Below are 121,896 nucleotides of genomic sequence, written 5' to 3'. Positions count from 1 at the left end.
CATCCTTTCTCTGCTGTAGGAAGACGATCCACAAACATGATCCAAACTGGTGCATCCAGGGTGCGTTCACTGACTCCAGCGGTATCCTCGACACAGGAAGGTTGTGGCAGGTGCACAGAGAAGTAGAAAGGCAGACACATTTATAAACGGATTACAATCTGTTGTGCAGTTTTAGCATGGTGCCATTTACAACTGTGTCATTCAGTGCTTAGTTACATTAAGAGTTGCGCTAGATGAGATACAGACACAGGGTAAAGCAGTCTCCCATTCCCTTACTATAGTAAAGAACCATGTGTTTCTCTAGTGCGTTAGGCCTGCACTAGAAAATGAGAATAAAAGTGACTTTTCTTTGTCACCACAGGCTGATTTAAGACTTCCTATGTTGCTGATTCTTAAGCTGAAACCACCAGGGACGAACATAAATAGCTTAGTCTCACGTCCATTGCAATTAATGCATTCAAACACCGCAATGAATGGAAATGTACGAGTGAAATCATTGATTGCCACTCAAAATTAAAAAATTGCAATATGCTCCAGTTACATGTTATAATAAAACAAAGAAAAACACAGGCGAAAAAAACAAACAACAGGGGGCTCAGGGGAAGGAGAAGAGCTCAGTTGGAAGATTTGCTTATAGCGCTGGCAGATCGGCGGAGCTTTCCGGAGACCCGGTTCTTTGTGGCACGGGGCATGGGGGGTGAGACCTGGTCGACAGAGTCCGTCGCCGCGGCTGCTGCTGCTTGAGCACTGGCCTCGGTGCTCGTGCTGCCGGTGAAGGAACCTGGGAGAGAGAGAGAGAGATGCAGAGTTTGTAGACACACGCAAACAAACAGTCAAAACAAGACGACGATGGAGAGCTGGTTAGAGTTCATTGGGCTTTTGCGTGATTGTTGCACATCCCAGCATGCTTTGTCATGCGTGTGGCTGCTCCCCCAAACCAAGATTATCCAGTTCATAGGATTTTCACCAACAGTCACAAACTCACAATACAAGCTGTAAAAAAAAGGGTTAGGATTTGAGTTTTTGCGACGACAGAGAGAGAATGAAAATATTGGCGGAATCACATGCCTTTTTCACATGCCTTCTAAACGAGTTTCCAGATGCTTAAATTATATAAAAAATAACAGGTAACCTGTGTAAATAGTAAAAAAACTTAGTATTCAGTTCGCAGTGTGACAGCAGAATGCTTTGAATGAAAATAAAATTACACATTATACTCTTGTTGTGAACAGGTTGAGCCTTCCCACTGTTGATCGTTGTCCTTTTTCAAGATTCTTTTGACGTCTATGATTACGGGATGGCAAACAGCAAAAAGCTGGGAGGTGGGCATGAAATGCTTGGGAGGACAATCAAGTATTGTGAACGCCACCCTGACTCTCTCAGTGTGCCCCCTGACCAACCCCCTACCCCCCCCCCACTCACCCACCTCTGCCCCATGCCTCGAGTTTAAACAACTTTTCTGCTTTGTCGAGATGGCATCTGGTTGCCTATTTTCTTTCCTATCCTTTTATTTCCTGCCATTTTTTTCTTCTCCGAGGCATCTCAAGTTGCAGCGGCTAAAAGGGACGGCAGATGGCTGGAGTAACAGACACTCAGCAGCACTGTGGACACTGGCAGCATCCAGGGCTGCTGATCACTGGGAGAGAGGAGGGCTGGGCTGTGGATGAAACATTGGGTGCGTGTTTTTTGTGAAGGGCTAGAGGGGAGGGGAGGTGTGTGTGTGTGTGTGCATTCTCAAATCTGCATATGAATATAAAAAGGGGATGGGCTTGGCTAAAAATGTGGGCCGGCCTTATGGACACAACAAATCCTGCATTCCCGTATTCTGCTCATTCCTACAGTAAACTCTTTGTCTCACAAACCTAAACTTTAGTGTAAAGTAAATGATACACAGGAGGACAGCAACCACCTATTAAAGCTAATACAATATTGTAGTTCAGCACCCACTCACCAGACTTCCCCTTTTTCGTTTGGCAGCCATTAAAACGTACTGCTCTAAACAGTCCTCGCTGCCACTGTGGCACTTACTGAGCACGGCTGCATCTCTTTTTCTAAACGCTGTTCTCCTTTGTGCGGCCTTATGCAACTGTTAATTATCATAGTACGCTACAGAGTGAGAAAAATAACCCCGATCCAGAAGAGGCTAATGTGTCGTCATTATCGCCATTACAACCCAGTATTTCCGCTCCCTTGCTCGGCCCAAACTGCCGTACGCCGAGGTTAATTTGACATGTAAAGAAGAAGGGAGAGACCAAGGGAAAGGGAGAGAAAAAGAAGGGAAAAAAAACACATGATTTTAAATGGCCCTGCAATCCCATTGGTCCCCCTCTGTGGCAGTTCAAACAAGGCTTCGGATGACAAAGACGTCTTCCAGTGCGGCAGGTGTTAGTCTCAGAGTCTGCCCCAGGCAAACAGGCACACTCCAACAGGAGGAAATGAGGAGGGACTGAGAGGGAGGGGAGGGGGGTTTAAAAAAAAAAAAAAGGAAAGAAAGAAAGAAAAGAGAAAAAGTGTTTGCTGGGGGATCAGATAAAGGCGTGCCACATGCAGAAAGCGAGGGCCAGAAGTGTAGCTGTATTGTTCATGCTGCTACTTAGTCAGGTGCTAATTGTCCCCACTGTGCATCGCTCTCAATTACCAGCCTGGTCTAAACAGTAGGACACCCCCTCAAATAAACAGCCTGGTTTCCCTGTCCTCTTCCATTTGTCAGAGCGCTCAGTAAATAAAGCTTGGTTAGTATTGAATTAAAAAAAAGAGGAAGGGGTGGGGAAAGACAGCCAGGATGAGTGAACAGGCAAAGTGTAGGTATAGGCCACGGGACGGAAACAAGCCTCTGGTCCGACTTGGGGCTTACCTTCGCCATTTACATTTGGACCTTTAAGATATTTTTAATCTAAAAGGGAAGAACAGAGTAGAGCAACATGTGAGAGAGCAGTGGACACACACCAAAACCACACGGCAGCTAAACACAACACAACACTGCTGAGAAGTCTGGAGTGGAGGGACACGTTCAGGCAGCGTGTGTGGCGTCGTGGTTAGTTTCTCACTGGAGGGTTAAATAGAAGACGATTTGATGTAAGGAGTTGATCAACAGGTGTTTCTGGAGACACCTGGAAGGACAACGTGTCTGGTGGTACCTGATGAAGCTGTCCAGTTCACAGATTTCAACTCAAATGAAATCCAGAGCCCACAGATGGTGGGCAGATCACATGGCAACAACAGTCAGAGGAACATTCACCAGTAGTGTTAACAAGTAGAGAGGGTTAGGGAGAGAGTACACGATGCTGGGGTCATGAGAGCGTTTGAGTTGTTTTATCCCATAGACAGAAGCATCACTTTTCTCATGTGCAGTTAGTTTTGAAAGAATGGACACAACACTAAAAACTGTGCAAAGCTGTGACAGTGAGGGCAGAACACTGAGGATGGAGACTTGGGGTTCATGTGACACGATGGACTTCTTCATGCAGGAAGCTGTGGTAGACTGAGGCTACATCCAAACATTTTGAACTAAAACAATCTCTGTCCACACGGGTGCTTTGGCTCCGGATTAGTTTTAGTTTTAATCGCGTCCATACTAACACGAGTGAAAACGCACATCACGTGACCACTCACGTACACCCTGCATGCCGGTGTACACTGGAAGGCGTGTGTGGGCCAGTGTATACAGGCATCGCTCGAATAATAGCTTGTCTCCTCCACATGGGAGCAGGTTGAATCATAGTAAAATGCAGAATTTAACTGTAAGCAAAGACAACAGCTTGTAATTGTTTATGCATGTTGTTTCACCTGTAGCGGAGGCTAATGCCAGTTGTTTCGTCCAGAAGGGGGTCATGTGATAAGAGCCTGACGAATCAGTGAAGGCTAAGTTATGACCGAAAAGACCCAATCAACAAGCGTTCGTGAGTGTCTACGTCATCATTTCTAAATGTCTCCGTTTCTGCCCGTCCAGACTAAAACGCAGCTCTAAAACACTGGAGTAGTGTGGCCGCCAGGCGTGTTTTCCAACTAACACTTAGTAGTAAGGATGTAGCCCGAGGTTGCATTCAGGGATCATGGAGGATGAAGCTGTGGAGGACACTGATGAGGTATTGTTGACTGACAGGAAGGGGCAGAGGTTAAATCTTTGTAGAGGAAACATGCATTCAGGAGCTGTACTGGAAACTGAGACCTGCTTTGCTTTTACAAAACAGGTAAATGAAGTGCAAACCCAGAGTTATTTGAAGATGAAGGGGATTCACGGTGACCTAAATGAATGAATAAATGTTGATGGGCTGTGGCTGGGCGGCATGCCTATAGAGTGGAGGAAGCAGGCAGAGTCTTACAGTCCAGTTTGGCCCAGGGGTACTCCATGTCCCAAACCATCCCCGGCCAACGCCTGCACGCTGTCATGGAGCATGGATGACATGTTAGTGGCAGCAATGGGAGCCAGAGCAGGGTGGATGGGTGAACTTGCATACGACCATACACCCACTCACGCACACACACACACACACACACACACACACACACACACACACACACACACACACACACACACACACACAGGACAAAAAACATGGAGGGCAGAAGCACAATTGAGAAGGGTGAGAATGAGGAGCAGTGTCAGCCAGCCATCACTGTCTCAATGAAGCTGTATGGGACACAGAGGATCAGGTATGAAAGACAATGATAGAAATGTATTCAGATGCAATATAACTGAAGCAAAAAGCATTAGACATGTCATGTTTATGATTTGGGAAAAACTTAAAAATGTACAAAAATATATCAAAACTATAGACTGTATAAAGATAGACGATGAATCTCCACTTCCTCCTACTATCCTGAAATTAAGCTAAAATATCCCTGATACGAACGCTGCCATCTTGCTCCGATGACGTCATTTGTGCAGAGGCCAGAGCTGCAGTATAGGGAGGCACTTGACTAATCGTGAGTCAGTCATGATGCTTCACTCCCTTTTCATAGCATCAAAACTTGACTGACTTTTATTTTGGACCATGTCCCATCCGCACACATGGAGGAGGAAGGGTTTATATTGCAGCACGACACCTGGGGGCTTCACATTTGGGAGCTTTCACGATGTCCATCTTTATAAATGCTATCGATCAAAATGAATTATCGATTAATCAATTAATGATTAAATGGGACTTGGCGGAGGTTTATCCTCTCACTCTTATGAATGCTATTGTAGTTGCTTGCTGTAATTGTTCCTCTTGTAAATTCCACAGAGAGGATTTACTTACTATATAAATTCTCACATTGGCTTTGGCTGAACCTAACAATGCATTTTAACACAGTGGATTATGTTCCCTCTCATTTAACGATTGAAGATCTCTTCAGTCAGTGCTGTTATCTTGTAACTAGTCTTGAAAAAACAATCTTAAAACAACCCCCTTGTTTAGAGAAGGGCTGGACAGAGGGGATTGGAGAAGTTAACAAATACAAAACCAAACCAGTAACTGCACTACAGAATCCTATGAGGCAAGCAAGCTCTGGATAAAATATGAATGGCCAGACACGCACATGCACACACCCTCATATTAATCTATTAATCTATTTACATGCGCAGATTCCGGAGAAATACAAATTACCATTCAGAACGAGTTTCCGCAGCAGTGAGGGGCGACACAACAGCCTCACAGACTTCATTATGTTACGGCGTCTCACATTAGCCACAGCGATATGTGTCCCATGCTGTGAAAAATTATTTCCAAGCCTGGCTAACCTCTCTCAACTATCCCTGTCCAGCCACAGAGGAAGCTAATGGTTAAAATAGTCCATAACACCAGCGAACTGACTAGACGGAACAAGATTTGGGCCTTTTATGGTTTTCTTCCTCTAAATTCATCTGTATCAGTATTTATTTTCTCCTTCAGTCTCTGGTTTGAAGATGAGAGGTGGTAACAAGAGGTCAGTGTGGGAACATTTTACACCTCTGCAGGAGAGTATGGAAATGTGGCAGACCACCTCCTGGCTGCCTGAATATTGCACCTGGCATCTGACAATCTGAAGTCCTACACACACACAGACACACACACACACACACACACACAAAAGACACACCAACTAGGACTCTAGGAAATACACGAACCAGCGTACAGGATAAAAACGTTGCATAAACTTAAAGATCTCTATAAAACATACAAGCACTGACAGGTCTGACAATGACGAGACACTATGGTGTGGTATTGTTGAGTGCTTTCCTTGTCAAAACAGAACGTGTGTGGGGATCCAATAGAGTGGGAAAGTGCTATTCTGTATTGATTTCAGTGCTGCAGCAGATCGATCAGAGCTGCTACAAGTAGGAAGAACAAGATAAGACACGTTTGCCATTCTATTCATCATGGACTGATAAGAGTGCTGTGCTGACATCCGCGAGCTGCTGTTTGTCGGTGGGATCTCTGAAGTGTTGGCGAATGAGCTCTCTTTCACACGCGCACATGCACGCACACATTGCAATTGCCATTTAACATGGCTGCTTATATTCATAGGACAGTAACTGCACAGAAAGGGTGCAGACACAAGAAGAGATGAACAAAGTAGCGTAGAGTGGGGCTGGAGGAAGTGGAGAAAGCGGGAGTGTTTGAAGTCAGTTGGATGGCGTGGAGAGCCGGGGCCCGCCGTTTGATATTCATCAGTGAGCGTAGGCGTGGAAGAAGAGGAGACAGAATGAGCAGGGTGAAGGGGGATGCGAGGGAAAAAACAGGTGTGATGTGGAGGAGGAGGAAAGATTAATATGGATAAAGAGGCAAGAAAAGAGATGAAGAAGAAGGGGTGAAAAAGCCATGAGAGGAAACGACAGAGACATGATGAAGAAGTAGTGAGGTGTAGGGACAGAAAAAGATGGAGTGCAAAGAACATAAAGGATGAGAGAGGTGCGGTCGGTTCATTTCTCACCTGTCCCACTCATTGGGTAGCCAGGAGAGGGGGAGAAGACCTGCGAGGCAAAGTCTTCAAAGGTCATGACCTCTCTGTGGTTCTGAACAATGGCCTCCAAGTAGAGTGCCCGCTCCTCATAGCTGATTAGCTCTTGTTAAGGCACAAAACATAATGACATGTTGGAGAGAAGATGAAAAATAAAGGCTACAAGATAAAGTAACATTCTCTTAACATTCAATTTAATCTAGCTCTACCTAAATAATCACATCTCAGAATAAAGTTAAAATATGGATACACATCCATATGTGTTTTGCACAGTTCATCAGTACAAACAATCTAATAAAAAAAATCAGAGCAATGGTAGCAAATTGAATATTTCCGTGCTGCACTGCAGGTATACTCTGCACTGTGAGGGCGAGCTGCGAGAGTGAGAGGCAGCGTTGCTGGGCAGGGCGGCTCCGCCATCAGCGACCCAGCCAGAAGCAGAGATGGAACAATCAGCCATGCCACACAGCCCCAAATGAGACAGCAGTCTCCAAAATAATCATAAAAAAAGAAAGAAAGAATACATCACTACTGGCGTGATGCTCCGAACCTCTCCTCTACCCCTCTTCTCTCTAATAGAACCCCTGCTGCAGGCAGCATGTCTAGGACCACCCTCCCCGATGGGCTGCCTGCCACTTCTCCGTGCCATCAGGGGGAAAATTGGAGCCATTTGAAATTCAGAGTGACAAGCAGTGACTGGAGCCTGGGCAGCCAGCATGCAGGACGGATAGTTGGATTTGAAATGGGAAAGCTCAAATAAATAAATAAATAAGAAAAATGAGCCGGCAAAATGGCTGCCGGGTGAGGGTGGAAAACATTCTGATGGCCATTATCATATCATTATCATAGATATATCAAGCTTAGTCTGCTGTGGAATGGAGGCAAGTGCTGGATAAAATATGGTGCCGGGAACTATTGGGGCGGAAATGTCTATCTGATTGCGTAATGACGGGGAAGCAGTCAGAGATTTAACAGTGTTTGCACATGTTTGACAATGAGTCTGATTATGCTCACGGCTGTCTGTTGTAGACATGTTTCCTTGATTGACGACACCTCACAAATTGCTGGACAAAAACACGCACTCTCACTCTCAAACACTTACAGCTCTAGTCACTGAGCACTGACTCTTCCTCTCCCCATCCCCCTCATTATGACTGCCAGGGTGGAGTGGCACTGGGCTGCCGCTGACGCCAAGGCTGAACCAGGCTGAGCTGAGATAGGCTGGACTGGGCTGAGAGGCACCGGTCTGGGTTACATAGATACGATGAGACTGTCACTGGGAAGAGGGCCTGCTGTGGGCACATGCCACCACAGTGAGGGCCAAGGCAGCCATGACCAATGGCTTTGAGGGGAACCGTGGCGAAGTGGGGGTGACGGGCACCTGAGCCGGGACACACCAGAGGGTGCGATGGCCAAGCTGCTCACAGGGACAGACAGGGATGGACAGAGGGCAGAATACGACAAAAGATAGATAGACTAAAAGAGAACTGGGATAGCACTCATTGGAGTGCATACCTCCCACAAGGCATGGGGAACAACATTCCCCTTAAATTCAGCCAAGCTGCACCATATTTCTCACACACACACACACACACACACAATGTTTATTTATGATCGTCTAGTATTTTTTTATTAATAATTAAAAACAAAAAAAGCAACATTTTAACATGGAAGGCAAACAGAAAAGAGTAGCAGACCTGTCAGCTATTATTCTGTGTCTGGTTGACCATTCTTTACGGGGCCAACATCTTCATTCTGGAGATATAGAGCAGTGTGACTTTAAACACATAAAAGCATTTCCCTATCAGCTCTATATCCGTCTCGTAGTCATAGCCAGACACGCAACATCACTGTTTTCTGTCACTTGCTGGAAACAGTGTTGGACAAAGAGCGAGCATCCCGGGCTCTGCTGCCATGGTAACGTGGGTCACAGCTCTGTGTGGTGGGTCATATCCAGGGTTTTATGGATAACAGACAGAGAAAGGATGTTTGTAAAAAAAAAAAACAGAACAAAAAGTGCGCTGATATGTGATGACTGGAAAACAAAATATGGGACAACGGAGCAACTTGATGAGAAGAAATGAGAGAAGTTAAGAGGGAAGCCGATAAGTGAAAGACAAGGAAGGACAGAGGGAGAAAAAGAGACCCTCTGCACAGCGTGGGTCAACAGAGCCATATGGCTGTCCATTATCAGGGATGCAGATGACTGGAGGCCTGTTATTGAGATTCTTTAAACAAATATTGACTCCAGCTGGAGCAGACGTTCTCTCTGACTCCGACACACGCCTCTCCTCCACTACTTCCTTCCGCTGCCCTCCATCCAAGTTAGACAAATGGATTATAGTGGGTGAGAAGGAAAAAAAAACTTCAAAAGAATAAAATAAAGGAAGATAGAGTGGAATTATCAAGAGATGAGGGGACAATATATGGCAGGCAGTGGGGGAGAGGGACAGGCGGTGAGGGAGGGAGGGAGACTAATAAAAGGCCTTTTGGAGATTGAGTGAAAGCGAGAGACGTAATCAGCTCATTTAAGTAAATGCACGATGCTATCTGTGGGTAAAAAAAATTGCTGCACAGAAATCAGAGCCGATGCACGGTGAGGCGTAATCTTGCCTTCTCTCTCTCCCCTGCGCTCCCTCATCTTTCTGCTCGTCTCTAATTGCTAAGCCATGGGCACAGCTTGTTCTCCTGCATATGCACAGATGCTGCTGCCTCCATGCAGTAACTTAATCAAGGGACACGTCCAGAACAGTGACGCATGTCCATGTCATGGACACTAAACCTGCCAACACTGACCTACTTTTGGGAGAAAAAAAACCCATAAGCAATGGCTATTGATGAGCGAGAGCTTCATGTTTGTGACAAACTTACAAAATACAAACTGTTATACTAAATAAAAAACGTCATGTGTTATGAAAGCCTTCATGATGAACCCTATTACTGTTTTCGAAAAAATGGCTACTCTCTATTTTTGGCTATAAAAGACTTGCATAAAGCCAGGGGTGAGATATAAAAAGGAAAATGGAGACAGGTCCACATTTCCACAGATGGACTGCAATTCAAGTCACCCGTGACATAACTGTCATTTTCAACCGAACTGGGCGGACAAGCAAGACAAGACAGTGTGGGAGGAGTGTGTTGCAGCACTTTGGGAATTTCCATGGAAGCCCTATGTTCCGAGCGACTGCATTCCTATTAGGGAGAAGAGAGGGAGACCAATGTAATGTCTACGGAGCGTGGCAACAGTAACGACAGAAAGAAATCCTCCATGCAGGTCTGAGTATATGTGAAACAACTTCAGTTAAGAAACTGATATCTGGAGATGTGTCGGCTGGGGTTTAGAGAGTTTAGAGGTTGAGGATGGAGCAGAAGCTATAAAAAAAATGAATCCAATCCATTAATTACAACATTAACATACTCCAGATAATGTGTTTGGTGGATAACCGACTTCTCTGTCCTCTGCTTGCACCCTGTCTTTCTTTTATCACCATCTAACACGGCTTAAAAATGGTACCTGAGCATATGTGTGTATCCAGAACACACACACACACACACACACACACACACACACACACACACACAATGTACATTATGCACAAACACACAAAATGCCACATAAAGGTCAAAAAACACAACTGAACACAGTCTTAAAAGATTATACCTGTGCCGGAACATATGTGCATGTGCATGTGCATGTGCATATGGGTCAGTATACATGTACATACATATGTATCTGTGGGTGTGTGCACGTATGTATACATATGCATGCCTGCTGGCCAGATGGCAGGGGGGTGGCTCTGGGGGAATGGTGGGGGTCAAGCATCTTTGTGGATCAAAGCCAAGGTCAGGGCAGCTGCAGTGGCCCATGTTCAAGGTGAATGGAGGCCTCAGATGGCTCTTCATTAGCAGGCTGCTCCATCCCTGCTGGACCCCATCGGCCAAACCACCACCGACCCTCCTCATCTCGCTCCCCTTTTCTCTTCTCGCTCCACAGGGACCTGTCCTAAAAAATGCCGGTCCACTGGGATACATTTTGTGCCGTGTGCAGCCCCACCCGTAGCACGCAGACACGTACACATGCTCACACATAGGCGTTTGTGCATAAGTAGGCTCGCAGGCTCAACACACACACACACACACACACACACACACACACACACACACACACACACACACACACACACACACACACACACACACACACACACACACACACACACACAACGCCCAAAAGAGCCAATGGTGACCTCTGAACTGGTGTCTCTCTGGAGAGCAGCATCTTGACCGTCTTTGTGTTTCTCAGTCCTCCTGCTGACAAAAGGCCTCACGCCATCACTGGCCCATGACACACACTCGAACATCTTTTAAACACACACACAGCCAGCAGGGACATTGATGCACCACGGCCTCAGCTGGTGCTCCATTACTTAAAGGTACTCTGAATGTAAACAGCTAATATCCACAGTTTTCCGGCCATTTCTCACCACTGGCCACAATAATCTTTAAAACGGCAACAAATCTCAATGCATAACCACGATTAGCTGTAAATTAATAGAGAGGCATGAAACCATAAGCAGGAATGTTGAGGATCATTCATTTAAATCCCTGTGTTGGTGCAGACACAGCACAAAATGCAAACCAAACAGGGAACCGCAAAACTTGACTGATATGCCAATAAAGTTTTGAAGAAAAACATGATTTACCTATCATTGTTACGGGCATCTACCAACATCGGCGAAGGATTTCACAAATGTCTGGTTAAAATTAAAGGGAGATGAATTTCAGAAAAAGGCCCAACAGTTCAAATGAGTGAAAACTAAATCATTAAATGCAAAGCAGAATTATAGACCTGTAGATCTGAAAAAAGATGAATGAATAAAACAATTTAAGAAATGTCTAGAATGACACTCAGTTAAGCGCATACGTCTGCCAAGGTTCAATTGTCCACTTAAATTCAATCAAGCTGTAACAAATTTCACAAACTCATAGATATCTGTTCACTAAATATGCCTGAATTGATTCATGAATTATTCCTTGGGAAAACGGTGAAAATGTTGAGAAACGTTTACAAAAAATTATCCTGGATCCCCCCATCCTAGGGGTTCCACATCAAATTTCAATGGGTTCTCCCCTGACCGATTTCCGCATCCTTCCACCAAGTGTCATGATAATCCATCCAGTCGTTTTTTGCCTTATCTTGCTTGTGAACAAACAAACCAACAAACAAACCAACAGGGGTAAAAACACCACTCAAGGGCGTTCCATCACAGTGAAATGAAATGTGGTTGGAACCATGCAGATTCTGTCTTGAGGTCACCATGTGGCCTAAATCAGTTAGTGTTATAAGGTTATGGGTCAGGAAATGACCAAGAACCCCCTTTAAGACAGCCTATCTGGCAGTTCAATGATTCTGAGAGCATGATGGGATAAACAATACACAATCTAAACTCCCAGTTTGCAGTGACTGCACATATGAACAAACAACTGAGACAGACAGAGATAGAGACTCACTCTAACAGTTAATCTGTTGATAAGGCCGGGCAGGGGGTGAAGGTCCAGATTAGGGAAAGGAGCATTAAGAAGAGGTCTTAGATACCCCCTACTGACATTTCACTATTTAAGCTCCATTTCTATCCACTTTCCAGTCACAGAAGCCGGATCACGGGTGCAGGGAGAGTGGCTGCCCACTGATCTTTTTTTTTTTTGGTCCAAGATTCCCCACTGCTAAAAGCTGACAACCCTCTTTGCTTAATTTGAGAGTTGTCATAGTAAAAAATAATAATAATAAAGGCAAAAGAAAGAAGGTGTGGAAAGCAAAGTTAAAGGTCAATTGAGAAATTAAGCTTTTTCTTTGATATTGCAGCCATCAGGATCACAGAACAGTTCACTAGCCCTTCTCTCAAAAATATAACAAAGAAAAATAATCTGTAAAGGAATGCTGCTGGTACAGGTTTTTTATAATGCTTAAGTAAATATATACAAAAACGCACAATCAGGACATACTGTAGGTTTATAATACCTGAAGAGATGACACATGGCTGACCATCACGCCTAATGATTCTGTGAGTTTTACCTGAAGAACATCTAAAAAATAAACTAAACCTATTAAAAAAAATAAATCTTTGCCATGTGTTGGGAGAAACAACTCCTACACTTCCCGGGCATCTACAGCAGCAGCCAAGGTTAATCCTGTTTGTACGAGCGCTGGTAGTAAAAGGGGGCTCTTATAGTGAAGAGGGACAGTTTAGAAATGAGGTGGAGGGTGTCTCTGGGTGCTTGACCCCCTCCTCTCTTAGCTCCACATCTGCCCATTAACCTGGGCCCGTCCGCTTGACCTTGGTGAGGAGAGGAGCTCAGGAGTAGCTCACAGTGCCATTGACTCCCCACAGTCACATAATTGGCCTGTTAAGAGGAAGGGATTGGGGAGTGCTTTGGTTGTACCAGAGTGCCAGTGGAAGCAGCATTAAAAAAATAAAAGCAGATGTGGTCATTATTTTTTTGGGCAATAGGCACCGTGCCACACCTCTTCATGCTGCATGCGGTATTGCTGGATATCACACAGAAACTGTCCATCTGTACGGATACGAAGCTGCTTTCAGACATGAACTAAACTCAGAATAATCTCCAGGAATCAAATGTAGGGGCTGTACGTGAGAACCCAAATGTGCAAGTCAGATGCTGTGGACATTCTGCAGAGTTTCTCCTGCAAGACCATGGGAACCATGTGAGAATACAGCAGGAGATAATCCGGAGGATTCACAGCAAGTGAGGGGGCGTGTTGATGACGTTTTGAAACTGAACCCCCGAAAAGAATAGGAATATCTCTGGATGAAAAAGAGGTGCCATACTTGAAGAAGACACAGACGGACATGTCAACTTGGGAAGAACAGGAGATTCAGGAGCTTTTGGTGATACAGGGTGAATGGTCAGTCAGTTTCCCTTTTTTTTAGTTCATTCTATTCTTTCTGATGTAGGAATTTCATAATAACTTGTTATTTCAGCATATGTCAATAAATCCTTTGAATATGATGTGCTGTAATAAAAAACATGTTATCTCCGCAGCAGAGTTTATACGTTGTGTCCTGCCTCCTTCACGCTGCTCCACCCCTCACCTGAGCACTCCAAAGACTTTTCTGTTGTTGTTAACGTGTCTGACCGGAGAATCTCCTGCTGCATTTTTCATATGTGAGACGCAAACTGCAGATAAAGCTCATGTATGAAAATTACTTATCATTACATTTTGGGACCGGAGTGGAAAAGGTGTCAGTATTGAAAAATGATTGGTGGCAAAGCCAAACTACACACACCTTTGAATGATATGCATGGCTGCTGTCACTCACCATTACACTGAGTACCAAATGAGACAATGAAAGCAGACTGGTGTAACAGGCACATGCTTAAATCAATAGGGGATCACAGTGCCATCTCCAGGAGGCATTGGTATGGAGAAATGAACGAGTACATATGGATATAAGAGGCAGAGAGGCTGTGTACACAAGAAAATGCACACAAGGATTGGAAGAGACACAAAAACAAGGGATAGAAATATGGGGGAAAGAAGGTGAAGATGGGTGGAGAGGCAGGGAGGGGGCAAATGGAGAAGAGGAAGGGAAGAAAGAGGGATAAAGCCGCTCAGGTGTTGATTAGAGAGAGGCCGGGCCGTGAGTGCCAGCGGTACCTGTTGTTACAGCGAGGGCTGAGGTGTGAAGCTCGTCTCAGCAGAGGCCCTCAGAGGTGTGAGGTGATTATGGGAAAAACGGGACGGAAGACAGAGACATTTAGACGGAGAGACATGGGAAGAAAGAAAGATGGGGACAGGGAGAGTGAATGTGGCAATAAAGCTGGCTGCAGGAATAATGGGGAGAGTGGGAAGGAACAACAGATTCAGACAGATAAAGTGAGAGTGGGTATGACAGATACTAGCCAGTAGGGTGATTGTATAGTGTGACTTCGACTGTCTGTGTGTGTGTGTGTGCGCGCATGTCCCACTCCCGCTTTATATGGCAGCTACTCAAACCTTGGTGTCTCATTAAACAGCTTTTTGCTGTAGACAGAGGCAGACAGAAAATGTCTGAATGTGTCACACATGCATTATGATGAGTGGAGGTGTTTGTGTGTCCATTTTCTTGCCGAGCATCGACACACACAACATCAGAGGCTCTGGAGGAATAGCTGGTTTCAGAGAGTTTTAACAAGTGGCCTAATTAGCAGCAGGTCCAGGAAACTGGAAGTTGTGAGCCCCAGAGGAGTTGGGTCAAACTGTAAGCCCAGGTTAATGACACCTCCTGAGGGGAGAGCTTCCCACAGCAAGAGCCTTTCTAAGCTCCAACCTCCACACCTCTCTACCGTCCATCTGGCCTTCAGACAGCGGGATGGGAAGTTATGGCTGTGACATCACTCCTAACCTATGACATCATCACTGCCCATCAGTGATTTCACACAGGTTTGCCACAGCTGCAGACAAAATCTGATGTCTACTGGCTGGCATGAGCAGGTTATTTATGAGCCAACTGCAGGAAGTAGTCACCCATTTTCTTAAGTCTCTGGCAGCCCACCATCCCTCTGGGGGACACTAAAAATCGATTTCTGCACCGTAACAAATCACAAGAGCAGCACCTAACCCCAAAGTCAGCGTTGACCCCTAAACTATGTTAGAACACACTGATTGTTGAGGGGTTCGCAGAATATAAATGATAAAGCAACAAGTCATCCTCAGACACCAGAGCAAACTGGACAGTCACAAGACACCCGGTGACATCATAATTTGTTGTAGCATGGTTTGTTCATCACAACATTAACTGCTATCAAAGCCCACTGTGTCTATGTATTCAGATGAGGTGAGTCTGCATCCAATCTCATTTTCAAAAGGACCCTGGTCTCCATTGATGAGTCCTAACACAGCAGCCTTAGATGTGAAACACAATGGATGGACATGATTAATCAAACACAGGCCCATTACAGCCAGACAGTCACACAGGCCTCCACCGTGCATTAACAGAAAGTCATAATAAGATGAGCCACAAAAGGCTGATAGGGATGAAGATTAACAGATACAGGTCTTTGACTGGCTGGGTAAGAGTTCCCTCTGAAGGTCCCTTTTGTCCTGTGATGATGACCACAGTGACATGAATGCCGCAGGCTTCTGGAAACATTATTAGGTCAGGACAAAGGTGGGCATCTTATGAGCTATCTGAGGTGAATATGCGTCATATTTTCCCCCACTCCAGTTCCTGCTATTTGAATAGTTCAGCATTGAGACAGGGAACAACAGGATCTATCTGATCTCAATTTGAACTTTTAATAAAAAGTCAAATGATGAAACTGAGAAGGGCACGCTGGAGCCAGACTTTGATTGGAATCCATCTGATTACCTGTACGGCATTTCACCTCTTCTGTCTTCAGACTTTCATGAAGTTTACAGTGTGATAAATATTAACAAGCTGATGACACAGCTTCTGTCCACCTGTAGCCAACTCCAAAGCATAACAGCAATCAAAGCACACTGATGTTCTACAAACTGTTTGATACGTTTAGGAAACCAGTCTGACACCTAAATTGCAAGACAAGTGTGGCAACTCTGGGTCATGCCAAACGGCTTTGATCTTTACCCTATGACGACGCTATTCAGACAAGCGCTGATGAAATATTAAAACAAAATGAACAGAGGCTTTTGCAATTTTAATGATGCTCGTGGCATGTGCAACTGAATAACTGTGATGCGTTAAAGCCCAGCGTCTCCGTCTGCTTCCCCCTGCCAAGACGCGCCGCACACGAAGCCTCTTGTTCCTCCAATGCCCCCTCTATGAAAGGTTCATCGGGCCAATTAGGCTGCCTGGCCTTATGCAAAATGCCAGGCATTTTGCGGGAATGATAATGATTAGCGCCAGGTTACATATGATCACAGCTGTGGTGAATGCAGCGAGTGGAGAGGGTTAGCTGCTGGGGACAAGAGTGGTATCTCATTTGCCCTCATATTTGGATTTTAGACATATTTCAATTAATGCCATTGTGATGACAAAGAGATTAAGTCTTAACAAAAAACTGCATGTGCCGACACTGGGCTGTGAGGCCAACTTGTTCATACGGTTATAATGATGATGACTTAATAATGTAGTTGTTGAGGATATGATGACATTTTTTTTGTTGGAAGGCACTTTTATTTTGGAAAGTTTAAAGTGCGTGCTTATAATGAGCCCTCAGCCCAAAATAAGTCTGTACATATGTGTGTTTGTGTGTGTGTGTGTGTGTGTGTGTGTGTGTGTGTGTGTGTGTACGTATACGCACACACACAGAAAGAAACTCAAACACAAAACCTTGGGCAAAAAAGAAAATGGACTTCTGTGCTGGCAACAGCTTTTTCCTAATCCTCGCCCCTAGGCTATATTGTGCAGTCAAGCAGGCTATTACATGGCAACAATTAGGGGGGCTGGAGCCCAACACCTGGTCGTCTCCTATTCTGGCCCTTCAGTGGCAGCTGACTGTACAGTCTCACAGCCAGGTGGCCCTCCTTCAATGACATTAGCTAGTCACTCCAGGGTTAATCACGAGCCTGCCATCATCCAGTGGGCATGCATTGAGCTCCATTCAAACTGGAAGCTTTTATGGGGGAAAGGGGATGATGGAGGCGATGTTGTTATAAAAACTTGTTCAGCTGAAGATCCCAGACAGAGAGCCCACATAATCAAAATGAACTTGGGGGAGGGGACAGAGCCTCTTGCATTTGTGGCCCAAGTTAGGTACACCGCCTTGATTGGCTCAAGCGGCGCTCGCAACATGTCAACTGTGCATCCTGCAGATTATAATGGACCTTTTTATGGGTGGACAAAAACAGATGGAGGAGCGGGAAGTGCTATACATCCAAGCAGACGGGTGATGGTGCAGGGGGGGGAGGGAAATACAAAAACAAGATACAAAACAAGTGGGTGTAGCTAGAGCGGCCCCGGCTATGTCTGCCTGCACAAAGCCCCATTCCAAAGCCCCCTGGCTTGGAGATCTGAGGGTAAATAACGCTCATTAGAATAACAAAAGCTATAGATTTGTACCCCAATCAGCTAGTCTCATCAATAGTAATTAGAGGCTATACATAACTAATGAAGATGTGTACACTACATTAAACAAAGGTGCTGAGAGCTGTTGTGTATCTACACAGACTGTTGGATAAGTGGATGTCTGCAGCACAAAGCCTTTCTTACATTTCCACCAAAACAATAGGAATAAGCAGTTGAAATTATGAAAACACAGAAAGGACAATTGTGTGTCGTATGAGTGCTCATTCTAATAACAAAGGTGCACAAGTTTCTGTGATAAGATGATCACTCTACTGGGATATGGAATATGCTGTGCCTGTTTCTACAACCAACAGTACTTCCTCTTGTTTCAAAATTAAACTCAATATTATCACGACATGTTGCAACGGAGACAGAGGAAGATCTCACCAATATTTCTCCCTGCTCGTCTTTCAGAGACAACCACTTGACAATGAAACGCAGACTATCAGTATTAACACATCAAAGGCTGCTTTATGGAAGAAGAGGCCGCCAATGCACAGCGATACATACTTAAATGTTTTTGTTATTGCTTTGTTTGCCTTGCCTTTTCTGTTAATGCAGAAAATTCCATTTTGTGCAAAAATGCAAATGCTGTGAGGCACAAGGACATCCTCTAAAAGAGAACAATGGCCACAGGACATCGGAGGAGCAGACACTGCCTTTGAACCATTTAAAGAGGCATTAATGTGCAACTTATAAATAATCAACTAATTCCTTCTTTAAAACAGCCAATTAAGTCTGTGACATTAAAAGCAACGAAGCCTTATTAAAATAAAAGGACGAAATAAAAGAGCAGTCTTTGAACAGAAAATAAAGAGAATTGCAAATATAATGGACATTTAGGAACAAAGAATAATGTCACAAGGTGTCCTCACAAGAGTCCACAAAAAAACACTAGGCCACATCAGAGACCGAGAGATTCCAGTGGAGAACGATGAGTGACATTTCAGTGACATTTCCCAGCAGCGTTCAGTGCGCGGCAGTATCAAGACAGCGTCAGAAATATCTATGGATATGCTTGAATGTGAACAGGCGTTAAGGGATGCGGGCTCTTTCAGGGGACGGCCTCAGCTCTGGGGCCGGTGATGAGGAGCCTGGACCCTGCGAGATTGAATGGTAATCACTGGAGCACAGATAATGGATGATTGAAGGCTCTTTCTACGCTGCTGTTGGATTTCAATATCAGAGAGGCCCTAGAATTGGGATTCTTATCAGGGGCGGTGTGTCAAACAAAGGAGAGCCGAGCGTGAAATATGGGGTCCAACTCAGGCACACGACCATAGCGATTAGCACAAGGATAAAAAAGGCCGCGCAAACAAAAGAGGGCAGCTTTAGCTGGACAAAGGGCTGTCCACTGCCTTGTAACAAGAGACATGGAAGGAAGAGGGGGCATAAAGGAAGAGAGAGAGTACGTGGTGGTAAAAAGGAGGACAGGACAAGAGTTTCGCTGAGATGGCTGGAAGATGAATAGGGACAGAGCCAACTGTTAAAGAGTGTTCCAGATTCCCTGCTTCTGAAGAGGAATAATGGACCAGCAGGGATGAAATGCAATATACCCCCGCCTCAAAGCCATTCATACACATCCAAACAAACACACATTATCAATCACGTACACACATGCGCAGACAAACACATGGTGGCACGAGGCTTCACTTCTTTGCCAAGTCCATCACAAAACAACAAACAAAAAAAACAACACAAAACAACAAAATTATTCCCATTTATCCCCGGATTCCAAGCTCTGCAGCTTGCCAGGAAAGCTCATTAACCCTCCCTTCAAGAACCCTGAGACAAAAGAGGGGGGAAACAAAACATAACTAATCAATGAGAACGCATCCATTGGAGGGGGGGGCAACAACACGCATCCATTTGGATAACCTGAGCGGGCTAACAGCTTTCTGCTTTAGTGTTGTGCTGGCTGGCTACTGGTCGGAGAAAGAAAGTTCATTAATTAAACAGGGCTAGGGGAACAGATGGAATGGCTAGCTGGATTCTAATCACTTAAAGCAGACAGACCGGTTTCACACCCAAGCTTCAAACAGCGCCACCTCTGCACATCAATCACCAGGAACTTGTCCTCTCAACGGCCGTGCAGTGACACCGGGGCCAGGGTATTCGGGATGATTGACAGAGACCTGTGACCTATTAGCGTGATAGTCATTTCATTTTTGTTGCTATATAGCAAAATAGGTAACGGAAGTATTCTTGGATCCGTCTTTCCAAGTCTACAACCTTGATGGCAATCCAACACAGTCATTCCTTTACACATTAGCAGCCAATCTGGGGCCATTACTCACTGTAAGGCCTACATGTTCAAGTGTATGCATAATATGATAATACATATAAGAAAATCATGCTCTCCTCTTTGCCTGCTCAATCAGTGGTGGTTATCTCTATTGAGCCTTGTATGTAGAGAATAGAAGACTTTTCACTAGTGGCAGCAGCATTACACTAAAGCTACATAAATTTAAAAAATATATATATTCTACAACTCTCTTACCTCTTGTAATAAGAGATCACCAACTAGATTAATACTCAGCTATGAAATATATTGAAGTTAAAATAAATACATGATTCTGTATGTGTTATTTATTTAATGCAGCACTTGCTTTCTGTACTTTGTTTTAAAATATCGTGTTTTTGCAGAACAACAAACAACCTGTAATTTCTGACACTGATGACTGATGTTCTGCACTTTCACCCAATTTCAATTTAACTGATCTTTGGTAACGGGCACAATGAGCACCTAACCTTTTTTTTCTACATTGATGGAATATACTTTTGTTTACATGTAAATGATTTTGGTAAAAATTCTTCAACAATCAGTATAAGTGATGAGATCCAGAAAAAACTGTTTTGCCCTCGTACTAGTATAGAAATAAAAATGGGAAGAAAAAAAGAAAAAGAAAAATAATGTTTCATGTATATATATATATACACCAGTGACATTTCAAAATGCATGCTCCTCTTTTGAGTTCGATAATATAACATAAAATTATAGTATAATATTAAAGATATTAATAATATAATATTGGTATAGGTCCAGCAGCTGTCAAAAACATTAATGCACTAGAGTTGGTCTTGTTAATGTCGTTCTACCTGATACACTAAGTCTGAGTTTGGGGATGGGAGCGTTGAGATGATCCCACACAACACAACACTGGCAGTGTTGCTGGCTTTCACTTTGCCGCTCACAAACAGACAGATGTCAGACATGAATGCATAACAGACGGAGAGAGAGAGAGAGGAGGGGAGGGGCCTGAGGGTGGTGGTGGAGGGGGTTCAAGTTTAAAAATACACAGAGCATGACATTCTTTGGGTTACACCATGCTATGTGGTTAGCTTATTAATGTTAGCTGAAAACTCAAGGGTTTCTTATTATTTCATATTCTGTGTAAAAACTGGGTTAGTGTGGTGACTGAAAACACCCTCACAGAATATTATTAAATGTAAATCATCAAATGTAAGAAAATAAATCAAAAGGTGGAAAAAACTGAAATTACCCTTCTGGCAAAAAAAATTACACCAAAAGGAAGCAATGAAATTACTTTGGCAACAAACAACATCCGAAACCAAACAGAGACAATCCTTGTTTGTTTGACAGGTTGCAGTGAGACAAAAATAGGAAGCACTGTGCGCGCACACACAAAAAAGAACCCACCCGAAAGCACTTAAAGCACTGTAATTTTGCAACACCAGAGGCACTACAAAATAAAAGCACTTCCTGTTGTACACATGCAAACACAAACACACAAACAGGCACAACAGTTTGACACCAGCAGTGTGTGTGTACGCTACCCCAGGCGGGGCTCTGGGTCCCTGCTGTTGACCGTCTGGTTCCATGCCTGCTCTACCTGTGTTTAAAAAAGGGGGCGGCCCCGCCGTGAAGCTCAGACCTCGGAGCCTAGACTGGGCTGAGCTTGGCCCCCAGGGCTTTCAGGGTGTGGGTGCCTCGCAGCACCTTTTGTTACAGGCTGGGTGGCAAGAGGAGGAGGAACTGATGTGGGGAGGGGTGGTGGGGGGTTAAAGGAAAAAAAATGAGTAATGCTATGAGTCATTCTGCATTAGCAGCAGGGGAAGGAGACGGGGGGATAGGAGGGGGCGCAAAGGGAGGGAATACTTTTGCATGTTGTATGAAGCTAGACACCATATGCCATCCGAGCAGGGCTGCCTCCTGAGTCAGGGCTCCTGGTTTGACAGGCCTGTGCTTGCCCCCTCCGCACCCCCAAAGCTACCCCCTTTCTCCTCCGACTAACACCCTCCTCCCTCTAGGCCCTCCGAGGCTCCAGCTATGGGCTATAGGCAAATGCTTTGGTTGTGCATGGACTATGCTCTATGTATGTGTATGTGTGTTAGTGTGTGTGTGTGTGTGTGTGTGTGTCTTGGAAGGGGGTGTACTCAGTGATCTGAACACATTGGACATTGTCGTGAGTCCCGCGCAGGAACAGCTGGTCAGCTGGAGAGAGGGGCGGGGGATAAGGAGGGGGAAGAGATGGGAGGCAGTGTGGTACACTGATAATGGGATTAGGTTAAAACATTCAGTGGGGGAGAGAGACCCCTCCTCTCTCTGCAGCCTCCCAAATACTGCGTAAACTCTCAACCGCTCTATCAAAGCCAGTGCCCAAACCATCCTGGCCAAGTCCAGGCAGGAAAACCTCAGAACTGGTCCTTCACCCAAATACCCACCCCCCCCAAACACAGCCAACTGCCTCCAACGAAAAGGTTTGTGATACACAACAAGATTGTTATATCACACACTGTTCGAGAAGTCTAGACCTCCCTTAAAGAACTTTACTGTAAGTTACAAAATACGAGGGGGGATTTTTATGAGACGATTTACTTGGTCGTCCCTGTTTTCCATAAACAGGAAGTTGGCTAGTCATACTCACATCAGTTCAGGTCAGCATCTAATGACGAGCTTGGCGTCTCACTGTGCCCAGTCAAGCACTGTGTTTCAGAGTGATATAGACTGCTGAGTATTATCCATGAGACTGCCGACAGTTATGGCACAACAGCTGGCAAATTAGACCTATCAGCCATGCTAAATAATTCATGTGAGACAACACTAACGTGGCAGATCCTATTCATGGCACCCCATCATGCATGCAGACGCACTTTCATCTCTGCTAGGTGAGGAATCTTACAGTATACAAAGGAAAGTGTTTGCCGTCGGACAAAGACACAGCGAGAGCGGGACAATAACTTGCTCAGAAGCGGTGTGAGAATATGTCATTGTCAATGCAGTGACTGTAATAATTATGTTGGCATCTGGAGGGTGCAGCGGAAGCACACAAAAGGAGTGCAGGGAGGATATCTCATCCATTATGTTTCCAGTATACATCCATTATCATTATGTACATCGTCTGTGGAGCTGGGGGACAGTAGATATGCTCACGTGAGCCTGTGAGGAACACATGACAGACCTCAGCAGCTTTCTGGGTTCCAATGAAAGGATCAAGCCTCCCTCTCTTCTGGTTGCTACTGCACGCACACGCACCACACACACACACACACACACACACACACACACACACACACACACACACACACACACATCCCCTAAAAGCCTGGCTCGCATGACTGGCGATGGGCAGAAACAGATTATGGTTATTGATCGCTGCCTGGAGAGGGATCTGTGTGTATGCGCGTGTGTGTTTACGTGTGTGTCAGAGCAGAGGATGGGGGACTAAGGGCAGTGTGCAAAAGCTATTGATTCTGTCCAGTAGGAAGGCTATGTCTCTGAATCAAGGTCATTTCCGCATTGTCTCACCTATTAGAAACTTGCTGTCTCCCACACACACACAAACACAGAGACAATTTTTACCCTTAACAATAGCCCCATCACAAAGAATGATTGATGGCCCGTCAAACTCAAGTGCTTGTTGAAGAGAGAAATGAATCCCAGCTTCTGGATGAAGACATTATTCTACAGTGACAGTATGAAGGATGCTCATCATAGCGTATATGACAGCAGATAGCAAGGCCATCCAGGCGGGGGGGGGGTTCAGGTGACACAAACATACTCACAGACTTTGTGCGTGCTGTGATAAGCTCCACTAGTAGAAGTATAAAATGACTCTCACCGAGGCCACTCTGTTGCAAATAAACCACTAAAAACAACTGTGGTTTGATGAAAAACTGAGGTTGTTTAGATTGAACATTTTGTGGTCCTGTGGTATTGAAATGCAGCTGTGTAGTGTGGACAAGTTGCAGACAATATACTTAGAACACACAAAGCCAGACCAGCTGCATTTTCCATCAGGCGTATAAATAATAGATGATACATTATGAGTTGTCTGTGAGAGGCCTGTGATACGATGTCTACGAGGCCTTGGTTTGCTGCCTTGACGGGAGAAACTGACAAATTCTAAGTGACAGGGAAATCTGGCAAAGAAAAGAAAAACAATGCAACGACACAGATTTCACAAATCTCAACAAAACCGAGACACAGGACGCGATGGGGAAAAAAGACAGCGAGACAGCAAGAGGATGTATCTATGTGAAAAACATTCATTGAGCTTATCTGTGTGTGTATTTTCTGACAATGTTGCTGGAGGTCATTTTTCAATATCAAATCCTATTAGCCCGAGAGATCCTCTGAGCGCTGCATTTGACTGCTGGAGTCCTCTCGAGCCTTGTGACGGAGCGGGAGAGGGGGCTGCCGCGCCACACTGGCCTTTTATCTGGACACACGGGGGTCATATAGCTTCTCTTTGAAGAAATATTCAACTAATTACCTTGGAGAGTGGCCTCACAGGCAGAGAGCAGACTGCGGATTGTTCAGGCATTGTAAAGGGGTAAACTAAGGATGAGGATTTTCAATCTTGCACAAAAAAACACATCCGAGATGAAGTCATTGTTCCAGCTGGAGAAAGATAAAGAGCCACATATCCTGAGAAGATGGAAGAATGACGAGTGAAGAGAGGGAACAGTGCAAAAGGGCTGCTATAATACCAACGACAAATCCCATGATGAAATGAGTAACTGCACCTGCCACTCTACGCTGTTGTGTTCATACCATTGCTGGACATTGTGTCAGTCAGGCAGAGGTGGCAAGTAATCGAAGTACAAATATACTTTGTTAATGTACTGAAGTAGATTTGATCTATATTTTACTTGAATAATTATTTTCTGATTAGTTTTACTTTAACTTTCTATAAAACAGGCTTGTTGTTTTAATCTTAATGCATTTGAGGGGAATTATAATTTTATTTTTATTTTGCATCATCGAGCGCCTTCTCAACATCAAGACAGATTTCGAACTAAATGGACACTATCACAGAAGAGGTGATGTTGTTGTTGTATATCTATCAGGTCATATCATTCACAACATACAGAGAACAGACATTCAGGGAGACTTCAGCGCGGAGAAGAGGCGCAGCGCATTTGTCCGTTACAATGAGTAACAACATGGAAGAAAGAGAAGTATCCGCCACTATCGTTATCAACGTCATCGACGAAGCAGAGAAACAAAACATTCCCCATCCCTGGCTTTATTTAAATGAAGAATACTTCATTCAATACATTGTACAAATTTCATCCTGAAAAATGTTTCATACTCACAAATCTTTTCTTGCTTTAACCCTGTTTTGAGTATATTGTTTTTCATGTTATTTTAGGTATGGCCTTCAGAGGGGAACCTTTTTACTTGTATACTATGAGTACATTTCAGGGCCTGTACTTGAATCAGTACTTTTTAACACAAGTATCTTTTGCCACCTCTGCAGTAAGGATAGACATTCTGTGATACAATCTCTTTAAAGATCGGAAAAATAGATCTTCACATTCATGGAGAAAATATGGATCTCAGCATTGTGGTCATTCATTAGTTTGTGCATTGCCTCTGTCCTCACAGGCCCTTCGAGCTAGGCAGACAAACAGCAGACAGACAGAAAGACACACACGCAGATACTTATGCTGGCACTGTGCTTTGCCTGGCACATTCATTCATCTCCTCTCTTGGAGTGCACGAGTCCTGGCAACCTATCAGTGCCAGAACTCCAGAGGCAGCGCTTATCTCCTCTCATAGATCACGCCTTTGTGCTGTCTGCTGCTCTGCTAAGGAATGCCAGGTAAGGCTTTGTGGCCCAGCGCAGGCCTGGTACTGTCCCCCACCCACCCCACTAACACCACCACCACCCCCTACACCCTGAGGCAGGCAGGCCTGTGGCTGCACCCCCCCCTTCCCCCCTCCTCTGGCACTGAGAGTCACACTGGGCTAATTCACTTGGCGTCGGGTAACAGACATCTGTCACTCAGGATGCCCCCGGGGACACACAGACAAGGCCTGATATAGGGGTGGGTGGGGGGCCTGGGGATGTGATGCACTGTGGAACACATACAGGCAGGCACATACTTACACATGCCCAACTGTAAACAACGTACACAGGGTGTGGTGTAGAATAATTAAGCAGCAAAATCCTTTGTGGTAAGAACCTCTTATAGAAGACCTTGATAATAAAAGCGACAACTTGAAAAAATTTAAAAACAATAGATTCTTGTCTTCCATCTAAATGGGACCTCCTTGGGGGGGGGGTTTCTATAGCAACCACCAGAGGGGCAGCGTGGTTCTGGTGAGGCGGTGCTGTACATGCTGTCCGAGGAGTAGCAGGGCGTTAGGGGAGATCAGGTTTCCCCCCTCCAGGGCCCATCCCGGCTCTGCCCACCCCCAACTCATCCCCCCACCCTGTGCTGCTGGCATTCACATGCTAATTCATCTCCATTGGTGATTACACTGCCTTTAAACCAACTGACAACTACAGCTGGAGTCAGGCTCTTAACGGCACACTGTTGGACGGATGGGTGGAGGTACGAGAGTGTGCGTGTGCGTCTGTACGCACTTGTATGCATTTGTTAATGGTTGCTCTTAGTTTGGCTCTCCTCGTTCTCCATAAAACGGTAGTGATAGATGATGACACATTATCTGCGCTCCTACCCAAAACAGCCGCACGCAGCCTCCCATGCTGCTCCAGGCTGTGAAACAGTCCCACTCTAATAGCTGTATGTAAATCAGCCAGCCCATAAAAATCAGTGTCAGCATTCAGCTGTGTACGTTGGCTGACGTGACAAGCACGCCACATGTCTCAATGAATTTACCCAAATGGGCTGCTGGTGGTGCTGAAAATTTATGCTAAGTGGTGTTATGCATCTAATGAAATCATCATAAAAATATAGCTAAATGTATGCTCGTAACTTTAATGGTGTCAGCTGTATGGGTAATAAAGGGCTGATCTTTTTAAATTGTTGCACTCCTCCGATGAGCCATCCCTGTATGGAATAGTGAACAGTGAAGCAGAAGGTGCGAGGAGCAAAGGATACAAGCTCTGGTAGAGAGTCAGACGGGACTTGACAGCTCTGCTGGCGTTGATACAGGTGGCCCGCACCAAGCTTGGCAGCAGTGTCCCAGTGATAATGGCGCCATTAAACAGAGGCCCAAAGAAAGGAACCTGAGAAAGTTAAGAGAGAAGAAAAGACAGAATACGAAAATAAGTCATTAAAAACATCCACAATACTCACCAATTAATTTGGTGAGTTTCATGGCCTTTATTAACAAGTTCTAAAAAATACAAATGCATCTTTTTGGTTCCTAACCGTTTCTCCATCTGTTTGGGGCAAGGTTCAAGTTGAAATTGGATTTTACCTAACTTTGCATGACAACCATACATATCTAATGTGAATCAATGTTAGGTAAATGAAATTAAAATGACAATCAATACTAAACAATGCCCTCATATTGAGCTACCGAACAAACACAAAAGGGCCAATATCCATTTTAGCGACAGCGTGCGAGTGTGTGTGGGTACACGCGTCTGTTCATGCATATTGGAAGGGGGCCCTTAATCACTGAAGCTCAATGGTCGTTGACCTGGAAGTTGACGTGAATGTCAAAGTCTCTCCAAAAAGGTCCTGCTGTCTTCAACTTGGCAGTTCAGCAAGTATAATAACCAGTCAAATTAAACAATGACTGGATTTTAACTGGGAATGATACAGACCAATTAACTTAGTAATCATGTTATAGAACTGAAGTGACTCTGTGGAAACAAGCATCAGAAACCAGAGTAGATAACTTAACATTCATGTGAAAAGTTAAGTACACCTTATGGAAATTTTGAATTCTGAATATATTTGAATAATCAAACTGTTGATCCTGTTTGAAAGAATAAAAGTGACCTACTCAAAAAAATGACACATAAAAGTTACATTTTGTAGTAAAAAGAAACAAAACAATGAAAAAAGTCTGGAAACCCCGACATCTATCTAACCTTCAGATTCATTAAATTCTGACCCGAGGTTCAAGATTAGAGGCCAATTATAAGAGCTTCCTTAGAGTCGGCAGGTGGAACCTATCTCATTCAAAACTCTGACATCTAGGGTCTGGTGTTCTCTTTGCGATTGAATTGTGTGTCATTGTGTAAAGCTCTAAAGAGCTCTCTAAGGCCTTCGGTGAAAAGGTTGGGGATGCATATGATTTTGACAATTTATTTTAAAATATCTCCTATTTATATGAAATTTATCATTTCACTGTTTGATGCAAAAAAAAAGAAGTCTCAAAGAAACCCCAAACTTCACAAGATCTTGCAGGTAATCCTTGAAACTTCACCAAAGTGCATGTGTCTACAATCAGAAATAGATTGCACAAATTAGACCTGTGTGGGAAGTGTGCCAGGAAAAAGCATTTGCTGTCCAAAAAGAACACGAGACCAAGAATACAGTTTGACAAAGAACATATAGGCAAAGACCAGGCCTCTAGGAATAATCTGCTCTGGACAGCAGATCAAAGATAGAGTTGTTTGGGCAAAGTAACAGTAGAAGAAGAAGTTTGGCGCAGACCAAAGAGCTTTTCAGCAGAAGAACCTCATAATAACTGTGAAGCATGGTGGTGGAAATATTATGGTTCGCTTTGCTCCCTCAGGACAGGGATGGGGCAGCTTGCAGTTATTGATTCAACCATGAGTCCTACTTCATATCAAAAAGTGCTTGAAGATAAAGTGAGGCCATCTGTCGTTAAAGTTTTAGCTGTGGACCTTTCAGCAGCATAATGATCCTGAGCAAGCTAACAAATCAATCAGGGAATGGTTCAAAAAGAAGACACTGAGGGTTGTGGTGTGGCCTCGTCAAAGCCCAGACTTGAATCCCCTTGAAACAACAGGCAAGGGAATTCTCAAACATCTCAAACAAGGATTTTTGCATGAAGGACTGGTCAAAGACTTGATAAACCAATATCAAACTGGTGGACAATTATGCAAAATGCCCACAAACGTTATTTCTGCTAAGGAGGGCAATACCTGCTCCTCAGGCCGAGGATGTACTTATTTTTTCCACGGACACTTATTTTTATTGATATTCTTGCTGAAAAAACATAATCTCCTTGTCTTTTTGTTCACATACATCATATTAATCTGTAAAAGGATCAAATATTTCCTTCTTAAAATATTTGTGCTGAAGCTTGAATTTGTGTATTCACCAATTTCTGAACCATCTGCAGCCACTGAAGTATTTATGTTTAAAGCATTTATTAAAAAAGGAAAGACCAGGTAATATTTTCCCTTGTTATACAAAAAGTGAATATAGTGTATTAACAATCAAAAGTCTCTCACAGGGTCTTATTAAACTCATTTAGTTTCAGAGTAATAATGACAATATGCGACCATTAATTCTGATCCTAACAGAGATGAAAAATAACCTGGTACTATGATAAACTGTTTAAACGTTTATAGAAGAATAATTACTAATAAATGAAAAAGGAGGAAATACTGCAATGCAGATGGTTGAAAAAATAGCTGATTAGCAAACATGGAAAGCACTAAAAGAACGCTGCAGACATTTCTTCTGAGAGCTCTGAGAGCTTCTGAGAGCTTCTGAGAGCTGGGCCTCTGGGGTCTGTTGTTGCCATTGCTTGGACTGTCCTACTAAAGCAAGCTGAGACACTATTGTTTCTATCATTGTATTATATATTTCTCAGTCATCTCTGTGGAAAATAACATGTTTGATAGATAATTAATGCCATAAAAGGGTGGAATACAAACAGATTATATCACAGGATGATTTTTTGAATTTTCTAAGAAATGTCACTGCCTTCACTAAGTGCACAGTGTGTGCAGTAGCATGGAGTATCCAAGATGAAAGCCAGCCAAGAAAGGCTAGTAACCATCGCTGAAAGCACATACCCACAGTGTGGGTAATAATGCACCACTGGAGTAAGAGCCTTCAGACTAAAACCACAACAGGAGAAACATCCTATAAAAGCTACAGCAAAGTCTGAGCAGAGAGGAAACAGGGGTACTGCTTTAACTCACAAACAGATACTGGAAATTAGTGCAGTGCTGAAAATAGCCTGTGCCTGGAAAATAATACAAGTTGTCATCCTAGCACAAAAGAAAAAGCAGCCAACTAAAAGATTTTTTTTAATGACGAGCATTTAAAGTAACTTCCCACTTCCACTGTGCAGTGTTAACAATGGTGTTAACTAAACTCTCAGATGCCTGTGCTTTTACCTGTGGTTTCTTCATGATCTGGATGAAGTACATGTGGTTCTTCATCGGGTAGATGATGATCAGCACGTCTCCAAAGTCAGTTGGGATGATGCCACGTCGGTAGTCCCTAGTGTGCTCTGACCACACGATGTGTACCTCGTCGTTTCCCAGGTGACGCAGCTGTCAAACAAACAAAATTCATCTAATCAAGTGCCTGGCAAGTGCAGGTAATTTTCATCCCTGCGGTGATAATGACAAGAACACAAATTCAGTGAGATTAGGGCTCGTCACTGCTGTCGCCACCTCAGAAACCTGTGACCTACAGAGGGCTAAAGAGTGGGCTGAGGGGAGGAATGATTGTAAAATATTATTTACTGTTAGCAGGTCAGGAAGGCTCAATAAGTAATTTGCCATAACAGGCTTTTATCACTCTATACAGCAATATACGATTTAATGATTTATATTATAAAACATAAATGCAGCAGGTGCAAGAGCAAGGTGACTGCTCACGGCTAAATCAGAAAACAATGGTTTAAACAAGGGGTCTGGGCCCCGGTTTGGACTCTTTTTATAGCTTTTTTTCATTACAAAATTCTAATTGCAAACACAAAATGCACAAAATTGATCATTTTAAAACCAAATAATTCAAATCCAATTAACTTTCTCCATCAGAGATTAAATTGCTTCCCGTTTCCAGTCTATTCACAAACACAAATGAAACAGGGCAGGACAAGAAAAGACACTTTAATGACGGGAAATTGACTGATGCTAGTTTTGAAATAGGTAAACTGCTTCCCCTCACTTTTCCTAAAGTAAAGCATTATATTCTCTGGCTGACTGCTGATCACTTATTAACAATTGGTTGAGTGATGTTGAATCAAGCTGTCCTCCCCCCTTCCTGTGGGGTATCATGGACAATGAAAAGTGAGCCTGCACTCAGAAGAAAACATCTGCCAATGTACTGTGGGCCAAATGAGCTATTAAGAAACATGCCCTCGCCACCAAAAATGTAATTAGCACATTCTATTATAAGCCCTTAATTATGGTAATAGGCTAATCTTAAACAAATCCACGGCATGCTGATTACTGGAGCTCGCCAGTTCAGTCTGTCTGTCCAAGGATCAGCAGGTACAAACCAGGTCAGTCACTGGGACAATTTCAGAGAAAATGTTGAATATGCATTTTCAGGAGACAATCGAGGCTGGGATGTTAATTTGGGTTAAGATATTAACATGTGGATGAGCGGAATCACAACTTTAATGAGGATGCTTATGCTCGAGTCAATCATCTTCTGCGCCACTCTATTTATTCCCCTGTTAATCACATCCAAATGTTTGAGACTTCTTTAATAAAATGTGATTCGAGTCAAAGGCTCTTGTCCAATTAGCCCTCTTTGACCTCCCCACCCGGCCAATGGGCTTCACACACATGGTGACGGCAGAGCAGAGGAGCGCAGAACACAAGAGGCTCCTTCTAAAAACAACCTGCAGCAGGCAGTCCAGTTAAGCTGCAGTGCCTGGGGGTGAGAGTGATAACTAAAGCACGTCCGTCTTTCTCCTCCTCTTTTTCTCTCTCTCTCACACACACACGCAAATATACACACATAGTACATGGCCTGACCCCAACCCTGCAGGTCATTTCTGTAACCACATTACTGAAGCCAGCTGCTACTGCTGCAGCCGGCACTGCCCGAAAAACCCACAATTGGATTGAGGAATTCATGGTTTTCCCTCTTTTCTTCTTGGTTTAGCCGTTTTCCCCCCACCCCATCGTCTTCAAACAGGCAATCTGCCCAGCGAGAGCTCTCCCCACAGTATGTCTCTCCGGTCAGAGGCAGCAAAGTGGGTGACTGTTGGACTAAAAGTGTTATTTTTAAATTGACAGGGAAACATCCTACTTGAACACAGACAAAGCCTGTCTCTCATTCCAATTCTTCATCCCTTTTTCTCTCCACTCTGTCCCCACCTGCCCTGCTCTCTGAAGCATCCGTGCATGCAGCCAGCCTGCCAATTTCTGCTGGGCCTGTGGCCGGTGTGGAGATCCATGCAAGGTGAGCCCGAGCAATTACAGAAGTTCGCTGAGTGAAATGAGTGGTGAAGTGGCAGCACACTCCGCTCTGTGCACGGCCACCCCACCAGCGCCTCACTCTGGCCGGCCAAAGACAACATTTTCACTCAGTGTTGCATATTTTTTGTAGTTAATAAGCACAGGTCCAGGATGGGTTTGGAATGAGTAGGTGGTTATTTGTGAAAAAGAGAGAGGGTAGGTCATGGAGGACTGAAGGCAGGTTGGATGTGAGAGGAGCCTGATGAATTTCTCTTCTCAGCGGGGTATTGTATGAGAAGATTGGCAGCACGGGCAGGGGCCTTGCGGCTCATTTCTTCATGCTAACTGCTACTGCTGCACTACAGCTCAGAATCCCACTGCAGAACCCAATCGATCGCTCCTGTGGCGGCAGCAGGAATTGGATAAAAGGATCCTGCCGGCATCCGGCCGGCGCCTGCCCTAGCAGGGAGAGCTAATGGCTGAATCCAGGCCCTGGTCACAGCACACAGGGAGGGGGGCAGGGGCTAGCTGAATCACAGTCATTACCACAGCGGCACATGCCCTCTCTTCACTCATGCGCCTGTTACTCTCTACTCCTCAGGCCTGCTTGGCCAGGGTCACTAATCAATGCCCGCACTCTGGAGTCACACCTTCTGATCACAGCTTAACACAGAGCTGAAGGCTACAACAACATACTGCTATGGGCAGAGAGGACTGCATAGCCATTTCACTGCATCTAACAGGCAAAGCGGTATTTGCTCATATATACTGTTCAATTAATACAATAGAAATTGCGATAATCTAAATGTCGTACATATGCGGGAATTGGGAAAAATCTTTATTAGCACAGCTTTAAAACAAAAATGTTTTACCTTTTTGGTGAGGCTGTCATCAGAATCAGATGGCATTCGCGTGGAGACGTGGAAGATGGCTTCCACAGTGGAGGTAGCATAGTAAGGAGCTGTTAGACCTGTGCTGCCGTTCCTTTGGAGGCCACCCATAAAGCCACAGTGTGTGGCTAGGTCCACCTGGTGAATAAAAATACAATTTAATGTTCTGAGTATATCTGTACATTTGCATATTTAGGCTTTATCTGGTGTGTTGACTTGACCGTGTGGTTGTGTGTACCTCCCATCCCAGTCCAGACACAAAGTCTTCATAGGCCTGGCTGCCTGCGCTGTTGGACAAGATGGAGCACTTGTCTTCTTGTCCCTCTCCAATGTAGAACACAGCAATCTTGTGCGTTTCTCGACTACAGAACAAAATATATAGGATCCAATATTGAAAGAAGCCATGCCTCAAAAGCTGATTTTACAAATGGACAACTTGAAAGATTCTCACTACTACAGCCACTTCAGAAAAAAATGCCTTGAAATGTGAATTCCATGACTCAAAGTGCTACAAAATCAGCAAAGCAGAATGTAAAAAAAAATGGCAACAAAGCCTCCTTCTCCACTTCCTCTCTCCTCTCCTTGCTGGGGTTGACTTAACATGCTTGTGGACAGGTCATTATTGCCCGACCGTGTCTGGCCATCTGGGAGTATGAGGTCCAATCCCGGGGGGCGTTATTTAATAAGCTCCTTTCATTAACAATGTGTGGAATACTTACTGATTGGACAAAAAGAGACACAGTAAAAAAAGGACAGAGAGAGCTGTAATCAGCAGGAAGTGGAACAAATTAGGAAAATCAAGGGGGAGGAAGAGAGTTGGGGGGCAATATGAAGCTGCTTTGAGCAATGTATGACTGTAACCAGAGTAGATTTACTACAGGGCTGAAGTGGCACATGAACACTGGGAACAATAATATTAACAATTACATGCGTTCATTGATATCCCATTTCTAACTTAAAAGAAGCATTACCACTGCCTGGAATCCAAGTTCTTCAGTTCTCTTAAGAGCTTTGAATTCTTCTTCAGCAAGTGGAAACTTTTCCTGTTGGAAAAAAAACCAGTCTTGATTAGTGCAATATTTTCAGTTCTGCCATTTAAAAAATGTGGTATCATTTTCAAGCAAATAAACAGTTTTTAATTTAAGCTTTGTTTTGCACTCAAGATTACTGAAAGCAAAAAGGCACAGGTGCAAACAGCAATCTCCTACTAGCTGTGTGCATGTTGCACAATCACTGTTACGAGGTGTAAGCTTTTAATTTGCAGGGAAGCACTGCAACGATGTGGCTCTGTAAGGTAGACGTTAGTGAAAACAGCTGGACACCTTTAACCTGTGGAGAGGAGATTAAGACGCTGCAGTGAGCTTTTATCTTTGCTCTTTCTCTCTTAAGAGTATCGAGACAACGGCTGAGTTACTCTGAGGCTACATTCATACTACAACATTTTCGTTTGAAAACGCATTAACTCTGTTACTGATACACCCGGTGTCTATACTACTCTGGAATTTCGGAATCGCTGCTGGCCTCATTTTAGTCGGACAACTCCGGGGCTGCGTTTTAGTCTGAACGGGCAGAAACAAAGACGCTTGGAAACAATAACGTAGACACTCACAACCGCTTGCTGATTGGCTCATTTGGGTCACGATATAGACTTCGCTGATTCGCCAGGCTCCTACCACATGACCCCCTTCCAGAAGAAAACAAGTGGCATTCGTCTCGACTACCAGTGTAAAATGCAACATGGATAAATAATTTAAATTGTTGCTGACCCTGTTGTCTTGGCTAACAGCTGCTGTGCAGTAAAATTCTTAATTTTACAGCACTAAAACTGCTTACAAGGGTAGGAGACAAGCTATTATTCAAGTAATTCCAGTGTATACTGGCATGCACACTGTTTGTGAGTGGTCTTGTGATATGCGTTTTCAGGCGTTAGTATGGAAGGGAGATTGTTTTATTTTGAAAATGCTAAACAGTAAAGCTGTTTACCCCTGAGACTCCAGAAGGGTTTTGTGGATTCAAACACTTCACCCATCCCTCCATAGGCATAGTGGTGAGTGGATAATGAGTGAATTTAAATTTTTCGGTGAACTATCCCTTTAAGATGCTTTTCGAAGACTGAATGATAAAAAGCTACGGTGAGCAACACAACCCTGCATAACTTCGACTGCTGCCCCAATACTACTTTCCCTTATATCAGACATATAATTGTAGCAGATTGAAGCTGGCAGTTTACCTGCGGTCCCAAGAGTTCATGCCAAGGTCATTGAGCAGCAGCCGGCAGAAGTAGAAAGGAGCTTTTGGGTCCTGGTGGGAGGGTTCCCCCTGGCAGGCAGCCCGACAGCTTACATCAGCGTCCCATCTCCTCACTTGCTCCTCCTCCTCCTGGGTCTGACGGAGGATGGCCTCCAGGATGGCGCCCTCTTGCTCTATGTTCATGCCATGGGGCGAGGAGGCTGGCTGATTGAGTTGGAGTTGCGGCTGAGTCAGGCATTCTGAGCTGCTGTGGCCGAGGTCCTCCATCAGCTTATCCAGAACATCTACCTCCTCCTCGTCACAACAGTCAGAGAGGGAGTCAGAGACTGAGAAATTAGTTTTGTGCGGCCCCTTTGTCGGAGACTGGGGCTGGTTTCTGCTGTGAGCAATAGTGGTGGTAGAAAGTGGGCGGTCTACAGCAGTAAAAACTCCCATGTCCATGGAGTCTTCTTGGGTGGTGCAGTAGAGGATTGCGCCATCCCAGGAGTATTTGCCAGAGATGTCCCGCACGATGACTCGCACTTGGGAGGAGGTGTTGGGGGGCTGGCCAACGGTGGGCGTCTCAGTGGGGATCTGAAGGTAGGACACCAGCGTGCTGTCGTTGAAGACAAACAGCTGCAGGTTTGGGCTTTTGAAGACCTCGGACGAAAGCTCGGACGACTCCACAAATGGGTTGTCGTGATTTTCGCTCACTAGGCTGTGGAGGAGGGCGGGGCCACCGCTGAGTGGATGATGGCCCAGGTGGTTCACTAGGTGGGTCATGACCATCCGGGCTGTCAGAGGTATCAGCTCCATGTTCCGACGTCGCTTTTCTGGAGGAAGAATCAGGGCAGGAAGATAAAAACACAGAGACCACATAAAGATACACGTGAGAAATGTGAAACGTGAGGAGTGGTAAGTTAGGTTGAGAATAAAGTTGCGCATGTCTTTTATTGTATGTCCAACACAGACTTTGTTAACACTACTACAAACGCCTCCTATTTGTGTGTAGACATGCTATCATCTCTGTTAGCTCTTATTACACAAAGCCAAATCTCATTAATGAATACTAACAGGAAAACTGCATTCATTTCTCACAATAGCTTAGCCAGCACACCCCTAAGTAGGTAGCATCTAATCATGAGAGACAACTTTGAAGAGCCCATTGAGTCTTTTTACAATGAACAAGCATCAGACTAGCCGAGTGCTAATAAGAACCACCGTCTTTACAGGCTGCTGAATAGAAATCTACTTAGTGAATTGCATTTATGTAAATGCTGAGGTTTTTACTCCCAAGTGTAAGGCATGTCATGCTTTATTCTGCAGGGATGTGGGAAAAACAAGAAGATGCACTCTTGCATTGTGACGATGCTATCAATACCATCATCCCTCCATCAAAAGGAGAAAGCTCTTTAGAAAGCAGGCCAAGCTGCATTAGAGATGCGCTGGCCCTTTGATGTGACTTGATCAATATGAGGTGCGGGCATGACTATAACTAGGCCAGCACTCTTTGGTTTGCCCCTTTAATAGTGTTTTGTTATCTTTACTAAGACTCTGTGCAGCTGTGCGACAAAAAGCAGAGGTGTGGTGAAATTTTTCAGCCACATGCGACTGTTCAAAAATCTTACATTGTTTCAGTAGACATGTGCTCGGTGTGTTTGGGGCTCTAAGGACTTTTCAGAATTTGAGGACATGAGAGAGGGAGAGAGAGGAATACATTGCCTAATGGAATAACAAGGTCACAAAAAAGAAGAAAAAAAAAAAAAATCACATTTTTATCAAAACCCCATAATGGGTCTTCTCTCTAGGGCTGAGCACTAATGCGAACATTCCATTCCCTGTGATGGTTGATTTCCTTTTCATACTTTTAACAAGATATTGACATTTAATGGACAGGCTCCAAATGGATGGTCTACTAAGAGTTTGCTTTCCCCTTTAATCTCTTTCGGATTCTTTAGGCGGGAGAATATATGCCCCTGTGGTCTGTAAGAAGTGAAGTATGGAGCTGAAATGAAGTAGTGTGCTCAGACATATGCTGTGATGGCGACGGCTAAAAGTTTTAACAGACAGTTTTTACTCTCTCATGCATGTATACGTATGCACACAGGCCTTTGCACACCCTATATACACCATCAATCAAGCATGGTTTAATCCACCAGTCAAGAGTTATCTTACACGGAGCAGGTGCGACAAGGGAGCATCAGGATGACTCCAGCCATCCCTTATGGATGCGGTGGCGGCATATCTATGTGGCCTTTCCGGCATTTCCCACGGAATTTTTTCAATCTATGGCAGCAGGAGTGGTGCACATGCATGAATGTTGATCTCACACACAACAGATTTCGTGTGGCAGGTACAAAGACAAAAAAGTGAAAGACAAGATCTCCTGGGAGAGAGAGAACTTGCCACTTCCAGGTGCTCACACAACTGCAGCTATGAGGTCTGACTGTCTGCCTGGACAGTAACAACTTTACGGACGGGACAAATTTGAACATGGCAGGCTGCCACAGTCTAGATAATTATTGGGAAACACTGCTTACCTTCAGCTACTGTGAGCAGGTTGCCAAAATCAGTAGTGGTTGACTGGGAGGGCGGCGGCTCAAAGCTCTTAACCTGACCCAACATGAGGTCATAGTCATTGGACAAGTCTGACAGGCTGAGGAGGTAGTGGCTCTGTTGGGTGTGCAGGGTGGAGCCGGACACGCAGCAGTGCAGCACCTGAGGAACAGGAGAACAAATTGGGAGAACTTGGTGATTATTTCCACATAAAGGCCCCGTCTGGCCACTGATTCTACAGCATGGCAGTGAGAGGCACTTTGAAGACTAATCTGCGACTCTGATGTGTCAAGACACCGTCATGTTAGATATGATGGTGCCTGGCGAGACGATGTACAGTGACACTCCTGCGGGCCTGTTTCAGACTGACATGATCCAGGAGCAGAGGCAAGGGGCATGTATGGTCCATTTACATCATAAGGCAATGGTGGAAGGGAGGGAGAGAAAGAGAGAAAAGAGGGTCTTTATTGCCACTAATCCATTTCTCCTGTGATGTGTGAGTGTATCGATCTACATAACAGATGGCAGAGCATCCGTTGGCAGGGCTAGATAAGGCGCACTGGGGCAGTTGATTACAGCCATTGGACAGGTTTACACTGTTTGATTTAATTAAGACTTTATCCTTGTGCTCAGCTCCCACCGCAGAAATGCATGCTGGGCTGCACATACACATGTGCACTAATACAAACACACCTGTACACTGTATAATCTGTGTGGAGGTAGGGTGCTGCATACGAGGGGGGTAAAACATATGCCTAATGTATGTAAATGAGAAGGGGCCTCTTATTCAGAGTGGAGCAACTTGGGTAAAGCCATGCAAAGGCTAATCCCATTCAGTACACACATACGCTCACACTTGGCTGAGAGAACGCTCAGAGCGGCAGGCTGGGCCCTGCCATCTGAAACAGTATTGTGTTCGGCAATGTAGACAGTATGTGGATGATTCCACTGAGCAGACCTCTGGGCGCACAGGGGGAGGGATTGGACGCTTGATGCTGAAAAGACCTGAACCAAACAGCTGCTACACCAAAGCCCCAAAGAGCTTCCTCTGTGGAGAGAGAGAGGTGGAGAGACAGGGAGGGAGGGGAAAAACCCGCGGCTGTGCTTGACAACTAAGTGACTGCAATTCGCATAGCAACAGTTCCTGGAAGGAAACACACGGTGAAACAAGCATACTGTAGTTAGAGGGGCACATATTGTATGGATACAAGAGTATGCCTATGTACACACATAAATCAAATAATACAAACGCAAACAGAGGCGTACAGGTGCGCACACACATTCACATAAACACACAAACACAAATGCGCGCACACACACACAGGGGGTGGTGCAGCTGGCTGCAGAGGCAGGCAGAGAGAGCAGATGGAAAAGCTTGAGCACAACTCCAGTGAACAAATGAGGTCTAGTGCAGTGTTAGGTTTTAATGGAGATCTGCAGGCTGTTAGTCACAAGAAACAACTTTTTTCACCTTTCTCTTGAAGACCGTGACAACCTTATCATTGAATGTGTACAAGTTATGTGCATGTGAGTTATGTGCATGTGGCTTAGAAGAGAACAGATTTTAGGTGTTTTTTTAAAGATATGAAACTGTAATTAATAGAAGGTGAAGCATGGGAAATAAATAGAGGCTCAGGAACCTCGTCAGTGTTCAGAGATGGAATAAAATGAGGCATTTTCGATTAGGGAAGCTTGGTATAGAGAATAATTAACAGCTAACGTGCGTGTGGAAATATATAGTATTTTGGTTATGATATTGCATTAATAATGTCATACCTTGTGATGCCTTGCATAATATATTGTTTCAAATGAAACCCACAGGGCCCTGCCTTTTGTGTGCTGATAGACAACCAATCACGCCTAATTGTCTTTACTTTTATAGCAGCTGCAGTTGCTCTCATATTAAGACATATTCCATTCAAATCTCCAGGACAAGCGTTTATAGCCTGAGCTTATCAAGTGGACAAAGGGTCCTGTTTGAATAATTGGACCATTTCTTATCAGGGGTGACATCCTTACAAAGATCTGCCGTTGACCGCATCTGCCCAGACAGGAGGGAATGAATAATACCTCATTCATTTGTGCCTTAAGCTTGGGCCTCATCCTCAGGGTCAGACCATAAAATAAAGGGTTGGGAGACAAATAGAGAGAAATAGATTCAGTATTGAATATTTTGCCTGTTTAAAACAAATGGAGTACACCCTACTACATAGCAAGGATTTCCTGCATGGGTTGGTGGGGTCTTCCATGCTGTTGGGCCACTATAATGTTAAATGAGGCATAGTCATGAGGTCACAGTGGAGATGAGTCTAATTAAAGTGGCAAACTCATGTGGTGGGGTGGGGGTGGAGATGTCAATGCTGAAGTTGTAGTGTCTGCGGGCAACAGCCGATGTATATTTCAGTGGATATTGGACGGCAGTCATTGCACAGCGGGCTTCCTTCAGGTCTGTTTGCTTGTTAGAATATGTTACCATGGAACTTGCTGGAAGGATATGGTATGGGCGAGGAACCTATTAGACTTTGGTGCGGATCCAGATCAGTGAGCAGATCCAGAAATCTTTTTATCACTTTCTCTGACATTGTAGTATGGGGCTTTTAAAAAAAACATTTTTCCTAATTTCACAGGGGAAAAATTCAATAATTCATGGGTATTGATAAAAGAGATCAGGCATATTTAGGGGCTTGATTTCTATAATTGGTGCAATTTGGTGCAGCTTGATTGAATTTAAGGGGACTTCTACTGAGCTGTTATATGGTGTTTTTTTTTAAACACGGATAAACAATAAAAAAGGCGATTGACTTATTTCCACTTGCCAGCAGAGGAGTTTATGTTTCAGTTTTTTTCCTGGTGCATCATGTTCAACGTAATGATTGCACTGGAAACTAAGAAGCTCTCTCACCTTGATGTCTTGACAAATAAGCGCATTCACTCAGGTGTCCTGTTTCCATCACTGCCGTTCGAGAGTACGTAAGAGATGATAAAAACCTGTGTCTACAGCAGAATCATTTGACCCGGGAGTGAGTGACGATTGCATCCATCCCCATTGCACAGAAAAGCCAAATGTTAGTGGGTGTTAGTTGGTTTTCTGACCAGCTGAAAAGGGGACTTATTGGGCCTTGACAGAGGGATGTGCTCGACTGAGTGCAATTCTAGTTGGCACTGAAACTCTCAGCTGCCAGCGAGGCTACCCACCCTGTAGATGTAGTCCAGCAGTGGGGCCTTGTGGGAAGTGCGTTCATCCACTGAAGGCATGGTGATGGGCTCCAGCAAGAGACTCAAGGGCACAGCCATGCACCAGTCCAACAGGCAAAGCAGCAGCGAAACCATCAACTGAGGAGGTAAGGAAGTAGATCGGTCAACTTACATCAAAACAAAAATGTAATATTAATATAGCTAAAAAAGAGAGGGACTGTTTCAGAGAGGCAACAGGTGACCGATGAGAGCAGCAGAGAAAATGCAGGGATGGAGAGAGTTAAAGAGAAAAAAAGGAGAGAACAAAGCACTTCAGTAGATACATTCCTCTGCAAATGCACCATTCCAACATGATAGATCAAGGGCCTTTAGATCTCAGCCATTTCATGTCCCCTCCTTTCCAACATGTACCTTTTTGTCTGCTTCCACTGTTGAGTGCTCCGCGCTCGGCAACAAAAAGGCTATTGTGGCCACAAAGATCTGTGTTGGGAGAAAACAAGGAGACAGATAATTGGATGACACACTCCTATTCATCAGCTGAGTCAGGGATGTGTGCTAAAATGGATGTGATGCCACAGGATGAAGAGTGTGCATATATATACGAAGAATGTATTTCAAAGTTTAAGTGACTTGACATGAATACCTCATCTTGCTTATGATGCCTTCTCAAAGACCACTAATGGGTAGTGGAAGCGAAACTGTATGTGTGTGTGCAGGTGTGATTGAGCGAAGGTTACCTCAATGATTTTCTTCGGCAGAGTGGACTCAAACCTCTTGAGTTGTTCCCAGTGAGAAATGAGCAGGTGAAACACGTCGCAGGCTACCTGAGCCACGGCCTTGTTCCCAAACTGGACCAACAAACAAGAAAACAGGACGTGGACTGGTTAACAGTGCAGAGGAATAGGCTCCTTGAACAGTAAGTAAGCAGCCACGGCTTGGAACTTCAAAAAAAATTGAACCATTTTTTTCTATTATATATTAACATTTTTGAGGAGGAGCATTTTCGCTGGGAAAACAACAGTCAACTGGAAATCCTGTTATGATCGCAGACTGAGGGAAGATTACCATAACTCACACTTGTGATCACTGGCCACAATCATTGCTTTCTTGCTAGTTTCACTAATAATGGGATTTTTACCTCAGTCAAAGAGATTAGGTTTTGATTGGCTGTGTTTTTGTCTGTCAACAGGATTACCCAAAAACGATGCGTGTATAAAGATGGACGACAGTTCCCCAAAAGTGAAGCCAAAGCATCTTGATCACCCCCCGGTGGCTGGCTGCATAATAGATCATAAACCCAGCCTCCATGTTAGTTGATGGGATATTGGCCAAAATATAAAGTCAAAGTATAAGTCAAATACATTTTTCTCAAAGATGGTTCCTCTTATATGAGGTAGTTTTCAAAAGTGCTAATTTTTCTGGTGAGTTTAGACTTAATTTAAAATGATTTACAACTGAGACTGACTCGTGAATGGTCGAGTGTGTGTATTAGCGAGCCCTCACTACCACGCTCCAAATAATGCCATAACTGCAAGATTGCCATGTCCGTATCTGGGATATTTTGGCTTCATTTCTGTATAGTGGATATGGAGATGTGTTGTCCATGTTTAAATACAGTCTATGGGAAGAACCCAAACCCAGATATGTTTAAATCACATTCTTTAACATGGTGAGAGGTATGCGCTCTCTGAGTGGCCTTATAGTTATTGAGATCCGTTCTTGCCAATTCCAAAATCAAACAACCAACCTAAGAAGAAAATCTATTCATTTTTGATCTGTTGATTTCAATGAAACCACATCTCTGCTTGTAGGCCAACCATTTATACCCATACTATACACAACCCATAAACAAGTGCAACATATCATAACAAAGCATGAAAAATATACATGATATGCTTGTCTCCAACTTGGTAACTGCATAAATTTGCACAAAATAAAATACTATTGGAGCCTCTTGCACTGGGAACAATCTGTCAGCTCAGATACAAAAGGTCTAAACAGAAACTGGAACCTTGAAACTTTAATACGCTCAAAAGGCTCAATGGTGATCAATTATCAGTTAATTAACAAATTTAGATACAAATTAATTAAAGACAAATGTAACAATATGTATAAACTTGATGCAAATACTGAGGTATGTTTGTAATGCTGACTCCCCACTGAAACAAATGAAAAAAAATTAATGACTTATGTGGATGCTGGCAGCCAGGACAAATCAACAAGCAAGTTCCAAAGTGGACACAAATGACATGAATACAAAGTGCCTTGACTTGTGTGATGTGTTCACGAAACAGACAATTTATTATTCTTAATTCCCAGAAATCAAAGTAATTACCTTTATCTTTCACACATGCACGGGAGTAACAAGAGTAATTTGGGAGGATCTTTTATTCGAAATTTTTCCCCCCGTGAATTTAGGTCACCGTAATGCCTAAATCCTAAAAAGCGAGAGGGAAATTGCTGGTCGAGATGGGGAGGAAAAGTTTAAGCGTAGACTGTGATGAAATTCTGGGTAATTTGCTTTAAATTTAGCTTTTCACTTACTGTGTAGATAATCAGCATAATTTCATTTCCACTTCAAACCATGGCTCATTTTCTTCAGACTCATCGGAGTAAAGAATTGAGGTAGTGACAATTTTCTTTCAAATGTTGATTTCTTCAGTGATTTGAAATTCTTTGTGGGGAAATAGAATTTTCCATTTCTTCCAGCTGAATGCCTCTCAACATGTAACAAGGGCAGACAATGTGGGGAGTGCAGAAATGGCCAAACACAAAAAGGGGCCCTGAGAGTTCAGCACCTGCTTTTAGAAAAGAGACTCTCAGTGCCACTCTTCCCCCTAGATCCCCCACCCAGCATATACCCTCTATTTTGGAGCTGGCTGTGTCTGTGTGTCAAGTTGTACAGGGGAGTGATTACTGCTCCATTAGAGAAAGGGGGGTGCTGCTCGAGCAGGAAGCTGGGAGATGTAGCTGCTTAAATTGGCCCACATCTACTGAGAGCAAGCCGCCTGGAAATTACGCCACCGCCCCAAACCCTTTCCCATGAGAAAAAGATAAAACACTGGTTTTCGCCACTGGTTCTCTGCATCTCTTCACTCAGGGAGAAAAGAGGGCTCTTCCAAAATATACCCACGAGCAACATCACGGAATAAGTTTTATTCTGCAAAGTAGACATTGTTTTGCAGTCCTTTCATGCAATCAGCTATCATTTTTGTTGTAGCCAAACACTGTGGGGCTCTCGATGGTGAAACAAACAAAAGACTGATAACATCCAGCATTGCTAACTCTATTATTTAAAGATGGTCAACACAACCCATGATGCAAGTATTATAAAACCTGTTCCTATTCTACTGTACACATGAGGTATCAAACTGTACATTATATGATGGAAGCTTCCTTGCCTCAGACGGTCACTGACCTTTAGTGTTACTGCCAAGACGTTGATGGCGTCTTTAACTTGCTGGTGGATGTTCTTTTGCGTCAGCTCTTCACACACCCACAGGCCCAGACTGCACACAGCGATGCACCTGAACGACAGAGGCAGCGTTGATCTAAATTTAAGTGTTTTTTGGTACACAAATAAGAACAACCCGATATTGCTATATCGTACCTGGCCCCTTCACAGTGTTCCTTTGTTGCTGTTTCCAGCAGGATGTTGACCAGGTAATCCTAAAATGACAAAGACAACGTGATCAAAACCATCAATGGAACTAGGGATGAAATAGTTTGCGGTATCATGGTACACGGTGGTTAAGTTCCTGGAGGTTAGTTGTACTGTTTCAATCTTTAATTACCATCATTACCGTGGTGATTTGGTTGGCACGGTAGTAGCATAAGGTGCTAGTGCTCTGGCCATTGTTAGCAACTGCTAGCATCCAATGGCAGGAAATTGCATGGTTTTTAAAAAACAGATTTTTTTGTCATCAACATCTGTCACTGGATTTGTTTAAATATGATTGTAATGTTCTTACATACTGATACTTTGCTCAGATTAGTTGTGTTATTTTTATATGCACATTTAATTAACTTCTTTGAAGTTTCATTTCAACCTGCATTATTGGATATTTTCATTGTAAAACAAAAAGATTCTTTAGCAAGATAAACATCTTCAATGTTAATTTTGCACATTTAATATGGTGTTATGTGGTGCTGGATAATTTTTGGGGGATTATCCATAAATTATTTAAATATCAAACTTGGTGAAATTACATTTTCATTTTCAGCACATCTTGTCAATACCATGGTAATACTGATAACTGTGATAATTTCCATCTCTGTAAGAGTGATACAAAATGTCTTAGTGTAACATATGTTTAGACTCTGTAACAATGCAGTATGCAGCACGGCAGCCCAGCACATGGCAACCTTTACCTTGATATCCTCATTGCCTACAAGGATTTCTTCAGAGCCAGGCACATGTTGCAGCACAGGAATCTGCAGGTACAGGTTGGGGAAACACACCAGAGAGCCCAGGACTGTTTGAGCCTCCATCCTTGGAGCCTGGTAGAAATGAGAGAAGAAAAAAGAAAACATGCGATCAGTAATTCCCTAAAGCTGCATGAAAACAACCCACCTCCAGGAAACAGAAAGCACGCCGTCCAGGGAAAAAGGATTGGAAAGATCCAGCGGGAATTCATTTTTTCTTTATTCATGATTCTGCAAATGCAGAATCTCTTGACATATGGAAGGCGGGGGACAACAAAATGATTAATTAAATGCACGATGGATGCGACTCAGACCAGATTGTACATGTTGTTGCAGCTGATGAGTTGCTATATAGATAATGAATCTATGCTGGGAGATATGGAATTATCTGGCAACCAAAACATATAGAAATGTACTTGAAGTAATTTTTGTTAAAATACCTATAGACAGTCAACATTAATCTGCCTATGTTTAGGTTTTAACTGTGTGTTAAAACAGTGGTTCTTATTGGACTGTCAGCATGATCTCTCCTAGTTGTTCCAAATAAGTACAACATTAAAAAAAAACAATCACCTGTTTACATTTTTATAGCTGTTCCCGCTGCATTTCAAGACCATAATAACTCCAATCATGTTGATTTCCACTGCTAATTAAACAAAACTAAGAGTTTTATTAAAAATTAACATATTTAATGAAACATTTACCTGCCTGAATAATCAAAGCCATTTGTTTACTCTGCAAACCACTTTTCTTTACGGCTGCACTGGATTCCAATATTTAAATTGTACATATCTAGTTAACAAATATGGAGGAACAATCATAAAAAACAAAAACACTTTACATTTTCTTTCAAGTCTTCGTACAGATTAGACAACTAGAAAAGATTTCCCACACTCAAAAAATTGCACAACAAATGCTTTAACTACTTTTTAGAGTGGACAGTTTGATTCACTTATTAAGTGTAAGTGTAAAGAGTGTGTTGGTACCTCTGGGGAAACGGAGCTGAGAACGCAGGCGGCAGCAGTGATGAAATCTCCAATTAGCATGGTGAAGCCCGGTAGGCCGAGGTAAAAGAATCGAGGGGAGCAGGAGCAGATGATGGTGTTCAAAACATCCTGGTGACAAACACACACAGACACACAAGCCATTAAGGTTTACTGTTTGACTTAACTTGATAAAAGGAGTAAACCAACACCTACCATTCTCAAAAACTGAATATCTTAGCAATTCTCCAGTACCTTTATGGCTACATGGGATTTTTGCATTTAAGTATGGGAGAGTAGGAAGAGAAATAAAACATTAAAGGACCAACATGTGAGAGACATGGCAGGGAGAAAGCTTTTTTTCCAACAACAGGTAAGCTGAGTATGTTAAGTGTGTTGAGGAGGGTGAGGCACTCAACATTACATGTCACCAAAGTACAGAAAATAAACGGAGCGGGGAAGAAAGACAGGGGAGAGAGCGAGAGCGAGAGAGGCAGCAGATGGATAAGAGGGAGAACAAAAGACCTCAACTTTCATGAGTCACATGTAAATACACACACGAGCAAACCTGTAATTAAAGCCAGAGACGAGGTATTGTTTCGCCGAGGTACAGGAGGCTCAGTGGCAGATGGGTGCTCTTTCAACATTGACATATGCTGTACTGCAGAGGGCTTCGCACAAACTGCTCAAGTATGTACACTGTAATACCATGCTAGGCGAGAGCGTAAAAGGCTTTTAACAGCTTTTCCATTCTATATTTAGATAGTAATGCTGCAGCAAAGAGGTTAATTTTACAAACAAACCCATACACACACATAAAGGTATGAGAATTCATCATTCGGCCAGGCAGAGAGATTGATCTCTCTCTTATCGGAGACATACGTGTGCATATTTGTGTACAAAGGCAAGGTCCAGGCTCGAAACACCTGCCTTCTTGGCCATAAACCTGTGTAAATCGGACAGTTCAAACATCAGCCTGTTTCTGGCTGAACTGAAAGGGCACCTTAGCAAACACGCAAGCATACGTTTTTCTCTCTTGGTCGCACACTCGCACAGTACCCCCCGTCTATCTGTGACATTACTCCCCAGAGGCTTTGGTAAATTGGGAATTCAGGTGAACAAAAGAGAAGCAGAATAAACACGCAAGAGGCAATAAACAGGAAGTCTAACCAACAGGACGCACCGCATGAGGAAAATTGGTGGGGAGAGCTTTAGGATTGAGGGCCCATTTTACCCTCATTTTGCTGGTAATTGACCTCTGAAGCATAATGCGCGGTGCAGTCAGAGGTAATTAGCATGTACAAAACTGTTGCATGATTGCCTGAAAAGGGCATTTTAGAGAAATCAAATGTAGAATGCAAAGTGGTTTTTTTCCCTAGTGTATGTGTGTGCGTGAGTGTGTGTATAGAAATGGGTATTCAGCTCTGCATGTGGCGGCAGCAGCATGGTCCCCACGTCAACAAAAGTTGCATTAACTCAACTCTGAACAGAGCCACCTCAGGCCTTTTCATTTGGCCTAATCTCCACCTGACGGCCCGTGGGGTGACAGGGTTCACGTTGGCTTTATGTCACTCCACACTGAATTTACTGAAGGTCACTGTCACTGTGAAAAAAAGGGGGGTTTCCCCTCACAAGCTGTTAGGAAGGTGCATAACTATAAGGGTGCAAAGGTTTAATCAGCAGCATGTTTGTGGCTCCGGGGTCATCTGTCACATTTTAATCTGGCTCTCTTTTTACGGTGCCAACACAAAGTAGGTCAAGAAGCAGGTAGATCGGTCGAACAGGTGTTGACAAACCTGTACCTCGCACTTAAAGCTTTTCAGAGATTAAAGATTCAGACACAAATTACCAACCCCACCTTAAATGCTGTTTGCAAGATTAACAGTTATATGTGTAAATGCACGACTGATGCACTCTTTAACAGACGCAAAATAAAGGTGCAATTAAAGCTATGTGTGTTTATACTTCACAAAATTTGCTGTTGACCTCTGAAGTCCAGAATGTGGACCTATTAGATAGATTACTGCTATTGTGTTATGTCCATGCCTTCATGAGACCAGTGACCAGAGAATGACAAACAATCAGGACAAAAGCCCTGACCTTGGCACTCTGTCAGTTGGAAGGAGAATTCTGTCATTTGCTTTGGAGCTGAGTTGATTATAATGGTGAGGATATCGAATGGGATTACCAAGTACAGAACCCAAACCTGTAAGCTTAGAGTATTTTGGGATACAAATATACGGAAAATAATTAATTTCAGAAGATTTGTTCGGAGATTAAATATCCCCCATGGCAAACCCAAAATTTCAAAAGACACCACTTACCTATAAAAGAACAATATAACTGGGAAGTTTCATGGAAAAATAATTTGAATGGATTTTCAAAGAAATTATTATAGGCAGAGGGATAGATGGACATATTGATCAATATACCCCCCTCATTTTATGCTGGGGAGGAAAACAACCAAAGCTAAACCCCCCACAAAATTATATCACATTATATAATTTGCAGACCAGTCAATGACAACTTTAATTATGTAAGATGATTGGAAAAATAGTGTATAAAAAAAGAGATTTAAGGAATATGAGGCATTTGAAAAAGTGTATGTTTTTTTCCTTTTTGGAGGTGGGGGTTGCGGGTGAAGGCAGAGAGGAAGGAGGAGGGGTGTAGTAAGAGCCACTTTCTTATGTTAAGCAGGCGTGCGGCTGTCCTCCATTGTGTGGCGTGAGGACTCTTTTCTCCGGCCAATTTGAGCATGCTTCAGTGGCCAGCCTGGCTCTGGCCCCCTGACGCATTATACAGAGCCACAACAAAAGCTGGAGAATGTTGCTACGTCCCTCGGTGTGCCCCCCTCATTGCTTTACTCTACACTACGTTCCCCAGCCTCCCCTCCCGCTCCTTCACACACCCTCATGCACACACACGCACTCGCACTCACTCTCAAACACACACAGGCAGGCCAGCCCAGCCCACTCTGGGCCCCTGGCCGACATGTCAGTCTAACGGAGCGCGACAGACGTCAATCCTTAATTAATCACGTATACTCGGCAGGGGCTCCAAACATTATTTAACGACATGGAAAACATTCTAACAAGCTTGTCGCACTGCCAAGGTGCAATAGAAACCCAATCAGGGGGCACACACACACATGCACGAACACGCACACACACACTTTCATCCATGTCCTTTGTTTTGGGGTACTCCATTCATCTCCACTCAGCTCCGTCTGAAAGGAATGGAGCAAGGCCAGATTTAAATATGAGGAAAGGTGTGGCTAGAGGAGGTGGAAGATGCCAAAACAATGAAGAATTCTTCATCACCACTGATTGGCAGCCAGTTTTCAAAACCGAGCTTCAATAATCAAGAACTGCGGCACAACTACATGACCCTGAGTTGAGTCCCAAAATACCTCTGATTGGGTATAGATACTTAGTGATAAATCAAGTCGTTGCGTGAGTCATAATAACACAACACATCACATAGTACAAAAATGAATAGCAAATTAGCAACTACAAATATCCGTTTTCCAGTTTTCATAAATGGCCTGTGTACAGGTGTAGAGTGCGTTTGACTGGTGCGCCATCTAGTGCTGAACAAAAGAACAACAGGATACGTTACTGAGGTGCCACCTGCTGTCTGTACCTGGTCGTCGCTGGAGAAGCCCTTGTGTATGATGTAGTAGAGGTGCACCAAGAAATCACTGTTGGGGAGCACATCCTGGTGCCTGGTCATCATCTCACAGATCAGCTTGTAGGCCTGCAGCTTGCCTGCCTTGTATTCTGCAGGTAGCATGGTGGCCTGTGGAGGAGAGAGAGATGCAAAGGTTGGTTTTATTACGAAGAATTGAAATTTTTGACATGTTCAACAACTTCTGGATGTTAATATATTTTGTCTATTCTTTTACACCTGAAAATTCACCCTTGGAAACTAGTGCAAACAATGAGGATTCAGGGGGCAGATCCAGCAATTTCTTTCACGCTTACATTTCAAGAGGTTTACCCACATTTTCGTTAATTGAGATAAATTCACAGATGTATTTTGGGAGACTGATGAAATAACTATAATTAGAAAACATAATTCAAATGCGGTTTGATGTGGGAACTCTTATTGTTGACTGTTGGTGGAGGAATGCCCTCTACTGAGTGTTATTATAGTTGTATTTATTTTTTTTTTTTGCTGGAATGTGAGGATTAGATATCGCTATTTCCTTTGTCTTTGGGACAGTGTCTGTTACTGCTGCTCATACCCTGAAGAGCCATGAGGCAAGCATTCGCAGAGGAGGGATGAAGGCAGGTTGGGGGGAGAAGACTGGTTGTCCACACTGATGCCAAGGTTGTCCCGGATCTGTAAGAACACATTTAACTTCAGTCAGTGAACACAACCTTTGCGTACAAGGAAATACAGGATTGATTATCAAGTGTATGGTGTGAGTATGACATGTATTCCCTTTCTGTTTTTTGGAGAATCCTGTGTCTTTGAACATTGTTAAAAGTGCTTTACAAATAAAATGTATGATTATTAGACTTTTCATGGAGGCCTCTGACGATGGCAACAGCATCTTTTTAAGGGTAAGTAGTTTAACTTGAACTGAGATTAATTGCTTCATATGTTGGTGATTTCCTCTCCACATTACCTTGGCCAGCTTGTGCCAGAGCTCATAGAGATATGAGAAGACCTTGGCGTGGATTTTTGGGCAGCGGATACTGTTGACATCTCCCAGGATGCCCAATATCCTCCTCCAAAGGACGAAGGCGGAATCAGCATGCCAACCAGTCAGGGTCCCACCAGCGATGATGCTGACGTCATCAGCCAGACACTCGCTGCTGTCTGCATGGTCGGAGAGAGTGTTGAGGTGGTTTGAGTTGCAAAATAAATTGTTCTGTAAAACCCATATGTGTAGCTGCCACAACCTAATACAAAGTGAAGCAATTTCATTTTATTGTGGATATAGGATTCAGTCAACAAATGCAGAACCTTTTATAAAAGCATTTAACATTTTTAGACTTGTTTGCAACACATAAATTATTAATTAAATCTCAGAGCCATACTGTTTTTGTCAGAGCAGTTGTTGACCAAATCCATATTTCTCTTTTCCCAAATGCATCCCAGTACTACAATCTTTGTTAAAGCACTGAAACACTTTTGGGAAACAGGCAAAAGTCACATGCATCAGCCCAAAAGACTTTGTAGGAGGACAGTGCCACCTAGTGGGAAGAAGAAAGATGGGGAGGACAGGGAGTGAAGGCCTGAGGAGGACACACATAAATGGAAAGTGTATGAAGCAGAACACTTTGTGGTTTTTGCTCTTCCAGCAGAACATTTACACTAAAATTTGAAGGAATTCATGAATAATTCCAAGGGAAAAAGTAATTCAATATACTTAATTAAGTGACTGTGATCTGCAAAATGGGAGAATGGAAAAAAGAAAATATGGAAAAGGAAGAAAAGGTTATGCTGAAGAAAATATATGGAACATGGAAAATCAATGGTAAATGAGGACTATATAGTCTATGTGATGAGTAGCAGCTAGGGAGCAGTACCCAAGTGGTGTGGCATGTGTAAGACAGACTGATGCATGGTGTCTTCCAGAGGGCAGTCCCGAGGGCACTCTGTGTGCACCAGCAGGGCTGGTGAGGCGGGGGGGTTCTGAGGGTAGTGGTAGTGGTTGTGGTGGTGGTAGGACGGGGGTGCGGAGTGGGGAGGGAGGGCACACTCAGGACCTAAAAAAAACGACAAGGGAGAAGGGGTAAAATCGGGTTTTGAGGAAAGGAGTACAGGGACAAAGGAGGAGTGACGACTCCATGATGGTCACAGTGTGGGACAACACAAACAAAAGGTCACATACAAGGGTGTGAGGGGCAGAGGGATAAATTGGCAGGAATCAGTAATGATGTAGGAGAGAGAGGGGGTAAACTCAAACCTGTAGTTTTTCAAATAAGAATATCGAAAACTACCAACATAAACATTACAGTTGGGTTTTAATCAATCTCTGTACCACATGTCACTTCCACAAAATTCAGCAGCTTTAAAAAATGAAATGTCTGAAAGAAGCACTGAAGCACACACTGACAAGCAGGAGGAGATTCCTTACCGAGTCACTTTGAGGGTTATTTGGAGGTAACACAACCTCAGATGGATGGGACACACCTCGGGTCAACCTGAACCCTATCAACTCATTTTTCACTGTGCTTAACGTGTAGATAGGCGTGCACTGTGAAATGCAGCGCTTTTCTAAAGATGGCAATCTGTCCTCGAATGGATAAAATCATTTACCTGCCACTGAAAACCAAATGAACTTGGCCAGCCTTTTGCACCCTGAAAGGAGTCTGAAGATCTTATTCAGCATGCACATTATTATATACTCACATCAGGATCAAATACAGGGAAGAAAAATCTGGTTTCGCTGCTTTGTTTCATTACCTGCCAGAGCCTCATTGTGGCTGAGCAGCAGACTCCCCTGGCTCTGGGGGTCAGTCGTCACATCCATGTGGGCGGACTGTGTGGACTGAGTGTCAGCCTCCTCGTCGAAGGCCTGCCAGGTAACCTCGGCTTCATTGAGGTAGCCGTTGGACGTCTCGCTGCTTATACTCTCACCTAGGGAGGGTGAGTGAATGAAATGGATAAAGGAGACAAAAGGTTAATACAGAGAATAAAATGGCTGTGTGAGGAAAACTAAGTCACAACAGTGGGCTTTGATTGATATGTTTGATTTAACTGATTTACTTCAAATATTAACAGCCCACACAGTTACACAGATATCCCAAGGATTGATTTTTAAGACATAATTGTTGATGTAATCTCTAACTTTTCTCTCTGAGCTTGGGCATTGTGTAGTTAGTCTGTCCCTCAGCGTTGTACTCTGTCTCAGCCGTACTGCTGCTCTGTCGGATGAGGATCTAGGAACACAGAAATATGTACAAATGAGATTATATATCTTTTTTCATTCATTTTACATAATACTCTTGTAGAAGATGATTCTTTTCACCATTGGTGGCTCACTGCTTTCTCTTCTGCCCTCAGACGTCCTGCTATCTGAGCCACAGGAAGTCGGGGAGTACTCTCTCTTCTGGGCTGAAATGCAACAGGAGATGTTAATACGCAGAGAGAACATATTCAAATCATCCTAAATAACAATTAATTTCTAGCCTTTACATCTTTAAAAGTATGGACAGGCAACAATTATTTTTTAAGGTTTCATTTTTAACATCACTCCAGGGACAACGGATACAAATTAGGGCTCTATTCTAATGATCTAAGCATACGGCGCAAATCCATTCAGAAACTGTTGAAATCCACTTTTGCCACTTGATAAAGAAGATGCTCTGCCAGACACAAGGCAAGTTCTTTATTAGTCATGGTTTTTTTGGGGGGGCATAGCATGCCCCCCCAAATAAACCAATCAGAGGGCTATCTGCATTCCCTTTAAACGCCAGGTGCACATTAGTCGATTGCCATTATAAGGGGAGATATTCCAGGTCGTAAAATATTTCTGGTTAAGAAACTGTTTCACTTCATGACCATCTGTGTGTGTAACAAGCAGCGTATGCCTGCTGTCACATGTTACTTCAGATTGCACCCTTAAAATAAAAAGGAAGCACTGTGTTGGTCAAAAGTAAAAGAATGTAGAATGCCAAGAATGACCACATCTAATTTTAAGACCAGCATGGCCATGTGCGCTCAGATGGGTGCAAGTGCATTTCCTATTTAAACTACATGGGTCCTGGATGGGAAAATGACTTACTGCCTCAGTAAGAAACTAGCTAAGACCTTTGTGTTACATAGGACACTTCGCCTTAAAGGCTGGACCAAGCTCAATTATTTTTTTCTATTGATCGATGAATGTCATATAAAGCACCATAACAGATAAATTAAAAATTAGAGAGAATAATAAACAATTTTTGACAACCTAAAAGTCACCTTAAAGTAAGAATAATTTTTTGAGGATAAATCTAATCACCATCCTTTATTTTTCATTACAATGAAATGCGTAAAATTCCATGGCAACAAAAAATTGTGACTCATATCACAAACGCAATTTCTGTCAAAGTAAATGCAATGTGATGTTTGATACATATAATTTTGCTCTATTAAAAAACGGTCTCTCGTCACCCTTATGAAAAAGATGTAGATATTCTTTTTCTTATCATTATATCTTTATTGCTATTTTATTGGATTGCATCTAATCAAAATAGTGTTATTAATAAACTGGCAACTCAACTGGCAAACTACTTTTCCCTTTTCACTGTTACCTAATTGATCAAATGGAGTTTAGATAAATCATCTTAATACTGGCCTGCTGATTGGCAGAGGGTGTCATTTCTCTACAGATGATTCACCTGGTAGAGTTTCAGACAGCTGCTGGGTGATGTCGGAGGTGCTGCTGCTACGTGGCAGAGGGCTTTCCCTGCCTCCCAGCTCCTCCTCCCCCCCACATTCTGACAGCTGACATTCCTCCACATCTGGATCAGGACAAAAAAGGACACACGGATAAACCAGTGCCACAGGACTACGAATACAAAAGCTGAAATCGTAACATGGATTGGCAGTCACTGTACAGATGAACAGATTTGATGCATTCATGAAGATATTAGGGAGAATCTGGGGCATGCACACATGCAGTGGTGATGCAGACATGTAAACTGTATTTCCACACAAACCAGGACGGCCCCTAGACACAGTTACATTTTAAAATATGTTCAACTCACAAGACAGTTGTAAGTTGCTGTAAAACATTTACCCACCGCTCTAAATACAGTCACAACAGACAGACAGACAAACTGGCAAATAATGACAGACAGTGACAGGTGAATGGGGAGACACACACACAGACACACAGACACACATGCAGCTCTCACAATGCACTTTACCTGAGAGTCTGTGAGAACAAGCAGAGTTACCAGAAGAGATACCAGGCAAGAAAGAGCTCACAGTGTGGAGCAGCATAGGAACACTTTTAGTAGTGGGAATAGCCTCGCATAGATGAACACAGTTGCTGATGGACTGGCTTCGCTTAGCTTCCATCAGGGGAAGAGAAAAGAGGAAAAAAAGGGAGAGACAGTGGAAATAGAAAAGAGGTAAAAAGGAGAAGAGAGAGTTCAGTGACAGCTAAAGGTACAGAATGCTACAAAGCTGCTTCCATTGATAAATACATTTATGAGCAGGAGAGCAGAGTAAATCAAGCACTGAAGAGCCATGTAATGACATCAATACATCAATACATCAGTGAAATCTGATTTTAAAGAGAAATTCCACAAGAAAATTACAACTATAATGTCATTTAAAAAACAATCCCGGAGAAGATTTACAACAGGGAGAGAAGAAATTGATGCCAAGCTCAGATTGAAGCAACATAAATTTATTTCATACTGACACTTTTTGAAATATGAATTATTATTTTTAGGGTATAAAAAAAATCTAACCAATAGATAATCAGATGATTAACTTTTGCAAATAACATTAATTGACATACTTGAAAATGATTTATGAAATTTAGGACATTTGCCAGCTGAAATCAAAACTTGATAGCACTGTCTTATAAGCTATATTTATGAGACACATTCATAATTAAAATAAATAAATAAAAAAGATAAATAGTGAGGTATGATATCAGCCAAGATTAGCTTATTGCAAATATTGAATTGGTGATTGGTGCCCGAAAAGAAAAATAAATTTCAATACAGAAATGTCAAAGTTGGGCTTTAGAGACTAGATCACCATTATGGAGTTTGTTCACCAGAAAGGACGAAGTTGATTTTTTAACTGTAAAACTTGTGTGCAGTTTAGTTACCAATCATCTAGGGATCCATGTCAACAATATTTGTTTGATGTTTGTGTTTATGTTTAACAAATTCTATAGGTCAATAGCCAGTAACATTTACCTTTAACCCCAGTGCACCCTCAGGTTCGGCTTTTAACGTTCTTATGATTAAAAGGCTGAAACCCCTGCTGAGGCCAAGGTACAGTTGAAGATTATTATTATTATTTTCATTATTACCCCAGAGTTGGTTCAATACCAGCCTTTTCTCAATTATCAAGACAAGATCTCAGAACAATATTAGTTTGTATTTGCATGAATAAGTACAACCAAGTTTTCACAGTTGTCAATGCGGAGGCATTGTCATTGTGTCTGGATGGCACTTCAGGGTTAATCTCAAAGAGAGCAATGGAAAAGGGCAGTTCTATTCTCTGCTTTCAGCTCGCTTTAATTATGCCCTTTAGTGAGAGAGAGAGATACATCGTCTCTGCTACAGCCTGCACTGCTTCCCATTTATGCATATTAATGAGCATTAATTACACTCTTAATGAAACTATCAAAAACTGCCATGCAATTGATGTGTGGGCCTTCTCTTGAGGAGTGAGGAGGAGGGCTGTCGGCCCTTTGAAGATCAATGTGGGTGAAATCCAATTAGGCCAAAGAAAGGGAAGGGAATTTGAAGGCCTAGTGTTTAATGTCCGTCTTTGCTTACAAGCGGATGCATATAAACAGAGTAACAGAAAAGGTGCAAAAACATGCACGTGAGACACATAATAGATGTGTCAGTGCATGTGTGTGTGTGTGTGTGTGTGTGTGTGTGTGTGTGTGTGTGTGTGTGTGTGTGTGTGTGTGTGAGAGAGACACACAAAATCCCCTCTAAGGCTTCATCCTTCAGGCACAAATACATCTCCTCCTCACTCAACAAGCTCGTCATTTCAGGACGTTGGTGGTAATTGGAGAGGCGGAAGGGGTAGGAAAAGAAAAAGGGATCGTCTCTGTCTTTTATCCTCTGCATTAAGATTCTGTCGAGACAAAATTAAGACAACCAGAACAAGCACCGAAGCTAGTTACTGCTTTCCAGCTCAACTTATAATCAGCCTGCCACGTTCCCATCAGATAAGGGCTGTCTGCAGGCTCTGCAGTGAGCTAAGGACAATAAGTGTCCAAAGCGGGCCGGTGACATGCCGCGGAGGAATCAAACTGACATGGAAACATGTTGACGTTGGCCAGTGACATATGAAGGAAACAATGGGGGCCATCTGCTGGTCTCTTTGTCCCCGGTGTTGGGCCTTTCAACGACACCTGGGCTTGTGCACACATGGACGTGTCTGAAGGCTTTCACACACTGTAATACGTTTGATAAACCCTGTGGTCTGATGTTTTGTGTTGTAAGCCCACACAAAGCCGGAAGATTAGTATAGCGTGGACACAGAATAGTATATGCATCTTGAAGATTATATAAAAGCAACCCCTTTGTATTTTACTTCTGCCTGCTTTGATGGATTAGTAATATACAACCCAACGCAACAATACTGTTATCAATAGTGTTACAAGTACCTACCAGAGGCTTTCTGACGGACGTTGTTTCGGGCATTCTCCACGCCAGGAGCTCCTGACGTGGTGGCAGAGCGAATCCTCATGGGCTCTTGAACCGCAGGCCCGCCCTGCTCCCCCTGGTTCCTCCAGCTCAGTGAGAAGGAGCGCGCCACTACTGCGCCCTTCTGGGAGTCATGGATCACTCCTGACGTGCAAAGAACAATATATGTTGAGTACTGGGTGTATATCTTCCATATAATGTATATTTGGATTTAGCACTATCAAATTTAACCAACACCCACATTATAATAACTTGGTATTTTTCACTTTCAAAAAACATTTTCAACATCATCTAGAATGTAGTGTGGTTATATAACTAGCATAAGCATGAGCTGGAAGGGAGTTGGGCAGTTAATATGTCACAGCTCAAAAAAATCCCACGTAATTTACTAGAAAACTAGAAAAAAATTCATATTCGAAAATTCTACCTCCACCACAGAAGTTATGTTTACATGTGTTTGTCTCTTTTTTAGCAGGATTACACACAAAAACTACAGGACCACAATAATCCGTGTGTTCTACTAAGTGTCATTCTAGTTTAATGATTAATGACAGAATGAATCAATGAATCAAGGATCAAATTGAATCCGGTAAAGAAGTGCACCAAATATAGGTTTTGGTTACACTTCATTAATGTTATTCTGAATAACAGCTTTGTGACACTTACAACTTCTAATTAATTTCCTCTTTTTCATGTTTTTATTGTTTTCAAACACTGACTCAGTGATCAGTTTTTAAAGTTTAAGTAAAACAAACAAATACATCCAACTATCATAAAGTCAAATTTAGAAACTGGTAAGGTAACCAGAATGAGCTTTCAAACTGTTGAACATGTTTTCTCCCAAATTCTATCCATCCACTTCTCCCCCCCCTCACCACGGCCTCTCTGCTTTTTCTCCTTCTGTTCACTGAGTTTGTCCAGAGGCAGGCTGCCCATGTCCAGGCCGTAGACGGTGCGTGCCAGCACAGCCGTCAGCGAGTCCATGATGCTGGCCCACTCTGTCACCAGCTCCTCCCAGCAGGTAAGAGAGGACAGCACTGCCAGCAGCTCGTCCCATAGCTCCCGGGAGATAAATACGCACAGGTTGGCTCGCACCCACGCCACGATGATGGTCTGAATGCAAGATGAGTTAGTATAAACAGAAACACAAACAAATACAGTAAATAAGCAGTGGGTTCCCGAGAAAAAAGTGTTGCTCAAAAAGGAAAATACATACATTCAATAATCTGAAATTACAGTGTATTATAATATGTATAGATATGATTAAAATACCCTGTATGTGACTGAATGTAAAACAAAGCACATGCAGACATACCCTAAAGAGTATTGACGCTAGACTTTCAGCAAAACTGTCTTTTCTTTGGTTTTCCTGTGGCCTCTTCATCACCGCCTCAGTGATCCTCAGTAGTACCTGCAACATCTGCTCCCTGCACAACAAAGACAATTAAATCAAATGGAATATCATGACAGAGTCTTGAGGAAATAACTCGTTCATAAAAAAAGTCTTCCATGTATATTTGAATATCTCACTGACCATGTCTGTGTATTCATCGTGTGCTCCATGATCATGTGACGGTAGATGCTAAGAACACCCTTGCACACCTCAACCTGGTTTTCCAAGAGTTTGGGAACATCCTGGCACGGCTCCAACAGGAACACGTTGGACGAGTTGGTCAGGAACACCTACACGCATGAGAGCATGAAGGGTGAGCACACGATAAAACAAATAGAACATGTAGTTGACAATTGCTAATTATAATCACTACATGCTGTGCTCTCAGGATACAAACACAGCCCTGCACACAGAGACAGACCTGTAGTGTAGGCTGGATGCCAGCCTTGACGTCCCTGTTCTGCTGCTCAGTGAGGAAGCCCCGACTGATGGCGCTGCTGAAGGAGTACGTCCTCCCCCAGCTCGATGACCGTCTGTGACCGTGAATCTCCGCCTTGTAGAAGATAAGGTAGGACAGTCAGGTGGAAACATAAGCTAAGATACTGATGTAGATGCTATACAGAAACGAGCCCCGAAGTTTGTTGAGAAAAAAGATTCCATGGTGTAAAATTGTATATATCAGCTCTTTGGTTTTCGCTAATACATGGATTGTAACAACTCTAATAAATGGAGGCACCTAAAGCTTTGTTTGGACCTTTTGTGATACAGGTGGTTCTCAGGTTCCTCAAACAATTGTATCTACAATAAATATTGATTGGTTGTTTTTTTATATATAGTTAACAGCCCACTCAGTTTTGTTCTTCTGCAATTTGCAATATGTCTATTCTTACTTCGATCAAATAAGGTGGTACGGTTTTACTACTGCTGATTGGCTAACCAATTAGATCACTTGCTATTGTATTTTGCATTTAGTAGTAACATCTGACTTAGGTTTCTTCATGTGCTCTACTAAAATGTCTGTAAAAACCTTTAAAATTCTCTACGACACTACCAGATCTTTTTCGTAATCTAAAACTAGTATAAGTGTATATATATATATATTTGTTTTCCTTTCACCTGTACATGCATGTTGTTTGTCTCAGTGTTGAGAATCTGTTCAGAGCTGTCATCCACTTCATCTTCCTGTGTTGTTTTCTCCGGCTCGGTCATGAAGCCGGGCTTGTCCTGCAGAATCCACTTCCTGTACACTTTGATCACCTTCCTGGTAGCTGACGCCTCGCAGGACGGCAGCAGGAAAGCCTTTAGAGGGAGAAGCTTGAACTTATTCAGGGTTTTGAATCGTTTTGAAGTGTGGCCTGGTTGCAGGATGGATTTTCACGTTATGTGAACAAACGGCCAGCAGAGGGCAACATAGTACATGTTATCACAGTGTTGCCATCCAGTCAGCATTATAACGATGAACCTATATGAAGACATACAGTGACATTCATTTTCACAACATCAAATGAAGAAATATTTATTGGTGACCACACTGTACCTGGTGGAAGACCTCGTTGACAAAATTCACGTTGTCCCGGGTGGACAGCAGGATGGCGTGCACCATGTCATAGACATAGCGGTGCTCCTCCTCAATGCTACACAAACTGGAATCACTGGGCCGCCGATCCGACAGCGTGCTGCTGTTGGAGTGGCTCTTCTCAGGCTCCCCCGCTGGCCCATTCGCATCCCCGTCCGATATCTTATCCTCCTTCTTCTCCTGGCTGCTACTGCCTGCAGTGACAGTCTGGACACCACAGCGAGACAGTGATAAGTGAGAATTCTTCTGTATGCTGCTACAGGGCTTCCTACTCCCAGTTTAATAAATGATCACGAGAGTCTCAATGACAAAGATTTCCTTAGTTGCATTTTTTGGTCATTTTTAAGCTGCTGCATTAATCATAATGTAATCATAATAACATTAATTTTACATTTATTCACGTCTGTCTCTTCTCATGATTCCTGTCACTTGATTAACTGTTTTCTTAAGGCACATTTCTCGCTAGCTACAATTAATGCAGTCTAATGCAACAGCATTAAATTCTACCATCATGACGGTTATAGTATTTAGGTACCTCCATCAAGGATTTTGCATAAACTACTTGACAGATTACGGTGCCTGTTTAGTTCCACAGATACTCCCTTCTCTCTCCAAGCAGTACCCGAGGTCAGGTTATAGATAAAGGGCCAACCAACAGTACATTGTAGTGTCTACGCTCAGGGACTTTCATATCTAACTCAGATGCCCCGGACAGAGAGACACCAGCTTCTACTCTCACCAACTTCAACTCTTTTGCGTATTTCACCAGTGGCAAGATGTAAGGACACAATACGATTTAGGAATGCATATTTAGGCTTAACTATCCAATAGGATGCGAACACCTACAGTACATGTAAAATAGAGAGTGAAAGCAATTCTAGCCATTCATGGATGTGCTGTGAGAATGGGTGATGCAAGTAGAGGGAGATATATGGGGAGGCTGTGGGAGACATCTTCAGACTTGGGGGTGACAATTGCTCATGTTACTCTGTTAGTGTTGTTATATTGTTTCACCTTCTGGTCTACTTGATGCATCAAGTCTGAATTAAATCCTTCTGTATAAGACATCAGCTGCTGCCTGAGTTCTCCTTTCACCAGCTTCCAGAAAACTTCCATAACAATTACCACAACACATTGGTGGACGGATGTGGTATGGGTCAGGAATGAACCCATTCTAAAAAGTTATTTGTGTCCAGGTGTTTTTACATGGATACAGTAAAGTGCTCTGAGGTTATGTGGCAACAATACACTCAAAACAAATCGACCTCTTTCCTCCTCAATGACAGCTGTAAGAATCAACGGAAGGGTACTGTCGCACTCACCTGGATGAGTTTGGGTATGACCTCGGTGCCATTCTTGGCGCCCTGCGCTGCAGCAGCACTGCTGACATACTTCTTCTCCAGGAAGAAGGTGACCAGCCAGGTGATGAAGGCCACACGGGGCGCCAGATACTGGTCCCTGGTGCAGAAGGTGCTCTCATTGTTCCGCGTCACTGGCACATACAAGGGTTTTGGTCTGTGGTGCGGGAGGTCTGATTGCGGAGGAGTGGAGAAGTGAATGAGGAACGGCGGATGGTAACAGAGGGAGGGTAAAAAACAGAGCACAAGGAGTAGAAGCAAGAGAGATCAAACATCTACTCCAAGGGTCTGGTAGCTGAATCAAACTGTATATTTTTGATACCTTTCTCTTTAAGAATCTGTTTTGGAACCATATAATCACAACACATCAAACATCCTTCTCTCGTAAATAAAAATAAACAAGACTCTTTAGTTGTATACACGCGCACAAGCACACACTTACTCTTTAACTTGTTAAATGCTTAGCTAATTTTGAATAAACTCATTATTTTCTCTTACTTATTGTTTAAGTAGTGCAACTGTATTGAACCTTCTGCAGGAAGGCCAAGATAGATATACAGCATATGTCATCTTACCTAATAAAGGCTTGTAGAGGTTTGTGAGCTTGGTGAAGGAGGGGAATAAATGTGGAAGGTAGTACTTCTTGAAGAGGCTGAAGAGAAACCTGAAGCCTGTGTTCTGGTTCTCTTTGTTCCTCCATTCTAAACTGGATGCCTGGGAGACAGACAGACACAAAGGCAGACAAGGTCAGGCGACAGGGAGAGGAGATGTTTCCAGCACACTGACAGTACATTGTTTCAAACACAATAGTCTGAAGGTTCCTCTAAGAAACAGTGCACAGAGGGAAAATGGTTTGGGCTAAGTAAACATACTAGTCCAACTTCACACACTTAACAACTCATATTGTGTCTTGTTTTCTATCTTATTGTCACCGACATGACCTTAGCAACACATACAAGGTGAAACCAACATATACATTGAGGTAGAATTCACAGTTGATGTATTTTCCTCCAACCTGGCTACTATAAAATGTAAAGAGAGAAAAAACATGTGGGTTAAATTGTTTCTAATTTTCCAACAGTTGTTCCTCCATCTCACATTTAACTTTGCAATACAATATAAGCCATGTCACTGTGAAACACCTCATGCTAACAAGGGATCCACAACAAATTCTGAGATTCAGTTATAACTTTACTATAGCAAGTGACTGTACATAGGTGTGAAGTCTTTTTGTAGCTTGATTAGTTGTTACCTGAATGACCATGTACTTGAGCAGGGTTTCGAGGATGTAACAGGTCTGGTCCTCTGCAACTTTTTCCCCAGCCACAGCTGGAACGAGCGGGGTGATCTCCTCAGGCACCACTTTAGCTGCTCAGAGTGACAGATACAAAGACATGAATTAACCACAGGAAAACAGGAGTTATTAACTAAAAACACATGACCTCAGTGATCACCCTCAATGCATAAGGCAGCACAACAGAATGCATGTCCCTGTCTCACCATCAGGGGGATTGGAGAAGGGGTTGTAAATGATGGTGTCAAGGGTGCAGGGCCCTCTGGTGGAGGGCACAGCAGGGAACCCTGGCACCAGACATGCAAAGATAAGAAACTGCTCCTCAGCACAGTTGTCCCTCAGGGCCTGCAGCCACAGCAGGAACAGACGGATCCCCTCACATCGAATCTACATGGGAGGATATATTAATGGATACACAACAAAAGCTAATTTCAACAATGTACATGAACACACATGTCTGGAATTCAACTTGAAAACTAAGGTCCTATTAAAAACTCTTTAAATCACAAAACTAAGGTCCTGTTTAAATCTGGTATTAACCTCCGTCCTGTGACATTAATTATTATGTGTGGATCAGACCGATATTATGGCAGTGGCGGCACACAAATCAACATATGGCCACTGAGAATAATACAATTGTATTTTATTCATTGTGAGACTGTAGCAGGTCAGAGACATCAGCTGAGCAGGAGGTCCTTCATATGCGGCCCAGGATGTATTTGCGTTCACACAGCGTAAAAGAGTGTGGTCACATGCATCCCAGAATCCCTCTGAACGTGGTCTGTGTGATCAGGTCTCAGGATGCAGCGAGGAAACACTTGTGTGCGTTCACACATGTACTCTTGTGATCGTGTCACTCAGGATGGATGTTTATACCAGGTCTGATCAGGGTCTAAATGCAGCCTACTGGGTAGCTACATTCTTTTTATAATAACTTACATTAGTGTTATAGTTCATAATGTGTCTGGGAAATTGTTTTTCATATCTTGTAATAATGAAAACAGTACCTTGAATGAATTTCCAGTGTGTAGAAGCTTTTTCAGTATAGAACCTGGAAGAAAGTAAAAAAAAAATAAAAATAAAAATAAGGCGCAGTAGTCAAAGACTTTAGCAATGCAGATTTTCATGAGACGTCCCTTACACAACAAGTAGTCCCCCAACAAACAGCACAAATGTGAAAGGAGGGACCCGCTCCTTGACCTTGATGTGTGGTGCTGACGAACTAGTGGCGAGGCTTCACTTTTGATCAGTTGGCGGCGACATGCATTTGTGAAAGAAATCTGGTTCCAATCTGGTGCATGTACACTTTTTTATCCCGGTTTCTTACCACTGAGGACATCCAGCACAGGAGTGGCTTCAGCCATGTGATGTAGCATTAACACAAACAATGGTGGCAACGAAAAGAATCTCCCATCTCATTAAGTTGGTTCAACTGTGATAAACAGCCAATCAAAGGATGCCCTACTCAGAGGAACATTTTCTATCCATTTCACGATGACTTGATTCTACAGTCATGGCTGCGGATCTTCATCCACTGCGGCCTAGTTCTGTGCAGTGGCAGTGACAGCCCGACACCGACCAAAGAGGCCATGTTTAATATTTGCTGTGGCTCTCATCTCCCATTGTTGGCAATAAGGGGAAGTCAAGCCAGCAACGCGATGTTGGCATTTAATAGGCAAACCGGCCTAATTTTCATAAAGCCAGCAGACAGGAATCAAAATAGCTGGCAGACTTTGTTGTTGTAACCATGGTAACAAAAATACATCAAAGGGGCCTGCATTAAGAGTTAAGTAACCAGGATACTAGCCTTCAATATGTACACAGGGATATGAATAACCAGATTTCTCAATAGTCCAATGTTAACACCATATCCGGAATATGATTAAAACCCGGATAAACCTCATAACTGGGATACTGGAGGGCATGTATACGCAGTCATATTTAAGTGGTAGCCACAAAGACTCGGCTGAGTTCTTCTAAAAGAACTACAAAGTTTGCACATGAGTTTATGTGTGTCGGAGTGGGGCTATTCTCAATCTTCTCTCAGTGGGTCAAATCAATAAGATCTCTGTGCTGCTCACAAAAAGGTGAACAGGAATCCTTTCATAGGTCTTGGGCTCAGGACAAAAGGAATCGTACGACATTAAAACAAGTTAGTGGGTTTTAATGTGGTGGCTGATTGGTGTAAGTAAGCAGATAGAGGAGGATAAAAGGTGTGAGGATTTTCTTCAGCTCTTAATGGTCTGAGTTAAATGTCTGAAACCTCGCAATCCTGAGCTACAAAGACTAAAAGTCATTAGTGCCATTCCTGATCCACCCAACCCAGCACAAAGAATGTATTGTGCGAACACAAATGCTTTCAGCAACTGCTACTGTAGAATGTGGAGAAAAAAAATGATGTGAAAGAGAAAAGTTATCTTAGGAATTCAATTAAAACTCAGGTATGGCGAGAAGCTATCCAACCACCACCACATTTTTTCAGAGCAGAAGTACGTAGTGACAACACAGCTTCTTGACCAATGACACGTGAACTGATGAGCGGCAAAGAAAACTGAGTAAGTTCAGAAAAAAGCCAAGAGGCCGCTTTAAACCTGCAATGATGTGTCGTCTAATGATTGAGAGAAAAAGGGAAATTGTCCCGGGCATCCATCCATCCCGAGATGAGTCTAGATATTCGGAATGACGAGCCTGAGGAGGAAGGCCAATCTACAACCGATCTAGACCCAGACTGTTTAGCTGCCAGCGGCTGACAAACAACTGTTAAAATTGAGGTTATCGCTTTTGTGCAAGGGTTTTCCTTTTTTTTGTGTGTGGGACTAAAATCATGCCAGCATAATTCAATTACTTATTTGCATTTCAAATGAAGAGCTCATTTGCATTTCCCATTTACATCCCCCTCTAAGACTAATTATTTTCTCTTCATTATGGAAGGTCGAGGTTGTGGTGGAGGGGATATTTTCGCCACCACTATATCTTAGAGGTCACAGAAGCATAAGAAGGACAGACACAGGGACAGCACATAACTGGACATCATGGTAGCGCCAGGTATTTCACATTAAGTTGGCAGTCAGTACGTACCTATACTGTGAAACTGCCATCGGTTGTAGATTTTCTCTGGCAGAAGCTGTAGAATTTTCTGAAGGGAAAAAAGGAAAGAAAATGTAAGGATTAGGTTCAGTCCGGCATTAATAATTAGTTATCAGAGCTTTGTTTAAGTAATAGCATTATCATTAGAGCTGCATTAGTTTGCATAGCAGGGCCTTTTTTCTTCACTACACGTTGGTGAGGCAAACTGTTGAAGGGCTATTTAAGGTTCCTTGTCGCAGAACATGGTTTCTTGCTGGGAGCTTGTTGTAGTGATGGTCGATATAATACACCCTCTGAGCAGCGCTACTCATTCTGCACAGGGTGCTACAGAAACTCCCTATCAGAAAGTGATGAGACTGGCCAACCAGTAGATGTTTCTTCTAGACTGGTTTGTTCTGGAGCTGTGAATTCTATCGTTGGCTATGTACCGACAGCAAAATGAACTAATAGCTGCTTTAAGCACGAACCTCAACACTGATCGATTTGATTTGGTTTTTATTTAGAGGTGAAACGGTTTAAAGATCAGTGGCTCCAGCTTCTAAAGTATGAACAAGCTTTATGGTTTTCTTAGTTTTGGTATCTTTGGGTTTTGGACTATTTGTCTGACAGTGTTTTTTTTTCCTATCTTGAATCAAGAGCGTGGTCTTTCAGTTTAAGAGTAGGACTTCCTGATTTCACGTTTAAAAACTGCAATGCTGTCACCCAAATAGCCCCTGCTTGTGCTTAGATTTGCTCCACTTTTGCTAAAAATGTTTGCTTGCACTCAGATATTTTGTTGCTGGATTGCCTGCGCTCAAGCTTCAGCTCTTTTCTTTGTGCCCACGCTGCTTCTGTGCAAGCATAAAACGTCTGCTCTTGGATTTCTCTGCTGCTCTTGGATTTTTGTTGTGCAACAAGTCTGGAGCGCAGAAAATCTGAGCGCAAGCGCACAGTTTGAGCACAAGCAGAGCAAACCCAAGCACAAGTAGGAGTTATTGCACGGTTCTGAGTGAGAGCATTGCAAAATCGAACAATGAACATAAAATCAATGAGTCCTGTTTTCAAACTGAAAGACAACGTTCTTGAATAAAGACAGGAGAAAAAACCCACATCTGACGAAACATGATGTCTGGAAATAATCTGCACATCAAGAGATAATGGAAATAATTAGTATATGGAACAGTTCTCTTTACTTGACTCTAAAATAAAAACAGAAAACAATACTTTTACTTTGCTTTGGTAAGTGTCATTGTGTGACCAAAGAAGTAAACAATTTTGCAGCCTTGCCCCTTTTCTCCACTTGGCCTCACGTGTCTGCAGATCTCTGTGACACAGGGCAGCACTGAGAAATGTCCCCACCTCGTCAAGAACCGCTTTACAACTCAATTAGAGCTTTCTAACCTTTCAGCAGCCTATCATTATTCTTGAATGCAGCAACAGGTTAACTGGGTCCCTCTGGAGAAATGAAAAGAGGCCGGGGGGGGGGACGGCAGATGTGTGTGTGTGTGCATGAGTGGTAGGTTAATAGTCAGTGCGCTGTGAGCAATTGATACGCCAGTGGCTCACTCCTCATCAAACCCTAATCACTGAACCAATACGACTTCATGATTACAATGTAGAGGTCAAGTCTGTCCTTTTGCCGTGTTACATGTGAAGATCTCACGACCACACAACCATCTCTGGTCGGCATGATAAAAAAAACGAATTTGAAAAAATTTGAAAAACTCAGGCAAGATGGTTACAGAGAATTAGCAAAAACAATGTGCATGACCGATCTAGAAAGATTACGTTTTCTCCCACCACAGATGCAAAGTGCTATGCAGTGTGAAGTTAGAAAAAACACAACTAGAAAAGATGATGGAAACTTAGAGAACGCATTAGAGACTATAGAGGAATATTTTAGTGACAGCTTTTATAATATCAAGGATTTCTTTCTTTGTTCATATAGCAATAAGGCTTGTGAAAATAAAATTGGTTGATAAGTGAAATTAAATTAAGGTAAATGACTGAGGGAAAACACATTGGGTATGTTCAAAATTGTATTTAATATTTTAATAATTTTACACTAAAAATACTATTAATTTGTTCCAGTATAATGTCTTTGCATGTTTATATTGTAATAGAACAACTGATCATGTTCTGGTGTAAAATTTCATGTTACCAAAATTATATTAAAGCCTGACATAAGAATTTTTGGAGGGTGAAGCCAATTCTGATATTAGGAAGAAAAACATTTTCAATATCAATCAATCAATCAATCAATCAATCAATCAATCAATCAATCAATGTATATATACACATACATATATAGTAAAAAAAATGACAATGCCTCCTAGAATGTTTCTATCAAACCTTTATGACAAAGAAACGCAATTGAGACATTATATTGAATATTGTAACCATAAACCTTGTTATAAATACCTAAAAAAGCCAAATACAACCAAATTAATACAGAAATTTAAACGTAACGTAAACATAACTGCACATCTATTCTGCTAAATAAAGGTTTTTAAATCAGCCCATATTGCCAAACATAAATGTCAAAAGGCACATCAGCTGATTTATTGGCCGAACGAATAAATCAGTCATGCTTTAAATATCACAAAGAAAGTTGGAATATGACGACATTGTGTCGTCCAGTGCTTTGCCACAGGATACTGGGACATGTGGTGCATGGTCCAGGAGTCATCTCATGCTTTGAGTGTTTCAGCTTGTCGACAACCTCCCTCTTTCCATGTCATCCTCCATCTTTAACTTTCCCTTCTTGTCCTCTGAGACTAAATCCCCGTCATTACCATTGACACTGGAGATAGTGAAAGACATACATCGCTTTAAGGGGGTGCTGGATGATTATCTGTGCTGCTCAACTTCTCTCTGATCCACAGACGTGATGATATTCATGTGCAAGCGTGTGGCTGCACCTTGTTATTGATCCCACAAGGGATTACTCCATGTCTGTTCAGGCTCTGCACCGGCCTCGTCCACTCTGTCTCTTTGCCGCAGCAGACACATTATGCTCGGCGGTAACACAGCAGGGTAGGCAGCTTAAGCCTTTCCCAGTGTGTGTGTGTGTGCAGACACAATAACACCATCTTTCTCTCTCCTCACAGAGCATCAGCAAGGGAGAGTGGGAATGAGATGGAGAAGGTAGCTCAGAAAGACTCCCTGTGGAGCTGGAATGGCGGCCGCAACAATGTGGAATTTACTGGCTGATATGAGGCGAATACGGAGTCTGCTGGACTAGAGGTTGGTGGAGTTACTCTAATCTGCAGCCATACTCCAGCATAAAGATGGGGGCATTACCGTGGTACGACAGCAGCCTTAACACATTTACATGATCCGCACTTAGGTTTCCAGCAGCAGGGCCTGAACATGACACAGAATAAACTTCTCCCAGAGGTGGTCTACAAGGGCTTTTAGAAGGCAGCAACAGACACTGAGGCCTCTCAGATGAAATGAAGTCATTTACATATTGTTTTGCTTTTTTTACGAGTTGAGTGTACAGTCTATGCACTATGAAAAATCTCCTAAGAGACAAAGACAAAGGAGACAGAAAGCAATATGTTGCTAACACAATGTACATGTGTAATCAGAAAACAACAACGGTCTAAATCACTAAGAATGGAGCTTATAGAGTGCATCCCTGCGGCCAAGGCCCAACAGTTACCTTTATATAATTAAGCAGCACAAAATGACACACACATAGATATCTGTTCCATAAACATGACTGATTTTTTCATGAAGATCTATAAAGTGGGAAATCCGTGAATTTTTTTGAAAAATGCTATCTTAAAATGCGGGATCTGCCCCCTGATACGGATCCGCACTAAAAATCTGGTTCCTTAATGTTTACTTCTTGATGATACACAGTAAATAATGTAGAATGTAAAGTGAAATATTGTTTATTATTTAATATTTTTAAGCCTAGAAATAAAATGAGTCCCTGATGCTACAGTCACTCCTGCACAAAGTGAGAAAAGACGTCAGACAAACGCACACCTGCTTTGTCTAAAATGCTCTTTAAGGTAAGTCCACACAGTGTAGACCAAACCAGACTGCTTATTTGCATGCTAACCAAATGTCTTAGCTTGCCCTCATTATTTGCTGGTGAAGGCCTGGGCAGATGCCGACTGGTGAAACATATCCCATGTCGAGTAACTACAAAATATATTACAATTTAAAGCCTAAAGCAGGTTTTTGACTTTTATTTTTGAAATATTAACCAAAATACCCTCAACTATGAACACAATAAATAAGAGATGTTTTTATTCTTTCTCATGTTGTCATTCTCCTGTGCAGCCAGTAGGTGGCAGCAGCAGAATGCAATCAAATTCCTCTTGTAAGATCAGCCTGGAGGCTCAGGTTCCTGCAGCAGGCTCAGACCATCCAGGGAGGTTTTTCAGCACTTTCTACACAGTTTCAGACAAATCAATCATGTCAAAATACATGTCAACAAAGCAATACATTTATATAAAAATATGCATCTTGACATGCACTGTCTATAAATCTGTGTCTTTGCATGTGACAAAAATAGTAGTTTGCTGACTCCAGCAGTTCAGGTTCAGAGGTCAAAGACAAGGTTAAAAACAGGCCTGAGGCATCAAGATAATTTCCATGTAAAACCAAGCTGTACTTGGTAAATTTGCATTCACACATTAACTAATAATCTCCCACTGGTGAGCTGTCAGTCAATACTGGGACTTAGCTAAATGGCTCTGGGTTAAATTCTCAGACAAGTGTTAGACGAAACATAGTTTCAGTTGATGTGCATCAAGAGGAATACGATTACATTACGATAGACAGCAGAAAATCAGGACTGTTCATGATACAGAATGATGCGGTTACTAATTACCTACTTTCTCATGTCTGACACACACACACACACACACACACACACACACACACACACACACACACACACACACACACACACACACACACACACACACACACACACACACACACACACACACACACACACACACACACACACACACACAGCGTTGCATCGTGAGCAGGTTTTAAATGAACATTAGGCACAATCAATCCTTTGAATGAGCTGCCAGGTGGAAATTAAAATACCTCCTCCCTCCTTACTACGGTTTTCCTTTTTTGGGTTTCTCACTTAAACTGAGAAATATGATTGTTATATAAAGTTTGGTAAAATGTATCTTCTTGTCTTCCTTTATTCCTGTTTGTTGGTTCAGTTTTGATATATGTTGGTTCTTTTATAGATCTCCTGAGATTTTAATCTCAAGTGACTATCTTGGGTAAATAAAACATAAACCAGTCACAAACCTCAAATTTTCTGTTGCGTTCTAAAAGACGACAAAACTCCCATCACCTCTCAACTAGGTTAATCCCACAGCTATCTATCAAAAATGAGGTAAACTAGATTTAATAGGCAGATTTACCCATATAAAGGCAACTGAACAGGTCAAGTCTCAAATAAAAAATAGGAGGGGGATACAGACAGGATGGCAAGGGAAATTCAGAATGCTGACTCAGGTCCGGATGACAGACGAGTCATGGTAAGGTCATATCCTGGAGTGAAAGTGGATAAACACACACTTCCCTTTGAGTTTTGTTGGCCCCAGAGCTGTCCCTTAACCTGTCCCACAACCTCAGATCAGACTCACCATGACCTGTCGTCTACAGTCACGGGAGTAAACACACTGGAGTCCCCCTGAGGTCTGAGAGCTGAGGATCTTTACCCAGAAGCTCAATCTGGTCTTGTGACTAAAAAACAGTCTCCATTAAAACAGAACAGTATTTTATCCAGTTTCTCTCCTAGAAACACAGACACTTACTGTGAAATCAGTGTTAATCTACAGCAGATTTTCAGTACCTTTCTTACTATGCCCTCATATTTACTCTTGTGTAGGTTTACAGCAGCAAGAGGTGACAGAACGGTGGTCAGAAAGAACACATCCCAACTTTATAGGATATAGAATCGGCTGCCCAAGGGAGACACAGTACCCAACTGACAAGAACGTTGACTTAAACACTTGCCAAGTATTGATGCTCAACACTATTTTTGTAACACTGAGAACATAAATCATCATAAACATGAAAATAATCAATAGGTCTGTATCAACATCATAAATCTGGACATTGCACTTTTTCACTAGTCCTTTTTCCAGAACTGCTCAAACTCTGTAGAGTTAAATTGGGACCATGAGCAAACAACAATTAGATTGAGATCTTGATTCAACTTAATCACTTCAGAACAAAAGGATTTTTAGTTTTAGCTAATTTTCTTCCTGGAAAATAGATCTTTCACTGAACTATAGTTAAATTACACACATCAGATGATTCCTTCCAGAATTTAACCCTCCTTCCAATCCACACAGAATAAAGCTGCCAATGCCTGCAATGCTACTTCAAGGTGGGCCTGTTTGTTTCTGCTCACGTGATATATTTGGCTTTAAACATTGAATTTAGTAAAAGTAGTGCAGTGTTCATTCTAAACCTGCCTGTTTGGAATGGTCTGTCGGTTTGGTCTGTGCTAATGCTGTTTGCAGCATTATTTGCGTCGCAGCGAGTAAAGACCCGCTGCAGGACTCCGCCCACAGAATCCTGAAGCCACCGCTGCACAAAGAGCTGTTCACCTGTTTAGTCAAAGTTCGGTGAAGCTTGACTCAGTACGCAGAACCCCGCACTGGAGAATCAGTTGTCATTGCCGCTACTGACGCCACTACACAGCGTTGGATGACTGTTTTTTCAAAGCTTATCAACATTGAACAACATGTCCAAAATGCACCAATCGACCCTGTTCTTCCTCGGGTCCGTAACAATAAACATGCCAAGTGAGAAGCCGACAAGAGGAACAGTTCTTGAGATATGCCAGACACATACAGACAGACAGATTTATTGAACTATAGTACTATATATATATAATATATAATATATATATATATATATATATATATATAACCCTTGATTGAGATGCTCGTTCAACATTAATCCACTGGTGAGATACACGTCACAATGTTCTCACACTTTTCACAAGCCTTTTTGTTCCTTTGTCCTCATAAGATAGTTGTTGCCAGGAAATTGACTACAACACACTTCTATATACAAATCTATTGAGCTAAAATCACTTGTTTCACCTCGATTAAACTCGGATCCCCATTGAACATGTTATAGATATATATTTTCAAGATCAGTGATTATTTAGGTGAGTCATATCTAACAGGGTAAACATTTGGCAATGCAGAATTGTTGCATTTGGATAATAGAGCGAGAACTCCAACGTAAAGAACAGACCTTTTGAGAAAATGAACTGATTAATACTTCAGATGTAAAGGCAGTGAATAAATCTGTTGCATATATATGTTTTTACGAGTGTTGCTGCATTCTCACAGAGATCAGGTCTCTGCTCTGTCAGTCCTGTTGCAGCATCACAAACTGCCATGGATGCCTCTGAGGCAGCAGACACAAAGAAATCCTGGAAGGCAATGGCGTTGGCTGGTGGTGGCGGTGGGGGTGGGGTGTTCCGGCAGAGTTTAGGGGGAGGGACAAAAGCTTACCCCCTTCTAGATATCCATTTCTGAAACAGGCTCAGCGTGGGGACCGTACTCCCCCACACAGCAACCCACGGAAAAAGGGGGTCACATACCTCATCATGACAGTGAAGTAATCCGCACATAGCCAGCTCGAAGCAAACACACACACATACACTGGAGACTTGTACTGTATGTCAGCCAGATTTGAATTCAAGGAGGGACTCAGGTGGATGGATGGATATTGAGGGGAGGGGGTGCAAATTCCCATCTGCCCGGAGAAATGAGAACATAACTGTGGCTTTGTGACTGAGAGGGGGCAGCGATGTTGATCTTTGTTGTTCGTCTTAACCTGTCATACGGCATATAAGTGTATCGCAAAGCACAGAGTTTCAAAATGGCTTTTGTCCCCGCAGCAGCTGTTAGCCAGTAGCTACTTTCCACAACACCACTGAGGCTTGTTGGACAAAGGCTGCAGAGGCTAATGTTCTAGTCCCTTGTCTTCTGTGAATGATAAATATTTATGAAAAGCATTTAGCTTCAGTTCAGCTTGTAAATGACTGTATCGCTGCTTCAGAAAAAGGAAATGATTACGAATTCGCTTGTCTGAAAAGAATCAGATTTGTTCATCTTTGAGGCATTTGTCATGTCCCTGTGTTACCGTACACTGAGATAACATTATACATATTAGTAGTGCATGTTTGTGAGCACAAACGCATCCATTGATAACCAGATTCATGACCGCATACGGTATGATCTGACATTGCTGATGGCATAAAAGTCACATACGCACACAAAGTCAGTTCAGTTCTCAGGATAAAAGCGACCCTGTATCTGTCCTGTACACACCACTCAACGTGAGCTTATCTTCTCAGTGCACGGGTAAAAGCACACGTTGTCACAGGCAGGGGCTAAAAGGGGACAAACGAGGGTTAAGCTGCTTTCAATATTAGTTCTTTCTGAAAAGATGACTCCATAAATATGTAGCAGGCATGAATCCAGGCTTTATTTACAGGTCAGATGACTGGATGTGAACTGGCGGGGAGGCTATCTATGTGAGGAGTGGAGAAAACCGGAGCGAGACCTCGTTAAGTCAGTTTTCTTTGTTAAGGGATGGGGAGGACCATTCTTGGTGAATTAATTCTAATAGTAATTAAGCTTTCAAACAGCAGGCCCGAGAAGGCCATAGAGAAAAGACTTCATTATAAAGTCAGAATTCTACAAAAGGATGCCAACCTATCGCCAACTATCAGCAAATAAACAGATAATGCACACTCGAATTGTGCTACTTCACATAATGCATCAAGCAGACAGCAACAAAACGACAGGACCAAAAGATAACAGATGCCATGTGTTACATATTCCTGACAAGCAAATTAGGAATCCATAGCAAAAATGTCTTGAAAATTGGGTTTGGACATTTTCCAGACTTTGCCTTTCACATATGAATAATATATAATACTAATATAATATATTTTACGATAATAAAGTGTCCAGAACATTCAGGTGAGGGGTGGCACCTGGCTAGAGCAGCAGAAGGCAGGAGATTACATATAAATTGCACTGTGGGAATCACATGTTTTTTGTTTACAGCACATCGACAAAAACTCTTGAATCTGGTTGTCTTTCCAAGTTGTCATCTTCGTCTGTGTGTTCTTCGTGTCTTTTTCATCCTGAGATACTTATCAGCTCACTCATTTTTTACTGGGGAGCTGGCAGCAAAATCTAAGGAAAATGTCCACAGCAACAGACTGAGACATTTGCGTTCTCATATACAGCCCCTCTGGAAATTTCCGGAAAATGTCCAGAGTTCTTGTCTGAAAGCATTTTTATTATCTGCTGTGATGTCTTCATTTTCATGAGAAGAACTTACTCTTCGCTGGACATGATGCAAGGAACACACCCACACACTGGTCCCAGGTGATCATAAAAACTAGGACAACACACACTGCTCAAAGAGGGACAAACAGACTGTCCCACATATTTTTTTCTTGTTTTGATTTGCTGCCATCCGTACAGCCCTGCCCTGTGCAAATGTAACTGGAGAGCTGACTGTTTGTATTGGAAACTGGAGCTGCCTCTGCTGTCAGGTGGGAAAACAACGTAAGGGACTTTAACCCGCATGTGCAACAAATGAGTGTTCAGAAAAACAGAGGGAGGGGCTACAGAGCCAGGGATACCCTACAACATGCAGACACAAGATGTGCCTCCTGTAAATTTGCATACACACCATGGTTTTCAAAACTGAACAGAAATAAATGCAAAACTCAACCTGTCAAGAGCTGGGGAACCAGGCTTTTTTTCATCTGCACAATCTCCAATTAATTTCCAGGCTATTTGAGGCAAATTCAGGAAGTAACTAGGTTATACAGAATGGCACCATGGAAACTGCGGTCCCACCCCCGAGTTCAGCAGTAAACAGGTTGAGGCTGTAGCAGCTATCAGCGGAAATCAGAGAAGGATACGGAAAAAGAACAAAATTACTTACTTCAAAAATAAAGAGGATAGAGTCCAGCTCCTCCCTTTGAGATTTGTTCCCTGAAACACAAGGAAAGAACACAGCCCTTTAAACACATAACCTGGAGCTGCACTGCATTAGCTTCATCAATAATGTAACAATAACACGGGTTCACTTTGTGAACATTCACTCAAAGGAACTGCTGTTACCACGAAAGCATACTCCCAGTGGAAATGCAGCCCCTACACATGTCAGGGTTATACTGGTTATACTGGACATTTGTTTTTCTATGGGCTTAGGCTCATTTCTCTGTATCTAAGGGGCAGAGGGAAATACACCCCCGCTGTAAGACACACCACGGAGAGGGTTAATTATTGAACCACTATTGAGGGTGGTGGTCAACTAGTCAGTGTGCAGTTAAAACCAAAAAGACCAAGTCAAAACCTCCTGTATGGCTAACTGTGTATGGTAAATGTGCTAAATTAAGGACATGGAAACTGTGGAATGTTAATACATTGATTAACATCTTCATGACGTTGTCCTATTTGCATTCTGTCTAGTGTCAGTTGGTCTCAGCCCTTTATTTGTTTGTACATCAGCTCAATTGGACTTTAACCAGACTTGGTTATCGGGAGGTGGCAGGTTTAAGTCTGTCTAACAAATGCAGCTCCTCAGGGTAAAATCTTTAAAGGTTCAGGGTTTCTCACACAGTGCACAGCGACGTCTGCCTCTCTGACACTCACTGAACAGGGTAGGCAGTGGAGAGAGGTGTGCCTCTCACTGGCAGGGCAGGGCTGTCTTCTATTAAAAGTACAGTAGCTAAGGTTTGTCAAAAAGGTCGCTACAAGTACTTTACTTGAAATTAACTGCGGTAAAGGGGTTTGATTAAACAAATGCCAACTCATTTAGAAAGAGCAATGGCCAATAGAGAAACTTGGGAAGCAATGGTGTAACGTCAGTCTTTCAGGCGGTACTCGACAGACCGATCACTGACTTGCTCACGAACATACAGATATGCAGCGTCCAACCGAAAAAAGGTTTGTACCCACCTTTTTGTTTTAAGTTGCTTTCCAGTGTAATGAAACTTTCATAGAAGATAAAATAAATCTGAGAACAGTTGTTCTCGAAGAATGCCTTCAGTTCACTCTTGTCGATGATATCTGTGGGAGAAAAGGGAAATGCTGTCAGTGACACGTTGAATGAAGAATGTTGCCGACAAATTCAACCTTGTTGTTAGAATGCATCGTGATCAGAGAAACAACTTAATGTAAAATGAAATGGAATTCTGATTAAACCATACTATTCGCTTGCTTAAATTGTTTTCCTGGTAATAAAGGTTGCATTGCAGATAACAATACAATACGATTCCACAAACTCATTTAAAGAAACAATAAATGGTCCTTCTAGTTTGGTCAGAACATCAACTGCTGATGACTTTCTTCTTCAGAATATCTTTTTTATAATTTGCTGTCCCCAACAGCTGAAAAAATAGTCACTGTTAATTGATATAGGCCAATATTTGATTTTGTCAGTATCACTAGCACCTATGAAACGTTGATGTTTTTTGTCACTGTAGACAAATAAAAAAATCACAAGTCTTTTACAAATTTATTTTCAGGTTGTTGATTGTTTCTGAGTACGTTATGAGTGCCTTTCTTTAACTTAGAGATGCTCTCCCGAACTCTTTGCTGTCTCTTTAATTAACAACTGTCAGTGTTAAAATCACAGTTGCACAAATTACTTTCTACTTCTTCCCCATTTCGCAGACTACATCTGTTTGACATCGAGGCAAATTGCTTCACTTCCTTGTCCCGCATGATTTCACCCACCTGTAATCACGAGAGGAATGATGAAAAGTTTTATGGAGATGTTGAAAAGCAACTTCACCAGCCAATATGATCATTTCACAATTCTTAAAGATTTCCAAAACATCCCTCTTCTGCTGATGATGCAATACAGCATGATCTAAGACTTCAGATACAAGGACACACGTGTTGAGCCACTGACCGAATGTTCAACTCATGTTTTGAGGGCATCTCTCTCACTGCTGCTGACCAACACGCTGCTCCACAGTATGTTGGATAATGTTTCATTCCCAGGGTTTTCTGCACTTTTATCGAGAGTCAAAGCATTTCTGAAAGTGCACTCAGTAAATAAATGCTGGTGTGACATACTGTAGGATAATTCATTTTCCTAAAATAGGTATTTAGTTGCCATTTAGGATGTTACATTCTCATCACAGCTTAGTGAGTTTGGGGATTATTTAGCATGAATTTTTTTATTTTTTTATTATGAAAAAGTCTGGTCTGGATCGAGGCCAAGCTGAGGCACAATGACGTGCAACACACTGGAACTGACAAAAACCTAAACTCATGTAATTAATCCCTCTCATTTGCCATACTTATAGAATAGTGATAATGAAATAGGCCTGGGCTGAATCATCAAATATAGGCCAGGAGGAGCCCTGCCCCAATAACGGCAATTAAAGTTCACCTTCTGTTGCCATTTCCCCCTCTACCACATGGCAAACTGGAGGACGCCCCGAAGCAGTCCAGCTCATGTACAGTGCTGGAACTCAGTAGTAGTAGTAAGACTCTGATGCGTTATCTTTACCCTGAAGATGATGAAAATGCATGATGGGAAAATCAAGGTAAAGCTAAGGTGTAACTTCTGATAAAGTGGTTGGTTTTCTTTCAATTTAATTTGCAGCACAAACTATTTTCACTTACATTTTATTGTAGCTACTAAGCCTACTTGCTAGCTGCTACTATCTGGCAAGTAATACAAACAAATGGTGATAATTTTTAAAGGTGTATCAAGTGATAATTCATTGGTAAGAAAGACCTCAACCCCCCCAACCACATCCAATGCTCCAACACCATTTCTCAAAAAAAGCAACACTTCAGTAAATGCTCCTTTGCTCCTGGCCTGAAGTTAAGCACATCTGCTAAATTCACAATACACATTCAAGCACAAACACTGACACACATGAGTGCTCACCCTCCCAAACACCATGGACTTAGAGGAAAACTTTAATAGCACATGTAATGATTGGCCAAGCAATGACCCCGTCCCACAGCCAGTGATAGTTAGCTCTCAGTAAATGTTCTGGTACGAATTGCAACACTAGAAGTTGTGGAAGTAACACTACTGTTGTGGCTACTGTTTTATCTGCAGCATCCATTTATCTTTACAGAAACAATAAAGATACTGGTTTCTTCCCACCCAGCGTTGTAAGCTTGAGTTGCTTTGGGTTTATCTCTGAGCTGGGAGCATCAGCTAATCCAGATAGCTTGTTGTCACTATAGGTAGCTGGATGATGAACCGCTCTGCAGTACCAAAACAACACTCCTGTCTTAAACTCCCATGGGCCTTTAACAAGAGGATATATGCAGTCAAGTGCGGAGAATGGACTTGAGCTTTTACCCAGACAAACACGTCTCAAAGACGTTACTTTATTGTGAAATGTGGCTGCAAATGATCTGAATGTCACTTTAAGGGTACAAATAGATTTTATTTTGGTTTGGTTTGTTTTTAGAAAATGTATTGTCACTGTTCTTAGGCAAAAGAAAAATGCTTTTAAGTTGTGCTGCCATTAAAGAGCAGAAATGTGACTGACATGTTTTAGTTTTTACCACTGTTTATTCTGTTGGGAGGATTTCCTATAAAAACTCCTATAAAAAGAGTGTGTGTGTTGAAAAGGTATGAGCATGTTTATCAAGCATTTTAAGGTGGGCTGTTCAGGTAGGACAGGTTCAACTGGCCTGTGTTCTACAGTTAGAACATGACTTAAGATCAGTTTAAGATCGGATTCAAGGAAAATATTGCTGCCTAGTATCAACCAAGATTCAAGATTCAAACACGTCTGATCAAACATCAATTAAGAGAACGTCTTGATATCAAAAAGGTCTGATCTGCAAATACTAAACGTGTGTATATAAGAATGACAGAAAAACGACAGAGAGGATTTTTATAATAATGATTCTAATTTGAATATTGTTGAGTGGTGAGGTGTTTCACATGTCATGTCACACAGCCATCACAGATCACAGCTCTCCAGGCTACAGATTCCCTGCTCTCCATCTGCTCAGAGGCTGCTAACAAGCCGCCAGAGCGTGACGGATGGTGGGAGGGGCCTTAAGGGGGGGAAGAAAACATTTAAAAAGAACGATCACAGGGATTCTGACACTGAGCAGGAATCTCAGGTGGACACTAACCCTCTTGGAAAAGGCTGACAAGACACTGATCGGCCTCCCTGTAGTCAAATTCAGACAGACAGTCTAGGTCTTTTTACTCAAATTGGCTGCAGAGTTACTGCCTACCCTTCATATAGCTACAGCAAGCCTCATTAAAGATAGTAATGAATGAAAAGTCGTGATGAATTGTCTGTTACTATTGGTCAATCCACAACAGCAATGATGCTGAGGAGTTCTCCTTTTTCAAGCGGTCTGGTTAAGGTCTTATTTTTTTGTTTTAAAAAAAAGGGACCGTTTGAATGGAAGGATGAAGTTGGACAATGGCTGTAAGCATTGTGAGCGCTGATATCCAGTGAGACCCTTCACTCAATGGCTTCACTGTATTCTCAGGTAACAGCATGTGGACAGAAAGAGGCAGAACCTGTTTTCCGAGCCCTAGGAATGCAGGGGATGACACTGTATCCTCTGAGGCCGAAAAGATAACTGTGTCCTTCAATTGACACCCCTCCGTCTGCAGGACTCCCATGTCAAACACAAGAAAACGCTGGTGAAAGAAGAGCAGCTGTAGAGAGCCGGGGTCACACACAGAGCTGTTATGGCGGGAGAAAACCGTAGCTGTTTTCAGATATGACCTGCAGGTAAAATCCGGAGAATTGGCTATACAGACTTTAGCCAGAGTTTGACTTTCACACATGCACAACACAGCGGGAGGTTCTCTGCACAGATGCATTCACAACCGCATCAAATCAAGGCTGTGTTATTCAGGGGAGACGTTGAGCAGCCGGGTGCAGCGGACAGAGGCAGGAAGTGACATATTAACTCTGCTGCGGAGATCAGCACTTTTTCACCGGGAGATATTTGTTTTCCTTTTCTTTATTTTTCAACACTTTTCTTGTTGATGAATGTTAAAGAGTTAATGAAAAGGGAAAAGAGAAAACCCAGCCAAGTTTTCGTAACGTAACAAACCAGAAGTCAATTGCTCCAAATGCTATCCAAGTAATTCTACTTCGTACTGAATTAAGCTAAATACTCAGCTCGCGTTTATCAGCCGCCTTAACTTCTCCACTGTTCTGCAAGGTGATCATTAAGTCACTGTTGTCGTTAACTGACAAATGAACTGAATAAACCACGGTCTGCATACTGCTGACAGTGATGACTTAATGATGCACAGACCTGCAATCTTCTAAAGTGGAATTAATAAACGCAGCCAAACAGAGCAGCCGTGGCAGGTTTGGGTTGGACAGTGACGTTCCCCCGTTGTGATACGTTTCCTGTGCTGAACTGTCTGGGAAGAACAGATGTTTCACCCCCGTGTCAGAGGACCGACCGGAAAATAATAACATGCAGTCAGGGCTGAAGGATAATGTAATATTTTGGAAGGCAGAAAAACAAAAGCATCTTCTCAAAATCTGTTCTGTGAAAACAGATATTATCAGCTCACTGTCATTCCAGCATAAACTATCAAAAAAAAATATACCACCCAATATGTTATTATTTTCCAACGTCTGGCTGGATAAATATAAATATGTTTATGAATACTAAATGTATTTAAATAAAAGGGGTGTATCTATTAAACTGAATTGAAAAGCATATAATACAATTTGCAGTTTTAATAGGCTGTTTTAAAAAAGAGTTATAGAAAAATACAAGAGACTTGATAAATGATAATTTGATAAATAATAAAGGAATTCTTGTAATATTGGGTTTGGCTTTATGCACTAGTAATGCTAACTAGTGTGTTAGCAGTCACGTCATGAGGTAGAGTTTTATGTGTAATAAGGGTAGGCGTTATAAGCTCGGCTTCAGACTCGGCTTTTTGTTGTTATTATTGTAAAATAATTGTAGATATAAAAAACTTGAAATTAATAGAAACTTTTTTGTTCGTTTTGCATTGTTTATTCTGTGACATAAAATTGTTCATATCTGAGCATATGGGCAAACACAAACAAGGGCAAATATCAAGTGATTTCATCACAACACTGAGGGTCTCATTGAAATGCTGAAAGCTTCAAAGCATTATCTTTTGATATGCAACAACTTAACAAAGTTAACCATGGAAAGAAGGATGCCACCCAACTGGTCGCTCTGTTGCTTGCTATTCAAATGAAGTGATGTTAAAGTGGGTTTTCCCAGCATGCACTAAGAGAGTGCACACAGCGGAGTGCACACTGGGCTTGTTAGCGAAAGTGGGTGAAGGTCATCTACTCAGCTGAAGCGCATGCATATTTACACAATCAAAAACCAAACGTCAGGCTTCTCTGCCCACCGCTCCCTGTTCAAACTTAATCCTCACACAATGCATGCAATAATAAGAGCCCACATTTAATGCTCAAAGGCTTGTGTCAAACCACAGTTTGACCCTTTGGGCAACTTACAATGTATGTCGTTTATACCATCTGAAGCAGAGTCATTAATATGCAATGCTATACTCAAAAAGCAGTCTAATCTGCCCTTTGATCACACACATGCCCTCGTTTGCAATAGCTCTGGGCTGGCTAACACTGCAGGTGCACTATATTCCTGCCAGGGAGGAGACGGGCAGAGAGAAAAGACTGATACGTTTCATTGGCAGTATGCTCAGATTTGACACAGAGGACTCTTTAAGAGCCCCAGCAGAGGGATGCCTGGAGGGCGCCGACACACAGAAGAGATATGGGGGTGTTAGCTAAAGTGGAAGCTGATGGATGCAGCCTAAATGGTCTACAAACAAAAGGGGAACCAAGAGAAAATCAAAGAGACTGGAGGAGATTTAAATAAAATGACATATAAAAAAATTAGGGGTTCCAAAAAATGTATTTCAAAAGATCAATTTTGAATATCAAACATCAAAAGTCTATGATTAAAGCGAGGTTTGTATAAGAAATATTTTTAAAAAAACAATACATTTTTGTCACACCCCTTTTACTATAATTTTTTTAATAGTTTTAAGTTCTCTAGTCTGTTTCAAGGTTGTATCACAACTAAAAAGTTCATATATGAGCTGCAAAATTATCCTTTATAAATTATGGATATTGTATTCTATATGCTGTCTATTGTCACATTTTAAAATCCAATGGCCACCGCACAGATAAAAGAAGAATGACGTATACAAAATAAACTAGATCAGCTGTAAACGGTGCTTTGTAATCCACAGCTGGGTGAGGAGGTTGATATTTGACCACAGTGAATGGAGGTTAATAATAAATCTCTAGCAACCAGCTGAGGAAAGCGAGTCTGTCACATGATGCAATTTACAGTTACAATAACAATAGGTAGCAGGCTGTACGAGCCTCATTGGGCGGCTGGATAACAAGCAGCTGCCTCTATTGCTGTTGAATGTGCTCGGAACTGTGCCAATATTTTTCCTCTTCCTCTTTTCTCTGTAGTGATAAGAGACTCGTCTTCTATACGTCGTTTATAAAGCTTTCAGTTTGCAGAATATTGTGATTGTAGAGAGTGGGGTAGACAATTTGGAGCTGCCATTGCTAGTCCAGAGAAAATATTAACAATTGGCTTGGCCATGTCATATATCATCCTCTATGAGAAATACATTCACTGATAATGATTAACACACTGTTGGGCTGAAGCAATGGACCAAAGCATGCTTCTCTCTCTGAGATGAGCTGCATTTTATATAGGCTTTGTCCATCTGTGCTAACTGAACCTTTAAAATGTCAACAGGCTTGTAACGCCTCTGAAATTATAGGAAGCTCATTGTAAATACAACAGCAGTGTCATCAAATCATTATTATGATTATTAAACGGGTTATTATTAATTATGATTCATGTTGTGTTATGTTTCAGAGCTCAGTACAAAATAAAGCTACCATAAAATAAATCTCAAGAAATGTAATTATTATGAAGGGCTTTTCCTGCAACACTTTTGATGCATGTAATTTCATTATGATGCCACTGTGCCAAACACTGCATGAATGCCTCTTGACTTGCAGTCAGTGTCTGGCTGTGTAACAGATTGGGGCCAATGAATCTAAACAGAGCGCAGTGTGAAACATCCATGGTAGAAAATGGCAACGCCTGACCTTACCCCAGTCCAAGCTCACACATTAGAGAGTGGTTTATCTCTACAGCTTAGGTCTACAGAGCTGATAAACTGGTAACTTTCACTTTTCTTCTTCAAGTAGATCTAACATTTTTATCTTTATCAACACAGGGCTTGTATTCATTTCCCTGGAACATGACTGAAACAGTTTTGAAAGACAAAGAAGCTCAAATTGAGGATAGATGCAATATAATTTGATTTCAATGTATACAGTAAAATAAACATAGCAATATATTCCTATATCAATAATTTGCTCCTCTTCCAGCAAAAGTACAAAAGGCCAAAATTCATGTCAAGAAACTCTTGAATCTAAAAGGAAAAGTTAGACTTCTACAGGTTGTAGTAAAAAAGCCTTAAGATTTGTATTATTTTCTCAAAGACTTTATGAGATGTCTTTTTTCTCAAGAAAGGTCTAAAAGTCTTTTTTCCTACATGAGCCTCCACCCTTGGTCTCATAAATACACTTCAGATGAAAACAAAATCTTTTAGCAACAGTTCCTTTCCTTGGTAGTAATGGATTTCTTCAACATAAATCTTCAGTAATGGGTTCAGAGAACACATGAATAAGTTATATTGATGTAGTAGCCAACAACTATTATCTGTGTAATAGTGGAGAGAACTGGTCTGGGCACAAGTTCATGTTGGTGCATGTGTGTGAGTCGCTCCCTGTGAAACCGTTGGCCCTTCCTACACTTATGAAGTGACATGGCTCCAGCGCCAATCAGCACTGATGTAAACATAACACCCAGGAGGAAATTTAAATCCCCTCGCCCCCTTTCAATGCTGTGACTAACACTGTAAACACACCTGCCACCACAGCGATGTTGAATCAGAAACACCACGGCTCATCCATATCCTTTTATACAGTTTATGGGCAACACACAGCATGGCACAGACATGCTAACAATGCCAGCCATGCTAACTGGCTGCTTGGTGCCACGGAGTGGTTTCTTTTCTTGTTCATCCTCCTAATTTTGAACCGTCAGAGCATTTTGACCAAGGATAAATTGATTTGGAGCCTTAATGGTTGGTTCCCAGCTGGAACCAAAACATAGCAGGTTTTCAGTTGAAGACCATGATGATCTCATTGGGTGTGTCATATTGTACAGGTTGGAAAGGTCTATTATGCATTGTGCATAAACAACCATCAATAATGCAGCCACCAGTGAGCACAGCACTGAAATAAGAATCGCTTTTTGTCGGCTCTCCTGTGCACAGTGTATCTTTATTCAGTTATTTTGGTCAGAGACACTGGCGCTAGTCATAAACATTGTTTACATAATCTTCAAAGTCAATTGAAAAAGTCTAAGCTTTAAATACAAAAAAAACATATTTTTGAAATTCCCTTTTCTACATTAGTTTATCACCCAGGACCAGTCACTTGAGTTGTCAACTCAAACTATGGTCTGAACACACTGTGCTGCACTGCAGCCCTGTGCTAACACTGTAAGCCAAAGTTAAGTGTTTATTTTTCCTCTGGCGTCAAAGCTGGAAATCCATAGCAGATTAGTGAGAGCTTGGGCAACATAAAATGTAAATCCACTTTGAGATCAAATCTTGTTAACATATGCTGCCCAACTTAAACCACATGTGTTGGACTAGGTTCTGCAATTATAAAAAGCAGGACAGGTACACGGTGTAACAAGACAAACTGGTTTTTCATGTGCTGTGTAAAATTCCCACAGATATTATCCCCTAGAACACAGGGCCCTGGTGTTTTCATATCTTTATCTCTCCAGCAGGCCAGCAGCTAACTGAAAAAAAGCCTTTCATTCAGCACCATGTGATTTATATCACGTTTGAAATTTGGGTTTTAAGGAAGCTGCAGAGACACATGACAGTAAGGGAAAAGCAAGGCCAAGAATATTGCCACGCTTTTGTAGATTATGAATATAACACATGGTGGAGGTTAATCACATCTTTATATATAGAATTTGAGTGTTACATCATGTAGCCCAATAAAAACAAAACTATAATTGGTAAACTTTGAACTCCCCTTTAGAAAAAGCAGCTTGCTAGAAATAATGAAATATTGGTTAATCAGTGTAATGCACTTGATCGCAAAAAGCGTAAAAAATATTACTAATTAATATATTAATATAATATTCTATATTTTGAGTGCAAATGAGGACACAAACAAGAAACTGAAATAGATTCAAGTATTTATGTCATGCAAGCTTTACATGTTTCAACTCCCATCTATTTTAACAGGGCAGATCATTACGGAATCTGCTCTGTGATAGTATATAGAGACTGATGGGAAATTACTGATCTAAACCTTCTGGGGCATTAAAAACCAAAAAAGCAAAGAAACCCATAAACCATCCCCATTAAAGACATCCCTCGTTAACTACAAAGACCAGTTACTGATTTGATAAATAATCTTTATTTTAGTATGAACGCACTGCAACATCCACATAATTCCAGTGAGGGCCTGTGAGATGCTACATGTAGTGATCCTGAACCAGTAATGTCAATTATCCAGCTTTGCTGCTGCTGCGTTATCTATCATGGCATAGTTTGCAATCCTAATGACTCAGGTACAGTGGTACAGGAAGTCTTTATACAGCCAAACGCATATCTCGACTCTGCCACCAGTTCAGAGGACGCAACATTCATATTAACAGCATGTGCGGGAGTGCAGAGAATCAAAAACTATATATATATATATTCACATTCATATGTTCGTCTTTAATTACTACATGTTTAAACTCCAATCCAGGGAAGATGATATATTTTTTTTCCACTTAGAAATTACACACAAATTCACAGAAAGCTGAGGTGTCCCTGTTAACCACCAGCACTTAAACGCAGCATGCATTTGTGGATGTGTAAGGAGCTGGAGACTCTTCTCAAAACTCTGAACACAAATGTAACTGATCAGTGCAGTACACACATTTAATAATCTTTAAATAAATTTAAATAACTAGACACGTTTCCATGGACCAATATTCTGATATTAACCTGATTAAGACAATAGGACACTGCCATGTCATTTTCAGATTACCGTAACCCAAATAAGGTCATACAAAGAAAAAGCAATAATGTAATTTTAAATGACACGTGGAGTATTGCAATATTACGTAGACATGTACATTATAAGGTTTAATCGCATTATTAGTCCCATTAGAGTTTTCAGATCATTTTGTGACATCGTCATACAGCAGTTGTCAACTGCTTGATGACACGTGTTGTGGTTAAGAGAGTAAACAAAATAGCGCTTTTTCAAAATTTGAAAGAAAACACTTAAAAGGGTTTATGATAGCATTGGACATTAATCAATTTCAGGGGGGTTTTAAAATTCTGGTGGGAACATCAGATATATGTGACGTACTAGATATAATGTTGACGTGAGTCATAATCAGACTTTGCTCGGCGCCATGTAAACAGAAATAAGATTGGAATATACTATTAGCAATTAACATAATCAGACTAATGTCTTCTTCTGAATAAAGTCAACTGAACAGCTGAAGTTAGAAATATGTATGTAATGTTAATGTATAAACATTTATTCTGGTTGTGATGCATTTGTAAAATTGGACATGTGTTTCACGTGTATTCAAATTGACTTGTATTTGTGTGTCGATAGGAACACATTTGTATTAAACACACAATTCATTACAATAAATATATAAATCTTATTTTTTATATATAGATCATATAATATATTTATGATCATTTTGAGTCTAATTTCTCACCATATTTATAGGACCTGTATTTTGCTTTTCCCCCAAAACATTAACCACAGTAGTTTAATTGTGCGTTTCAAATCGACTTGTGACTGTTGTTAAAGTGAGGGGGGAAAGGGAATCTCACTCCAAAGCTCAACACCACAGAGGGTCACTTGACTATGACTGTAACATTATGCACAAAAACTGGACTATTGGAGCAGGGGCTGGTGAATTTTCATCCTTATCAGTGCACAGCCTTTACTTCAGACAACTTCAGCGTGTGATAGCTTAGTGAAAGTTGATAAAACCCCATTTATAACTTTTCACTGTGGCAGTTGAACCACACTCGGAGAAAACCCCTTAAGTGCTTGTATCATGTCGACATGGTGTAGGATGGGAGATGACAAGAGGCTGAAGTTGTTCACAAGTCTAATCTGAGGGTTTCACAAAGGAGGAGAATCAGAAGTCGAGTGATCTCAGCTTTTACTTCAGCCACACGGAGGACCTTCTTAAGAGCCCTTCCAGAGTTGCGCTCATTGTTTCCTCTGGTGCTTCACCTTGTGATTTCCTTTTATACCAGCAGTGCTTTCAGTTGACCCTGACCTCGGCAACACTTAGAGCCTGAACACAGAGAAAAGTAGGGTGCAATAACATTACAGAGTGCAGAGCTTCTTTAAAAACTGCATTACCTTTGGCTGCAAACTCACACACCTCCACCCACAAACAAACACACCTGACTGTTATCACTGACAACACATTCTCTGTTGTTCCCATACAGTTCAGAAACAGGTTCAAGTTTAGCTTGTTTACCTTCTTGGGAGAGAACAAAAGGAGAAAAAAACACCTACTTTGCGTTTTCTATTAAGTTGATTAGGTCATGTAGTTACTTGTCCTTCAACCATTGAGCCCATGCCCAAGTCCTCATGATAGCACATCATATTTGAGCTTGCCAGTGAATCACTACTATTTCCAGCAGCACTTACTGCTCCACAGCCAACCTGGCACTCTGACCTCCCTGTGGAGGGAGCAAGTGAAAAGAAAAATATCTCAGTCGGGACTCAAGATGTTATTACCCCAGACAAACTCATGTAGTCAAAACTGGGACTATGTTTGCATGGACACTAATATTCCGACTATTGACTTTATTCAGAATAAGAATTTTTTTCAATTATCGCGTTTACATGAGAAGCTAATATAATATTCCATTCATACATGTTACAGAGCATAGCCTGATTACGACTCACATCATTACATCCACTATTTCAGGAGTTTTTCAAACCTCAGCCTGAAATAGTTAAATGTACGATGCTACCGTATAACATTTTGGGTGTTTTCTTTCAAATTTTGCAAAAGCTACAACACCTTTTCATTTTCCCATCTTGTTTACACCCAGGTAATGCGTTGTCAAAGAGTTGTTAAATGCCATATGTGGATGTTGCAAAATGCTGTGAAAACTTCAATAGGACATCATCATGCGTTTAAGATGTATGCACTAAGATTAAAATACTCCACATGCCTTAATTCAATAATTGCTTATTCCGAGTATGACCTTATTCAGGTTAAGGAAATCAGAAAATGCTGTTTCCATGGCAGTGTTATTTTCAGACTATTGGCTTAATGGGGTTTGAAATATTGGTGTCCATGTCAACACTCAGTGATGGATCTCCTACTGCTTGCCTTTTGACCGCTAACTTCATGCTTATTTTGGGACTTATTTGAGTAGCTGTGTGTGCAGCAGGGGATGCAGAGTGAGTTGGGCCAGAGCACGACACTAGAGGAGAAGAGGAATAGCAGATTGTGCCTCCACTGAAAGAAGCAGTGGGTGATCAGGTGGTTTGCTGGGCTCCTGTAATTAACAACCCTCAGCCACATCAATCCAGGCATGACCAGTGAATTAACATGCAGCAGCTTTCACACTCCATCCCACAGCTCAGTGAGCAGAAAACCAATACAGAGCCTCTCTGAAAATAGCCCCGACCACAGATTGTCCACTCAGCCACAAACTACCAATACTATGACTGGATTCAACAAGCTCGCTTAACAAATTTCTGGCGTCGGTGGTAAAATGCAACAGAGACAATGACACACAACTTATGTAATGTTAACATTAGACATCTTGAAGCCAAATAGGCAATGAATTCAGGGAAGTTAACAGGCTGCAAGTAACTTTTACTTGTTCAACTTTGCTAGAAAAGATGTTGGGACATTTTTAAACCTGAGACATTTTTTATTAATATCCTTCTTAACATCATCTTCACCTTGATGGCATTCACTATTTAGGATGTGGTAGATACATTTGTAAAACTACTTTGGCAACTGCCCAATTTAAAAATAAAAAATGCAGGTTTAACTGTTCTCCACCGACGCATTTTGAAACTTTTTATGTTGTGACATTTTTACAATCATCATATGAGAAGATTTAACTTTTTTATCCAGTGTAAAGGCTTCTCTTGCAAATAATATGAAGAGTGTTGTTTACATAAAAACTGAAAACTGTGTTGGGGCAGCTGTATTCTTCAGTCCCTGTCCTGTCCTCGTCCTTCATCAATGTGTCCTGTCCACACAGGAACCAGCAGCACCAGGAGGAAATCCTTCCTGAAGGCATCGTAAAATCTGCCGCGCTGGCGGACAGTGACACGTAGGCTACTATCAGCCGCTGGCCAAACCAACCTTATCTTTAACGGCACATGAGGGAAAGAAAAACAGAGCTCCATGTTGATCTCCTCTATGGTTGGGCTAGTCTTCACATTGAAGGTATGCTGTGACAGCAACAAGAACCATAAGCTTCTAAACACTATTGGCTGTCAGTTGTGCCGCTGTGCAAGAAATCAATAAAACAGCAAAGATGACACTATATGAAAAGGTGACAAGCAACACATGCACCAGTTAAACAAATGGTTGAAACCTTTAACTTCTCAACAGCACCTTGTTCCCAAAGAGAGTCTTCCTTTCCACTTATTCCCACTTACTGGTTGCTAGTGCAGACATAACTTCACTATCAAGCTGCTAAAAGTAAAGTGATATTCAAACCCTGACACTGTCCCTGTAGTAAGGACAAGTGATTTGAATGTGCTAGTGCTTCACAGTTTTCATGTCTGAATGAATTTAGGTTAAATGGCACCAGAATCAGTCACACATCTGAAAGATTTTGGATATATATATATACAAACATATAAAAACGTAACTTTGAACCATATGTTATGGTATTTTGGTAAATATCAATAAAAAATAAAGCTAAATACCGCAATATTAATCTTAATTGCACAGCCTGACCAGGGGTGTTCTGCTATTCAAAGCTTCCATGTACTATTTAAAACAGATCCTGTTTTTAGCTATTCTGGAGTTACAATCCAACATAATTGTGTAACTATGAATACATATAGAAGCTGATAAGACTAGATATTAATATGCATCACTCGATGGCCATCTTTACGAAACAAGACATTATATGGTATAAGGAGCAATATCCACATGTGAGTGACCTACTTCTCCTGATTTTCCTACATGCCCCACTGTTCCCTCTTGACCATCTTCTTCCTCTCCACCTACTTAACCCTGTTTTATTTGTGCTGAGAGTAAAAGAAACGTCATATACTGTACACTACATTACCCAATAGTAGGAAGCTCATCTAACAAAATGTGAGTATCCTGGTGGAATGAAATTGAAAAAAATGTCAATGCACACATCTAAAATAAAAGAGGCAATGCTGTAGAGTACCAAGTATTGTTTAGTGTGCGTTGGCTCATAAAAGTATGTGGACTTTGATTCAGTAAAACAAAACAGGATGGACGTAAAACTATTAAGCTGCCCTGTCATGTGACTTGTACGTCAATGTTTTGCATAGTGGAACTTGCTTTTAGACATTTACATGAGCAAAAGAATACACACATCACTATATTCTACTCTTTACAATTCAATAATAGCTGATATCAATACACAAAAAACCTTGAAAGTGGATTGGAAATATGTCCCATTACATGTAATACAAAACTCTACAGCTACTCCAGATCAAATTCAAGCCTCTTATTCTGATTATCATCCTTAAGATACCTTGTTTACAATGTATTTTCATGTTGACTGTGACTTTGAAAGCAGGGCTGGGACACCAGCTGAGCCTCAGTGTTGTGACACAAACACTGCACTTCCTTGATCCATGAAAGACACTTGATGGCAACTGAACCAGACAACCAGACTGCCACAGTTCACCTTTAAGAGCTCAACCAGCGACTCGCAGTGTGTCTGGGCGCCTCAGCGATGAGCTGCATGCATGCTTATCACATTATCACGTTTTTAAAGCAGCGAGGATGTCCCAGGAACAATGACAACAAAGGCTGTGGGAAGTATCTGCTGCTCGGCGACGGATGCTCTGACCAGGCAGCATCAGTTAGCATCGGGCTGGCTAGTTAGCAACAAGGAGAGGTAGCTCCCAGAAGCTAGCATCCATGCCTGATGACAGCGGCACTTGTCTGTTTATAGCAAGTCAGCAAATATGAATAAACACAGGCTGTGAGTGGCAAACACTTGGAATTGCAATTGTGAATTTTTGGGGCCATTTTCTGAATGTATATAAGCGGCCAGTTCAGCCCAGTCGCCGCAGTGACAGCCAGCCGGCTAACCGTCGCCCTGACGTTAGCCAGTTAGCCTAGCTTAGCCTCGGCGGCGCAGCAGCAGCAGCAGCAGCAGCACCAGGGAGCCCCGGTGACATTTCTCTCACCTAACAGCGAGCGGAGGTGCTTGAGCCGGGTCAGCACGTCCTTCTTTGGGTCCAGAACTTTCTGTGTAGATTTCTTGACGTCTCCATGGCCCCTGCGAGTGAACATTCCGCTGGGAGTTGCGACAAGTGGAAGCTGAAATCACCCGAGTCTCACCATGCACCAGGGCTCCAGTGTGGCCGTCACTTTCCGCACCAGCCCTCTATGCCTGCTCGGTAAACATTCAGCTGACGGCCGCTGGTGTCCTGCTTCTTTTTTTTTTTTGTGGGTGTGTAAACACGGAAGCGCAGGCTGACAGAAGAGGAGGGGTCACCGGAGATGAACACGCCCCCTTGTTTATAACCATTCCACCTTGCACCTCCATTTGTCTCCGTCGTGCATTTTATTCTGAAGTGTTTCACCTTTGACTCTGTGTTTCTCTGGTGCAAGGAGAAGATTTTGCATCGAGCATTAGAGGAAGACCGGCTTTAGTGCACTACACTGCGTTAGATTGTAAACTAACATTTATTTTCAGTGTGTAGAACAAATTGAAATTCCATTTTAGAATATTTCTCCAAAAGGTAATTCACCAAAAATCAAAGGTTGTCCACTTTAGAATTCGTCATGACAAACTTCCTTCAAGACATAGATCTGATCTGGATCATAACAAGTGAGCCCTCTGTGTCTGAAACCACAGAACATTTATTTTATGAATCAGAAGATCTGCATCACTTGTTATTTCCTAAGTTTGACAACTCTGGCTCTATGTTGACAAGCGAAACTGCAATTGTCGGTGTGCTTTTGAAAAGAATGTTACTCAAGACTTTTTTGCATTCGAAGAGCTTCCTAAAAACTGTGTCATTACTTCTTATCAATGCAATTAATGGGGAAGAAGAATTATGTGAAACTCCATAACTTAATAGAATAACTGGAGTTTGCTGAAAACCACTTTTTCGTTTTCTGTCATATCTTTTAAATGCATTACATTATACATTTTTTTCTCCCAAAAATCCGCTTCTAAGCCTTGTGAGGAAATGCCTGTCAGATGTCTTAAGAGCTGCTCACTGCTCAATGCCGTATTTGATTTGTGATGTGTCTTTGTACACAATAAAGTTGTTTCAAACAGATTTATGAATAGATTCCACTTCCTTTAATCGAAGGGTTTGATAACAGGCTGGGATCTGGTTGTCGTAATAGCTCCTAAGCGCCCTCTAGTGTTCAAGCAGCAGCTGCTCCTCCTCAAGTTCAGAAATAGCAGATTCTTACCATTAATGACATGAATATGTATCAACAAATGTGTTTTTAGTTTTAAGATACACTCAACTGAAAAGAATATCCCGGAGAAATGCAAGACTCACTTCATACCAAATTCACAGGTCCACTTTTATTTAACGTGTCAATGTTCAGATCATCATCCTCTAGCAGAGGTCAATTTTTAATAAGATTGAGAGGGGAGCCAAATTATGGAATGGCTTTTCACAGAGGGGGGGGGTGGGGTAGTCTTATTAACTGTGCCCTAGTTGTCTTTACTCCTTACAGTGCTGGTGTTCAGCAACCGCTTAGAGTGGGTTCAAGTTGTGTTGTGCACTATGGCATTAAATTTGACTCTCAAACAGTGTTGTCATAAGGGTCTTAGTTAAGTCAAGACTGAGTGAAACAAGCAACTCATCCTATATTTGGCACTGGAACAAAGGTCTGTGTGTTTTAATCCCTGTGGACTTAAAAAATGGGAGGATTGTACTCTATTATTTTTGTGCTGTATTTTGTAATTTATTTATTTAATTGCTATACTGATATGGACGTGATATGGACATCCACTAGGAGTTGCAGGGGCTTTAGGGCTTTAAGTACTCTACATGCTGACTCACTGATATCGTTTACTAGGACACTTGTGTTAATTTTTGTGTGTAATTGGGGAATAAAGTGTCCACTATAAAAATAGTTTTTTACTAAATGCAGGGGTAGTGTTCTAGCTCAAATAACAATGTTGTTCTCATATAATATAATATAATATAATATAATATAATATAATATAATATAATATAACATAATATAATATAATATAATATACAGTTAATGTATGCCGATCTCTGTGCCATCACTCCACCTTACAGTAGTTCACTGCAGCTCAGGAACATTGTAGTCAGGGTCTATATCAAAATTACAGTGCATCTAATTCATTGTTGTAGATGCACCTATCGGCACAATGTAGTTATGAATGATCTTCCTGATATTTACACCCTGCTATGGTGACACAAAAGGCTATTACAGCTTTCCCCCTCATTCAAGCCGCTGCTACTTGACATTTTAATCTGTGAGTTTTTATGGATGAATTGTATGAAACCAAGGGAATCTTTTTTAAGTGGAGGAGCTCTCCTGCAGGTAAAGTTAACTTAGAACAGAATTCAGTGTGCTCAGGACATGAATGGATTTTCTAAACAATGTTTTCTCCTTGGTTGTGCAGACAGCATCTTTCATCTTGGTAGAGAAACAGCTTTTATCTTCTGATATGAATCTTAAGTTTGAAGAGATTGCATGTATGTATTAATCCACTCTTATACATTTTAATTCTTTATTTGCAACATCACACTTGTCTGAAGTTATCTGTCTTCTTTTGGAGGGTATTAACATTGAGGCTAGGTTGGGGTTAAATTACTATGTTTATAAATTGTAGACATACCTCATTGAAGGCTGTAGAGTTAAGATGGAGTTAAAGAGGGAAATCAAGTCTGACTTGGATAATGTCTGCTTTTACAAAACAATGTATTACTATCTGAGCCTATGTCCACCACCATTATATGTTACATTATCTAGTGATGTATTTTCAAGACTAAGTGTTATGAGATAATATAAATAAACAGGTTTATTGGCTCTTTATCGTGGTCACAAACATTGGTGAGACTCCCCGTTGCTTCTGGGATTTACCAGGAGATGGCGCCTAAACGCTTTGTTTGGGAATGTAAATAAAACATACCAGTACAGGCTACACATATTGTGAGTGTTACCATTAAAATAGAGGGCATTTTGCCTTGTGCATGGCATTCAAACGTGAAGATATCAGTGCATAAAAAATGAAAAGAAAGAACTGATATAACAACAAGGGGCAGAAACTGTAACCAGAAAAAATTCAAAAAACATTTTCATAAAGCTGTGTGTTTGGTTTGAATGAATCAAATCTTAAAATTAAAGCACCCACTAGAGCTCCAGTGCTCAGGAGTCAACTGTGAAGGATCCTATACTCTCAGTAAACAAGACACGATTGTCCTCTATTTCATCCACCACCCCCACATGTTGAGCACTGGCGATGCTGTGAGAGCGCTTGTCTCTTCTTTCTCAAGGTTCTCCATAGTGAACGTCTTGAATGATACGAGAGGGAACAGAGGGTGGTGAGAGCGGAGGCCAGAGAGGAGGAGTAAAAAAAAGAGGAGTAAAATCAGCCTTTGCCCTGCAGTTTGGTATGACACTCATTATCTGAAGTGGGCCATTCTGAGAAAGGAGGAGGTTGCCTGTCACAACAGATGTTGATTACACAAAACAGGGTAGTTTGGAGGGATGCGCAAATAAAATACAAGGACACACACACACACACACACACACACACACACACACACACACACACACACACACACACACACACACACACACACACACACACACACACACACACACACACACACACACACACACACACACGTATACACACACACAAACAAACACAGACCCACAGGGTTATTGTTGGTGCTTTGTCATCAGTCTTAATTGATTGTAATCACCGTTCCTTCTTGGCAAACCTCCCCTGTTCTAAAAGGGCAGGTTATTGCTCATTACCCACGAAGGCATGTACCTATGATAATCTATCAACAACAATAGTGGGACTTAATGTTCTCTCCCCTCTCTAATCGTGCACCTGGAAGTATTTTGCACCCGGCTCTTTTTCTTTTTTAAACGACATACATGTAGGCTAAGACGATTCAGCTTTATAGTCTGCTGCAGAGTCCCCACGCTGCATTCTCTAAGATAGTCCAGTGCCGAATAAGACGATTACAGTGCCCACTGTGGCATTAATTTTGAACGAGATCATTTATTTCAAAATGGGATTTCCAGAGTATAAACCATCATAATTTATACCTTTTCATGCAGCCTTGGATTGTCAAGTGCCAGGGCCCTGGCAGTGACATGAAGGCCCCGTCGTGACCAAATGGTGGCACTGTAGCCTTACAAATGCAAGCCGCCCCTTCTCACGGCCAGGCAGTCGGACTGATTCCAATCCAAAGGTTTGAAAAGCACTTGTCTGCTCTAAATTGTTCTTATAAAGAGCTTGGAAATACTTGACTTTTCTCCTTATGTGGTTATGGATTTCCTTTTTGTACAATTAAGTGCCATTAAAAGCTAATGTATCCTGTTAAACCACATTAAGGTGTTGAGGTGGACAGTGGGACAGTTATCCCGCCGCATACTGTGAATAGGAGCCAACACTGGGTGCATTTAAAAAAAAAAAAAAAATCTATAACGGACCATTCAGGAAGTTCAGGATGAAAAGGATCAAAAGGGAAGATGTCCGCAGGGCTGCTGATTTTCAGGCTGCGAGACCACCCACAGCTGCTTGACACAGATGAGCCACGGAGAAATGAAATAATGAGACAAACCCTATCAAGCAGGCTCATGGATTCATAGCATCTCATACGAACACCTTTTGGATTTTATTTTTTGGTATTATTCTATTATTCTGTGTCTATAGTGAGAGCCTGTTTAGAAGGAAAATCATTAAAAGAATTACATGAATAAAATGTATCGGATGCATCTCGTAAAATATACTGTAGACCCACTGTTATATTAGAGTAGGGCCTATATAAGTATTACCATTTGTTAACTGCAGGTTTTACAAATAAAACACATATACGACCCCTGGTGGGAGCCACGTATTGTGGCTCCCACCAGGGGTCGTCATGGTGCCCCCAGCCATCAAGGTTATCTCACTATTAACAAGTTCAAAGCACAACATCCATTATTCTGCTCTCTTTTATTGCGAAATTCTGAAAAATTCTACACTTTCCTTTAACAACAAAACCAGAAACGGTTCATGTTCACGCTTTGAATTATTCACAACCTATTTTTGTCTCGGCGGAATGATGAAGTTATGTATATGGATATAAGCAATTTCCGAGTCTAGTGTTTGTAAGGCACACTGTACTTTGGAGCACATCTCCATAGAGGTTAATGAGGGGGACACTCTGAAGTAATTAAAACAAGAGCATTATAAGGCAGCAGTTTCACATAAGGCACTCACGGCAACATACCCCCTACTTAATTAAAACTCTTTGCCGACAACATTTTGTATCTTCTCAGGTAATCTGCTGTGAAATTAATAAGGAGGGAGAATTAAATGACTAATGCCGGCGAAGGAAGGCTATTTCTCTCCCCCGCCGTATGCATGACAGGGGTCTCTATCTGGATTGCGTGATCCTCATTGCACTGGAAAACACTTCTTCGGGGTTCTTGCTATAATCTGATTCCAATTTCAACTTGTGGTGTGACACTGCAGCGACAAGCCGAGGGGACGTTTAATTGAAACGCCCGTGCTTTTTAATTGGATTCTGTTAAGATGGGAAATTACCTCCTGAGTTACAGTCGTGTACCTTTAAATGCTGATACAGACTGGTTTCCAGCGGGGGATCAGTTAAAGAGCTGCAATAACGTTTGGATGTAAAGGCAAACTGTTCAATCTGGGGCCTTGCATTTCAAAGACAGACATTTATATAGTGGAATGAATTGTGGTCTTGAGCAGGGTGGTGCTTGAGAGACAATGCAATACTTAAGCATGCTCTTGCACTACCAAGCATGGGTTTCAAGGCAATTCTTTATACATTTCTATATCACTCTTACACTTTACACTCTGCACTTTATAAAAACTGTGTTTGGACCCACAAATGTGTGTTGACAATGATACAATGGCTGCGAGATATCCATTGCAAGGCGAAGAACCATGATATCATAGTCAAGCTTGAGGGTGTTAGCATCCGACTCAGACGTGTTGAGGTGATGTGTGGGTGGCAGGCAGCAAAGCTTCCTTCACTGCCCGGGTTGTGCTCTCCCAACCTCCCGCATTGAGACTTGTGACTTCTCCTATTCTAGGGCCCGTGCCACCCTGCTGTGGCGGCGCAAAACATCCCTGCTCTCCCACTACTGCCTCCTCCACCTACATCCGTGACCCCTTCTGATAAGCTTGGAGTTCAGCCCTTTCACTGATTAGTTTGCTGGCAGATTGAAAGCCCGTGTCTGCCGCCCTGTGTCACCCAGTCTGGCGCTACCTGCGTGCGGTTGGAGCAGCAGGTGGCTGGCACACTGGCCAGCATGATACTGAGACCATTATTTATACATAGCAGTCCTCTGGGTGCACAGCAAAGCCGTGTTCGCCACCTCAAACGGAGAAAATGGGGGGGGGGATAGGTGGCATCCTTGGCTATTTTCTAATTCTGGAAATATAGATGACACCTCTTTTTTATGCTAGAAATGTACTGCATTGGAATAACTTGCAAAAAATCTAGGATTCATATTCTGTGTGAGTGAGGATCCTGAAAATGTGAGGTCATTAGTTTACTGTTAAAATCCGCCCCTCTTTAGTATACTGTGTGCGTACAGTATATGTGTGTGTGTGTGCTGTTTGCGTGAATTCACGTGTTTGTCTGTTTACTGTGCCACCGCTGGCCCAAGTTGGAGCCACAGGAGTGTGAAATAACAAGCACAAGAGGGATTTCACGCCTTTACAGAGCTGAAAAGATATATATATTTATTTATTTATTTATTTTTGTCAGAAAACTCTGCCCATTTTTCATCCCCCAACAAACTTTGTTTACTTCCCACTTCTCACAGCCTACCTATTTCCTAATCCCCAAACCCCCACCACCTCTCCCAACAATTAAACGCCATCATTATATATGGGTTCCCACGGGTATGGTGTGTCCAGGTTTGCTGATGCTACGTCCCCCCCCCGGCCTGTTTTATCGCCGTTATCAATGGCACACGGTGCATCATTAGGAAAAGACAAACAGCCCTGTTTTCATTTTGGGGAGGGGGGGGGGACAAACGCTGACACATAATCAATGCTCGGTTTCCCATGAGCACCTAATTAGTGTGGACACTTGTGCACTGTTGAAACGCAGGCCGGATCTCTTTGTCTGCCGAGTCGATCAGGTGAGATGCATGAGGAGACACCTTCAGAGCTGATAAAGTGTCAGGGAGGTGAGGAGTAAACACATAAGTGACACTTATGGTCTGGCACGGCATCACACACCCACCGTGCACTATGGCTGGATGTGATGCGAGCTTTATTGTCCATGAAGCGCTTCACACAGTCACCTTTCTTATCTAATAAATACTCCTAATTTATAATATATGTATTAATATATGACATTATATTGCTTTGAAATTAATATTTTTAAGGCTGAGCTTTCATGCAGTTGGCTATCAAACAGGGTGAGGAAACAAGTGCTGAATGTGGAGTGCCATGCAGACGCCGGTTTTTCAAAAAATGACTCGAAGTGAATTTCTGAGTATTCTATGAAAAAAAAAAAACGGAAGCGGTGGGTAAAAAAAAAAATCTAAATGTCCAATCCTATTCTATAACCTGTTAGAGTGACACTTGCGAATTTCCTCTGTGGACAAGGTGGCAGTACAAACACAGATAGACGCCGAGGAATAAAAGGGCCTTCTTGTGACAAACTTTCTGGAAATGTCAGCCTTTCATGCTGTTGAGAAGACCTATTTCATATCTATTACAGCAGGCATTCTGTGTCCGATATTTCAGATTTCAGTCCTCCCCGCGCAGCAAATCCTCTGCCAATCTTCCGCCCTTAAGAATCTCTGCCAGGCCCTGATGCATTATTCCCCCTACCTCCTCTCTCCCTCTTTTGATGTGACAGAACAAACCGCGACCTATTAGGATTAAGGCTTTGAAAAGATCTTTGAAGCCGCTCAAGGTTCCTTTAAACTGGGGAATGACAATATGAGCTGTGTGGCAGCAGATGCTGAATGGAGTGATTGCTAGTCCTCCTTGGCGAGGTCTGCTCTGCTGTCACACAACGCGCGGGCATGCAAACACGTGCGCGCTCATCTGCACACGCACACACACACATTTTGCAGCATCCACCCTTTACCCAAAGCACCGCAGCTGTCTTTTTACAGTACATGTATTGTGCTCACAAATGCTGATTTGCTTCAGCACTTTCCCTTCTTCTTCTTTTTTTTTTTTTTTTGCAGTGTTTTGCTGTGGATTGTCAGGGCTGTGTTTGGCTCTGAGCCTCTGCTACTAAATCTGAACTGCTGCCCAGGATGAAAACAAACAAACATCACAATACCTCGCATTTTCACCCTTAATGATGTATTTCTCTTCAGGACACAGTTGAAAAGCATTGTGAGAGGCAGGATGCTGTAATGTGATGGACAGATGGACGGACGTGGACTGCTGGGAAGTCGATGTCTGTATGAGTGTGTGCGAATGAGAGTTTTGTGCCTGCCTAAAATATAATGCCGTTAAGTGGGAGCAATTTATTTGGCTGAAAATGATCAGAGTTCAAGGTGTCTCATTTTTCTCTCGAAAGCGCACAAGAATTTTTATGGGGGGTTTTTCTTTCTTTTTTTTTGTGCCTTGCCTGAGCACTGACAGAGCATCTGATGATGCTGGAATGATGGAATGCTACGGTGATGCGGAGGAGAGCAAATTAAGTAAAAATGACACCCTGAATGTCGCCTATACACGTTACTTCAGTCAAACAGACATGGCAGAGTGCAAATACCATTGCCATGCATCCCCCTCAATCAAAAAAGAATTTGGCTTTCTTTTATCTAATCACTCCTCTGACTATCTCTTATCGTACCTGCCTCACCCCCTGAGGGAGCAGAGGACAGATGTGATATCAAATATTCAAACCGGGTGATTCCTGGAGAGATTTACTGTGGCAAATTTCACAGGCGATCCCATTTAGATATTCACCGTCTGTTTTGCGTGGTGTCGGGGGGTTAAACATGCCCTGGTGTGAGATGTCACCGCAGAGACCGTCACTACAGATATGGCTGGTCGGCGGTGGAAATGAAGCCATGGGGCACGCAGGGTGAAAGGCTTCTCGGTGCACAGTCAGAGAGACGAGTTCTCAGGGAGCTGCCACCATAGAGCACACATTGATCTGCCATTGCATCTTATCTGTGTGACTCTAGATTAAAATGCTCAACATTGCCCCCCTCTCTCTCTTTGCCAGGCTGAAGGTCTTTTCTATATCCCTGAGTGGAGGAGCTCTAATCTCCCCATGAAGTAGTGGGAGCCGTTCACTGGCAGGAGAATGCACAGTTCTCGATGCAGGAAAAAAAAAATGGGGTGAGCGCAGAAATTAACAAGCTTAAAACGCTCCCTGGCTAAAGAGTAACTTGAATGATAATCAGGTTCGATCCTCGGTTGTTTTCTCTCCTTACCGAACGTTTTTTGGGCTGTGGAGATTTCTTTCTCTTTTTTTTTACCCTTCCTCTTTCTTCTTCTTCAGGCACTGTTATCATAATCCAACCAATTGGCTGTTGTAACTGTATGTGTCCCTCTTGTGGGAAATGGCAGCGAATCACATCCTCCTGGGTGTTGTTTAAAGCCTTGTCCAAATGAGCAGGGAAGAGTTGAGGCTCTGACAAAAACCAGGCAGGAATAAAAGGGGAGAAAGCCTGGGCAGACAGACGGATGAGCCCCGGGCTCCAGGGCTTTGACTTTGGCCAAACAAACGTTTGTTTTTCAAAGTGTTTTTATAGTCGGATGGATTAAGGAGGATGTGGACCAAAGCAACCCCCACCCCCACCCTCCCCACACACAACCACCCCTGCCCATCCGTGGTCTTGTCAAACGGCGCATTGAAAAGAAGGGTCGCACCTGTTAGGGCAGCCCAGAGGAGCAGGACCAGGATGATATTGAGCAGGGCTTTGTGGGTATCAGAGTCAAAACAAAGCTGTCAGCCAGGGCTCATTCATCTTTGATGTTCATTGATGAGGAAACTGGTGGGCCTCAACAGGGCATTGTTTCCTCTAAGTGGTGCCCATTGATAGCCAGAAAGCCACGTTTGTTTTTAGTCTCTGACGGGTGGAGCTAATTTTAAAAGGCTTAATGGTGCATTTAACCGGTCCAAAACACTGTGCTTTGGATCCCTCCTTGCACCATTGGCTCGGCACTGTCTTCCTGCTTCCTAAATGGCCTATAAACAATAATAAAATGCTAATCATGTGTGAATGGCCAACACCGGTGGGCATGCATGGATCGTCAAAATCCCCGGCTCTTCTGAATGCTTGCCGTGACAAATCTAGATCCAGAAAACAAGGGGCTATTCGCCTGCCATCTTGTCTGCTTCCTGGCCCGTTCCCCACCTCTCCACTCTCTCTTTGTCATAAAAACCTGGATAGCCTTCATAAAGTGCATTTCTCATGCTATTGTTCCGCTAATCATATCCTCTCCAACAATTTCAGGATGTGACAAGATAAGATATGGAATATTAATGCCGTATCGCCTCATCTAAAATTATGAAAATGCACGGGCGGTGGGGAGGGCATCTCGGGAGGAAATAGAAAATCAATTTGAAGAACTTCCATTTTTGTATATTGCCTTGAAAAGAAAACAGTCGTCCGCCATGTTATCTACCTAAAATCCAATTAGAATCGGGTTAATTTAGTGCCAACAATTTCAAAACGTTATCGTATTGTCCTATCAGCTGGTGTCTTTGAGTGCTCTCTGTTTGTAAGGTGTAACTGTTCAAATTTAATCATGTCAGATACCATATCTGACTGATGCATGATCTTGGATATCACTTGCACACTGGTGAATGCAGGAACAACACATTAATTAAATCCTCAATTATAATAAGCTTACAGTGTGGTCCACCTTTGAATACACAGAATGTTACTGCTCTGCAGATCCTTCCTCTGTAAAATGATGAGCTAGTTACCATTCAACTCTCAGCCTAACCTGATTTTCCTTGTTCTTATCTCCACACATCTCCATTCTACGTCTTTTCACAGAGGCGCAACTTTCAATCAAATCTAATACAAGATAGAGATCCTCTTGTTCATAGTGAACACTCTAGAAACATTTTTTTTTAGTAACTAATTCTTAGTAATTCCCGTTCTGAACCTGGTCTGTGTTAATGCTCCGGAGCTACTTCAGAATTATTCCTTGTCATTAGTGAGTCGTCCTCAAACAGTTCTACAATATACTGTCGCTTTATATCGTTTGTGTGCTGGATGTTGTAAGCAGAGCTTTTTATAAACAGTCTATGGTGCAGAGTAAAATCAGAAAACGTTGCGTCCATCCTACCTGGTTTTTCTGCAGTTAGGATTTTTTAGTCAATGTTTTTCAGAAAATGAAACTAAATTTGCTGTATTACTTTTCACATGTGTGGCTTTTTTATATATAAGTTTGTATGATTTACTTTTCATACATTGCATGTCGGCTATTAAAAGCAATCAGCACACTCATCAGACCTAAGTTCACAACTTTTCAAAATAAAAGCTCTGTAATTCAGCTGGATATAAAGCATATATTGCACCAACAAAACCAAAGCTGTGCTTTTAATTTGAAAAATGTTGCTACCAGAACATTGGCAGAGATAGGCAGCCCTGGTACCCATGAATCAAATTATCAAAATGAGCTGGCGGGAAAGATAGTATTCCTAGTAGGCCAGTTTTAACCAGTGAGCTGCAAGGACATAGATGTAACATGTTCAACTCGGTCCACAGCTGACGCCAAACTACCCCACCCCCATTGACTGTAAGGTGCTGGTCACATGTATATTTACATTTTATTAATATTGAACGTATCATGCGTTCAAATAGCACTAACTTTGACACTGCCCTTCAGCAGGCACTTAATAACACACATGCAAACTGTGAAGCCACTAAGATGATATATGCTTTTCAAATACTGACAGAGAGACATTTGTCTAATTAGTAGGTAGATAGCACGAATACAGGGCATGATCTTTATGGTTTGCGAATTTCAAATGTTCCGCTGCAGGTATATGTTCATAATTTATCAATATGGATCCTTAATGCATGAATATGACTGTGTCTTCCTCAAGAGCTGGCCCCATATTGTTGTGCAAAATCAAGGACCCTCGCCGTGGTTCAGCACAGGGGTGTATCGAGGCTGCAAGGCCACATCTTATCTTAAATAAGAGTCTCTGTTTACACCTTCAAAGCTGCTGGAGGAAGACGCTCTCACTGAGTTTCCCCCCCCCTCTCCCTCCTGATTGTTTGCAAGCTTGATTCGCCTGGATTCTTAAATGATAGGCTCATACAGAGTCCCAGACTTTGTTTACGTGGCGTGCTGGCGTATTGCTTCGGCTGCCTCCTTAAGCGTGAGGAGATATGCAAGAGCAATCAAATATTTCTATGGCTTGTATAAATGATGGTGGATGGGAGAGAAAGTTTTGAATTTTTCACTCCTCATTTGTGGTTCAATTGCCAGCGTGTGTATTGCCTGTTTTTCCGGAAAGAAAATAGATGGCTTTGTCACTCAGTATGCATAAACTGTTGGTGCGTTTGTTGTACACTGTCAACGGAAATGATAGCAATTCTATTTGTCTTTCGAGGAAGACATTGTTACAAAGTCTGAATGGTATTTTTCATGAAAGGGATTGTCCATTGTGAAGTTATTTTCCCCAAGACATTATATGACATATCTACATGAAACCTTTCAAAAAGCTGGGACCCCTGTCACGGTGTGATATGTTAAGAGGAGAAGAAGAAGAAAAGAAAAACTTGACATTTAACGAGAGCACATATACACCTACGTTATTATTGACTATGACATGTTATCCTGTTTTTTTCTGCATACACTGTGCACACTTCAGAGGCAGTCGCAAGCAAAAGCTTGATACAAGTGCAGGAAAATTATGTGATACTCATCCAACACTAATACTACACCTTGAAAATACAATTTGCCTGACTGTCGCACATGCAGCCCGTTCAGATCCACCTTGCAGTCTTGTATCATACAGCACTTGAACCAAACATATATTTCTACCAAGGCGCGGAAAGGATTGCGTCCTGTGTTTGGCGCAGAGGAGGTGTGTCCCCTTCTATGTTCACAAGAGAGGGCGAGAGAAGGGGTGGCGGCGGCAGCGGCGGCGGGGGTACCTCTCTTTTGTTCACTCCCCTCTCTAACTGGTAGTGTTTGACTTCCCCCAGCCAGGAGTGGGTAATTCTGGAGCCCTGTGTGAGGTTGTTAGATCACTGAGGCCCAAGACAGCACCATTCTTTGCAGACCCTTGACAGCAAATATGTGGTAATGATATTGTCTCCTGCTGGGTAATAACACACAATTCAGACTGCCACATACTGCAGTCGCTGGGGAAAAAATGGAGGGGAGAGGAGAGGGGAAAAAAAAGAATTACACTGAAGTACTGGAGGAAAATGACAGGAGAAATGTCTTCAACCTGAAGTGCTATATTGAAGAAATTCACTCCTGCAGGACACTGCAGTGGGAAGAACTGTTTTATTCTGCACTTCTCAGGATGATTTTGGCCCAGACTACAACGACCACCACTACCTGGAATTGGAACAAGGTGGTTTCTTCGTGCAAACAATTTCTGAGCAATTCTTTTCCTTTATCCTGGATTTATTTATTTATTTTCAAAAACGATCATTATGTTTTCACTTGTTGGCACACGGACACAATAGTCTGGCCCCTAAATTCTAAACACTGGGATTAGCAACCCTGCCTGTGTAACAAAAACCATGGCTTCAAATGACTAAAAAAGTCCTTTGTGTGCATATTAACACACTGCATAGTTAGTGTTTAGCATAAACAGCATTTTCTTACCATGGAGACCTTCCATTGTTAACCAGACCACACTGGCAGCTTCAACCTTGACCTTTGTGTTGCTCCACTTGGTACTCGGCTTGTAACTGTCAACACCATCCATCACCGGCCAATCAGGGCCTGGGATGAGGGCCGGTCCCCCTGCTGTACTGTGAAATTGTGGCATGTGATCCTTAATGTGCGTGAAGTAGACAAGGCCTTGACACAATGCATCAGTCGTCAAGGGGGGGCTCCTCTGGGCTAGTCTATTAGCCCCCCGCTGTGCCCCTGGCTGCCTGGATTTATTCCTATAGGGATAAGTTGGAATAATGGTGTTATGTCTGCATCCCTCCGAGACACCGGCCTCGGCCCTGCTCAGGCCTCGAGCCGGCTGTCAATCAGAGCTCATGACCAGTTCGACAGGATGTCATGAAGCTAGCATTCTGTATCGGCCGAGTCCAGCACACCCCTGATACACTGACAAAACATGTTTTCGTCTTTTTTTCAAAGAAAAATAGCGAGTGGCAGCCATGGAGGCTATTTGGGCATCCCTCAGCTCCAAAGTGAACCCTCTTCTCACTTCGTCAAAAAATGATCTTCTCTGGTCTCCACTGCTAGTGTCCATGATCTTAGATACAGACATTGCCTCTCTGCAAAGCATGCGAAAGAGAGAGCGAGGGAGTGACTCCCTCTCCTTATTCATACATTTGACTGCCAGAGCAGCATTGTGCAATGGGCTAAAATAAATGAGAGCACCGTGAAAAAAGGTAGCCTTGATACCGCACGACAGGGTGAAAAAGGGAGGCATATTGAAACGGAAGAATTCATCTTTTCTATCAGCCCCTCCGCTCACGAGTTGAACCAGGTATTCAAATGGGTTCAATCTCCGCCGTTCAGATTTGCATAACACAGACAGATGAACTCAAGTGATTGAATTGGGCGAGCTGGAGGGAGGAAAAAAAGGGAAGAAAATGAATTTCCAAGTGAATTAGGAAATGATGGAAAAAGGCAAAGGGTATATTACTTATTTTTCACACTGAAATAATTACAGAATTAACCTTTCTTTCCACTGTGACAGCCCTCTAAACCCTCTTTATCACAATGAATTTGATGCTCTGGACTTGGGGAAAAAAACTTGACTTTTCCGACAAATAAATCAGCGGTACATATCATCGCCACAGTGGGCGATTTTCACTCGCCGCCAAAACCAGCGTCTGTTTCACCATTGACCTTCTCTGGTCAGCTGATCTGCACCGATCGGCTATAAGCTCCTCTGGGTTTTGTTGTGTATCGGTGATGTAACACTAATGCTCGTGCACCCTCCTCCGTGACTGGCAGTGACCACTATAGAGTGACAACACTGCAGGAGGGGAAAAAGCAATTTCATGGTTCACTTTGTGGTTAATGTGCTGCTGTAATCTTTAGAGAGGCCTGTCCTTTTTTTGTTTAAGTTTCACAGAATAAAGGGTTGGACTACCGCAAACTCAGGCCAATTAATCATTGGGTTAAACAGTGGCAGGAAGCCAGCTACTGGGAATGGGCCATGGTGAAAGTGTGTGTCTGTTTGAGTGTGTGTGTGTGTGTGTGTGTGTGTGTGTGTGTGTGTGTGTGTGTGTGTGTGTGTGTGTTTGGTGAGATATTTAAAATGGAGACATTTTGTTGGTGCTCGTGCTGACATCAGCTGGTGCATATGTATTTACCTGAGTGTGCAGTATGTGCTTTTTAAAAGGGGGTGGGTCCCTTTTGTGTGTGTGTTTGCCATGGTCACACACTCAGGTAAACCTCTCTAATTGCTGCAAGGTGCATTAGCAGTCAGCCACCTCTCTCTCTCTCTCTCTCTCTCTCTCCCTCCCTCGCCATGTCTTTGTTTTTCCTCTCAGTGCCAGTCTGCGGGCCAGAAGACAATCAGACCAGAAGGGTCATTTTCTGCAAGAGCTCACCTCCCTTCTCCGAGCCTGCACCGCTGACAGGCTCACGCTCGGCAGGAGCCCCAAATTAACACTTGACGTGCGCAAGGCTCAGCCCTGATGAGGCCGCGGAGAGACAAAATGTCACAAAACAAACACTCCATCATTTTTGCTTCATTTCCTTCGCCGTTTGGAGAAACACACTCACCTGGAGGGCTGGAGATCGGCTGTGGTGACATTCAACCCCCACCTCATCCCTCCCCATCTGTTGTCGTGGATCAGCCCCGGTGCCTATTGGCCAAGGTGAGAGGCTGAGACCGAATAGAAACGGGAGGGATCTGGTGAATAGGTAATCATTATCAAGAAGCATCTGGAAGTAGAGGTGAACTTTTGGTCAAACCTTGGGTTTGGATTAATTAGCAGAGCTCCTTAAACTTAATTCTAAAAACATCATTGGAGAAACTGGATCAGGACTTTTAAATATGGCTGGCATTGTTTGGGTTTTGTGCTAAATCAATACTTTGAGGCTACATCCATAATGCTACATTTTAACTCTACGCATCAACTCTGCCGGAGTTGTACCTGCCGACCACATTACTGTGGAGTCGCTAAAACAGAGAAGTTTGAACACGGGCTGCGTTTTAGTCTGGACGGGCAAAAACAAATTGAAAACAATGACGCAGACACTCATAACCGCCTGCTGGTTCTTTTTGGTCACAACGTAGTCTTCGCTGATTAGTCAGGCCAATATCACATGGATAATCAATTACAAGCGTTACTGTTACTGTTAGGTGCTGCCAGGGCCATGTAGAGAGTGTGTTGCCACCAGAGTTAAGTGTAATGTTCATTGGACACGAGCGGTGAGGTTTATGTTGCCTGTAAGCAAGGCAGCACCGAAATAAAGTATTTAAATCTGCATTGTGATCTGGTCCAGTTAGTACCGGCTGTGCAGGAGCCAATTTCAAAAACCCTACCTTCCCTGCAGTGATCAAAGTGTACTTTATTTATTTGTTTTAGACAATTTTATTTCTTTTATTTTTACGCATCCATTGCATTAATCTCTCTGCCATGGCAAAGTAAACGAATTGTTTTCTCTGAGCACTTCGACAACAGCCCTCGCTGAGGATGTGCACAACACGGGGACTCAACGCTGTAGAGTAGCATGATACTATTTGAAGCCTACTTCAAATACAGTGCCCCCAGCGAGTTCCGATAGCGCCAGTGTCTATTTTATTATTTGCTTTATCTCTTTGTTGCGTGAGAGTTTATTTGTTTACATGAGAGGGGATTGGAGGTTTGGTGATCTGAGCAAATTGCAGCAGAAAGTACTTCAGATGGGAATGACTGTAATTAGCATGCTCTTAAATGTGGAACGCTCTCCTGATGTTTTTGTTTACGCGGGGCAGCTGATCTGTGACTCCGTGCGGGGGTGGACCGCAGGCAGGTTAAAATCACTTGTCGTGCCAGAGATCATCATTATGAGCTTAGAATTGGTCAGTGTTGAGGAACAATCGATGCGGCGCCAGGTAGACACTCTACGCCCGGCCTATGCCGCGGGATTTTGTGTGTAATTATGTATTTATAGTTATGTTTTCCAGAGGGGATAATTTGAAAACACGAGTGCATTTATGTGAGTATGTTTGCATGTGGTCATGGTCGTATGTTTTGGCTCATTTTTTCCCCCTGTTTTGTTTATACTGAACTGTCTTTCCCTAATCTCTGCATCTGCACCCAAGCATAGGCTCCATGACAATCATTAAGAGTCAATTAAGAGTTTGCTGGTGTGCCCAGTTATTCAGTGAGTGATTATATTTCACTGGAGGATAATATCCAGGTAAATTAAGATTTCCATTTAATTCAGCCCTGGTTTGTCGCCGCATCTCCATTTCACATCATGGAACAATTGAGATCTTATCACGGATTAAAGTGGGGGATATTACACCTAATTTAAAATATGCACATCTATGACTGCATCCACAGCTTAAGCAGCTGGCGTGAAAAAAAAAAACGAAAGAGGAGGAAGAGCGAAACAATTAAGCGCCTCACCCACAAAACTCAAAAGTCTGTGAGATACAATTCTTCCAATTGGCAGAGGAACTCAGGGTGGAAACGCCGCCTTAAAAAGTTCTCAAGAGAGATGAAGAGCGGCAGCTGAAGAGAAGGAGACATGACGACAGGAAGTTGGGAGACGCTGAAAAGGGGGTGCTGTGGCAGTCAGGTGACAGTGTGACAAAGTTGCGCTTGTTCAAAAATGGAAATCTTCCCAGACGTCCTCCCTCTCTTGCCCTTGCTCCCTCCCTCAGCCCCTGTAGGACCCACTGCAAACGCTAAGCTCCAGCATCTGAAGTGGCAACACTTGAGATGGTGAAAGTGACAACATCTTAACATAAGCTGAGGGGGCTAAAGTGAAAGTCAGTGAGAACCCCCCAACCAACCTCTCCTTCCACCCTCATCCTTCACTCCCCACACTGTCATCCCTCCTCACACGTCCCCGCCCTCACCCCACGCCTGGGCCAATCAGGGCCCACGCCGTGGCTGCTTGGGCAAAAAGTTACAGGTGTAGAGCAGGAAGGTGACAGGGCAGGATTTACAAAATTAGACTAAAAGGTGAAAGGTTGAGAAGAAAGAAGGGATCTCTCTCTCTCTCTAACTCCTCTCTTTCTATGTTTCACTGTCATCGTTGGTCCTCCCTTCCACTTCCAGTCACAGGTGCCTCCAAACAGAACTGGAAGCATGTAATCCGCCCAAATCCAGCCTCTTCCGAGGAGTGTAAAACCAGGAATGTTCTGTGGGGGTCACTGGATTAGACAGAATTCATGGTGGTAGCTTGGCTTGAGAGGCGGAATTAGAGGAGTCGGGGGGGAAAAAAAGGGAGAGGAGACTGAACTGGTTTTGTATTAAAATGAGCTTACCAGGTGGTCTCCCTCCCAAAAGTGGACACAGTGTGTCAAGTAATCTGAAAAGCCCCCGGGTGTTTGTTGCTCATTGGCCAGAGGCCTGGTAAAAAGAGAGAGCGAGGGACTGAGAGAAAGCGAGAGAAAGAAGAGTTGGGGGGGCTGGCTAGGGAGGTGGCACTGATGTGGCCATTGAGGCCTCAGTGAAATGTCTGTCAGGCTTGGTTTACCACAATCACAGCAGTGATTAGGCCTCTTTTGATGACAGGTTTAGTTTTCTGTCCATTGGCAAGAAAGTGAGAATGGACAAGAGAGGAGGGGAGGGGGTGGTGGCGGTTTGGGTTGCATTGGGAGACTTTAGGGGTGGGCGTTTACGCACTGGTGCAGGAAAACGGGAGGGGTGGAGAAGAAGGGTGGTGGTGGGGTGTATATTAATGTCTTGCACCGGGGAGCTCCTACGTAATTTCCCAGCGGGTCGCGGGGTCAGGTTTGTATTTAGTTAGTGGTAATGATCTTGTTAGGGATCTGAATGGACCACCGTCTAAGCCCATTGAGGACAGCGAGTGTGCCTCCCCATCCCCCACCTCTGGCTGCCTTGTGTGGGCTTACACAGCCCGTGAACTGTGATTAATGGACTTCCAGGGCTTAATAACTTGCAAAACAGTATTAAACAAGGGAGGCCCCGGGACAATCGGAGGGGCTACCCAGGCGGAGTAGAAGGTGGCTGTAAACAGTGCCCGGCAACAATTGCAATGCATGGAATTAACTGAGATGGGCCGCTCACAATGCTACAGCTGGCTGGTGGCAGGGAGCCAGGCCCTGGGAGAGAAAGCTCCACTGGTGCTTCCAGGTGGCCCAGACCAGGCCGGGCCTTTTCAGTTTTGTAAGTGTTAAAAAATAGAAGGGGGAGAAAAGGCTACGTTTGTGATGGGGAGACAGTGAGAGGAAGCCATTGAGCGGAGACAAGAAAGAGATTAAAGAGCACAGAGAGTGATAAGCAGATAATGGGGGACACATTCAATGGAACAAGTAATCCTTGACACGCAAGCGCAAATATGAAGCCCTTTGTCTCTTGTGGGTAATTCAGGCCAGAACGCGTAAAAGTGGCCGAGCAAGAATAGAGATCCACATAAACAAGTACACAGGGACAGATAAAACACACTCATCTGGGTGCACACACACAAACATACACATTTCGTCACCGACTCCCACACAGCACACAGCTCCTGCTCGTCTTATATTCCCCCCTTTTCCCACCCTTGCGCCCTCTTATCTGGAAACAAATGATCCCAGCATGGAGTCATGAGTACTGATGTGTTCAGACCACCCTCCACTCTGTCACAGAGCTCGTCTTTTCCACCGAGCATCCGTGTGTGCATTTTATGCCTCTATAATGTATCTCGAACGTGTAAATATAAGCAACGGGGAACACTTGTGCCGAGGGGGGAAAAGCACTTTTCAATGGATGTGACATCAACTCTGGTCTGTTGAACGGATGATGTGCACATGGATTAAATAAAATCAATAAAATCAAAACTTGTGCTTTGTGATCAGTGAGTTATACTTTCACACATTTTTTTTAATACAATTTACACGGTTAGTTTTGCTTCTGGTTGCCATTGTTGAGGCGAACACAAAACCTGTGTAATTTTAACAACTGCAGAGAATAAATACTGGCATAAAACAGCAAAACTGCACAGTGTGCGTTCAATTATATGCAATTATAAAACAATTTGAAAAGCATTTGTTTAGAACATGAACAGGTAGTTTCTACCATCCTGAGTCACTATTGTTTTTATCCCTTAATCACTCTTTACTTATATTAAACTGGAGCAAAAATGTTTACATCAAATGTAATTAAAACAAATTTGAAAAAGTTTCCCCATATTTTGTCTTGAATTATCAACAAAAATCTAAATGATCCACATGGAAAAAAATAGAATAATTGCCTGTAAGAAAAAGCAGCACACAGATGAGGCTTATCTCTTGCCGCTGTTTGACATTCTCTCCAGTGTGTTTGGTTTTTCTCGACAATGACTCATCTCCAAATGAGTGACACTGGGGTCATCCTAATCTGCTTTTCGCGCAGATCTGAGATGAGTCGCACAAAAGCTCACTTTTCCATTCACTCCGTCGCAGAAGTCCAATATGTGACCAAAATATTTGCCCAAACCCTTAATACTTAATCAGCCGCTGAGAGGTTATTCAGCAACACAGTCTGATGCAGGTCAAAAACACTTGAGCAGACACTGACTTTGAAAACACGAGGTGATCAGTTGATTTAAGATATTATACGTCTACTTACTAATATTACAAATGTATCCAAAATCAAACTAAATTATGACGTTTAATGTGAGTGTGCGTGGGAATACATACTATTGCATTATCTCTCTATATCCCTCTGTCACCTCACAGCTGTCGCCCGTCCCACCCCGCCCCGCTCGCCCTCTCCTGCACCAGGGTGTGGGTGCAGTGGGGGCCTTGGCCCTGACGAGGCCGAGGAGGGATCCACTGCTGCGCTAAGCCTCTGGCTCCCTGCTCCCTCCGTCCCCACCTCCTCGCATCATGAATAATGGAACAGAGAAATACATTTATCTTTTGATAGCCCCCGGCCCCCTGGCTGAGACCGTCGTTCGGGTCTGGCCCAAAACCACCACAGCACAGAGGCTGAGGTTTCTGAACATCCAATCCCCCGCCCTTCCCTGTGCCGCTCCACCCGTGATTGTCTCTGCTCCTTTTGAAGTCGGGCGCTTCTTAGTGTCCTAGAGATGGGTAATCAGGCTTGATTTTGGAAGGGTCAGGCCATCTTTTGAAGGGGCGGTTGCCGCCCCCCCAAGTTCGACCGAGGACGGCAGCGTTCGTGGTCTGGGCAAGAATTACTGTAGTTTCATTAGACGTGTTCACTGCCTAGTTTTGAATTTAACAGAGTCAGAAGAAAAGAGATGAAGAGAACAACTTTGTCATGCTTGGAATATTGTAGGAGGATTATGTAAGTAGACAGTAAAGCACCAGCTGGGGGGTAATTGTAAGGTGGAAATTTAATGTTTACTTGTATACAACTTTAATGTCACGGAAATGGGAAGCCTTGAGATGATAAAATTAAATAAAATTAAAAAACTCCAGGATTGGATTAAGAAAGTGTAGGATGTGTACCTCTTCTCTCGGTTTTTCATAATGTAAATAGTCCTCGTTCGAATGGTGAACATGCCTTTGCATATATTTTCTATAAACTTAATAAAATAAAATAAAATACAAAATTACAAATAAAAAAATACATAGGCAAAAAGAGATTGAGGTGCTTCACAATAAACTAATATTGTGTACATAATTGTTATTGATGCAAAAACTAGATATTTGCGTTTCTGTTGCCGTGCTACTTCTAATAAGACACCGCGATTTTAAATCAGGCCCTTAATGCTCTACGTATCGGTGCACCATAATGTGGGAATAACAGCGTCTCCCTCTGTTTAACTAGGATCAGGGGGGATTTCAGTTACACATGTGTATGTGTGCAGGGCTCTGGGGAAGGAAAAGTGTAGCTGGATACCTTAACCCTCTGTTTGTCTACGCTGATTTAGGGCTCAAACAGCCCTTGCTGCGACACCTGCAGCAAACACAGACAGGAGAGGGACTGAATCCGCCTGCAGTGGCTTTCAGAGTCATTTGTTCCACTCTGTTGTTGGTTTATGAAACAATTATTCACACAATAATCAGTTATTGTTGTGTTAGGGTGCTGTGAGTTTGTCTACCTGCCGCAGACTTAACTGTATTTCATAAATTATGTTTTTTTAATTGCAGGGAAGCATTTGACTCACTAACCCTCTGAAGAATATCTTTAATAAAATTGTATTTTTATAACAGTAGGGATTATTTCCATTGATGCAGTTACAAATGACACTTGTCACATATCCCAAAAAATGTCTTAAAAATAAAGACAGTAATTGTTTTGTTTAATTTATTAATTCAATAATTCGGTTTAATTAACATTTTTTTATTTATAATAGTTTATTTGATCATTGTCTATCTTTATATTTTTGGGAGCATTAATGTGAATGTAAATACTAGTATCACTTGTAAATGAAAAATGTGTTATTATGATTATATTTATGATAAGTGAATTTATAAAATTCACTTTTTGGATCTGTTTATATATGACAAAAATGAATAAGAGTCAACAATATCAAAGTATATTTAATTTTTTATAAGTCAGATATTTTATGACACTGACTTGTGATCAGATTATCTCATAACTTTGAAAAAGAAAAAAACTTAGGGAACAAAACACACTCGAGAAACACTGAAGCGGACATCACTTTTTTTTAGCCAACAATAACAAGTTCAAGCACACACTTCTTCCCAACATGCCCCCTCCTCCCCCTCAGACACACGCACACACACACACACACACACACAAACACACACAGAAACCTAAATCTCTTTTCTCCGTATCCACACACACCAAACCCCTCTTACCCACCACTCCCCTGTGCCCAAAGCCTTCAAGCAGCCCCGGGCTTGTGTAGTCATGCGTCAGTTGCCCGGTGTCGGGGATGAGGCCTTGCTAGCCGCGGCTGGAGCTGGGTCCTAGCCAGCAACTCCTCAGCTCCCTGCTCTGCTCTATGGAAGGCAGAGAAGCTGAAAGCACCATTTATCATCACTTGTGTGGGCAGCATCACCACGGCAACGCTCAGGCTGGCAAATGCCACTGCTGTGAATACTAATGAGGCTCTTGGCAGGCCTGTGTTGGCGTCAATGGGGCCAGGGTTGTACTCTACGTGTGTGTGTGTTTGTGTGTGCCTGCGCGGGTGCTGGGCTCTAGGAGGGCTACAGTAGAGGTAAACAGTCCAAAGGAAATCAATTAAGTGTTTCCACAGTGTTTGGCAAGCGCTCTAATCTTCAGCACCACATTTTAAAATACGGACGAAATCTGCCTTTAATACCTCCTCTGCTTTCTGCATAACAATAAACAAGCAGGCAACAAGAAACAGCCGAGCACAGCCGAGCTTGACTAAGTCCTCCAGTCTCTACTTTGTCAACACACAAGTGAAGTCATTACTGCAGAGTTCCTAGCTTTCTTCAACATGTCTGTTCTTATGTCTGAACTTTGATTCACGAAACTAAATAACTATTGTTCCTCCCGTGTGTCATATTTTATAAATGCAGAGTTTATTAGTCAGATGATTTGAATGGATGACGGGGAAGTGAATCCCTGGATAGAGGCTGGAAGTCATTGGAGCTAACCCGCCATGAACTGGGGCACACCTGCCATTCTCCATTAACACTGGCTTTTAGTTTCAGCAGGACGCTCACCTGTCAGCGATGCTCTCTCTCTCTCTCTCTCTCTCTCTCTCTCTCTCTCTGTTCCTCTGTGACTCTCACGTTAGTTTGATGCTGTGAATAAATTGGCTTGGAGCATCCCTTGCTCTGCTCTTTATTGATTCGGGCACTTTGATTGAGCAGGGATCTAATCAATTCTTCAGTGGTAGTGAGACGCCAGAGTGAAATTATTCTCAGGCAAACCCTTCAAACGACTTGTCATTAATTTGCCTCTTTACTGGCACTTGTTTGCTGGGAACGAGATGTGTTTTGGACTTCCTCTGTCTATTAGTGGGGCTGTGCTCCTGGGATTTCCATGGGCTGCTAAGCCTACGGGGGAAGAAAGAATGTGCGTGTTTGCGTTTTGTGCACAAATCTGTTTATGCCTATGTGAACCAGGGGGTGATTGGGCACACTATGCTTGCTCATCCTTACAAAGTGACTTATTAGTGCTAATTGGGAAGGACAGTTCAAACAAGCACAGAGGAGTGGTTGTCACACAAGCGTGACATGAGTGCAGAGAGGCAGGCAGTGCCGGGCGCTCTTCCCGGCTTCAGCCCTCCCTTTTCCCCCAAACCCAGCCCACCCTGTGTCACCTCCTCCCTGGACCCCCCCACCCCAGCCTCCTGGTTGTTCCTGGCCTCCGGCCTGGCCCCGCAGAGTGGCCACAGAGTGGGTTCTTTGTGTGGACACGGCCATTAGCAGTCAGCGGACTTCAGAAATGTGAGCAGGACAAGGCAGTGGACAGAGGCGCAGACAGAAACACGGCTGTCTGAGACACTTAGGAAGTCAACAGCTGACGGAAGGGCCAGCACAAAGGAAGAGCTGCTGAAGCATGGGGAGCGTGATCTGCATAGAATATAGACCTCCCTCCTCTTGTTTGTGCACTTGGTGGAAAGCACGCACACATGCAAACATCTACATTATGCACATAAACACACCACACACCCCATTAGCTGGTGTAGAAGATGCACTGACACCACAACATGACAGCCATTGCCTCTGCCCCTGCACCCTCGAGTTAATAATGAATCAACCGGTGGTGCATCGACACTGAGACCTTGTCCTGGAAAATGCTCCGTACTTCTATTTAGCATGTTTTTTTAACCAAAAGATGCTAATTCCAATGATTATTTAGAACCATAATAGCCGCAATTATATTCTGCGCAATCTGATATAAGGTATAAGCACCAATTAGTAACTGGTCATTATCTTAAGCATTGGGTGCAGGGAGAGTGAAGTAATAGGCAACCATTCAGTAACCCCTGCTCTGAAAAATGACAGCATAGTGCCTCAGTAATTAGTGGAGCTTGTTTGCCTTTAGTCTTGAAAGTGGGTTGTATATTCACTAACCTGCGTTGCTGCTTATTTCCTGCAGTCACATTTCCCGATTGTTGAGACAGGCTTGCTATTAATGGGCAGCATGAGGACAGTGACGTCTTTTAATCATTTTTATTTGCTTATGACAAGAGGGAGCTTTCAGTGAAGAGGTCTTTTCTCGGGGAATACTTTTCATGCATCTGAACAGGTGCTATGTAATACCTCTTTTCTTCTAGTTGTCTCCGATATGGACACAAGCGATGAAAATAAATGTTTGCGCCAAAACAGCCACATTTCCATACAAACACACACCAGGCTGAAAGAGGTGATATCATGACAATAGCGATGGAAGATTCCGGAATATATAAAACGCGCTGTGTTCAAATGGTGTATAATGGCGACGGCCAAGGCTGTGTGCTGTGTGTTGTGCCTTCTCAGAGCCACGTCAGCGAGGATCACAAGAGCCGTATCAAAGCGCTCGGCCACCATACGAAATGTCTTCTCTCAGCAGGGGGTTGTGGGATTGTTGTCAGCATCCCGACTCTCTTTGAATGTCAGCCTCACTAACAGGGCAGTTGGACTACATGGCACTGCTGACAACACAGCAACACTTGCAACTTTTTTTCTTTAATTCACCCCTCCCCCCCCTCCTTTTTTCTTTTCCTAAACCCAGCACAGCGCCTCTCAGTGGCAACGAAGATGAGAGGCACATGGACTATTCAGTAACACATTCGCTCCATCCTTGTGGAAGACACACCAAATGTGGACATGTGTTGCAACGCCGGGTCAGTGGGCGTTATTCAAGGCGGTGTTCGCCGAGGGTTTTCTTTTTGTTCATGGTGACACATACAGGACTTAAAGAACATGTAGCCCAATACGCTGCCGAGCGTCGAGACAGCTGAGCACAACAGCTTTGCGCATAAATCAAGCGCACCCCAACACACTGGGCCTGCCTAATAGATGTTTAACTAAACCCCCTCGTTTCAAACAGTTTGACCCCAGTTCGCTAAAACACAATGTGAGAACTCCCCGAGGATTAGGCCCTGACCTCGCAGGGGAACGGAGGGAATGGCCCACACTGGCTATAAAGGAGCCTGCCATTGTGCTGTCCAGGCATGGGGGAGGACAGTGTGAGGGAGATACATGCCAGTGGGTGGAGATAGCGTTGTTGTAACGACATCTTGATGGAGCATCTTTCCCACCCACCAGAGCAGCACTGGCTCTGTATGTATTTTAATGAGGCTTTGTGTCTGCCCACATATAGCCCCTCCACTGACAGGGAACGTGTTAGCAACATGCTCACCCTTTGTCACGGCACCCAATCACATAATCGACTGGTCGGCTAGATTTATTCTCTTGACTCCGTGTGTGTGTGTCCATATGTGCAGGGACGTAAATAGTAAGAGTGACCTTTTACAGACACTGCACTGCATAGTTGGCATGGGTTATAAAGCTGCTGGGGTGAACTACAAAACTCACGGAGCTTGTTGTGGCTGCCTTTGTGCGTGTCTGTGTGTCTGTGTGTGTGTGCGTGAGCATTGTGGAACCTTAACATAAAAACTTCAAACTTTAACAAATCCAGTCACGGTGATAGAAGTACTTTGCAAAATGCTTGTCCTGAAGATGAATTTGCCTTTCATATTGTAAGATCAAAATAATATTTTTTTTAACTTTTGAAGCATAGTCTTTTCATTCCAAAGTGCCTCTATTGAGAACACGGTGAATACGTTCCTCATGTTGGGGGGAGGTAGGGAGCGAGGGAGTGGGTTGGGTGATTTTATTTTCTTAAGCGGGGATATGGCAGGGCTGGAGGATCCAATTGTGTGCCAGGATGCAATTCAGATTTTATTTTCTTAGTTGCTGACCTTGATCGGGGGAACTGCAGGGTCAGAGCCTCTCCAGTCTCTATTGTGGGCTCGAATAGAATGTTAATGAAGTGGTGCACTGAATATTAAAATGCAGAGCTGCTTTCAACACCCTAGTCAGACTACTGTGGCATGTTGAGTGTTTTTGGCGGCTAGACATGCAGAGTTGTTTCTTGCTCGGTGTCTGCCGCAGACTGGAGAATAGGATGGGTGGGGGATTGTGAAGCCATTCCACCTATTTGTGGCAGGGTGAGTCTTTTCTTCTTCTCGACGAGACGACAACCAAAGTCTCACCAACCAGGGGGAGGGAAGCAGCGAATGAATGAGGGGGCAGGGTTGGGCTGGGTGAAGGTAAATGGGTGATTTGTAGGTATGGGTGGTGGGTGGGTGTGTTGGGGTGTCACATGCGGCCCACAATTGGGTGCTGTGTGATCCTGAAGGTTTTTTTCTCTGGGAGAGTACAATGGTCTATTTAGGGTGCACCCGGCGCCCCGGTCCTCCTCGCTGGCCCCGGAAGTGCTTCATTTTGTTCGGAGGACAGCTGCACTGCTCTGTCTGTCTTCCCCCTGCCTTTTGATCGGCCTGGCATGCTTGAGAGGGGCACGAGAACTGATTGTTTTCGAACCTGGCCCACCATCAGCTGGGAGGATTGTATATTGGGGGGGAAAATCAGGACAAAGTCAACAAAGAGAGCCACAGGAGCCAACAGTGGGTTTTTGGGAATGTGCAGAGAAAGTCTTCAAAGGAAACAAGCATATGCAGAGCTCCTCAAAAGCTACATCCATACCACTACGTTTTCATTTGAAAAGGCATCAACTCTGCTACGGATACGCCTGGCATCCACAGTACTCTGGAGTTTCGGAGCCGCCTCAGACGGAGAAGTTTGGAAACGCTGCTGGCCCCATTTTAGTTTGAAAACTGGAGATGTTTGGAAACTAACCACGTGTTGATTGGGCTTTTCGCTCACGATGTAGCCTTCGCTGATTCGTTAGGCTCTTATCACATGACCCCTTCCAGCATTAGTCTCTTCTACCAGTGTAGAGCACAACAGGGATAATCAGCTGCTTCTCAGTTGTAGCCTAGCTCTTTCTGCAACTAACAACCAAATGCTTCCTGTTAACACCAGCACATGCATGCCCAGTATATGTGAGCTGTCACATGATATGTGTTTGCAGGCGTGTTAGTATTAAAACTGATACGAAGCCAAAACGAGACTGTTTCGGTTTGAAAACGCCATTTTCAAATGAAAACGTAGTAGTATGGATGTAGCCTTTAAGGCACTGTACCACCACTGTATAGCACAACCACCATCAATGGCTTTTGTCTGTGTTCACCACACTGAGCCAGAGTGGGCTCCATAGCATCGGCGGCCATCGCAGGATGGATCGCACGTCGAGAAGCATGAATATT

At 42.8% G+C, this 121,896-nt stretch overlaps 1 protein-coding gene across 1 annotated transcript; it reads right to left on the bottom strand.

Moving 5' to 3' along the window:
* Positions 1-649: 649 nt before the first annotated feature.
* Positions 650-93,677, bottom strand: ralgapa2 (Ral GTPase activating protein catalytic subunit alpha 2). The gene is given in 44 exon segments (XM_047341590.1): positions 650-781; positions 2,855-2,893; positions 4,323-4,382; positions 6,895-7,016; positions 27,288-27,415; positions 30,464-30,622; positions 33,361-33,516; positions 33,617-33,740; positions 34,350-34,421; positions 35,609-36,440; positions 38,148-38,325; positions 41,359-41,496; positions 41,770-41,838; positions 42,096-42,206; positions 44,777-44,885; positions 44,969-45,027; positions 45,730-45,858; positions 46,770-46,898; positions 50,409-50,564; positions 51,013-51,062; positions 51,065-51,110; positions 51,400-51,593; positions 52,307-52,486; positions 53,187-53,360; positions 53,572-53,662; positions 53,752-53,837; positions 55,103-55,225; positions 55,634-55,780; positions 58,082-58,261; positions 58,993-59,230; positions 59,433-59,544; positions 59,652-59,800; positions 59,932-60,063; positions 60,627-60,809; positions 61,048-61,293; positions 62,409-62,617; positions 63,020-63,158; positions 63,697-63,812; positions 63,945-64,125; positions 64,746-64,789; positions 66,817-66,874; positions 76,798-76,847; positions 77,817-77,927; positions 93,389-93,677. Coding segments are annotated over 43 exon segments (6,081 nt in total). The 5' UTR covers positions 93,495-93,677; the 3' UTR covers positions 650-781; positions 2,855-2,888.
* Positions 93,678-121,896: the final 28,219 nt, after the last annotated feature.

The sequence above is a fragment of the Hippoglossus stenolepis genome, chromosome 10 (assembly GCF_022539355.2).
Source record: "Hippoglossus stenolepis isolate QCI-W04-F060 chromosome 10, HSTE1.2, whole genome shotgun sequence".
Taxonomy (NCBI): domain Eukaryota; kingdom Metazoa; phylum Chordata; class Actinopteri; order Pleuronectiformes; family Pleuronectidae; genus Hippoglossus; species Hippoglossus stenolepis.
Note: the sequence above shows the minus strand (reverse complement) of the source record. Positions and strands in the feature narration are given on the sequence as shown.